Source organism: Schistocerca piceifrons, chromosome 3 (assembly GCF_021461385.2).
Source record: "Schistocerca piceifrons isolate TAMUIC-IGC-003096 chromosome 3, iqSchPice1.1, whole genome shotgun sequence".
Classification (NCBI taxonomy): domain Eukaryota; kingdom Metazoa; phylum Arthropoda; class Insecta; order Orthoptera; family Acrididae; genus Schistocerca; species Schistocerca piceifrons.
Window position 1 is genome coordinate 787,941,324 of NC_060140.1, and position 144,179 is coordinate 788,085,502.

The window sequence follows — 144,179 nt, forward strand, 5'->3', positions numbered from 1 at the left end:
AGGTCTGTGACTCTGTGAATCACGAAGACAGAGCACGGAACCTGGTGGCCACAGTTGGACCTGGACAGTGACACAGGGAAATCATGTACCCCTTATTCTGGACATTAATAGTACCGATTTTGGTAATGGTATGGTAATTACTTTCCACGTTATAACGTATTAAATAAGGAAAGTTTAATTATAACACCCGGTGTGTACATTACACGTAGAAAAGTATCCAGACAGCGGCCTTACCTCTACACGATAGGCTGACCCGACAGTGTAGAATGAGGCGTAGTGTACTGTGTTGTCGGTAGACAAGTATCAACAAGAAAATGGGTCAGTCACGAAGCACAGTGACTTCGACCGTGTGTTACTCTTCCGATGTTATTTAAGTAACAAATCATTCAGGGACATTTCAGAACTTTGCCCAAGTCGAATTTTGGTGAGGTGGAAACGCAAAGGAAGAGCGACAGCTTGAAGCATTACATGGACAGACCCATGTAGTTTTCTGTAAATTTAACGTCGCAAAAAACACAGAAACCACCAAAATGTGCCCTAATCATTTGTTCTACTGCAAATAGTTTCAAATCTAAATAACTTATGTAAAACCTAATTACTATATTATAAATAATATTTCAAAAATATAGCGACAGTCAGGCTTTGGCGGTTTGATATCAACTATAACACGTTGTTTTCTTTTAGAAGGTAGGTGAAGAGCGTTCCTGCTTGGATCTCTCTCTCTCTCTTGTCTGTTACCCTCTATACTGATATGACTCACTTCAGTTGCTTTCCTCACGTGTTGGTGTTGTGGTCTTCAGTCTAAAGACTGGTTATATGCAGCTCTTCTTGCTACTCTATCCTGTGGGAGCCTCTTCATATCCGAGTAAATAATGCAACCTACATCGTTATGAATCTGCTTACTGGATTCACCTCTGGCCTCCCTATACGATTTAACCCCCCCCCCCCCCCATATTCCCCTCCAGTACTAAATTGGCGATCCCTTGATGCCTTAGAATGTGTCGTACTAACTCATCCCCTCTTCTAATCAGGTTGTGCCACAAATTTCTGTTTTCCGCAATTTTATTCAGTGCATCCTTATTAGTTACGTGATCTATCCGTACAATGTCATCGGCAAACCTCAAAGTAATGCTTTCTTCTCCATGGACTTTAATTTCTACTCCAAATCTTTCTTTTGTTTCCTTTACTGCTTGCTCACTATACAGATTGAATAACTTTGGGGACAAGCTGCAACCCTGTCTCACTCCCTTCTCAACCACTACTTCCATCTCGTGCACTTGTAAGTGCCATTTAGTTTCTGTACAAACTGTAAATACCTTTTCACTCCGCGTATTTTACCTTTGCCACCTTCAGAATTTGTTAAAAGCTCTCTGTAAGCCTACATGTGCTATAAACGTAGGTTTATCTTCCCTTAACCATTTTTCTACGAGAAGTTGTAGCGCCAGTATTGCCTCTCGTGCTCCTACGTTTCTCCGGAATCCAAACTGATCTCCCTTGATGTCGGCTTCTATCAGTTCTTCCATTCTTCTGTAAAGGATCGGTGTTAATATTTTGCAACAGTGACTTATTAAAGTGATAGTGGGGTAATTTTGCACCTGTCGGCACCTGCTTTCTTTGGAGTTGGAATTACTATATTCTTCTTGAAGTCTGTGGGTATTTCACCTGTCTCACGCACCTTGCTCACTACTTGGTAGAGTTTTGTCATGGCTCGATCTCCCAAGGCTATCATTAGCTCTGTCGAACTCTTCAAGCAGTATCATATTTCCCCTCTCATCTTCATCTACGTTCTCTTCCATTTCCATAATACTGCCCTCTAGTACGTCTCCCTCGTATAGACCCTCTCCCTCTATATACTCCTTCAAACTTTCTGCTTTTCCTTTGGTTTACCATCTGAGCTCTTGATATTCATACTGCTTCTCTTTTTCACAAAAGCCTCTTTAATTTTCCTGCAGGCAGTATCTGTCTTACCCCGAGTGATATATGCTTTTACATCCCTACATTTGTCCTCTAGCCTTTCCTACTTAGTCATTTTGCACTTCTGTCGATCTCATTTTTTAGATGTTTCTATTTCCTTTCCCCTGCCTCATTTATTGCGTTTTTATATATTCTCCTTTCATCGATCACACTTAATATCTATTGTGTTATCCATTGATTTCTACTAGCTCTCGCCTTTTACCTACTTAGTCTTCTGCTGCCTTCACTATTTCGTCTCTCAGAATTACTCATTTCTCTTCTACAGTAGCCCTTTCCCCTGTCCTTGTCAGTCGTTCCCTAACTCTCCCTCAGAAACTTCTACAGCCTCTGGTTCTTTCGGTGTATCCAGGTCCCATGTAAATAAATTCGCGCCTTTTTGCTGTTTCTTCAGTTTTAATCTGCAGTTCATCACCAATACAATGTGCTCAGAGTCCACATTTGCCTCTGGAAACGTCCTACAATTTGAAGCCTCGTTTCGAAATCAGTGTTATTATAGAATCAATCGGAAACCTTCCAGTGGCTCCAGATCTCTTCCATGTATACAAATTTCTTTCATGATTCTTAAACCAAGTGTTATCTATGATTAAATTATACTCTGTGCAGAATTTTGTTGGACGGCTTTCTCTTTCGTTCCTTTCCCCCAGTCCATATCCACCTACTACTTTTTCCTCAGTTCCTTTTCCTACTATCGAATTCCAGTCCCACATGAATATTAAATTTTCGTCTCCCTTAACTATCTCAATCATTTCTTTTATATCAACATACATTTCATCAATTTCCCCCTCAGCTGCGGAGCTAGTTGACATATAAACTGGTACTACTGTGGTGGTTGCGGTCTTCGTGTCTATTTTGGCTACAATAATGCGTTTACCACGCTGTGCATAGCAGCTTATCCATGTTGCTATTTTGTTATTCATTATTAAGCCTACTCCTGCATTACCCCTATTCGAATTTGTATTTATAAGTCTATATTCAAGCCGACTAGAAGTCATGTTCCTCCTGCCACCGAACTTCACTAATCCCACTACATCTAGTTTTAACCTATCAATTTCCCTTTTTAAATTTCATAACCCACCTGCCAGATTATAGGATCCGAGATTCCTCGCTCCGATCCGTAGAACGCCAGTTTTCTTTCTCCTGTTAGCTACAACCTCCTGAGTAGTCCCCTCCCGGAAATCCGAATGGGTGACTATTTTATCTCCCAAATATTTTACCCAAGAGGACGCCATCATCATTAAACCACACAGTAGAACTGCAAGGCCATGGGAAAAATTACTGCTATGGTTTCACCTTGCTTACAGCCGTTCGCAGTACCAGCACAGCAAGGCCGTTATGGTTAATGTTACAGGGCCAGATTAGTCAATCATTAAGATTGTTGCCCCAGCAACTACTGGGAAGGCTGCTGCCCTTCTTCAGGAACCACACGTTCGTCTGGGCTCTCAAGAGATACCCCTCCATTGTGGTGGCACCATCTGTATCACTGAGGCACGCAATCCTCCCCACCAACGGCAAGGTCCATGCTTCATGGCAGGCGTTTCTTGCGGGTCTTTAATCAATCCTCCTTTTATGGAAAGAAATCCGATGTAAGTGTCATCTATGAGCTTTAGAGTCATTTTCAATTAAGTTAATGTAAATTAGTTAAGTCTTATGAGTTCTCATTTTAACATTTGTTCTACTAGATATATGATAATGTTTTAATGTTACAGCCAACGACCAATACGAGCTGAACGTATCGTGACGTGGAGCAGCAATGGCCGAATACATTTAGTATTCTGCCATTCATTCATTTACAACTTGCTACAGCGTTCCTGTGATTGTTGCCGATCATCACGAAGCGATTTGCAAACTTGAATGAAAACGCGGAACCTAAATTAATCAGGCAATGGTCTCCAAGCTATGATTCCGTTTCGCCCGTAAATAACAAACAACAACTTTGCAGAATTGTTGGTGGTATTAAAAGATGTAATCTTTCCTAAATTTTACGCCATTTTTCTAGAAGTCAGTTTGGCCACTAACAGAAATGCGTCCACCATCAACAATGTCCATCTGCTCCAGTTAATTTTAACAGTCTTCTTTCCAGTGATTAATTCCAGTTCCTAATTAAAACCAAATTATTATTGGCTTTAGCAATCTTGCGTGAGCAGACGCATTAAGTTCAAGCAACATTAGGCAGACTGCGAGTAGCCGGATATCAGCGCACGCGTCAGAACACCTAAAGCCGCAAGGTGAATGGGCCGTCTGTGGGAGAGAATAAGACAGCAGTCGTTAGCCGAATTAAATACTGTTGACTGCCATCGGACAGGATGTAGACAAGATCAAAATAACCTGCATAAATAACGAAGCGCAAAGTGGAAACGTTCGCCACAGTGATGTCAACAGGGCAAGAGCAAAGAGATTCACTCCGAATGGCGACCGCAGAGGACGATCAGTGTCAAACGAGATTGTTACCCAATACTTCGTAGTACAGCGATGGTAATAACTGACAATATCAGATGTGAGTACAAAACTGACTGGCCAGTTGCTGGGCGACTGTACTCTGATCATCCAGAGCACTATGAGCACCTAAATATCTGCAATAGCCTGTGTTTCAACCACTAGCACGGATAACAGCAGCCGCGCGTCGTGACGTGGATGCAATGAGGCCTTATTAGGTTGCTGGAGAGAGTTTCCACCATATCTGCACCAACAAGTCGCCTAATTCACGTAAACTCCGGGGAGGGGGGCAATGAGCTCTGACACCACGTTAAATCACATTACAGATGTGTTCGATGGGGTTACGGTCTGGCGAGTTGAGGGGCCAGCACATCAATTGGAACTCGGCTCTGTGTTCCTCGAACCACTCCATCACACTTCCGGCCTTGTGACATGCCGCATCATCTTGCTGAGAAATGCCGCTGCCGTCGGGAGACATAAACGTCGAGATGGAGTGTACGTGGTCTGTAGCTAGAGTACGATACTCCTTGGCCGCCATGGTGCCTCGCACGAGCTCTACTGGATCAATGAATGCTCACGTGGATGTTCTCAAGAGCATAATGGAGCCACCGCTAGTTTGTCTCCGTCCCGCAGCGGAGGTGTCAAGCAGTTGTTCCCGTGGAAGGTGGCGGATTCGCGTGCTCCCATCGCCATGACGAAGAAGGTATCGGCATTCACTATGAAAAGCTGGGCCAACTCCAACGTTCAGTGACAACGGCCACGTGCCTATTTCAGTGGTAATTGTCGAAGTCGTGGTGTTAAATTGGCACGTGCATGGGCCGTCGGATGAGCGTTTGGTGCACTGTGTACTCAGACAGATGTCTACTCCGCCCAGCATTAATGTCTGATGTTAGTTCCGCCACAGGTTACCGCTTGTCCTCTTCTACTGCCCCAGCACACGACGTTCGGCATCTTTAATACGGGTGGCCGCCCAACCCCACAACGTCTGGACGCGGTTTCGCCTTGGTTTCGACACGCGATGAAGACACTCAGTGCAGCATTCCTGGAACACCCGACAAGTCGTGCAGTTTCCGAAATCCTTGTGCCAAGCCATCGGGCCATCAGAATCTGCCCTCTGTCAGACTCAGATAGACTGGGAACCTTCCCAGTTCCACACACAGACAGCACGCTCATGGATACTACATGCACCATGCGTGTGTCTGAGTAGCAGTCATTCCCCGCCAGGTGAGGCTGCTATTGACTGAACGGATTTATACAGATAACACGTTAGTGGTTCAAATGGTTCAAATGGCTCTGAGCACTATGGGACTTAACATCTGAGGTCATCAGTCCCCTAGAACTTAGAACTACTTAAACCTAACTAACTTAAGGACATCAAACACATCCATGCCCGAGGCAGGATTCGAACCTGCGACCGTAGCAGTCGCGCGTTTCCAGACTCAAGCGCCTAGAACCGCTCGGTCACTGAGGCTGGCACACGTTAGTGGAAATAATGTTCTGGCTACTCAGTGTATTTACATTGAGCGCTAGGAACATTACTCGTAGGCGAATTCATGTGGCGAGACGAGTGGATCTCCGACGTTGCGAGCGCAACGTAGTGGCGAGACTGTACCATCTAAAGGTCCCTTATTGCCAGTGGGCATTAAACGTTCTAGTAGCCGAATACCGACGAGCGAGGTCCGTCGATCTTTTGGGAATGTGACCGTAAAAAATCACTTGAAATCAACGGAAGAAATCACTCGTTGGTTCCAAAATGCTTCCAGCACAATGACAAAAGAAATGAAGTATATCTCCTCCTAAGCAAAACATTTCTGTAGTTAACACTAAATGACGCTTGAGGTTGTGTAAATAGCGACGACGCTGGACAGTGGGTGCCTGGGAACCTGTGATTTTGGTGATGGATCAACTGTGTACTATGTGGCAATCTGACGCAATGGTTTTGGTTTCGGCGAACAACTGGCAACGTTGCATGTCGTCTTGTATGTTGCCAACAGTGAGGTACGTGGGAGTTTGTTTTACGGTATGCTGGTGTCTTTCATGTTTCAGCTGCCAGGAAAACCCTAAATGCGAGTTTAACGAAAACAATTTACAGCACTCTTTACTACGTTACATTGGAGTGACGGTCCTGAGCCGATGATGGTATCGGCATGACAATATAGCCTCTCATAAACTAGCATCCGTGAGGTAATATTTTGTGGATAATACACTCTGTTGCCAAGTGTACCGATCTTAATGTAAGACGGTTCGGTTGGGTTAGAAAATCAATGTCGTTTGGAATGGATTAGAAAACCAAAGTCGCTCTAGGCCGCAGTGTCCAGTATTAATACTTTCTCTGTTTTTGGCTCTTGAGGAGAAAGGGCGACCATTTCTCAACAGCGTCCTCAGTAGAGTTAAACCCACGATAAAGAATAATGGTGAACCCGGCACATATAATGTATGCTACTAGGTGTCCGGAATCTTTCAATCAGACTGTGTATCATGTCTCTCTTACAGGAAATTCGTAGGAATATTGAGCACTCAGATTGGAGGTACTTCTCACTCTTGCCTCGTAATTTACATATGTAAGCTCATTACTCATCACTTATTCCAGAGAAATGTGGATGTATCGCTACTTTTTAAAAAGGATTGTTGCATGTAAGCGGTTCTAGGTTGACATGATGTCGGAGGGAATATGTTTAAAAGTGCCACCTATTTACAAACTATTACTTGTGTAATTGTTGTTCTTCACGTTTTGTGGCGGACTGATATATCACATTGCTGATCTGTGTAACTAACTTTTTGGCTGTTACCACCAGCCACCCAACGATACCTTGATTTTTAAAATGTGATAATTACTTTTGTGTTACTAGTTTTAGAAGCTATTCTGTAGTTTAGTGTCTTTCAATGCTTATACGCTGTGATACAATTGTCAGATCACGTAGCCATTTCACCAGTGGTTTTTTTTCTGCACTATCTACCCGCTGGTGTACTTGCTTGTTATGTAGCTTTGTTGTATAGTAGGATATCAAATGAGAACAAGAATAAAATTTTGTTACGAACCAACGGTGACAACTAATTGGGGTTGCGGCTACGCAACGGCGTGGTTAATGAATGTCAACACGAGAGGGGCGAATTATAAGCAATTCAAATTGTTCAAATGGCTGTAAGCACTATGGTAATTAACATCTGAGGTCGTCAGCCCCCTATACTTACAACTACCTAAACCTAACTAACCAAAGGACATCACACACATCCATGCCCGAGGTAGGATTCGAACCTGCGACCATAGCAGCAGCGCCTAGAACCGCTCGGTCACAGCGGCCGGCGTATAAGCAATCCTTGAGCTCATTTCATCAGATTATGCGAGGAACAAGCCGATAACAGTCGATTCAGCGCTTCGACATAAGTGCGAACAGACAGAACGTACTGCTGTGGCAAGGCTAATTGGAGCAGCTTCTGCTACAGGTGTCATAGAAACGCCATTCATGATACAAGCTTCACGTGAAGAAGCGCTGACAGGCTCAACAAAAGAGAGCACTTCCGGTCATTAGTGGAGGGAAAGGGGTGGATCAGGGTGGGGTGGGGGATGGTGAAGAAAACGTCATCGCTTGCTATAAGCCGTCCGACCTCCTCAAAGCTCATCCTCAGTGTTACGCCATTCCATTCGCGTTATGGATACCAATGACAGTTCAGCTCTGTAAAGCTGCAGGATGTTCTGTTGAAATCAACAAGTGTCTACAAGCATCTTCGACAGTCGCGCGGGGTAACTGAGCGGTCGAGGCGCCTTGCCACGGTTCGCGCGGCTCCCCGCGTCAGAGGCTCGACACCTCCCTCGGGAATGGATGTGTGTGTTGTCCTTAGTGTAAGTTAGTTGAAGTTAGATTAAGTAGTGTGTAAGCATAGGGACCGATGACTTCAGCAGTTTGGTCCCATATGACCTTATCACAAATTTCCAAGACAAATCTTCGACTGCCAGTGGCTGTTGTCCTTTCCACTACATTACGTCACCTGCGTTCAGTGGCTGCCCCCACTTTCGGACCAGGGTCTGTCTGAGTACATATACTAGCAGTCACCAACCTTAGCACATACTTGCCGCTTAGCTAAGCTGAGGTCTCTGGGGTAAAACGCCTACGGTCCACGCAACCCAACTCTCATTCACGCTATGAATTGGGGACATTAACCTGTTGGTCATTAATATAGAAGGATAATTACTTCGGTATGAGCCTATCCAACTGAAAGTTGGTCGTACCATTCTTCATGAAAGTGGGGTAGATATGATCGTTTTCCTGTTTCTTAGATCTACTCATTGTTTCTAGTGACCTACATGAACTGCTGCCTGAAAGGTCAAAAGATGTCTTGCTTAACGTGAATAGAATCTTATAAGTTGCATCCGAACAGCTGAGTATTTAATTTCTAAGTATTTCAGCGTTCTTGCGGTAGTTGGCAGTGTTAGGCCGTTTGGCAGTGTGCTAATTTCGCAACACTGGATTCAGTATTTCGTTTGTAAACTGTCAGCCCCAGACAATTCAGTGACCATGTGGCATTTAACACGTAAAGCAATTCATAGCATTATTTTGAATACGTATCAGATACGTATATATAATGCAAAATTCGGCTAAAAAAAGCAGAAGAAATTCTTAGACTGTCACACACCTCAACGATGATCAGTTTCACTTCCGGTGGTGGTTGTCAGTATTATGGTTCACAGATGAAATATTTGTTGTCACTGGTATTATGGAAAATTTAAAATAACTTTTTAAGAGAGTTGTCGAAATATTTGACATACAATAGGTCGATATGATATAAATAAACGTAGGAAGGAGGGGATCACACTTATTGACCGAAACAAAGAAGACATCAAAGGTAGAGTCTCCATTTACATCTTTAATACAGAAGCGACTATACTGTGTCTCTCTCCCCACCTCCTACCCCCTTCCCCAAATCCATTGACGATAGATGTGTACGAAGAAAGACTGTCAATAAACCTGTGTATGAGCTCCTGTCTCTCTTACTTTCTCGTATTCGTTTATCTAGACGCACGCTGTCAGAATTTCGACAGTAATTACATCCTCCACTTCATCCCCACTCCGTCCCAGTGATGCACAACGTCTCTCTTATAGCGTCTGCCGCTGGAAATAGTTGAGCATCTTCGGAATACTTTCGCGCCGACTAAACGATACATTGGCGAAACGCGACCCTTCGTTGGAGCCTCTGTATTTTTTGTCTTAACCCAGCTTTCTAAGGCTTGGAGACTGATAACAAGTACCCAAGCGTCTGCCGAAAAAGTGCCTCTACGCTACTTCTTTCGTGGAAAGATTCCTTAATTTAATGTATTCGCAACTGCGGATACATTTAGTGTCTTTCATAACGACTGTAGTTGTCGCAGTGCCTGTTCCTTTAGACATATATACATGTCAAAAGGAACATTTCATAGTAATTCGTAATAACACAGGCACTGCTAGATCATTCATTTCCATAAGGTTCTCCCCGGGAATGTCAGTCAGGCATCCACTTTTACTACTATGTGATTCATGTTGTCACTCTGTGTAGGTCACACAATATGATTACTTCTATTACGGCAGTTGATTTTCCTGTAATTTTTATCTAATAGGAAACACCAGTAAATCTCTTCTCCTGTTTACGTTCCTTGTCAACTTTTAGTCTCTACATCAAGGCGCACAGAAGGAAATAGCTTCATTCAGCAAAAGAGTTATACCTGTGTCAAATATTGACATGGAAATGAGGAAGAAGTTGCTAAATATGTATGTCTGGAAACCAGCATTATACGCACGGCCTACCACCTGAGCCGGCCGGAGTGGCCGTGCGGTTCTAGGCGCTACAGTTTGGAGCCGAGCGACCGCTACGGTCGCAGGTTCGAATCCTGCCTCGGGCATGGATGTGTGTGATGTCCTTAGATTAGTTAGGTTTAATTAGTTCTAAGTCCTAGGCGACTGATGACCTCACAAGTTAAGTCGCATAGTGCTCAGACCCATTTTGAGCCTAACACCTGAGATTTAGAGAAGAACAAACTGGAAATACGTGAAAGATAGTGTCTTCCAAGAACGTGGAAAATGAATTTCAGTGGATAAATTAAGGAATGAAGAAACTGTAAATGGAATTAGTAAGGAAATATGGCTACGGAAGATCGGTATCAGAAGAAAGGGAGAGTTTGTGGCAAGTATGCTGGGGCATACACGAATAGTTAACCTGTCTCTGGTAGAAACAGTTGACGGGGAAAGCACGAATGACGGGAAAAAATAGAATATTCAAAGTATACTCTGTAAGATATTGTCTGCAGTCATTAGATAAATATGAAAAGATTAGCGCAAGACAGATATATAGTCAGAGGACAGCAAACTGCAATCAAACCTGTCAAGAGACTGACGAATTTTTTTTTTTTTAAAGAAAAAAGAAACAAAGAAATCATAGACAAGAAAAATCAGCCACGCACACACAGTACGGATCCCTCAGCTGTAAGTAGACGTGATTCTTCTTAACTCTTATATTATCTTCCGCCGATCCTCCATGCGGCCTTTCAGAATCCACCATGGCGTTACTTCACCTACCACGCCAGCAGCGCGTGGATGTCGATATTTCCTCGACGGTCATCTACAAGGGCGCGCTGGAAAGCAGTACCTCCAAACTTTTTATTCTGTTGTCAGTATCGGCTAACGTACTGCTTGTCATGTAGATTACTTGAACGACTTCCAGGCTACGCTGACGCAGGTTGCTACCCTCTGCCTCTCTGAATTGTAGCCTGTATCATGGCGGTGTGTAGCGTAACTGTGACTGTGTGTCAGAAACAATTTGTGATAATCGAATTTCTAAGCGCAGAATACGTGTCTCCAATAGAAATCCATAGAATAATACATGGCGTATATGGCGGTGACTCTATCGACAACACTAACGTGCAATGTTCGTGGTCGTAAAGAAGGAGACGGTGGTGCTAACCTCAGCGTATGTCACAGAGCTTGAAGTGTTTCCAAAACTTAAAGAGGAGTTACAAGGACTTGGTGACATAACGATATAAGCAGAAAATAATGTTGTGTTTCCATCAATAAAGTCAGACTTTATAAAGTGACTGTGTAAGCAAACTGGTCTCTCGTTGGGAAAAATGTGTTCGTCTCTTGGGTGACGGCCGCTGTGGGCGAGCTGTTCTAAGCGCTTCAGTCCGAAACCATGCTGCTGCTACTGTCACAGGTTCGAATCCTGCCTCGGGCATGGATGTGTGTGATGTCCTTAGGTTAGTTAGGTTTAAGTAGTTCTAAGTCTAGTGGACTTATGATGTCAGACGTTAAGTCCCATAGTGCTTAGAGCCATTTGAAACATTTTTGGTTTTAGTGTTGGACAACCAAGCGGGAGAGCCGTGTTCATAACTCGCCCGTGCCGTTTGTTTGATCTTAATTATATTTTTCACAACATTATGAACTGTCCGTCCGGTCATTGAAATATTTTTTCTCTTTCTGCAGCCTTCGCAGTTATGCTATACACTGGCTATAGAATATGAGTCATGTGGTAAAAATACGTAACCGTGGCAAGTAAATGTGATGAATAGTGAAAGCACAGGAGATACCACACAGACATGTTACAGAAAAGGAAGCAACACGTAAACGGGTGTGACCTATGAGGCAACAAAGTAATTCAAGAGTCAAGACTTCCAAACAGAACGTGCCTTCAAACACGTTAAAAACATATATTTTCACAGAGAAACTGTATGATTGTGGAACTGTTGCGTTCATTTGTTGCAGATTATGTGACAAACTATTAGTTTTTTCGTCATTGCCTTGAAAGTGATCACATTCACATTGATAAAAACATCTGTATTGGGCAAACAGGCATACCTCACTCATGTACCAGTCGAACAAATTTGGTGCGTCGATAAGGGCCATGTATGACATACCAGACACGTTTACCGTTGGAGGATTTGGTTAGCTTGCCGCCTTGTCATTAAAATTTGCGGATCCCATTCGAAAGCCACTTTCTTTCGGCTTCTAATAGAGCAGTTGTTCAGAATCAGTTGTCATTACGGGTAACTTCCTTACATCTCACTGTTTCAAACGGACGTTACATCACGACACAGACATAAATATGAATAAAGCGAATAGTGGTGCAAAAAAATAAAAGTAAAAAGGAAGCACTTCGGCACTACTGCTTGGCAGCCAATACCATAACCAACTAACCACGACCCCATTTGTCTTACCGGTACGTCTAAATTGCAATTCTTCTTCTTGGACCGTTCACAGTTTCTATTTTCCTCTTGTTTCTCAATCCAGTACACCTTCCACTTTTCATGCTTGATGTTTGTTCAGTTTTTAGCGGCAGTCCGCTGGGACCACTTACCACTACATCTGAGGGGGATGCGACGGGGAGTTTCCCTTGTTAGAAAGAGAAGGGCTTATGGCCACAGAAAATCGACACTGAAAATCAGCTTTTCACCTGAATATGCTCGACCAAAAGCACTTGAAACCGAACTGTTTATCAAAGGCCAAGTAAAGATTGATTGTTGGCATCTATCTGTGTATAGTGAGCAGTAAGGTGTGCGTGAAACTGAAGCATGGTTCAAATGTCCGGCCCCGGTAGCTGAGTGGTCAGCGTGACAGACTGTCAGTCCTAAGGCCCCGGGTTCGATTCCCCGCTGGGTCGGAGATTTTCTCCGCTCAGGGACTGGGTGTTGTGTTGTCCTTATCATCTTCATTTCATCCCCATCGACACGCAGGTCGCCCAAGTGGCGTCAACTCGAAAGATTGCTCATCAGTGTGGGATCCGTACCAGGTCGGGTTGACGGAGGAGATAGAGAAGATCCAAAGAAGAGCGGCGCGTTTCGTCACTGGGTTATTTGGTAACCGTGATAGCGTTACGGAGATGTTTAATAAACTCAAGTGGCAGACTCTGCAAGAGAGGCGCTCTGCATCGCGGTGTAGTTTGCTCGCCAGGTTTCGAGAGGGTGCGTTTCTGCATGAGGTATCGAATATATTGCTTCCCCCTACTTATACTTCCCGAGGAGATCACGAATGTAAAATTAGAGAGATTAGAGCGCGCACGGAGGCTTTCAGACAGTCGTTCTTCCCGCGAACCATACGCAACTGGAACAGGAAAGGGAGGTAATGACAGTGGCAAGTAAAGTGCCCTCCGCCACACACCGTTGGGTGGCTTGCGGAGTATCAATGTAGATCTAGATCTGTAGACCTGCACCAGGCGAACGGTCTACCCGACGGGAGGCCCTAGCCACACGACATTTCATTTCATGGTTCAAATGGTTCAAATGGCTCTGAGCACTATGGGAAGGACATCACACACATCCATGCCCGAGGCAGGAATCGAACCTGCGACCGTAGCGGTCCCGCGGTTCCAGACTGAAGAGCATAGAACCGCACGGCCACAGCGGCCGGCCTTAAGCATGTGTCAGAATTCTATGTGCAACTAGAAATTGTCTTAAATTCCGTCACTCCGATGGAGACATCAGTAACGTAACTGTGGAACATGCGGTACTTGGACTGGAGTCGATCCGTGTCTTTAACTACCTTTCGAGGTGCTAACCAAGCAAGCGCTGGGCGCTCACTTGTAGGTAGCTGTCTGAGACGGAAAGAGATGGAGTAGGCAGTTTCTGTGGTGTGCTGTGTGAAGCCAACAAGTGTTAGATTAATGTAGGTATGTCTATATTGTTGAACATGGAAGCAGAACTCTTCATGAAATAAGGTAAATATTTGAATAACTATGATTTCCGTTTTTGCCAGTGCATTAGTGTAGACGAGTTGGCTGATAATTTATAATTGTTGAGTAACCCCGGAATGTACGTAAACTATATGGAGAAAGACGCTAGTTAAATATTTCATTTTTTTAGTGCTTTTAGGATATGTTAGCAGAGCTATGTGTAATTTAATGCCGGCCGCGGTGGTCTAGCGGTTCAGGCGCTCAGTCCGGAACCGTGCGACTGCTACGGTCGCAGGTTCGAATCCCGCCTCGGGCATGGATGTGTGTGATGTCCTTAAGTTAGTTAGGTTTAAGTAGTTCTAAGTTCTAGGGGACTGATGACCACAGATGTTAAGTCCCATAGTGCTCAGAGCCATTTGAACCATTTTTGTAATTTAATGATTTTCATTTATGTCGGCTTAATGATTTTAGATAATACTTGCTGTTCAAATCTCGTTTTTTGTTAATCAATTGTGAGTAATGTAACTTCAACTGTCAGATGTTTTTCCAAAGCCAAACTTAACTTGCAATATAATTTTTGCTAAAAAACTGAGTGTTAGTAATTCACCATAATCTGTACCAGCTCCCAGTCCAGGTCATATAAATTTTATAGTTTAATTTTCTTTAATGTTCTCGTTTAACAGCCGAATGAATTCCTTGTGCATTTCAAGTATTATGGCCAGCATTGCACACTGATGAGCCTGTAGTTAGCATAGTTATATTTTTTTATGAGAGGCCGGTATATATCGCGTTACTCCGTTGCTGCTCTAGAGGTAAGATAGTTTAAGTTATTTGTTATGTGCACAGGGACCAAACTTATTAGTTTTGAACAGGGCCTTAGGATTCAGTGCTTAAGGGGCTGAACATATTTTGCAGTGACTGTATTTCTTAATTGGTATTGGGAGTTGCATTGCCCAATCGATTCGTAAAGTTTTGGTACCAATAAGACAGAGTAAACACACCATTTGTAGTTACAACACAACACGACAATTTGAGTTCAGTAGTCATTCCACAGATCAGACTTAATTCATTGTTATCTTAAAGCTTTTATTAATTCACTTTTTTAAAAAAAAGTTACAATGTTCCTTGGTAAATGTCTTCTAGCACCATTGGCATTAGTGGACAAGCGCAAATGTATGAGGATCACATTCACAGCGCACGATCTCATTTAACTACAAACGCCTGCTTCGAGTTATCCACACAAATGTTCGAGGCAAACTCCTGAGACTACCGCACACAATACAACGGGTGGATTTTGTTAGCACTTATCTGTCTCCGCGACTACCCCATTTGGCACAGATTTTACCGTTGAGAAGCAATAGCACACAGACTGCCGGCTGCCATGTAAGTGCGGGTACAATCATCTGAGTCCGCTACGTCACGCTAACACTTCCTCCTTGAGATAACGGCCTCGTTCTTGTCAACGTCCATGCGAGAGCAGCTGCTCCTTTTGTACGTACTATGGTTAAATCGTGGACTCGCCAGTGAACCAGATTATCGGGAAGCCTGGCTGATGAACTGGCCCCTCCCTCCCTAGTTGCACCCGTTGCAGTACCACGTATTTCTTCCTCTCTCTCGCATGGCAGGCCCTTTTCCATCGAATACAGTTACGTCCATGCCGACTTACCCAGTACCAGAAACTCTACGGCACTTGACATTTATAGCATAATGATGAGAAATCACACTTCTATTCCCAAATGCGACTTATTTCCCAAGTACGAAGACCAACACGGTGAACTAGATAAAGGGCTTTAAAGTCAGTACCGCCATAAGACAGTTGTTTATTTACAGTGTTACAGTGTTTAATACGAAGGTATGCCATTTTAGGCAATTTTATAGCACTTAAAACACTTGATAATGGCACTCTAAAGCCGAAATCATGATTGTGTAGGTGTAAATGTAACACTGTAAATAAACAAGTCTAATGGCGGCACTGACTTTAAAGAAATATATTGAGACTGTGGCCCCGCATTATGAAAATATTATAAGATGAAGGGCCTCCCAACCTCTTATTATTTCCATGAAGGAGGTAAGAGTATTCTTGGTTTTTGGCATTCCTTGAAGATCGCTTTTCCTTCCTCATGCACAATCCGGGATACCGTCAGCACTATGCTAACTGTTTGGGTAGCGCCTTCTTTGAACCCCACCGCCCCTCCTGCAGCTACGGTGTCCCTGATATGAGAAATCGATTTCAATTTGAGTGTGTAATACCACGATACTGTCCAGAGCACCGGCAAAATGGAGTATTCTTCGCGAAGACATGCCTGGGACATGCCTGCTGTCTTGGGATTCTGAGTGCATCTCCCCACAAGATGCCATTTTGTTTCTCTCGGCATGGAGATGTTTTTAATTCAATTTATTTTTTGTGCGCTACTGATCTTAGCTGCACATCATTGTTTTTCTCCTGGAGACCATCCTATGTGATTTAAATTTAAAAGGAAAGATTCGAATCTTGTCAAATGCAGAGAAGTGAAAAAAATATTGATAGCAAAGTCGATAGAGCAAAGGCAGAAAAAAAAGAAGAAAAGATGGTCAAGGCAACCGCTAATGAGAAGCTGTAATTCCGGATTCGAGTTCCAGTACAGCACAAATTTTCAGCTTCCGCCATTGCATTTCGACAATGCACTGTGCTGCTGGAAGTCACTAGTTTTCGGTCTACCCTTTAAATTTCCTTCGCATTCATCTCTTTCAAATACAAATTTTATTATATTTTATGAAAAAATAAAAGCATTGTGATGGATGTGATATTGCTAAACCCCTTAACAATTTCATGTGACCACAACGTCGTAAAATGCTGGAGAAATAAAAATGCTAATTACAGGTGCTTTCCGGTCTCAGTGTCTTACTTCATTCTCAGGTTCAAATTTAATTTCCACAAAAATATATTTTCTCATATAAATTTTCATGAGAAAATAAAAGTACATATCTTACATAGTACGTATGTAATCTTGACCGGTATAGTGACGAACCTACGCATCACAAAGTGACGGCCAATATACCATGTCGCGGATGGAGAGTGAAGTATGGGTCTGCAATCAAAATTAAACATTTGTACATTATCAGAATGAAATTCTCAATACCTGAACCACGAAAATCAACATTTCTGAAGTGCATTTCAAAGTGGCAGCCACTGATAAATGTAAGTACTGAAAGCGACCTACTTTGTTGCCTTTAAACGTAAATGTATAAAAAACGGTACTAAAAATGTATTATTATTTGAGGTTCACGCCAATATTACGAGTGTACAGTAGTCCTCTTTTGAAATCCAATTTATTAGCCAAGATTGCTATGTTAATTCAGTTATTGGTATCAACATAGCTACGTTGACAAATAAACTGGTTTTCAAAAGAAAATTACATTACAAAACTGAAGATTGCCTCCTGCACTGACTGATAATGTCAGTCTATGTGTGTGTTTTATTAAATCCTAAAAGGCTTTCGGTTTTATTAACACTTTTTCTAAAACTTTTATTTATTCCATTTATTCATGTGAATTTGTTTGAAAAATGTTGCCTTGAGAAATACGTACTTAAACTTTTGTGATAGATTTTTATGTATATAACTTTAAAGTGAGCAAGATGTATGAGACATGCGAAATACCTTCTGACTTCAAGAAGAATATAATAATTCCAATCCAAAAGAAAGCAGGTGTTGACAAATGTGAAAATTACCGAACAAACAGTTTAATAAGCCACAGCTGCAAAATACTAACGTGAATTCTTTACAGACGAATGGAAAAACTGATAGAAGCTGACTTCGGGGAAGATCAGTTTGGATTCCGTAAAAATATTGGAACACGTGAGGCAATACTAGCGCTACGACTTACCTTAGAAGCTAGATTAAGGAAAGGCAAACCTACGTTTCTAGCATTTGTAGACTTAGAGATAGCGTTTGACAATGTTGACTGGAATACTCTCTTTCAAATTCTGAAGGTGGCAGGGGTAAAATACAGGGAGCGAAAGGCTATTTACAATTTGTACAGAAATCAGATGGCAGTTATAAGAGTGGAGGGTCATGAAAGGGAAGCAGTGGTAGGGAAGGGTTCTAAGTTCTAGGGGACTGATAACCTCCGATATTAAGTCCCATAGTGCTCAGAGCCATTTGAGCCATTGAGTCTACAGCTCTGGTCTCTCTAGTTGCAATTCTAACGTCGATGCTGCTCTAGAACGAGAGCCAGTCCCAACCGTTGGGGCGTTTCATGTCTCTTTTGGTGGCGTATGAGCAAGTCGTGGTGCCAAGAACGACTCCCATGAGTCTCATGCAATGCGGGACACTTAAATCCGGTGTTAAATATGAAGTACTCCCAATTGTTAGGCATTTGGATGACTTTTAGGGTCGGAAACAATGGACCGTAAGTCCAAATCAATGAATTCAGTGCTACATTGCTGCTCTGCGTTTGCGCTCCACGGCATCAAATGGCTCTAAGCACTATGGGACTTAACGTCTGAGGTCATCAGTCCCCTAGAACTTAGAACTACTTAAAACTAACTAACCTAAGGACATCACACACATCCATGCCCGAGGCAGGATTCGAATCTGCGACCGTAGCGGTTGCACGGTTCCAGACTGTAGCGCCTAGAACCGCCCGGCCACTCCGGCCGGCTCCATGGCATCTCTCCGTCAAGCTTTCGAGATACACTTTCTCTCTTTGTACCGTACACATTTCATCGTTCGCACGAATGGCAACAGCCGATCTTCTTAATCTCCTTGGTCAGTTCCTGCCCCCCTGTTTGCTGGATGGGGAATTCAATGCCCACCACCCGCTTTGGGGATCTCCGCGTCCTTGTCCGCGAGGTTCCCTATTAATTGACATTTCCCACTAAGCGGATCTTGTTTGTCTCAGCACTTGGGACCCTACATTTCTGGCTGCCTCCTCGTCAACCTTCTCTCATTTTGACCTTTCGAATGGTACTGTTCAGTAGGCTCGGCACTTTGAATGTTTCTTCTCTTGCTGATACACACTCGAGTGACCATTTTCCATGTTTCCTTCGATTATAGCCACAACTGCCATCTATGTGCCCAAGACGCTGGAAGTTTCCCGAAGCCAATTGGTCACTTTTCTCCTCTCTAGCGACATTCGATGACGGTCAGTTTCCTAGCATCAACGATCAGGTCACTCATGTTACGGGAATTATTCTTACAGCCGCGGAACGGTCAGTACCTCGTACCTCACCTTTCCCCCGGCGCCGCCAGTTCCTTTGTGGAACGAGACGTGCCGTGACGCAATACGCGAGCGGAGACGTGCTCTTCGGGTTTTCCGCCACCATTCTACGTTGACCAACTGTATCCGCGATAAACAATTACGTGCGCGATGCCGTCGCATCATCCGCGATAGCGGCAATCTGGGGCTTCTTTACCAGCTCCTTTAATACCTTCACGCCCTCATCTGTAGTTTGGAGTCGAATTCGACGGTTATCCGGCATGTCTAGTTTCTCCCCGACCTCTGGGCTCACCGTCGCGCAGGATATCTTAGTGGACCCAGTTGCAATTTCTAAGTCATTGGTTCAACACTTTGCTGAGATTTCGAGCATTTCAAATTACCCTCCAGTCATTCTCCCGAAGAAACGAACAGCGGACGTGCGACCTCCTGCTTCCTCTTCTCAAAATTGCGAAAGCTATAACACTGTGTTCTCTATGCGGGAACTCCTACACGCACTCTCTTCCTCTCGCTCTTCCGCACCAGGACCGGATAGCATCCACGTCAAAATATTTCTGCATTTATCACACCGTAGTCTGGATTATGTCCTTCTAGTTTATAATCGAATTTGGACCGACAATACCTTTCCCAGAAAATGTGTGGAAGCTATCGTCATTCTTGTTCCGAAGCCTGGAAAGGACAAACATCTCCCCTATAGCTATCGCTCCATATCTCTCACGAGTAGTATATGTCAGTTTTTTGAGCGTATGGTGAAATGCCGTTTAGGCTGGTCGCTGGAATCTCGGCACCTTTTAACACTTGCCCCATGCGGTTCCCAAAAGCATCGTTCTGCAGTTGACCATCTTGTTGCTCTCTACACTTATAGCATGAACAATTTTCAAAGGTAACGCCAAACGGAAGCAATGTTTTTTTATCTGGATAGGGCATACGATACCTGTTGGAGGACAGGTTGTAAGTAGGCTGTTTATGTTTTCTGTATGTAAGTAGGCTGTTTATGTTTTCTCTATGTAAGTAGGCTGTTTATGTTTTCTTATTGGCAACGTTACGTAGCGCTCAATATGAAAATCACTGGCTGTGCTGTGTGCAGTCTGTGGCTAGTTTGCATTGTTGTCTGCCATTGTAGTGTTGGGCAGCGGCAGCTGGCTGTGAACAGCGCGTAACGTTGCGCAGTTGGAGGTGAGCCGCCAGCAGTGGTGGATGTGGGGAGAGAGATGGCGGAGGTTTGCAGTTTGTCATGAACTGATATATATATATTATGATTTGTGATGATATTAAGGTAAATACATTGTTTGCTCTCTATTAATATCTTTCATTTGCTAACTACCCCTATCAGTAGTTAGTGCCTTCAGTAGTTTGAATCTTTTATTTAGCTGGCAGTAGTGGCGCTCGCTGTATTGCAGTAGCTTGAGCAGCGAAGATTTTTGTGAGGTAAGTGATTTGTGAAAGGTATAGTTTAATGTTTGTCAGGGCCATTCTTTAGTAGGGAGTTTTGAAAGTCAGATTGCGTTGCGCTAAAAATATTGTGTGTCAGTTTAAGGACAGTCATGTATAATTGTTCTAAGGGGACGTTTCATATGTCGACCCTTAGCCTAGGATACCTCACTGGAATCTTCTGATTTTTCTTGTAGTTTGTGTATTTAGTGTAGCTTTTGTTTATTGCTAGCGCGTAATTGTAGAGAGAATCTCCTTTGTAGTTGTAGCCTTTCATTGTTGTACAGTAAAACAGTTGTGGCATGCATATAGATTTGCACCAAGTATTTCGCAGCTGTAATTAACAAGATATTATTTTCAGTGTTATGTTAATGTGTTCTCTTATTTTTGCTCTTCAAATTGTGTTTTTCTGTGTTGTCGTGTGAAATACTGTGACAATAATGGCGTGTGAAAAACGTAATACTAGGCTCCAAAGTAAACTGAGAAATGACAGTGAAAATGAGAGCAGTGTGTTAGCGCCACCGAGTTATGAATTAACTGATGTTCAAAGTAGTAATTTGGTAATTGTGCATAGGGAAATGGAGCGGGCGGCAAACAATGGCGTGGACAGTGAAACAATTAGTGAAGAGGGAAGCATTATCGATCGATCGGTCGGCAACAGCTCGCCTCAGGAATCCGAAATGACAGGACACAATTTCGCAAATACTGTAGATTCAGGTTTTGGGTCATCACCGTTTTCTCAAATAAGTCAAGACACATTTTCTGCTTGTCAAAATGTGAATGTTGTCGGTGCAAATGCACTGCCGAAAAGCGTAGAGAAACAGATTCCAGACACTAATACATTATTATTGCAATTAATGCAACAAATGGGACGAAAGCTTGAAAAGTTAGACACAATGGAACAACACCAGAGACAAACACAGCAACAGTTAGACACAGTGGAACAAAATCTCAAAAAGTTAGACACAGTGGAACAAAATCTCAAAAAGTTAGACACTACACTTGAACAAACACGTGAAGATTTAACCACTGAGTTACATAACATCGAATCGAAATGTCAAAAAGTCTGTAATGACGTAAAAACACAAATTTGTGAGCATTTTCAACCTATTTTTTCGCGGCATGAAAATGCATTACAGAATCACGAAGCAGCCATAAAAGAGCTGCAAACCATTGTTCATGAAAATCTTGAGACCTTGTGGGCTAAATTTGACTCAGTTGCATCTACCGATTCGGTTACGCAACTTGCAAAAGCTCAGGAAAACTTAAAGGACAAAGTAGATACTCTGAAACTTGGTTCAGAAAAACATGCTGAGGAAATAAGTACACTATCAGAGAAAGTAGCCGAACTTTCGGATCAATTCACTAACTTATCTACAAAGGTAGATGATGATCTGAATGACACAAGACCCGTAGCCTTCACTGACACAGAAGAGTATGAACAAATAAGAAAATTCAAACAAAATCAGAATCAAATTAATACACAACACCAAAGAGAAATCTGGGAAGTACAAGATCAGTTGACGCAGGTAATACAAGAATTACGTATTTCAGAGGACACTCGCGCTCCAATACGGGAAGAGGGACATAGAAATACGGAACAAACACAAAATAATAACACAGGACACTTCGGAAATTATGAAAGAAATTGGCAAGGCGCATTGGATTTTGAGATGGAACCGCCGAAACGAAGTAACAATGACCGACATGCGACTCGCCGACATGACGATTTTGCTTATAAGCTGTTCATTACTACACGTAAATTCAAAACATTTAAGAATTCTGGCAACGACATTCATCCACAAGCATGGCTCCATCAATTCTCTCATTGTTTTCCTCCCAACTGGTCGTTAGAACACAGATTAGAATTTATGTGTGGCTACTTGGAGAATGAACCAGCTGTAAGAATGCGATCGGTCATTCACGATTGCCACAGTGAAGGAGAATTTTACCATGCCTTCCTCTCAGCATATTGGTCTCAAGCCACACAAGACCGCGTAAAACATGGCATCATAATGATGAAACATTTCGAACAATCTGAATTTTCCAGTCTTGTGAAATATTTTGAAGACATGTTGCACAAGAATCAGTACCTGTCAAACCCATACAGCCCCTCAGAACTCATCCGCATTTGCTTAATCAAATTACCTGAACATTTACGACACATTATTTTGGCAGGGCGTTGCAAAGACGACATTGAAGCATTTCAGGGACTGTTACAAGAATTAGAAATTGACACTGACAATCGCGGAACGCGAAACCAGGAACACAGCAATTACAGGTCACATCCGTCGCAATTCCGCGATGAAAGAAGTAATAACTTTACACGACAAGGCTATTCTCACAACACAAATCGTGACCAAAACAGACACCACCCGTATGACAACCGTTGGCAGAGTAGTAATAACTACAGGGAAAGATCACCTCTCCGTGGTAATGACTATCACAGAGACAATAAGAGAAACAGACAATTTGGGAACCAAAATAATTATTATCAAGGGAGACAGAATAACTTTAGACGCAACGGTCCAACGCGCAGTTACGATTCAGGGAGAAATTCTCCACCACTTAACCGACAAGAAAGGAAGTACAGGAACTACCGACATGACGACAGACGATGTGATCGTAACGACAGACCTGAATTGCATCAGAACTGGCGGGATTTAAACAGGGCAGGGCCCTCTCGTCAAGGCGAATTTGTAGAAGTTAGGTCTCCTAATCCCAATAACGACGCGCGCCAACAAAGGAACAGACAATGACTCGCACAGCAGGCAGCCGCGTGCGCCCGCTGGCTCCGACAAAAATAACATAAGACGCTAACCTTGAGAAATATCCCAGTATTCTTTACCGACGTATACCGCACGATAACTGGGTTGATGTTGAAACTCTGAGTACTATGAAGAGTAAAAGATTGTACCACATTTCAAATGTAAAACCGTTTATTGAAAGATAATCTGCTTTTTAACTTTGTCATTGCCATAAAACTTTTCGCTTTACATTACTAATATGCTTTGTCAGACTTAGAATCTGTTAACATTCAACAATGTTTGAAGTTAAATATCCAGCCAAGAACCAAGAGAAATTATTTAAACAGAAATTACGAATGCATTGTTATTGCGAACAGACGACACAGTGTAATTGTGTGTGTACATTCTTGCTTGTTAGTTGCACGATTAGAACATTTACCAGTACTGCTAATGAGATTTTAATGCAACATTTTGGTTTACTTGAAAATACATTCCGGATTTAAAGTACTTTCTGAGAGATACCAGATGACACAGAGGTTAGTTTATGTGACAGCTACACGATTTTTATCACGACGCTACTAATGAGTGACAATTTACAATGTTGCTTTTGCAGTGTATCTGTTTTATATCTGCACAGTTTTCTGAATTCTTCTGGAAATCAAAACATGTTTTATTAGTAACTTTTGTGGTATAGCTACAAGGAGACAGCCTTTTCCATAGCACAACAATACGTTACAGCACAGTACTTTCCTCATCACGGCAATAAGCGTAATAACTAAGATATCTATACGTAAAGCATTTCACTTTTGTGTATCATGAGGTAAGTACATTGACTTTAGCAGAACTTTGCTTACAGAGGACGATAACTACGACAGTTCCACAGAATTATCTTACAGCAAGACGCGCATTTAGCGCTACAAGACACGCATTTGAGTGATTAATCTTATACTTAAAACACTTATTTTCAAAGATTTTTTAATTACAAAGAAAGTTTTCCGTGATACATTTCATTCCATTGCTGTAATTTGTAACACCTGAGGGTATAATTACGTTTATCCTCAGGGGGGTACACGCTTACTTTGTGTACCATGTGTTTGGCAAGCACAAGGAGCCCTAGCTAATATGGTATTTGCTTATACAACTTTACACATCGGTACCATATTTCTCTAACACACAAATTACACAGCTATCTGATCATTTAACTGAGAGATAAACATGTTTTTTACTACATCAGTGACAGATGTTTACGCAATTACACCGTTGGATAGCTTCACACTTATGAAACTGTATTTTGTCTGTACTTTGTAAACTGTTCATATTTTTTCGGAATCATTGTGATACTATGAGAGCTTTGAATGATGTATTTGGTATGAGATCATGATTTTTAAAGTACGTTTGAGGCAGCTGACACTTTTGACATGAGCAGAGAATTATTTTAGGCTTAGAAATTATTGGAGGAAGTTACGACGATTTTGAGATTTGACTGAAGTGTTATGATGTTATTATTACGACGACGATGTGTATTATGTTGTTGAGGAATGTTTATTATGCTACGTATTTCTCATGATGAAATATTGAAGAAGTGTCGACAAATATGTATATGTATAATGAGGTAAGGAATAATGAGTAGTGTTTAGGGACTCTGATTTATGAAAAGGATGTTGGAAACCAAGAAACGTACTTTAAGAGTTATGAAATGTGTGACTGTATCACAATGCTGACCAATATTTTTTTTGGACACTTATATTTATAGGATTTTGTTTCTACAGATTTGCAACGCTAATTCTTGACCTGTGAAATATTTTTATGTGCGACTGTCTCTGTAGCGGAAACTGCTGTCGTAAATATTTCCGTAAGAAAGTTAACGGACCACCTACACATAATGCGTCGTGGGCACCCAGCTGTGTCAGACGCCTGGAGAAAAAGCCATTAGCGCGTGCCTTTCAGAGCACAGGAAAACACCTGGAGAACAAGCCATTAGGGTGTGCCTTTCATCGCTAATGCGACACCCTCGTTACTTGAAAACATATGATTACTCGCACTTTGTGCTAATTGCTGAAATGCTTATGAATTGATGGGAAATATTCGTACATCTGCACACCTGATTATGACAAGTGTCTTTCTATGAGAGTTGAGAGCTACTGACTTACGAAATGCCACATGACTATTGAATGATGTTTTTATGCTTTGGTTTGCGTAATTGCTTATTTCACTTGATATCTGGTTTCCAGCTGTGTTGCAGCATTGCTTTTATAAAATAAAATGCATTTGCTAATGTGAACACTTTCTGTCAACAGATCTATTAAATAATTATTTTATGATCCACATTCTTTAAAAAAGGAGCACTTGGAAAGGAAAGAACAATAAGAAGGAACTAGTAACTGCATACATAATATTCTTTTCAAGTACATGGTAATATTTCTTTTACAATAAGTTGTTGTGGTGCACCACTTTAATTACATAGACATTAAGATGTGAATATACATTTCCCTTATCTGCATTGTTGTTTTTACTGTAATATTTTTTCTTCTTGAGCTATGTCATGTTTAGATATAAGCTGCTGTTTGCCAGGCATAGTGCTACTGAACTTTAATTTGTGTTACTCTGCTAAGCCAATTTTACTACTCATTGATTTTTCATGTTGCTGCACATTGGCTCATATTAGTTGTAATTTTGCATTTTATCTGTTAATTTAGATTTACGGTAGCTTGCTTTGCAATTTTCCAATTTTTTGGTAATTGCTGTTTATATTAATTGTTATGTGATGCTGCATTGCCTCGTCCCTTAGTTTAGCATCTGAGCTCAGTAGATTTAAGTTAGCTTAAGAGGGGGTAGCCTCTAAGAGAATGAGTTGCGATGAGTTGGAAGAAATGCATTGAGAAAACAGGTTTAGGTAGGATTTTCTTGGAAATAAATGTTGAGGTAAGAAATGTGTGAACATATAAATACAGAAAGCATGCTTAGATAGAATTTTTTTTGGTGGAAACAAAGGATGAAATAAGAGGAAAGATATATGAAGTTTTGGGTTCTACTGCAGTACCAAATGTTACACTGAAAACGAACCCTGTCCTTTCCTATTGGTGTTATCCCACTATGTGTTTGTGTACCCTTGAGTATTTGTTTTCTTCCTGTCTCTGTGTACTGTTTCATAGAATTTTTTTCTCTTCTAATACTAAGCTATATTCACTATGAGGAGGAATACTGTTATCCTCAAATATAAGTTGCATTAATAATATGTTATTTTCTTTGTAAAGTTGTTTACAATTCTGTTCTGTTTCAATGTTCATGTGTGAAATTAATGTTTCGAAAACTATTCTCATTATTTTATGTATGTACTTATGTCACTATTTTTGTAACACTGATGTATATGTTTATTTCTATTCTTTTGTAAAGCCTATACTACAAATGTTATCTGTATTATTATGTTTTTAATGATGTATTTTGTACCTTTGTAATTGTATTCTTATGTTATAAAATTGTAATTGTCACCAGTTCATGATATTATTAACTTGTTAGTTACATTTCACTGCACACGTTTCTGTTGGTCATAGTATGTGGACAATATGTGAGAAGTAGGGACTGTTAGTGTTTGCACGTGTGTTAATAACTCAGCAAGGGACTGGATAACAGCATTGCTGGTTCTAAGGACAATTAAAAGAAAAACTTTCTGAGTGCACAAGTGGTGGTTTATGGACTTGCTATATTCTCTGCAAGAATCTTCGATGGTGATTGTGCACCTGCACAGTCGCAACGGATGGCTGCTGGCCGTCTCTACCAGGACTACAGTGGGTCTGCACCTCTGGTGGCCCACCAATACCATTATCTCTACAAGGACTACAGTGGGTCTGCATCTATGATGACCTACCAACGCCATTATTTCTACAAGGACTGCAGTGGGTCTGCACCTCTGGTGGCCCACCAATACCACAATCTCTACCAGGACTCCAGTGGGTCTGCTCTGTGATGACCTACCTACCAATATTCTTCCAAACTTCGAATGACTCTGCTGTGGGTTTGCTCTGTTGTGGCCCATTACCTGTCAGCATGTCAAGAGTCAGCACTGTCTTTCCATTGGAAGGACAACACTACTTCTTCAAGACTGCATGGAAATCCACTACTTCTGTGTGCATTTTCTTTTACTGCTCAGACTTTGAGAAAAACTCTGCATTTTTACTGTGATGAACAATCTGGACTGTCTTTATGGACTGTGAGAAATTTTTAGCTTTTGACCAACATTGTATCAATAAGTATGTGCATTGGATATCTTTGTTAGTGTAATTATGAAAAATTTTATCAAATCTGTATTGGCCAGTGCCCAACACCATTTGTAAAAATTTTTTGTGGGGAGCATTGGGGCTATGTAAGTAGGCTGTTTATGTTTTCTGTATGTAAGTAGGCTGTTTATGTTTTCTCTATGTAAGTAGGCTGTTTATGTTTTCTTATTGGCAACGTTACGTAGCGCTCAATATGAAAATCACTGGCTGTGCTGTGTGCAGTCTGTGGCTAGTTTGCATTGTTGTCTGCCATTGTAGTGTTGGGCAGCGGCAGCTGGCTGTGAACAGCGCGTAACGTTGCGCAGTTGGAGGTGAGCCGCCAGCAGTGGTGGATGTGGGGAGAGAGATGGCGGAGGTTTGCAGTTTGTCATGAACTGATATATATATATTATGATTTGTGATGATATTAAGGTAAATACATTGTTTGCTCTCTATTAATATCTTTCATTTGCTAACTACCCCTATCAGTAGTTAGTGCCTTCAGTAGTTTGAATCTTTTATTTAGCTGGCAGTAGTGGCGCTCGCTGTATTGCAGTAGCTTGAGCAGCGAAGATTTTTGTGAGGTAAGTGATTTGTGAAAGGTATAGTTTAATGTTTGTCAGGGCCATTCTTTAGTAGGGAGTTTTGAAAGTCAGATTGCGTTGCGCTAAAAATATTGTGTGTCAGTTTAAGGACAGTCATGTATAATTGTTCTAAGGGGACGTTTCAAGGTCTCCTCCGCACACTGTTCTCTTGGGGCTTTCGAGGTCCGCTGACACTTATTCTTCGTGAATTGGTGGTAGAGCGCACATTTAAGGTGCAGGTGAACACTCCTCTCTCCTGTGTTTTCTCCAGAGAAAACCCAGGTGCCCCAGAGCTCTGTGCTACGTGTTGTACAGTTTGTCATCGCCATAAATCGAATTATGGATTGCGATCCCTCAACACCGTGTTCTGAGTGGTACCTCCTGGGGAGCGGACCGAGTGGTCCTCCTTCGCCTATATCGCGCCTTAGTATGCTCGACATTATATAATGGAAGCACAGTTTACTCCTATGCATGCCCCTCTGTTCTTCAGCGTCCCTCTTTGTTGACGATTTTACTATTTACCACAGCTCTCAACGTACCAGCCTTATTGAACGACGTCTTCAAAGATGTCTCGATCGCCTTCACTCATGGTACATCGAAACCGGCCCCCGCTTTTCTCCCAGTAAGACCGTCTGTGTAAATTTTTGGCGTCGTACGGAGTTTCCTCCGTCTTCCCTACATCTAGGCGCTGTCGACCTTCCATACGCGGACGTTGCCAAATTCTTTTGTCTTAAGTTTGACAGAAAACTGTGCTGGTCTTCCCACGTTTCATATCTTTCTGCTTGCTGCCTGCGATCCCTCAACACCCTTCGTGTTCTGAGTGTTACCTCCTGGGGAGCGGACCTAGTGGTGCTCCTCCGCCTATGTCGTGCCTTAGTGTGCTCGGCATTGGTTAATGGAAGCGTAGATTACTCCTCTGCATGGCCCTCTATTCTTCAGTGTCTCGACTCTGTCCACCACCGTGGATTGCATTTAGCATCTGGAGCATTTTACACCGGCCCCGTTGAGAGCCTTTACGCTGAGACTGCTGAACCCCCGCTGTCCAGTCGGCGAGCTGTCCTACCGAGTCGTTACGCTATTCATCTGTCTTCCATGCCTACCCATATGACCCATGCACTTTTTTCGACGCAACGATGGATTTAGGGTACAGGACAGCCTCCACATGCTCCACTTGGAGGGCGTCTCTGTGACATTTTTCTGGAATCCAGGGCCGTTTGTATCCGCGGAAACGAGGCAGCCGATATAGCGGCTAAGGCTGCAGTCTCTCTTCCTCGGCCCGCTGTTCACAAGATTCCCTTTGCAATCTACGGATCGTTTTACGTCGTCGTGTTGCTTTTTTATGCCAAACACAATGGTCTACACTTCCTGATAATAAATTACTGGGCGTAAAACCTGTTCTGGTCTACACTTCCCGATAATAAATTGCTGGACTTAAAACCTCTTGCCTGTGCTAGGACCTCTTCCTCCCGGCCTCGTCGTCGAGACGACGTAATTTTAGCTAGACTCCGGATGGCCACCGACAACATTTAAGTGGCGATCCTCCTCCTCTTTGTCCCCACTGTTCTCAACCGTGAACGGTGAGACACCTTTTACCTCAGTGCCCAAATTTCAATCCGCTACGCGCCCGTTTACAATTGTCAACTGATATATCTTCCATTTTAGCAGATGACACGCGCTCAGCCGACCGCGTCCTTCAGTTTATCAGTGTCAGATGACATCGGTCATTTTAAGCTCTTTTTTGGGGACTACAACCACCCCCTCCTCCTCCCTTTCAATACTAGTTTTCTAAAATTTCCTTCCGTTTTTAGTTTCCCTCGTTGAGTTTCGCTCCCATCGATGCTGATTTAACATTCGGTTTTTTACCCTTACGTAAGCCACAGAATGGGCCCTTTTGACTATAGCAGTTTTGCACCCTAAAATCATAACAAAAAAGTCTAACTCTCGTCAGTGAGACGTTAGTACATATCAGCAATAGCTTCACTTCTCAGTGGTGGCTTATGGTCTGAAGTATCCAAAAAAGGTTTGGTTGCAAAATAATTATTTAATCACGCGTTAAGTATCATTATTTTGCAAGAACGGATGTTTATTAGACTTGTGACATACCAGCTAGCCACTGGAGTGGAAGAGATTTTAGAAGTATCCGGCGCCTGAGTCATCTCAGCTTGCTTCCATTTACACCAACCTTCATATAGGTAATCGCACTGCGGATCGTCATTCGTTGGACTCCTGCGGTTATGTGCCACTACAACAACTTTTTGAAGAAATCATATACCTGAGACATCTGGTGGGCAAGTGCAAACCTGTATCGGTATTTTCTTCGACATAGAATGTTACAGTAGCTCTACAGAGAAAGAGATATAGAAGGGAGTCGCAAACGATCCAAGCGGCGAGAGCAGTTAGAGCCGGCGCATGTGCGCTTCCATTTAAAAGTGATTTTCAGGTGTAATTAGTGATTTGCGTACAAAATACTTTTGATCAGGTATTCGAAAGACTGTAAGGAGTCAAAATATGCAGAAAAGGAGGCGATTTTTTGAAACCTTGAGACCGGAAGTACCCTCAACCAGCAAGTCTTGTTGCAGCTACATAAAGTTATTTGTGAGCATCATAGAATAGAATAGAAAAGGTGTAATGATGTAGTTTCGGTGGGTACATATTAGACATGAGAAATTACGCAAACAGTAGTTAACACTATAGTTACATTGAATCTTAAATGTCTATTTTTCTTAACCACTATCGAATGAAAATAGACTCAGTAAAATTATCGATCTTATACTAAAGGTTAGTGTTAAGGGTACCTCTGTAACTATGTCAAGATGTACAACTGTTATTTCTGTGATAAATGTTCGTTGGAAAGAGAGCGTATTTTGAGGTAACGTTAATTATTTTATGAAAAATAAAATATGGAAATGAATGTAATTTATGATGTACTAACATTATAAGGGGATTAGAGGATGTAGTTCATTTAAACAAATTGAAATAATAAAGGTATGGGATCCTCTACGACATTTAGACCGCCACGCATTTGAATGACCTTGGCGAGAGCAGCGCAGGGGAAGAAAAGAAAGAAAACCAGAGGTCTGAAAGTGCTTAGTATTTGGTGTGGCAGTGGCTTACATTTCCTGAAGTCGTCTACAGTTTATTTTGTGTCAGAAAGTAAGAAAACGGCTACTACACATGCACAGTAGTTAGAAATTAATTCCATCACTGGAGACGTGAAAAGTCTATCCAAATTTTAATTCAGCAACAACACATTCAACACCGTTACGGCTGAAAACAATAAGGGAAGACATTTTCGTATTAAGTGTATCTAGCAGTACATTAGGATATTACAGTCAACACCATAGTTTCCCAAATATTTAATACTGTTTTATTAAAAGTAATCGTTAGAATCATTGTCCTAAAGTCTTGTTCCCATCCAAAGTTCCGTGTCCATTTCGTTAGATGTAAATTTTTGTCATTCTATACCGTCGAATGATCGTAATTAATTAATTTTGATGCTATGACAATATTTCAGTGTCATATAAAAGTATAGTAATTTCCTACAATAATTGTTTACTTTCATTTTGAAGAGTTAGTAAGTGTACTCACATAAATACATCATTGTGAAGTTCAGTTTTATGAGATTTCTTACCTGTAAATTTGCTTCAGGAGAATATTACCATTACGTAACAACTGAAAGTAAGGCTGGAGCAATTAAGCCGCAAAAAATATCTCAGTCTGCTTCCATATTGTGTCCAGTAAGATTGTTGCCACACAAGTCTTTAGTGTAAATTAACTTCTATGACATTCAAAAACATAAACGGGAAGAAAGTATTTAAATTGCGCCTTCAAAGTTGGCGACCAAAACAATCTATAAAGGTATAGTTTTCCTGTCAGTGTATCTGTCGTAAGGTTAGGCTAAATAGCTGCAAGCTGTTTGCTACAGGTTGTAGATAAGACCAAATCCAGGCATGCCACGTAAAGTGTTGTGTCGGTAATAACTTTTGTGGTAAACAAATCCTGAAAATCGAGCCTCAATATGCACTCCTCGCTTTTGCGTGAAGTTTAAATCATCAATAAAAGGCTTCTTAATACTAGTTTTCTGTTGGGTAAAAAGTGTCAAAATTTTTTTTAGAGATTGTTGTTTTGTTAAAAATTGTGTAATGTCGTCCAATTTCAATGAAAAAGCTCTTAGGGGAGAGCTAAAAGCTTTATTTTTCTGAGAAGCGATACGTAGTCGACGCGAGAAGGAAGGAAGTTAATTTTTGTGCGGCATTCCAGGCAGACAGCGGTACACGCGCGTAGTAAAATTGACTGCCGACCGGGTTCGCTTTCTGTAGGGCGGCTAACGCCATATTTTCACTTCTGCAGAGATACCAGATTGATTCTGTGCATTATTAATTCCATTTTAATTAATATTATCGGGTAATACAAATAACTTATCACGTTCGTAGTTACAAATCTATTCTTTCCTCTGACATCACGTTAGAAACGGTTCGATTACACGTAATGTGAGCATTTGACATACAAAGACGCATCGGCCACACTTGGAATGGGCGTGTTTGGTTACACGCAGACGATACTGAAAGTATCAAAGAATGAAAGGAAAGGAAATCTGAAACGGAAGGAGGCAATTGTTATAGAAGAGACCTGCTCTTCAATCAAATGAACCAATATAAAAATACTGAATTAAAGAAACTATTAATGTCTTGGAGAAATATGAGGAAACATAATTAAAATCTGAAATTAAAGTACAAAGGAAACTGATGTTGGGATAGGCAAAACATTTCATGAAATAAAACGTTGGAGGGGACAGTAACTAACAACAGCAACCGCCAAACTTGTTTAAATATTTGTGTACAGTTAGCTCAAAAAATAACTTTAATGAAAATACTGACGTACCGGGAGTAAAACCTGACCAGGTACAAAGAAATGTAAAGCTAATGAAAATGGTGTTTCAATACAAAAGCCGCAGGGAAATATATACGAAAGAAACACTTTATTACATTATTTGTAAAAGAAGACCATTTTCCAAAAAACAAATCATACTTCAAATGTTTCCCTTCTAACAAATCAGACATGGAATGAAACGTTATAGACCCATAACACACATTCTGGTATTTTATGTTATAGTCAATGCAGGTCCTAATTACCATCAATCAGACAAAGGTGTAAACGAACTTTAGATTAAATGTAAGGACCATTTTCAATTTGTGAATCGTTGCAGCTCAGAGGCACTGTAACAAATGTATCTATAAAGTTAGCGCGCAGAATCGTGGTTTCTTTTGGAGAGGGGGGGGGGGGGGGGGGTTGGCGGTTAGTTCCTATTTGAACCAGAATCATGGGGTCATGCTGGTATTCAGGGAGACTCTGCGAATCGTTTAATTCCTATTGCAAAAGATTTTAGTTGAGCTGAAATTAATGCTCAGCTACTGGCACCACGCGAATGTGCGCCATATATGGAAAAATAATCACCCTCATTTGGATATTGTGTGTAAAACCGTCATCCTTAAAAAACTCCAGACTGGAGCAAGTCTGACGTTTCAAATTTGGTCAGCTGTTATATCAGACCTTGGTCCAGGGAAGTTTTAACCGTTTGAAAAATATTGCTTCTTTTCAATTTTACAAGCCAAAAACGCAGTTTTCATGAGACTTTGTTGAAGCTAGCCGCTTTTGTGCCCTCAACATGTACGAATCAGTTTAAATTTTTCACAAAAATGGATAAATGGATAAAGCGTAAACGAAACTGTTCTGTTGACGGTGCCAATGGAGCGGTCTACTGCCTGTCGAATCTCTGGAACAGCTCTGGAGCGAATCCCACGACGTGGTTCCTTCATGTTCGGAATCGGTGGAGTATGGTGGATGGAACAGTATTCCTAGTCCCATCGACCGAACAGAGCAGCCACAGCTCGCGCTGTATGCACCCGCGCATTGTCGTGCAAAATGATGGGTGGATTGCGTAGAAAGTGTCGCCGCTTCTTTCGAAAGCTGGTTGCAGGTGACCTTCCAAAAACGAACACTTATACTGTGCACTGACGGTCTGCCATGGAGGAATGTAATGCGTTAGGATAACACTATCACAGTCATACACGAGATTCACCATAACTTTAGACCGCTCCATTCGCACCACCAACAGAACAGGTTCTGTTATAGGTATACTACGCCTTCCACATCGCTGGCAACGGGTTCTACACAACGCTGGTGACTACTTTGAAGGACAGTTACAGGTGCAAATGTGTAACTCTTTTATATCGATTGTGAATAAACAGTTGACACTATTTACATTCAGACCCTCGTAGAACTGTATGCTAGGAGGAATTTATCCGTCCATAGCCTTCGGGTGCTTGATGTTGCTAATAAAATGAAATTTTATGTTTCACTAGTTTTTAGGGGAGCAGAACAAGTTTTTGTAACGTAGAAATATAAAACGATTTACTATGCAAACCCACACATGTATTTATTATGCACTGCCAAACATTAAAATTTCACCTACTTGTACACTTCATGAAACGAAAGTCAAATTCCAGTGAAGTACATCATCACCTTTCCTGGGTCTGAGTGATGTAGGTTGGATTGCCTATCTTAAAGTACGTGAATATTTTCCGGACGAGTTTTACTCCGGTCACCCTGTACATGCACGTGATTAGTATTTTAGGGCAGTTAGGACTGAAACGTTCTATAGTCTGGATATAAGGAAACAGTACGCATTCGAAAGTCGCATATGAATTTTACTTGTTTGTGAGAAGCTCGTGTTACATGTCATGGAAAAGGGGGGAAAGTGTATCAGCACGTGTAGAAATACGAGAGACGCAGGACTGTTGTCTACTGAGGCTGCGGTTGATCATTTCATGATAGTGCCACCCGAGTTTGTCGGGACCCGATGACTTTCCTGCAAATATAGAATCTGTGGGTTCAGGAGTGTCATATGCGATGTTGCTGCGCCGTCTCGAGCGGCAAGTTTGTTTCACCCGCTGCTAGAGTTAAGCTTGGCAGCCAGAGGGCCGCTGGGATAGAAGAGCGAGCAAAAGTGGACGAAGTGGCCACACGGGAGCCGGCGGACAGCCGAGAACAGGAAGACTTCTCCAAAGCTGGTGCGCCCAGGAGGTGAATTCAGTATATCACAAATGGTCAGTGGTCGCTGTGTGCATTCAACCCACCCGTTGGGGCAGTTTTGTCTTTTTCCTCGAGAGAGGTAAGCGATTCCAGAGGAGACACAACGGGTGCTTCCAGTTCACAAGAAAACGACTGGTAGAGCGCTTTAGTGACTGACAACAGTGTTTTGGTCCATTGAGTGATGTTGCATAGAGTACACTGAAGAAAACAGGTTGTGTATTCAGTGCAACGATTAGTAAGTAATTTTCCAAGAGGAAGATCCGTGTGTTCTATAATGTCTATTTATTATATGTGCACACAAAAATAACAGGAATATTTACGTAAGAGATTTTTGTTTTACATAGATCTCATAAATTCCCTGAAGAACGATTTAGTTTGAATTAAAGAGCTAAGCACTGAACTTAGGAATTTAATTCCTTACGTAACTCCCGCATTTTTTTGGAGATGTATGTGAAATTAATTATACAATGTTACTGATCTGACCAACAAAATTGGTTCGTCGAAATGTTCTCTTATTTATGGGCAGCAGGAAGTCCAGAAGTGTGTCAGTCTAGCCCTTTAACTGGAGGATGGATGGTATTTTTCGCACTACATGAAAAATTAAAATTACTGAAATAATAATTTACGCGAACAAGCCAATGACAGTGACGCAGGTTCATGCCACTCATCCAACCTATACTTATTGCTACGGTTCACAAAATTCCGATAGTAATATAGGGTGATATCCCACACGTACTTTGAATTTATAATTATGTTCCTCAACAAAATTTATGAACTTTCTCTATTCTTTGGCGTCAACCGATATTGACATCATGTCCACATATCGAGAATCTTTTACGTTCAGACGAAGTCCTTTAGTGGCGGCTGCAACACTGCTAATTGTTACACAGAAAAGCACATGAAACCATTCTCATTATGCGAATTATAGATTAATGAACATAAGCAAATTGGGAAGCATTTGTAATAAACACAGGCAACACTGAAGATTTAGCTTTTAAGAACATAATAAGGTTTGTTCAGTAGGGTCAAAGTTCCTACTAGTTAGTGGTTCTACAAGCAGTTTTAGATGTACATATAAGTCAATTATTGAAATGTATCAACAGTCTGTTAATTATCTGGCGTGGTACGAAAGGTGTCAGATTCTCCTCTGAGATCAATACGCGAATTTAGTCCAATACATACAACGATCAGCCAAAACATTATATCCAACTGCTTAATAGAATGTTTGTCAGTCTTAGGAACGAAATACATCACTGATTTAGCGTATCAGGGATCGGGCAGTTTGTTGGTAGGTAGTATGTAGCATCATACATCTCTGTATAGGTCATGTAATTCGCGTAAAGAATTGCCCGCTGATTCGGGCACTTGGTGCCCAACAGCGGCCCGGATGGTTTCCATAGGATTTGCATAAGGCGAATTTCGTCGCCATCACATCAACGTGAGTTCACTATAACGCTCCTCAAACCACAGTAGCACGTTCTGGCTCCGAGTCACGGACAATTATACTGCTGAAAGATGACTTTGCCGTCTGGGAAGACATCAAGCATAAACGGTTGCAGGTGGTTCACAACTGTCAGCGTGTCTTCGATTACTACCACCAGCTTGCATCCGTGGCGCGTTGCTGTTTGTTCACCCCGATGATGGCGTTCGTGGATACTACCAGGGACCTACTGTAGCAAAATTGTGATTCATCCGAAGAGGCGACATGTTTCTATTGATCAACGGTGGAACCCCGATGGTTCCGTGCCCGCTCCAATGACGTTGGGTCAACATGTTAACCTATAGGGATGATCTGCTGCGGCGCTCAATGTTCAACAATGTACGATGGGCGGTGTACTCCTAAAAACTTGTGCGTGCGCCAGTATTGTGCTGTTTCGGCAAAGATGCCACTGATCGCCATGTACCCTACTTTAAAGAGCAGTCAAGCCTCCGGACCCCACGTTCTGTGAAGTGTCGTGGACGTCCAACCACGCAGCCCCTAGTGGTAGTTTCACTGTCCTCTTCCCGTAGATGCTCACGACAGTAGCAAGTGAAAATTCCATAAGCTCCGCCGTTTTCGAGATACCCGTTCACCGGTTCTGCGTAAAAATAATCTGACCTTTTTTAAAGTCGTATTTCCCTATTTGCAGCCCATTAGAGTGATTCCCTGTCGATATCTGCCCAGCTTACATTCTTTTGTTACTGCGTCAAGTGGTCACCATGCCCCAAGTGGTACCCACCGCCGCGGTGGGAAATTGTCATGTCTTAGCTGATCAGTTTACTTTCCTTCACCCTCATTCTTAGATGCCCGTAAACCAAGATCCCATAAGTGATCCGAAGTTTATTTTCTTTGCACGTTCGATATTTACGAAGGCATTCATTACTTACAGTATTAACTACAACATTCTAATAGCTCTATACTGGGTCACAGTATTCTTTACTTATGTTCTTATATTACTGTACAATATTACAAGTGTCCTTGAGCCAGTCTACGGCTGAGTCAGAGTGTGTGTGTGTATGTCCTTCAGTTCACCCTCATTGTCATCTACTTCAAACACAAGTAAATGGCCCGTTGATTGGATTTCCCCGCAGTCACATTCAGGACCGTGTGATAGGCTCCATCTGTTCATCAGCTGCTTACACGTAGCAACACTCGTCCTGATACGGTTCCATGTTGTCCACAGTTTTCTCGGGAGGTTGACTCCATCGGTCTTCTTGTTGGTGTCATCCACCAACTTTCGATTCTTATGTCGATTTACAGCCCATCGTTCTTTCCAAACTGTCTTCGAGTTGAACCAAGCAGCTCTTCGCTGATTTCCTATAAGGGCGATCTGGATTTAAGTCTGTTTAGAGGTGCTACATGTTGGTGTATAAGTAGTTCTAGATTGTCTTGGGTTTTTATGTATGATATTTAGGCTGACTGTGATCGTCTAATCTGAGGGGGCTCTATGTTCGCTAAGACGGAGGCCAGGCATATAGCATGGCATTGAGTGTTCCAGAGATTGTCCATAATGCCTCGTTCAGTTTGAGGTCCACTTTACCTACGCGTACATTTCTCATCGAGACTGCAGAACATATTCCACCACCAACATCCACCACCGTCATGACACTTCAACCAATGTGAGTTAGAACAGCTAGTACTGAAGCCCTCAATGTGCTCGCACCACAGCCCTTTGTCGTTCCGGATAGTTTCGACTGAATTACGAGATTTTAGTTCGTGTTTCGTATCTTCTAGATGTGAGCTACACTTTAGAGTGCGATCTAATTTCAGTTCCAAGTACTTAGGCGTGCGTGTACTCAAGGCTAATGCTTTGGCCATTCACAGGAAATTGTAGTTTACTATTTGAGTCTATATTATTAAGGTGCGTCATGGTGCTGGCTGTTTTGTTAGGAACTGGATGTAGGCGGCACTTGGTACAGTAGGTGTTCAGTACTTCCTGGTCTGCATTCAATATTTTCCCGAGGTCGTTAAGAATTTCACTTTGATATGCGATGGCCAGGTCTTCCGCATACGCAAGTTTTCGAACTATCTCTGTATGAAGTAAATTGTACCAATCTGCCGCACCCTCCCGTGTTGGAAAATTGGACTCCCCTTCTCGATTGATGTCCCGAGCTGTTCTCCCTTTTTCTCCGTCCCTACTGCTCCCAAGTGCATCTCTTCCACCACCAACATCCACCACCGTCATGACACTTCAACCAATGTGAGTTAGAACAGCTCCCCATTAACTTACAAACTTTGTACATTTTGAAGTATATGCAAATGAACCACCATTACTACATGAATGATTCCGTAGCTAAAATACATATCCTAATTGTCAGGTTATGTCATGAGGTGTCTGCTGACACCAGTTCTTGTCATTTTTAATTACATCTCATGGACATCGACATATTTGTAATTCCAGTGCACCCTCATTCATATTATAATCAGCTTAAATCATAGATTAATACATCATTTCACTTATTTATTTATTTATCATATGATTTTTAAGCAAGGTATTACATCTACGAAACAAATAGTAACACCTGTAATTTACAAATATCTAAATTTCTGATATAATCGCGTCACTCGTTGCCATCAGAAAATCGTCGAAAGTTCCACCACCGGCCCTGTTGAGACGTTCTATAGCAATTTGACGAGCGGTCTGCCCAGCTGCCCCACAATCCCATTTCGAAAATGAAGCCATACCCCACCTTTGAAGCTTGTCTATGGTTCTGCCATGACTGGTGCGTATTCTGTTGAACGTTGTCCATGTTCCGCACGATTGGTCAGAGGGAGGGGGTATCCTTCTTCTGTAGGGGAAGTTCAAGTAATGCGAAAGGCAAACATCTCTCCAGTCTCGTTCCCACGAGGCCGTTAAGTAGAACTGACAGCAACAATTGCATGGATGTTTTCGTGACTGTTTTTTTTTATCGAAGCCGATTTATTTCGCATTGTTTGTTTTTAAATTCGCCGGTTAGAGGTGCTTTTCGTCTAACTCAAAGGGGTGGAATCTGGCTTAGTGTGGACAGTCGTTTGACGGGGACTGTTCTTAGTGAGCCGCTGATTATTCTCATTGTGTTGTTCAGTTGTGCGTCAAGAGTCTATTTTATGCACTATTGGATCGTACAGAAACACCATATTCCACAGTAAAGTAAACTAGTCCAAGTGCTGAAATGCGTAGAGTTTCAACAATGGAGCCCTAGATCGTTCGGCACAGCTTATGTAGGATGCTGTTACTAGTTCGTATCTTTGTAATGGTGTTTTCCAAATGCTTCTTGTAGGACAGTGGTACACTCAGAGTGACGCTCAAGAGCTGACAACACTGGTTGCCAGACAGTCTTCAAATCTCTCAGGTAAAGCACATGATGACTGACACTACAGCGAATTTAACTGGTCTTTCGCAGAACCACATAAGAAGAAATCGTCTCACTAATAACAACGTACTACGCCATTTTATCAGTGTATGTACAGAGAACGGTCTGGTTCGACAGAGACATGTAAATTTAATAATGTAGAACATTTAACAAAAATCTAATATTCTTCGTTTGTCGAAATGGCGCGTACTGTGCAATGTCACTATCAGACACGCGGTAGACGGTCATAGAACCATACCTCTCTCAGTAAGTGTAAATATTTGTAGTGGAATGAAGTATTTGATTGCAATTAGGTTCATGACTGAAATTTTTAATTTTTTTATACGATTTAGTGCAGACCGTTCATTGATTTAATGCTCTGGCATTTACTGCAACGGTCTCCCTGGCCTCATTTCAGATTGTTAAGTTACATGCTCTATCTGTCGTTAGCCAGTTGCATACGTACTTAGGGTCCAGCTAACTGCAGTCCAGCCTAGATGACTTGCGCCGCCTCAAACGCCATGCCCGCGCTGATCCTTTCGTTGTTCATAGGACTTTCTCGTGCCTGCTCAGCGGAAACCATTTCCAACCTTCTAGATTTTATTCATATTTACTCGGCCACAGGACCAACTTTAACTGTTTCTTATGTTGGATTGCCGCCTTGGGATTCTGCCAAGACTCGCTAAGTTATAGTTTTCTGTCGTGAGGGCATCCTGGTCGCACTTGTCGAGCAGAAACTATACCTCGACCGTTCGACAAAAAAATAACTACCTGTAATGTTAAGTTTCAGCAACGGCGTTATACCCTGCCTTCAAGAAGTGTTGCCAGGCTGCAGATTAAGTTGAGTTATATTATTAATTGCCGGATGTTAACAAGAATATTTTGTACAAAATTGTTAAGGCTTTCGCGGTCACTTGCTGACAAACTCTCTATTTGCTTCTGGCCGGCCTTGGTGGCCGGGCGGTTCTAGGTGCTTCAGTCCGAAACCACGCTGCTGCTACGGTCACAGGTTCGAATCCTGCCTCGGGAATGGTTGTGTGTGATGTCCTTAGGTAAGTTAGGTATCATTAGTTCTAAGTCTACGGGACTCATGACCTCAGATGTTAAGTTCCATAGTGCTTAGACCCATTTCAACCATTTATTTACTTCTGTCTCGGGTTCTTCGGCCGGCGTTCGTCTGATGATTTCACTGACGTTTCGCCAGCACGAGTGGCTGGCATTATCAAAGTTCTCCAACGGCAATGGAGGGTGAAGCTTTGACAGTGCCAGCCAATCGTGCTGGCGAAACGTCAGTAAGTTCATCAGACGAACGTCGGCGGAAGAACCTGAGACAGAAGCAAATAGGCTATTTGTCAGGATATTTTATGTTTAATTAAGTGTTGGCAAAACTGTGCTCGCAACTGCACTACCCCCATTGCTGACTCTTCTCCAGAAAAATCCTAAGCTACACCATGAAGGATTTTAAGAGACCCGAACCCTTGCCTCTAAGATCACAGGTACATTGTTCACACAGCCATGCAGCACCGTACACTCAGCAATGCAAAATCGTAGAGTAATGTCAAGTAAGAAAACAGATTTTCTTAGAGAAAGACAAACATCTAAATGGACAGTGCAAGGACGTATGAACATAAAACGGACTATCTTCATAGTGAACGTTGTTACGGTTTCCCTTATCGCGGCAGCAGAGACAGACGTGGCGACAGTGGCACGCACAACGAGAACGCTTTACACAGGAGTCACAAAATGTCGGCTTTTCAGGCGAGTCCCACAGCATTACACATCTTGAGTGAGGAAAAAAGTCTCGAACAGCCTCTTCGTGGTTGTTCCACAGATTCTTGATTGATGCAAGTCCGACGAGTTTGGCTGCCAGGCGAGAATGGTAATTTTATCCTGATGCTCTTCGTAACACGCACATACGCTGCATTGTCCTGCTGGTAGATGTCATCGTGCCGAGCCAAACTGCATGCAGGGTAGAGATAGTCTACAAGGATAGAAGAATACTTGTGTTGATCCACTGCGACGTCCAGAATGGCGAAACCACCCAGGCAATGCAACGGAAACCTTCCCGAGACCATAACGCTCTCTCCTTCAGCCCTGATACGTGACACGATTGTTCCAGGGTTCTTGCTTTCAGTCGTTTCACGCTTAACATGCCAGTGACCACCTGTCCGATGGAGCATAAAACGTGATTCATCTGCAAAGAGCACTTGTTGCCATTCACTCGACGTCCAGTTGCGGTACAGACGTGCAAATTGCAGGCCTCGTCGCTGATAAACAGCAGTCATCATGGGGGCACGAACGAGGCGCCTGGAGCGGAGGCTCGAACGCAGCAGTGATCACTGAACGGCAATTGTGAATATACTGTTGGTAGCCCCTTGGTTCATCTGGGCGGTCAGTTGCTCAACAGCTGCAGACGTATTCGTCCGCACACATCTCTGCAGCAGTCCGTTACCCTTATCGTCTGTGGCCCGTGGTGCGCCACGGTAGCTAGGGCACCAGCTTTAGATAGTGCCATTTTGTAATGCACGGTATAGTTTAACCATGTCGGCACGCTGACAGGTTATAAGTGTAGCCGTTTCGGAAATGATTCCGCCCTTGCCTCAAAGCCAATAATTATGCCCTTTTGTTCGGCAGGTATATCAATCCAACAACCACTGCACTGATTTCCGCGAACCCCGGCACGCTTTATACACCCATCATTACTAAGACTGCCACCTGCCGTCTGTCAGCTGTTGTTTGATGCTGACGTCGAACACAGGCGTGGTCACTTAAGGTAACGTGCCAGTGAACGGCTGGAAAAACAGTAAGAATTTTCATAAAGTTTATGAGGGTCTGACTACATAATATGAACTCTGAATACAAAGAAATTTTAGTACAATGACAGTATTTTAAGGATGAAGATTTTTGTACAATAATAATCAGAATAGCTTTCATATAAACTATATTATATAAACATTTATGTCTGTGACTAATTCAAAATTTTTCCTGCCAGTTTATGTTTGAAGTCTATAGACTTATTAACTACATTTCTTAGATGCTTAAAACTTTGTGCACACATTTATGGCATTGTTACCGTAAACGTGGACTACAATCAAATGATTTCAGTCAATAGTTTTTACACTAGAAATTAATAAATTACACACTTAAAATCAGGTAATTTTTTATAATTAATAAGGGTGTATTTTTTCTCCTGGTGATAGAGAGCTGGTGTCTGTAGTCTACTTTTCTCAAAATGCTAACCTGAAATACTACAAAAAATTTCAGATCTCTTGCTCCAATAGCTTTTTTGTGTAAAATAAACATGTCAGAAAATTTGATTCTTGGGAAATTCAGTTTAAAGGTGCATTTCATATGTTACTTACCTGTGTTATTCTTAAAACCATCCAGTTGCATAATATTCTTGGTTTGTGTTTTCCTCATCTTCTCTCTTCCTTTTCTTCCTCCTCTTTGCTATTCTGGCCTCTTTAATTGCCTCAAGAATCCCTTTTTCGCCTCCAGCCACTCTCAAGGAATCAATTGCAATCATCACTTGTCTCACATTGAAACCAGGAGCTAGTCCCAACAACTGTAAAACATCACATCAGCTAACTGCCCCTCCATTAAAACAAATAACTACATCTCGTACACCTAATCTCATGGTAGTGAAACCAACAAACACAGTTTCAGGCAGGCGTTCCCATATCACATCGTTGAAACATTCATTAACATTTTGTGTCTTTCCATGTAAGCACCGTGACAACAGTTTAGTGTCACTTAGGCCCCTGTATATGAGCTTAATTGCTTCCAATACCTCAAATGGCAGGGGGTAGTACTGTATATAAGTCTAACCATTTGCTATTGCTTTTTTGCATCCACAGCATGTGTCTACACCACGGTCGCAGGGAGCATGCTGTGGATGGTCATCTGCAGAAGCTTTATGGAAAAACGTAGCCCATACTGCTTTCTTCGTGGCCTCAATATTGTATCGATTCCTTCTTATGGCTAAACTATAAAGAGCTGCAGTTTGTCCACCTCTTCCTTAGTAAGATGACCCCGACCTCAAATTGGTTTTCCATCACTGTGCTCTTTCCCCTTCAAAAATGGTTCAAGTCCCCTAGAACGTAGAACTACTTAAACCTAACTAACCTAAGGACAACACACACACATCCATGTCCGAGGCAGGATTCGAACCTGCCACCGTAGCGGTCGCACGATTTCAGACTGAAGCACCTAGAACCGCTTGCCCACACCGGCCGGAACTCTTTTCCCCACATATATTTCATTAGCTTACGTAAAAGTGTGCCTATCCTCTTTTGGACATGACAAACACACTCTAACTTTTCAATTCTTACAGCTCTTCCATAACGCATATTTTCCAACACATTTGCAAACTCTTTGGAGTCTCCATCTCCAAGGTACTTCACGTACCGACATATACTTACATTTGGTTTTAAAGATGTTCCCGATGTCCGAATCGATTCATTTAACCACCATTTTCTTCACAAAATTCTATATATTGATTTAAGATGGAAAAGAAATTTGAATTTTTGAAGCAGATTCACTAGCAAGTGACCTTAATGTGACTGTAACGTGTACTCTTCCAAACAGCGGGAGTCTTACATCAATAAGATCACATACTTTTGCATTACAACCTGCAAAAAGTACATTGTTTGATTTTTTGGTGGTCCTGTTTATAATGCGCAAAAACATGTTTGTATGTCGATGAGAACGGATACATTTCGTGCCTTTGCCATTGCAACATAGAAAGTAAAGCGCTGGTCATCTCGTCGTGTTGGCATGAGTTCGCACCACGGCAGTGGCTGTTAAGTATGCGGCACTGGGAATAGCTGGGCGGAGCTGCTGACATCACATCGCGCATTCAAATGGATCCGAATTTGCATCACAATTTATTATTCACTTCCAACAGGACAAAGAGGAGCCGGGTGGCGCTTCCACTGTTTCTGATAAACCTGCCAGGCCGATCGCTTTGCGCCTGTAAACGGTAAGATAACTGTAACGTACCTCTCACTCTTTTTCCTTCGTTTTTGAACTACCATTTATTACCACTGCTGTGAAATCGATATGTTGTAACATTAAAATATTCCTAGGAAGTATACGAAATATTTAATACCCACCTAGCGTTCTTACTCTGTGTCAAGTATTCCATTTTTCTAATTACCGGTATCACAGACCTCGAAATTCCTACTACTTTAGTCTTATGATTTTTGTAAGGCGTTTATTCTTCTTCTTTTCTCAGCCGTTATCAGGTCATCTTCATTCTCGTTTTTAATGTTGCCCATGCAGTAGTCGTGCAGTTTTTCTTGGGATTTTAGCAGTTGTAATGTACCGTGCCCAGGTCGCAAACGCTACACGGAGTAAGGAACGAAGGAACGTTAGTGTTTCACGTCCCGTCGACAACGAGGTCGTTAGAGACGGAGCACAAGCTCGAATTGTTTCAGGGATTGGTGGAGGGGGAAATAGACCGTTAAAATTCAGAGGAAGCATCCCGACATTTACCTAGAGCGATTTTGGAAAATCTCGGAAAACCTAAATCGGGTTGTTGGAAGCGAATTTGAACCGTCGATCTCTAGAATGTGAGTCCAGTTTGAGAACCACTGCACCAGCTTACTTCAGAAGGTGAAGAGAATGGTGAGGCTTCCACCTTTAACCCACTTCCTCAGTTGGTTTTATTTCTAACTTGATTTCTCCTAGACAAATTGTCCTCTCTACGTTTCGAGATCTGTCCTCCCATTTCGCCTGGTTTGGTCTGCGGTGGCGCAGTGCTTTCCGTCCCTTTACGACGGACCTGCACCTACCTGTGAACATTGTCTCAGCAGATCATCAGTAGGAAAGCCGAGTGAAACCTACTGTACTTCGACGTGAATCAGGCTGCAATTTAAGTCACTAATCTACGTTTCGGGAGAAAGTTTACATATGAAATGAAAAGGTTGGAAACTTTGTCCTTCTGAAACTTAGGTGAACAAGTATCACTGCCAAGCCCGTGCTAGTCTTAACACAGTCACTCACAATCTCTTTCACTCACGTTAGCAAGTTCATGGTGTTGCATTTCCCGAAAACGTAATAGCTACAAAAATACTGATTGTCTTGATTGACAATGCTCGCCAAATATTAAGTCTGTCGGTACCAAATGCAGTCACAGTTTTTAGCCACCGACCTGCTCAATACGCCACGCGGAATATATGTGTTTTCTCGTCACAAAATTCACTTAAAAATTCCGAAATTTCTACACCCACATCGGAATAATTATTCTGTCATTTCCAACACTTTTGATGTATGAAACACTGCTAGATCCGGCAACTTCTCATTTCCATCGGAACTACTAGTACACACGTCCGAACTCTTTCATGGCTAGGCTCCCACTCTTCCCTAGAACACTCTAAGTCTTCTCTACCAGCAGAGAAAACCACGCGAAGAATATTGCTTTACCACTGGTCCGTTTACTCAACAGCCAATAGCAAAACAACCCTCTCCGGCGTCAGTCCGCGTTTTTCATCAACAACCAATGGCAAAATAGTAAACCTAACGACTGCACCTTTTACCGACGTAATTATCCAATATGCTGAAGTTTTGTTTATGCAAAAAGTTATTTACTATTGTTATTTATACCTGAATTAACTTTCTCTTTTCCATAAACTTACTTTACAAATCTATTATACAAAAAGCCCCTTTGTTCATATCCATACTTCTTCGAAATGTTCCTACACTAAATCCTACTACATATCTCGTTATACAATTATCTTCATACTAACATTAATCCACACTCACGCATCATTCATACTGCTAAAACACATTTATAACATTTTACATAAACAAAAGGACATTATAATACTTTATGAAAATACTAGAACAGTTTATGAATAACATTCTATTACTTTAGTGCACTCTAGTGGGCACAATCGAAGCTAAAATCGCAGTCCCCCCATCCAATACAGTCCTCTATCGGCTGATACATAAACTACGTTCGGGTCCAGTCTCGCGTCACTATCTGTCACCATCCAGCTCTGAGACACATCTCCGAGCAGGAACGTTATACGGCGCTGCGCCTCAGTCCTACCCAGGTGTATTATTTATCCGGTACCCGCCTGACGTTGCGCCCGACTGGAGAATAGCCAACTCCACATGGAATTACCAATTTAATATGTTCTTATTGATTATGTAAAAGCATTTAGCAAGGGGAAACGGATATTGCTATGTAATATAATAGTGCTGTACCAACAGCCGTTTTTTTGATATTATAAGGCAACCAGCTTTGACGTTCCAATCACGCCAGGCCTGTCGTATGAATTGTAGTGTTGGCAGAAGAGCCAACACTGTTTTTCTAGAGGAGGCCGAAATGCACGCGTTTAATTGCACGCTGACTGGCGTGTGGTCTGGAACAGGACAATATCTTGAGAATTGCAAATAAAGTACGTAGTTGATATAATACTTAACTTTAATCCACAATTGTAGAACATCGCTCTTGATGGTACATGTTATAACCACAATATATATAGCAAAGGATTATGGCGCCTTGCTAGGTCGTAGCAATTGACGTAGCTAACTATCGTCTCGGCAAATGAGAGCGTTTCGGTCAGTGTAGCTTCGGTAGCAAAGTCGGCTGTACAACTGGGCCGAGTGCCAGTACGTCTCTCTAGACCTGCCGTGTGGTGGCGCTCGGTCTGCAATCCTGACAGTGGCGACACGCGGGTCCGACGTATACTAACGGACCGCGGCCGATTTAAAGGCTACCACCTAGCAAGTGTGGTGTCTAGCGGTGACACCACATGAATAACACCAAGTACCACTTGTGCGTGTACAAGACAAGGTGCTAATACTCGTCTCTATGAAACCAGATACGAGTACTTCTGCCCTGTTTTATACACACACAACTGATACTTGGTGTTACTCCTACGACAGGCCTGAAGCATACGTGATTGGAACGTCGAAACTGGTTGGCTAACAGAATAATATCAACATAACGACTGCTGGTACAGTATTATTACATTTTGTCGACCAGCCACTGTTCGACGCTCCTGAACTACACTTACTGAAAGTGTTGTAGGTATCATTGAAAGGAAGTGGGATATCCAGCACAGTTGACTGTGACATTTTAATCATAATACAAAAATAATTAATGAGGATCATTATTGTAAGAACTGACAGAATCTCAAGATATTGTTCAAGCAGTTAGACAAAACTACTCACAGTACTTAACACTTTTCAATGTTAACAGTGACGATAGCTTTCATAAATGATTGCCTGTATTAAACAACGCATTAACAACTGATAACTTAATTTCATGACGTTGCTATTTGGTTTTCCTCAGTTTTCATAAAAAGGTCTGAAGAAAAGCTCAAACTGTAGTACATAAAGTATGTCTGATTGACGCCAAATATGGAATTGACAAAACCAAAATGATGCCATTTCAGGGATCGGAACCCATAAGAGTCAAAGCTCTAGTATAGGGACAAATAATTGCACAATTAAGAAAATTTAAATTTACGGAGTGCAATCTCATATTCCAAGTCAATTAATGTAGAAGTACAATTGGACATATTCAGACATCTCTGTGGCGTCATACAACGTACATTAAAACATAATATACGGAAAGAAACATTATTTCAACTTTCAGAGTAACAGCCTTGTATTTGTTGCTGTATCATAGCCAATGTTTGATGCTAACATAAAATCAATTACAACAAACCAAAGATGAAGTTCCCCCACTTTGTAGTGGGATATTCATTACGTGAACCATCAATGAAACACCGACATTAGACGAAAAGTAAATGCAAGAGAAATCAGAATTAAAAACAAAAATAACAGACTGAACTGGAAAGATCATGTTCAACGAAGATCTAATAAGAGAATAACGATAGCTGCAACACTGTATAACCAAGGAGGAAATACAAGCGTAGACTTCCCTTATAGGAGCGATACAGGCTGAGAGACATCATTGAAGATGATGGTGACGATGATGACGATAACCATAGTTCAATGTCGATGGATCAATTTTTAAAAACGAAAGAACTGGTACGCTTGACTTTGTGTATTCCACTTTAGTGTTGTTATTCCTCCAGCTTCAATAATATTCTCTAAAGGTACTGGAAAATACTGAATCTCAGATTACTCTCTTCATGTCCTTGCGCTTTTGAACTTATTAACGCATTAAACACTCTTTTATGTAAAAGTAGAACTAATTCCATTGATATTATTATTCCCGATCATATTCTGCACTGATGAATAGAGAGTGTTCCTTTATTGATGTTAAAATCTTACATCGACGATCAAGAAGGTGATGTATTCAACTTGACATTATGAACGTTGGTATGGAAGCGACTGAGCCTAAAGATTAGAAGCCAAACGTATAATCGGATAATTCCGCCTGAGCAAAACAGAAACTACGAGTCGAAGTTTAAGCGATGCATTAAAAATATATTTATTATGCAAGTAGGTGTTACCATTGTGGGGTAGGCGAACCAGATGACCATGAAGGCGTAGGGATACGAAACTCCGTCAATACACTGCAGATGACCCGTTGTGTATACTGATACGGTTAGTCCTGATGTTAATTCTAAATGACTGACGTCTGCTTTCAGGAAGAACTTGAAAGATGCATTTCAAGTGATGTTCCATTGTATCTCGCTATGGAATTAACAAACATAGTTTTCGTCTACAGGTGAGAAACTAGACACTATAGAGAAGTTGATGGGCTATAGCAGACCTAACAATGAAACCGACGCAAATGATGTTTCCAAAACATTTTCTTTGGGGAAAGGAAAGAAGGGATGGTGGCAGATGACGTCGTGGCAGACATCCGGACAACAAAAGGAAAATTACTGAAAGAATCGACCACAACCAACCATCGAGCATTCCAAAATGGACCAGCAAAATCTATGTGTAAGCGTTGCCAAAGGGAAGTGGCTTTCGGCCATGCAAAGAATTTCCGCGGTGGGGCGGATTGGTGTTCGGCACACGCCATGCAAGAAGAGCACATATTCGTAATCGCAGCATCGATTCCGAACCAAGTACACTGCTGACGAGCAAGCTGTTTCGTGCGCACTATACCCCAATGTCCTTGGTGGAGAAGCCGCAAGACAGAGGACTGTAACGAACGTGGGACCACGACCCTGGACTGATCATTATCAGAACGCAACAGCAAAACACCACGTCGAACAAAAAGTCTCCTTGTGAGCAAAAAATCGGCGAACCGACGGATCCGTGATTTCGACAAGGGCCATTGCGTAGCAACAAAACGCAAAACGGTAGCAAGGACAGGGTCAGCAGCTGTGGCTGTAGCTACACGACGAAAATCAATCGGAAACGATTCGACCACGTCATCGGTTTCCGCATCAATGAACATGCAAACCAGTTCGGAGGAATCGAATGCTCTATCCTCAGCAACAGGCAAAGGGGACAACGCATCGGCGTTTCCGTGCTTAGCAGTGGACCGATACAATATATCGTAGGGTTATTGCGAGAGGAAAAGTGACCAGCGAATGAATTTCTGCGCTGTACGTGGAGGTACAGGCTTGTTCGGATGAAAAAGCGATGTCAAAGGTTTGTGGTCTGTGATGATTGTAAAGTGACGACCATACAAGAAATCATGAAACTTTGTAACACCAAATACGAGAGCCAAAGCTTCTTTCTCTCTCTGGGAATAATTTCTTTACGCAGACGAGAGCAATTTGGACGCAAAGGCAATAGGGCGATCATGCGATCCATCTCTGTGCGCAAGCACAGCACCGATCCCGAAATCCGATGCATCTACCATCAACAAAAGGGGTTTCTGGGGATCGAATGGCGTAAGGCAAGTATTGGGAAGCAACGCCGATTTCAACTGGCGAAAGGCGCGTTCGCATTCCGTCGTCCAGACGAACGGAACACCTTTACGGCGTAAGCGATGAAGCGGAGCTGAAATGGAAGAGGCCTTGCGCACATAGCGATGGTAGTAATTTATTTTACCCAGCACACTCTGTAGCTGCTTCAAATTCTGCGGCGAAGGCAAGTCTTCTATGGCACGAAGGTGCTCTGGACAAGGATGTATGCCTTGGGCATTGATTACATGTCCCAGATAGGGTAAGTCCCGAGCAAAAAACACACATCTGTCCTGCCGCAAGCGAAGACCATTTTGGCGCTAGACCTGAAATAATGTCCTGAGATTGGCTAAATGTTCTTCTTCCGTCTTTCCGGAGATCACAATATCGTCCAAATAGTTTGCTGTAGTAGGGACCGACACACAAACAGTTTGCAGATATTGCTGAAACAATGCAGCGGCGGATGCACACCCGAATGGCAGTCTTTTGGATCGATACAAACCAAGATGCGTGTTAACCAACAAAACTCGCTGGGATTCTTCGTCCACCGGTATTTGCAAGTACGCATCTGCTAGGTCCAACTTCGAAAAATATTTACCCGGGCACAGTTTGTCAAAAAGATCTTCCGGGTGGGGTAAAGGAAAAGTTGCAATCACTAGTTGTGGATTCACTGTAGCTTTGAAGTCCACACAAAGTCTCAGTTTTCCGGAAGGTTTCGGCAAAATTACTAAGGGTGATGCCCAGAGAGAAGCCTGCACACGTTCAATCACACTTGGTCATTCCAAATCATTTAATGTTCTTGCGACCTCATCACGCAAAGCGTGGGGAACATTGCACGCTCTGAAAAATTTCGGTTGCGCGTTTACTTTCAGTTCCAAAAGTGCTTTATAGTTCTTAGCACAACCAAGGCCCGGTGCAAAAATGTCTGCAAACTCTTCACATAGACGAGAAACACTGGCTGAAGGCACAGTCTGGTTCACTGATAGGACCTGATTGACTATAGACAAGTTAAACAACTGAAATAAATCTAAACCAAACAAGTTCACTGCAGAAGAAGAACGAAGTACGTAAAATGACACAAGTTTTGTTTGTCCCTTGTATGTTGCAAGAAGGCTGCACTGTCCTAACACAGGGATATTCTGACCGGAATAACTAATTAACGTAACATTTGCAGCACGCAACGGAGGTGTGCCCTGTTGTTTGTACGTGTCTTTATTGATCAATGAAACTGCAGCTCCGGTATCGAGCTGGAATGGGATCACGCTGCCATGAATGTCCAAGTCTACAAAAAGTTTATTGTCCTGATGACGACAAGAGAGACTGTCTCATGCAATTTGAACAGACACTGGTACAGAATCACTTGCTAATTGACGTGATTTCCGGCGACGTCGACGAACACTTTTTGTGGGACGCACACAGTCACTTTTAGAGAGAGTGGCACTGGGCAGAGTGGAATTAACTACATGAATGTCCATGGGCGAAGGGTCACGAGCCTGAGTATTCTTGTTTCGATTCCGATTCCGGCGTGAAGCAAAGGGCCGGGAATGGTTGTGAGTGTCCTTTCTGAGCTTTTTCTGGCAAACACTCTGAACATGTCCTTTTTTATTACACAAGAAGCAAATAGCTTGGCGTGACGGGCAGTTTTCACGCGAATGTCTGGTTGCACACAGCAGGCATGATTTTAGCACTGCATTTGCCTACTTACGCGGCACACGTGGCTGCGCGGACGGACGCGAGGGCTGTTTACAGTTCCGTGCAGCTCGTCCGGCGGGCCGGTTAATGTGACACACAGCTGGCGAAGTTTCAAATGATTCCTGAGCAAAGTCAAGTGTGTCTTGCCTATCCAATATGTCTATCACTTGTTGAAGGGAGGGATTGACTAGTTTCAAAATCTGTTCCCTTATACGAACATCAGAAACGCTCTGTGCAATTGCATCACGCACCATAGTATCTGAATAAGGGAGTCCACATTCACACTCAAAAGTACAATCCCTAGTAAGGCCTTGCAAAGTTGCAACCCACTCCCTATTAGTCTGACCGGCCGTACGTTTTGTACGAAAGAACGTATACCTTTTTGCAACTACATTGACTGACTCCTTGAAATATGCATATAATGCCGACAAAATTTCTTCGTAGGACAGAGTTGCTACATCGCGTCGGGGAAACAATTTCACTATCACACGGTACGTCTGGACGCCGACACATGATAATAAGTGAGGCTGCCGCTCATTACCTTGAATTCTGTAGGCGGCGAGATGGAATCCAAATTGGCATGACCACTCCGTCCAGCTTACCATCGCCACATCAAATGGACGAAAAGGTGGTGCGTGTTGTGGCTGCGGTAGCGGTGGAGCGGCGGCGGCCGCATCGTTTTGCATTGCATGTTGACCCTGGACGAGCAGTCCAAGGGCATCCAATAACGCCTGCGTCTGCTGATTCTGCAAGCGATAAAAGTTGGACAATACATCTGGAGATTGTGGGGAAGCCATGACAAGTAAATTAGAGCAAGACAACCGTTTGTATCCGAGTCGCCAATATGTAGTGTTGGCAGAAGAGCCAACATTGTTTTTCTAGAGGAGGCCGAAATGCACGCGTTTAATTACACGCTGACTGGCGTGAGGTCTGGAACAGGACAATATCTTGAGAATTGCAAATAAAGTACGTAGTTGATATAATACTTAACTTTAATCCACAATTGTAGAACATCGCTCTTGATGGTACATGTGATAAACACAATATATATAGCAAAGGATTATGGCGCCTTGCTAGGTCGTAGCAATTGACGTAGCTAACTATCGTCTCGGCAAATGAGAGCGTTTCGGTCAGTGTAGCTTCGGTAGCAAAGTCGGCTGTACAACTGGGCCGAGTGCCAGTACGTCTCTCTAGACCTGCCGTGTGGTGGCGCTCGGTCTGCAATCCTGACAGTGGCGACACGCGGGTCCGACGTATACTAACGGACCGCGGCCGATTTAAAGGCTACCACCTAGCAAGTGTGGTGTCTAGCGGTGACACCACATGAATAACACCAAGTACCACTTGTGCGTGTACAAGACAAGGTGCTAATACTCGTCTCTATGAAACCAGATACGAGTACTTCTGCCCTGTTTTATACACACACAACTGATACTTGGTGTTACTCCTACGACAGGCCTGAAGCATACGTGATTGGAACGTCGAAACTGGTTGGCTAACAGAATAATATCAACATAACGACTGCTGGTACAGTATTATTACATTTTGTCGACCAGCCACTGTTCGACGCTCCTGAACTACACTTACTGAAAGTGTTGTAGGTATCATTGAAAGGAAGTGGGATATCCAGCACAGTTGACTGTGACATTTTAATCATAATACAAAAATAATTAATGAGGATCATTATTGTAAGAACTGACAGAATCTCAAGATATTGTTCAAGCAGTTAGACAAAACTACTCACAGTACTTAACACTTTTCAATGTTAACAGTGACGATAGCTTTCATAAATGATTGCCTGTATTAAACAACGCATTAACAACTGATAACTTAATTTCATGACGTTGCTATTTGGTTTTCCTCAGTTTTCATAAAAAGGTCTGAAGAAAAGCTCAAACTGTAGTACATAAAGTATGTCTGATTGACGCCAAATATGGAATTGACAAAACCAAAATGATGCCATTTCAGGGATCGGAACCCATAAGAGTCAAAGCTCTAGTATAGGGACAAATAATTGCACAATTAAGAAAATTTAAATTTACGGAGTGCAATCTCATATTCCAAGTCAATTAATGTAGAAGTACAATTGGACATATTCAGACATCTCTGTGGCATCATACAACGTACATTAAAACATAATATACGGAAAGAAACATTATTTCAACTTTCAGAGTAACAGCCTTGTATTTGTTGCTGTATCATAGCCAATGTTTGATGCTAACATAAAATCAATTACAACAAACCAAAGATGAAGTTCCCCCACTTTGTAGTGGGATATTCATTACGTGAACCATCAATGAAACACCGACATTAGACGAAAAGTAAATGCAAGAGAAATCTGAATTAAAAACAAAAATAACAGACTGAACTGGAAAGATCATGTTCAACGAAGATCTAATAAGAGAATAACGATAGCTGCAACACTGTATAACCAAGGAGGAAATACAAGCGTAGACTTCCCTTATAGGAGCGATACAGGCTGAGAGACATCATTGAAGATGATGGTGACGATGATGACGATAACCATAGTTCAATGTCGATGGATCAATTTTTAAAAACGAAAGAACTGGTACGCTTGACTTTGTGTATTCCACTTTAGTGTTGTTATTCCTCCAGCTTCAATAATATTCTCTAAAGGTACTGGAAAATACTGAATCTCAGATTACTCTCTTCATGTCCTTGCGCTTTTGAACTTATTAACGCATTAAACACTCTTTTATGTAAAAGTAGAACTAATTCCATTGATATTATTATTCCCGATCATATTCTGCACTGATGAATAGAGAGTGTTCCTTTATTGATGTTAAAATCTTACATCGACGATCAAGAAGGTGATGTATTCAACTTGACATTATGAACGTTGGTATGGAAGCGACTGAGCCTAAAGATTAGAAGCCAAACGTATAATCGGATAATTCCGCCTGAGCAAAACAGAAACTACGAGTCGAAGTTTAAACGATGCATTAAAAATATATTTATTATGCAAGTAGGTGTTACCATTGTGGGGTAGGCGAACCGGATGACCATGAAGGCGTAGGGATACGAAACTCCGTCAATACACTGCAGATGACCCGTTGTGTATACTGATACGGTTAGTCCTGATGTTAATTCTAAATGACTGACGTCTGCTTTCAGGAAGAACTTGAAAGATGCATTTCAAGTGATGTTCCATTGTATCTCGCTATGGAATTAACAAACATAGTTTTCGTCTACAGGTGAGAAACTAGACACTATAGAGAAGTTGATGGGCTATAGCAGACCTAACAATGAAACCGACGCAAATGATGTTTCCAAAACATTTTCTTTGGGGAAAGGAAAGAAGGGAATTGATACTTCGATAGAGTGATATAGGAAGAGTTAAAATGTGTATCGTACATAGTACATTGTCTTAAACCCGGCGTGAACTATAGTTACAAACGGATAGCAACATTTGTTGTTTGTAAATCACACACAAATCTACAATATTATTTTGCTCTTGATGAAATTTTGCACAGTTTACATTCACGACAAGCGGAATATCACTCTGTACATAAGGTTTTGTAATCGGGGCTGAAACATATATGTATATGATATACAGAGATGAAGTTTGCCACCAAAAGTCTCTAAAATTTCTTGGCCAACTAACTTCAAATTTCTGCACGATCCCCTAACGAACATTTGGGCAGACATACGCTACATATTTTAAATATATTGTTTGTATTAAAAATACTTTTTAATATGCACAATTTTGATATATGCAATATATATACAATTGTGTATGTTAAAAAATACGTAGACTACGTGCGCCCAAATGTTCATTAGAGGATCTTTTAGGAATTTCATATGGAGGAACTTTGTTACCAAACATTTCGAAAAGTACTTGACCGATTTACTTCAAATTTCTTGGCCGGTTTACCATAGATTTCTAGATTCAGGCGAAACAGGGAAGAAATTAATGAATATTTAGCTGTTTAACAAACGAAATTTGTCGTGGTAAACTGACTCTTATTCTTATCGCGAGAATAAGTTACAGTGTCAATACCCATCTTCGAGAAAGTACCATCAGACGTCACTAGATGGCGGGACAAGCGAAAGCTCTATAATTTCACAGAAACATGATCCACAACTCTTATATGTTAATTAGTTGGCATTGTTACATACCAAATATACCTTAGAAGGTATTTTAATCCGTGTTTCATAGCTTTTTTAGTACTAAAGTCCACAGTGCCTACAAACTCTAAGGTAGAGTGTGGGTGTAGTAACTACAAAACTCACTAGGTCGTTGGCAGATCAAAAGATCGAATAGAACCCGAGATCTTCCGAACTGCAGTTCAAATTGTTCGAACAGTTCGAGGTGAGCTCAAGCACAGACCTATCAGAAACAGTGAAAACTGATCTGAAACAAAAGACGAATTCTCTAGAAACACAGTGAGATACTTATCACAAAATGCAACAACAGATGCTGCAACTAATTGTCTTTTCCTACAGGTGAAGACGTAATCATTCATCGCATCCCGTTGACATTCAGTGAGTCAAATATGTTCCTCGATTTGAAGCAATTGCAGTTTCCCATACGGCTTGCGTTCACGGTTCTTATCAATAAGGCGAAAGGACAATAACATTTTGTGGCAGATATTTAAAGTCCCGGGCAACGCCGGGCGCTGTAGTTAGATATTCATACTTCTAAAAGTTCTGCACCCACCTACTTATATAATCTCGATCAGCAAGAAAACATTCTATGAAAAGTTTCAGTTTATTCAGACAACCGCGAGTTGTATCACAGTGTAAGATAAAATGATATCGCCGCATAAAACACTAGAAACGCAGGAAATCGGCCAAGCCATCAGTTTGATTTTCTGTGAATTTGTCCTTCATTACTATTTTAACACTCACTCTACTGGATACCCCAGTGGTTGCCCCGTTTCGAGCTTTATGGTCAGAGAGATTATGGCTTACGACCAGAGAGCACGGCATGCGTCCTAACAATTCCACGAGGTCGTTATTTGCCATCGATTTCTTGCATATTGTCCCGTCCCCCTAACCACTGCTGGGTGGAAACAGCTGACGAACTGAAATTCAGCGAACGTTTCGCCATTAGGGTGCCAACGGACCCGGGCACAAAATGGACAATGAAAATGACCACTCAGCAATGCAACGTGAACACAATACATAACAGTGGTGTTCGTCGTTGATTCAGTGGCTTTACGTATGACGGTTACTCAAGCCAATTGACGGTATGGTCAGTGGCACGAACACTTGTAGTCAAGTATTAAAAACTGTCGTACAGCATTATACACGGTGTAACAGGTATAAATGCTGATATTTTTATATGTGGTACCTTAGTATGTACACGCATTACTGTGATGGTTGTTTGGCTTCTGCGTCGTTTCTCTTCCCACAAACAAGTCACAAACTTTGTGACCTGACGTACTCTGCCGGTCCTACAGCACCGCCAACTAGAATACTCTTGTCAGTATAGATTAAATTTTTTGTGCCCACGTGTCTACACTTCAACACAAACCTGCTCTCTTGCTCTTGCCACGTGTACTTGGAAGTACTAACCAATCTAAACATATATGAGGTGTAATAATTATTAGTCTCCAAATGTCTTAAATGCTGATGTAATGTTGTTCAGTACACCATCCTCAATCACCCATAAAAATTTCTGCCCTTACACCTGCTACACCCGCTATATGATTAAAAGGAGATCAGCAACAACAATCCTAGCCGTTTTCTCGTAGGGAAGAGAAAAGGCACCGCACTGCTACAGAGGGCTTTGTGCGGCGAGCTTACTCATCACTGGAATCGGTCTACTGTACTGCTGTGTGGAAGGCTGTAACCAGGATTTCCTGGTGTGCGTCTGCCATAACCTAGAATGGAACTATCCAGACGAATCCGTTAATCAGCTCATATAATATCGGAACTTTTAATTAGAGTTATGGTCTCCGTTTAGTAAGGATTCGGCCTCTCAGTCGCCACAAAGTGCTCTCTTAAAATGGCAGTTAGGGTTGGATTGTTTGGGGAAAGCGACCAAACTGCGAGATCATCGGTCTCATCAGATTAGGGAAGAACGGGAAAGGAAGTCGCCCGTGCCCTTTCAAAGGAATTATCCCGGCATTTGCCCGGAGCGATTTACGGAAATCATGGAAAACCTAAATCAGGTTAGCCGGACGCGGGATTGAACCGTCCTCCTCCCGAATGCGAGTCCAGTGTGCTAACCACTGCGCCACCTCGCTCGGTGGGCTGTTAGGATTTAAGTTTACAACATCACTTCCATTGAAACAATCGACCATTTGATAGCTGTCTCCGTCATCATCATCAGTAGTTAAAATCACCTGCAGCTGGGGCTGGAACGCTCTACTTATAAGATGCAACAGCAGCGTCTGAAGCTTTCCAAGGATGGTCGAAGTGACGCAGGCACCAGAGGGTACTTCGGATAGTTCACTGCTGCTCCGTCCCGCCATGGCACCGGATGACGTCACGTTGTGCGAGGGGCCAGCGTCACGTTCGAAACTGCCGCTCCCGCTTTCTTGCAAGCACCAAGCCTCCGTCTTTGCCTTCAATGAATACACAAAGCCCAACCCCATGCCGTACCAAGTGTGTACCCATGGCCTGTGTTAGAGTTGTTGCTGTTCGTTCTAATTTTAACTATTACTTTTATAACGGAATGCCATTACGATAATGATTGAGTTAAAACTTGCAGCTTGTGAAATTGTATTTTATATATGTTTCCTAATCATGTTCAGCCACGGCCGACGTCTCAACTTTGCTTTCTTTAATACACTGTAAGTGCACAATGCACAACAACAGTGCAAATTTACACACATCAAAAAAAGTTTTGCATCACCCCGGTTCCCAGAACTCGTGAAGATAGACGTTGACTGTGGATATTGTATCACAGAACAGTCCCTTTGACTGTACAGAGATGTCACTAAATCCACCTAAAGATGTAAACAACCATGCATGAGCAGCACATATTAGACGGAGAGAGTCCGACAGCCGATCACTTCCAGCCATTCCACAAGGAAGGAGGTACACGGCTCGTATTGTCTCTAGTTCAACCATGCCTAGACGGTCAATCGCGTAAGCAAAGTTACTTTGTGTCAGAAAAGGCCTCTCAACAAGAGAAGTGCCCGGGCGTCTCGGAATGAAGCAAAGCGATGTTGCTCAGACATGGAGGAGACACAGAGAGACAGGAACTGTCGATTCCATGCCTCACTCAGGCCGCCCAAGGGCTACTACTGCAGTCGATTACCGCTACCTTCGGATTAAGGCTCGGAAGAACCCTGACAACAACTCCACCATGTTGAATAATGCTTTTCGTGCAGCCACAGGACATCGTGTTACGACTCAAACTCTACGAATAGGCTGCATGATGCGCAACTTCACTCCCAATGTCCATGGCGAGGTCCATCTTTGCAACCACGACACCATGCAGCACGGTACAGACGGGCCCAAGAACATGCCGAAAGGACCGCTCAGGAATTGTGTCACGTTCTCTTCGCCTATGTGTGTCACATATGCCTTCAACCATACAGACGTCGGAGAAGGTTTTGGAGGCTACCCGGTCAGGCCGAACGCCCTAGGCACAGTGTCCAGCGACTGCAGCAAGGTGGAGATTCCTTGATGTTTTGGTGTGGCATTATGTGGAGCCGACTTACGCCGCAGGTGGTCATGGAAGGCGCCGTAACGGCTGTTTTTTTTTGTTTTTTTTGTTTTTTTTTCTTTTGGTCGTCAGTCTACTGACTGGTTTGATGCGGCCCGCCACGAATTCCTTTCCTGTGCTAACCTCTTCATCTCAGAGTAGCACTTGCAACCTACGTCCTCAATTATTTGCTTGACGTATTCCAATTTCTGTCTTCCTCTACAGCTTTTGCCCTCTACAGCTCCCTCTAGTACCATGGAAGTCATTCCCTCATGTCTTAGCAGATGTCCTATCATCCTGTCCCTTCTCCTTATCAGTGTTTTCCACATATTCCTTTCCTCTCCGATTCTGCGTAGAACCTCCTCATTCCTTACCTTAACAGTCCACCTAATTTTCAACATTCGTCTATAGCACCACATCTCAAATGCTTCGATTCTCTTCTGTTCCGGTTTTCCGACAGTCCATGTTTCACTACCATACAATGCTGTACTCCAAACGTACATCCTCAGAAATTTCTTCCTCAAATTAAGACCGGTATTTGATATTAGTAGACTTCTCTTGGCCAGAAATGCCTTTTTTGCCATAGCGAGTCTGCTTTTGATGTCCTCCTTGCTCCGTCCGTCATTGGTTATTTTACTGCCTAGGTAGCAGAATTCCTTAACTTCATTGACTTCGTGACCATCAATCCCAAAGTTTCTCGCTGTTCTCATTTCTACTACTTCTCATTACCTCCGTCTTTCTCCAATTTACTCTCAAACCATACTGTGTACTCATTAGACTGTTCATTCCGTTCAGCAGATCATTTAATTCTTCTTCACTTTCACTCAGGATAGCAATGTCATCAGCGAATCGTATCATTGATATCCTTTCACCTTGTATTTTAACTCCACTCCTGAACCTTTCGTTTATTTCCATCATTGCTCCCTCGATGTACAGATTGAAGAGTAGGGGCGAAAGGCTACAGCCTTGTCTTACACCCTTCTTAATACGAGCACTTCGTTCTTGATCGTCCACTCTTATTGTTCCCTCTTGGTTGTTGCACATGTTGTATATGACCCGTCTCTCCCTATAGCTTACCCCTACTTTTTTCAGAATCTCGAACAGCTTGCACCATTTTATATTGTCGAACGCTTTTTCCAGGTCGACAAATCCTATGAAAGTGTCTTGATTTTTCTTTAGCCTTGCTTCCATTATTAGCCGTAACGTAGAATTGCCTCTCTCGTCCCTTTACTTTTCCTAAAGCCAAACTGATCGTCACCTAGCGCATTCTCAATTTTCTTTTCCATTCTTCTGTAGATTATTCTTGTAAGCAGCTTCGATGCATGAGCTATTAAGCTGATTGTGCGATAATTCTCGCACTTGTCAGCTCTTGCCGTCTTCGGAATTGTGTGGATGATACTTTTCCGAAGCCAGACTCATATATTCTACACACCAACGTGAATAGTCGTTTTGTTGCCACTTCCCCCAATGATTTTAGAAATTCTGATGGAATGTTATCTATCCCTTCTGCCTTATTTGACCGTAAGTCCTCCAAAGCTCTTTTAAATTCCGATTCTAATACTGGATCCCCTATCTCTTATAAATCGACTCCTGTTTCTTCTCCTATCACGTGACAAATCTTCACCCTTATAGAGGCTTTCATTGTATTCTTTCCACCTACCTGCTCTCTCCTCCGCATTTAACAGTGGAATTCCCGTTGCACTCTTAATGTTACCACCGTTGCTTTTAATGTCATCGCCAAAGGTTGTTTTGACTTTCCTGTACGCTGAGTCTGTCCTTCCGACAGTCATATCTTTGTCGATGTCTTCACATTTTTCCTGCAGCCATTTCGCCTTAGCTTCCCTGCACTTCCTATTTATTTCATTCCTCAGCGACTTGTATTTCTGTATTCCTGATTTTCCCGGAACATGTTTGTACTTCCTCCTTTCATCAATCAACTGAAGTATTTCTTCTGTTACCCACGGTTTCTTCGCAGCTACCTTCTTTGTACCTATGTTTTCCTTCCCAACTTCTGTGATGGCCCGTTTTAGAGATGTCCATTCCTCTTCAACTGTACTGCCTACTGCGCTATTACTTATTGCTGTATCTATAGCGTTAGAGAACTTCAAACGTATCTAGTCATTCCTTAGTACTTCCGTATCCCACTTCTTTGCGTATTGATTCTTCCTGACTAATGTCTTGAACTTCAGCCTACTCTTCATCACTACTATATTGTGATCTGAGTCTATATCTGCTCCTGGGTACGCCTTACAATCCAGTATCTGATTTCGGAATCTCTGTCTGACCATGATGTAATCTAATTGAAATCTTCCCGTATCTCCCGGCCTTTTCCAAGTATACCTCCTCCTCTTGTGATTCTTGAACAGGGTATTCGCTATTACTAGCTGAAACTTGTTACAGAACTCAATTAGTCTTTCTCCTCTCTCATTCCTCGTCCCAAGCCCATATTCTCCTGTAACCTTTTCTTCTACTCCTTCCACTACAACTGCATTCCAGTCGCCCATGACTATTAGATTTTCGTCACCCTTTACATACTGCATTACCCTTTCAATATCCTCATACACTTTCTCTATCTGTTCATCTTCAGCTTGCGACGTCGGCATGTATACCTGAACTATCGTTGTCGGTGTTGGTCTGCTGTCGATTCTGATTAGAACGGCTGTACGATACGTGAATGCTATCCTCCGACCGATAGTGCAAACATATCGGCAGCATATTGGCGAGGCATTCGTCTTCATGGACGACAGTTCGCGCCCCCACCGTGCACATCTTGTGAATGACTTCGTCCAGGATAACGACATCGCTCGACTAGAGTGGCCAGCATGTTCTCCAGACATGAATCCTATCGACCATGTCTAGGATAGATTGAAAAGGGCTGTTTATGTATGACGTGACCCACTAACCACTCTGAGGGATCTGTGCCGAATCGTCGTTGAGGAGTGGCACAATCTGGATCAACAGTGCCTTGATGAACTTGTGGATAGTATGCCAAGACGAATACAGGCATAAATCAATACAAGAGGACGTGATATTGGGTATTAGAGGAACCAGTGTGTACAGCAGTCTTGACCACCACCTCTGAAGATCTCGCTGTATTGTGGTACAACATGCAATGGGTGGCTTTCATGAGCAATAAAGAGGGCGGAAGTGATGATTATGTTGATCTGTACTCCAATTATCTTTACAGGTTTCGGAACTCTCCGAGCCGAGGTGATTGAAAACATTTTTATATATGTGTAGTAGCACTTACATAGGATAAATTATTCGCACTGTTGCTTTGTGTTGTGCAAGGCATTCACGACACATTAAACAAAGAGAACCTGAAAAATTTTCCCTTAAAATGTATATGAAATGGAAACGAATTTCCATGCTACGTGAAAGAGCGTGGGGGAACGATGCGGGAGACCCGCATCGCCAGATTAGGCAAAGTCCTAATGGAGGTGGTTTGCGGTTGCCTTCCTCCGACCGTAGTGGGGATGAATGGCGATGATGAAGACGACACAACATCATCCAATCCTCTCGGGGCAGGTGAAACTCCCTGACCCCGCCGGGAATCGACCAGGGGTCCTGAGCTCGGGAAGCGAGAACTCTACCGCGAGACCACGTGCTGCCGACGGATATGAAATACAGTGTGAAAAATCACGTTTTCTGGGTCTAACTTCATCGTATTGGCACTCTGTATCAAAGAAGTGCCGAGTAAAGGATAAACAGCAACAATTTTCAAAGAGAAAAGCGCTGCACACTTCGTGCGGAATGTGGGTGGGCTTTGGACATATAGATAAAGCAAAGACCTCGACTCTTGGCCTTTATGAGGGCGGAGCGACACCTTCAGACACGGCGCTCGCACCACCTGACGCTATTCAGTCCCATTCGCGACCAACCATATACGAACCCTGCAAAGAACTTCTGACGTCGCTTTAATAGGCTTGTCGGCTACGCTACCGGAACGTTCGGCTCCGTACAGGTTCCGAGGGAAAACAACTCTTAACTAAAAGGATACCCACTAAAGATCTTAATGTTGTCTGTGCGCTATCGAGAACCCGATTGCATTTAAAGGCGTAATTATGAATTATTAAGTTCCTCTGAAGTAGTTACTCACTTGCTGGCACTAGTTTGATCTGTAGTGTCATTTACCGTGACGTATGTGCTACGACCTGTCTTTCTCGTGGGCCTCGGTATCACGGTAAAGTCCACGAGAAAGACACGCCGCGGCGCGTACGTCACAGCACATGACACTATACAGGGTGAAAAGTATTTAAACCGACAAACGCTGGGAGGTTGTAGGGAACATAAAAAAAAAATATTTTTCACTAATGTCGTTTTTTCCTATGAAGATTGTTTGAACCGGTAGAGGCCCTATTAAGCCCTTCAGTTGTTAGAGGGCGTATTACGCTCTTCAGTTGTAGGCAACTGCTGTCCACCAGTGTAGCAGTGCATTGTCTCTGTTTACTAATGGAGCGATACACCTGCAGTGAGTACACTGATATGTTTGGTGCGTATTACGTGGGCACCACAAAGGACGAGCTTCACAGCGGGTTTATCAACAACAATATCCTAATCGTCGTATCCTGCATCATACGACCTTTGCTGCTGTGTACCAACGTCTGCTTGAGACCGGGTCACTTAGTAGATTATCTGGACAGGGAGGCCGTCGCACGGTAAGAACGCTGCAATTTGAAGAAGCTGTCTTGCAGCATGTGGAGAGTGATCCTGCAATCAGCTCTCGTGAATTGCACGTAACATGGGGAAGAATCAGACGAATGTGAGAACAGTCCTTCGGGAGCAATTGTTATGTCCATTTCACTTACAGCGTGTCCACAACCTGGAACCACTTGATTATCCACCCAGAGCACCGTTTTCACAGTCGTACCTGGAACAGTGTGAAATGCATCCTACATTTCCATCGTCTGTGTTGTTTACCGATGAAGCAACATTCGGGCGTGATGGAGTCTTCAACATACACAGCTATCATGTTTGGAGTGAGGATAACCCACATGGCACTGTTACTAGCGCTCCTCAAGTGCGGTTCTCCGTTAATGTGTAGGTCGGTGTTGTTGGGGACTGTTTAATTGGGCGTATCTGCTACCTAGGCCATTAAATGGCAGGCACTATTACAATTTTCTCTCCAGAGCATTGCCAGAATTGCTGGAAGACGTCCCGCTCCCTACAAGACAACGCATGTGGTTCCAACATGACGGGGCGCCGGCACATTTCAGTCGTCGTGTGCGTCGACTCCTGGACCGACGGTTCTCAGAAACGTGGATTGGCAGAGGTGGTCCTGTACCATGGCCTGCTAGATCGCCAGATGCGTCCTCTCTCGACTTTTTTTGTGTGGGGAGAGATGCGCAACCTTGTTTACGCAATTCCTGTTGCATCAGAAGATGATGTGGTTGCCCGAATAGTAGCAGTCAGACAGAACATTATCCGACGGTATAACTTTTGTTTACGTGTCAGTGGAGGAATTTTTGAAAATCTACTGTAATTGGAATTGAGTTGTGTTAATTTGTTGACTCTTGGTGATAAAAAAATGCAAAATTGTTTGTTGGTTTCATTAATTTGCCACCAGAGAAATCTCCCTCCACCGGTTTAAATACTCCTCATAGGAAAAAATGACATTAGGGAAAAATATTTGTTTTGATGTCCCTTACAACCTCCCAGAGTTTGTCGGTTTAAATACTTTTCACCCTGTAGGTCTGACGCGTACCAGCAACCGTCTCCGGCAGGGGACGACTAACTACTCCAAATTAGTATAATAATTCCTGATTGTGTGTTCAGACGCGTGCAAGTTCTCGACAGCACACGACAATAAAGTTCAAATCGCTCTGAGCACTATGGGATTTAACATCTATGGTCATCAGTCCCCTAGAACTTAGAACTACTTAAACCTAACTAACCTAAGGACATCACACAACACCCAGTCATCACGAGGCAGAGAAAATCCCTGGCCCCGCCGGGAATCGAACCCGGGAACCCGGGCACACGACAAAATTAAGACCTTTAACTTTTCAAATAAGTAATGTATTTGCTGTGGGCCCTGCACACAGCCGAGCATTGACGAATTTTGAGAGCTGTGCACAGCTCGCGTTTATCCCATTTATTGTTTGTCATCTTCTATTACGGCACTGCCGCCTCGTTTTCTTATTCCATTTACTGGCGTCACTAACTTCCTGCCTTAGTTGCCCGTGAGCGGCAGAAGCAGCGGGTGTTGGTAAGTGCACTGTCGTACCATCTCTGGAGCGACCGATAGTATTTCCGGGTCGTCGTGTGTCTGGCAGTCAGTTCTGGACGGACCAGCAGTGCAATCGGCACCCAGCGGCAGTGAAGTAGAGGACGGATTGCCTGTGAGGCGCCGACAGCCAGTGCTCGCCGACCGCTGGCGACACACATGTACTGTCCGACGGAGGGAAATTAAACAGGGACAACCGTTGTTTGGTCGTTTGGTTGGTCGTCTCATCGGCCGACGTATACATGGTCCTTTCACAGTTTCTGGGCCTGCGTAGTCGGTCGGTTGGCGCGGAGCATCGAGGAATTCTCCGTGGGACGTAGTTTGGCCAGAGTCGCTGGCGGTCTCTACGCGGTGTCGCTGTGTGTGGGGCTGTTCCCATTGCTACGAGGTCCGTGGCTCACTGATCCTGGAAACGAAAGTTGAGTTTTGATTTAATCTACCAGCAAGTCAAAACTGTTCATGTTCTGTCGTTTGGAGTTCGTTGTCGGCTGTTGGGATATTCCCGCGAGCAACAACGCGGTTTTCAGGTTGGATAATTCTAGCCACCCTCCGCTGGAGTTTCACTGTATTTGGTTATTGGAATTGAAGCGCCCCAGGGGAATCTTCTGCCTTGTGGCCGTTAAGGTTCCGGTTACCTGCCCTGGCCGTTGATGTAAATTTCAGGCAGTGTAGTTTCCTCGCCGGCCGGTGTGGCCGGGCGGTTCTAGGCGCTTCAGTCTGGAACCACGCGACCGCTTCGGTCGCAGGTTCGAATCCTGCCTCGGGCATGGATGTGTGTAATGTCCGTAGATTGGTTAGGTTTAAGTAGTTCTAAATTCTAGGTGACTGATGACCTCAGATGTTAAGTCCCATAGTGCTCAGAGCCATTTGAACCATTTGTAGTTTCCTCATCGTGTTGTTGCTGTCCAGCACAGTATTGTGCTAGACAGCTCCATGTATGATTGGTTGTACGCGCCAATATATTCTACGTTGTTCCGCTGGTCTTCCTGTTGTGTCCTGGTCGGGTGAAGTGGACGTTATGTTGTCTGTGGGGCCTTTGTGTATCGGTCGGTTGAGTTGTTGGATCGTGAATGGTTGGCCCGACTGCCTGTCTCACCTAAGCGAGCGTTAGTGTTTGAATTCCAGGCCGACCATCGAACATCTCAGCGCCCTTCGGTGTACTGCCTTTTTTTATTTGTTCTTCTTGTTTCTTTGTATGGCTTCTAACTGATTTTTTAAATGAAGGTGGTTTTGCATTTAAGGCGTTAGATTCCTCAGGCCTTCAACCTAATTTAAAGAGCTGTTTCGCGTAAGACCTTTGACATTTTAAAGGTTTTAATATTGTTGAATTTTAAGTGTTGGGCCATCAGCCGATTTTGTGTTTGAGTTGTTTTGCTCTAATGGACTTCAGCCTAGTTCAAGGAAGTGTTTCACGTAAGGCCATTGGCATTTTAAAAATTTTAATGTCGTTGAATTTTAAGTGTTAGGCCTTCAGCCGATTTAAATTTAACTTTTTTGCTCTTGAAGTGCCTGAATCCTTGGGCCTTTAGCCAAACTAAGGAACTGTTTTAAGATAAGGCTTCGCCATTTCAGAGCTTTGGTTTTTTTAAATTTAATGTTGTTTAGCCTTAAGTGTTGAGCTTTCAGCCAATTTTGAATTCAAATTGTTTTCTCTGAAAATCTCAGATCCTTTGGGCCTTCAGCCTAAATAAAGAACTGTTGTAAGATAAGGCTTTCCTTTTAAATTTCTCATTACGCTTGGGTTTTAAGTTACTGGCCTTCATCCGTTTTTAAATTAAAGTGGATTTCAGCCGGTAATTAGTCCCAAAAATTAAAGCTGTGTGTTTAAAAAGTTATTTTTTTGGGCTCTTGTAATGTTTGATCAAATAATAAAGTTGCATTTAAACTACCTATCCTATCCTGCGGGTTAAGTTGGGCGTCTCACTCTGACTGGCAAGGCAACTAGTGTGACATTACAGGTTCGTTACAGGGCCTGTATATCTCGCTGGAACCAGTCCCATAGCTAGACAAGCTGCTATGATGATGTTTGGTGTTTGGGGCGCTCAACTGCGCGGTCTTTAGCGCCCATACGAAGTCCCAATTTTTACACAGTCCAATTTTTTCACAATCCAATCTAGCCACTGTCACAAATGCCGATGATGATGAAATGAGGGCAACACAAACACCCAGTCCCCAGGCAGAGAAAATCCGCAACCCAGCCGGGAATCGAACCCGGCACCCCGATATCCAGAGGCAGCAACGCTAGCCACTAGACCACACGAGCTACTATGAGCTTTTAAACCTGTCTTCAGCGCATGCGGCAGTTCGGCTCTGTCTGGAAGGTTTCAGTGTCTACTATACATCTACATAAGCAGAACAGCTTTCCTGCTCAGGCACTGAGTTATTTTATCTCCTGATGAGGATTGCAAAGACAGTTATTATGTCGTTCAAAGTGATGCAGCTTTTTAAACCAGATGGTTTTATTGACAGACATGTAGTCAGCACACCACTCTCCCATAGCTAACACCTGCTACTATTTATGCGAGTAGTTTGTTAGTTGTCGTCAAGAAACAAATTCGATCCTTCCACGAAGGTAATATCCCAGGCACTGCAGGCAATCGAACCCAGTTCCTCCACGCGACAGTCCTACGGATTGGCCAGTCAGTCAGGATGCAAAGTAACGATTTTACCTTTGCTGTTACTACAGCATAGTTTAGGAAAGTATCCCACGTTTGTGTCATTAATTTTAATGTGGATAATAGCTGCAGTTATGTGATCCTCAGCTCGTTATGTCGGCTCCTTACTCTGTTATTAACTTTTTACCGGCCATCGAACTTTTAACTAAACTATTGGTGCACGACACGATTTCCCTTCTTGTGCCATTCTCTTCACGTCAAAGTAGTATTTAAATACATAGTACTCAGTTCATGAACTGAATCAAATGAGCCGTCGGGCACAATTTTTAGTCTTATTAACCAGGCTTCAACACTTCTAAGAGTGCCTTCCTCAGAAAGTGGCCTAAAACATAATCACAAATTTATGGGAAAAGAACTTTTTTTATATAAAAATGTAAGTACTGACTAACAATACAAGACAGAGACAGTACTTAAATGCACGCTTAAAATAAATAACAGGCCAAAAGGGTTTCAGTCACAACATTTTTTAAAAAGAATGCGTGAAGGCAAGCCAGTTTGGGCTGATCATACCTGTACATCCACAGGTTGCAACGGTCAGTCCCTGCAACTTTTACCCACTGCAGCTCCATGAATGTTATTCCGTAATGTCTTAACCAAGCTCTACATCATTTCTCTTCTTCTTGTCAGTGTTCTGCACATGTTACTACCCTTGCCAATTCTGTGAAGAACGTTCTCTTTTCGTATCTTTTCAACCAAATGGTTCAAATGGCTCTGAGCACTATGGGATTTAACATCTGTGGTCATCAGTCCCCTAGAACTTACAACTACTTAAACCTAACTAACCTAAGGACATCACACACATCCATGCCCAAGGCAGGATTCGAACCTGCGACCGTAACGGTCACGCGGTTCCAGACTGAAGCGTCTAGAACCGCACGGGCACACCGGCCGGTCTCTTGTCAACCGACTTAATTTTCTACGTAATTCTATTTCACAACATCTCATGTGCTGTGAGGCTCTTCCCTAGTTTCTGAGTGACCTTGACACACTCCCATATTCTCAGAAATTTCTTCCTCAAACTAGGGCTTACATTTGATACTACATTCCGCGACAGAGTTTACGGCCTCTTGCCGAGGGATCAGAGGAGACAGTAGCGCTGCTAGCCAATCAACGACCACTCGGTTTCCGAGTTCCGTTCTTTGTAAACTTCCGTCATATTTGAGTGTCCTACCTTTCTTTAGGTCCGCGAAACAACGATTCAATGATTTATGTGTGCTCTGCGAGTTTTTTCATAACTGCTGAAACAGCTAGAAGGCGCCAAGTGTTGACGGAGGGGCCAGAGACCTCATTTTTATAGTGTACTCCTTCTTCAAACGTGAGGCAGATTGAAGCAAGACTGTCTGCGAGGTTGCCAAAATGCAGTTACGCACTGCAGCGGCCTTTGGCGATATTGGTGTACTTTCAGCCGAGTAGGCAGCGCAGCATTCGCTGTGAAATGCACAACCAGAGGGCGTCAACGCTGTCGCCGACTACAGTCGTCTTCTTGCAGGGCGCCCTCTTTCCTTATGCTAGTGTGCTTTTATGTCCTCCTTGCTTCGTCAAACCGCATTTTGCTTCCAAGGTAGTCGAATTCCTTCACTTCATCTACACCGTGGCCACCAATTTTGATTTTCAATTAATTGCAAAAACCACTTCCACTAGTTCTGATTACCTTTGTCCTTCGCCGATTTCAGTCCATGATCTGTACTTATTAGACCATTCCATGTACCAAGTTCTGTAATCATTCATTTTCATCGAAGACAGCAATATCATTAGTCGATCTTATCATTGGCATCATTTCACCATAAATTTTATCCCACTCCTGAATCTTTCTTTTAATTCCTTCATTGCCTGTTCGATGTAAATATTCAACAGTAGGGGCAAAATAATTCCTCTTCATCTCATAGACTTTTAATATGAGCAGTTTGTCCGTCTGCTTAGCTGAATGGTAACGTGTTTGCGTACCATGCAGCGGGCCTGGGTTCGATTCCGGCCGGGTTAGGGATTTTCTCCGCTCGTGGATTGGATGTTGTGTTTTCCTCACCATCCTTCAACGTCATCGCTGACAGACAAGTCGGCCAATGTAGCGTCCACTGAAATAAATACTTGCAAGTAGCGGCCGAACTCGGCCGCATGCGGCCTCCCGGCGAAAAATGTCACACGATCGTTTCATTTCTGACAACTTCGTTCGTGGTCTTCGATTCTTACTCTTTTAATTTTTGTACATATTATATATTTCCTATTTTTACTAATAGTTTATACCTATTTTTCTGATAATATCCAAAATTTTGTATCAAGTGAAAATGTCGAAATCTTTTTCTTGGTCAACAACTTCTATGACAATGATTTTATCTTGGAACTCTTCCATTTGGTCCGCGTTTGCATAGAAAACAGTAATATTAGAAACTGAGTCTACCTTGGTGCAAAACACCTTGTTATTCGTTTATTTCTTTGCTCTGGGAGAAAAAAGAAATAAACAAATAACGAAGTGTTTTGCATCAAGGCGGACTCAATTTCTGATATTACTAACTTCTGTGACTTTTGATTGATATTTCTTAAGTCGTACATGCATCATCAGTCACAATATCAGAACTACCTCTCTGTTATCCTTAACTTTCATAAGGCGGAACTCGTCATCACCTGGGAATTACTCATCCTCTTTTCCTTCCTTCTGTACAGTATTGTTGTTACCAACTTCGATGTTACAGCTGTTAAGCTGCTTGTACGATAGCTCTCGCATCTGCCGGCGTTTTCTACTTTTGGGAGTGAGTAGATGGTATTTTTCTGATAGTATTATGGTTTATCTCTGGGTTTATTGATTCTGCAAACCAGCTTGAACAGTTATTTGTACGGCACTGCCCTCAATGATTTTAGAAACTCCTAGGAGAACTACGTATTCTTTGTGCGTTGTTCGAACTCATGTCAATCAAAGTTTTGGAACACTGGATTTCCTGTATCTTGCGACAGGTATTCTAGGAAGTGGATGTGAGGTACACCATTATACTATTGACACAAAAATATACAGCTACATAAGTAAAATAGACATATATTTATTTTCTATATTTACACGTAACCAACCTGCCAAAACCAAAAGATGGTGTGCTTAATTTCCACAATTGCATTTACGACTGTTGGTCTACTTGAATACTGCCCTTCTTTCACTGACTAGTCGCTTCTAGTACTGAGCGTTGCGGTTGAAGCGTCGATGTCAAGTTTCCACAGTCCGTTGTGTTTTCTGGCCTCGGATCTACGCGTTCGCTCAGGTCGCAGAAAAATGTTATTTACTCCATTACGGGGGGCGACCGCTTTCTGCATAATTTGTATAACGGCACCCGTCGATGTTGCGGCGGCTGACGGAGATTCCGGAGAAAATGAAGCGTCGATAGGCAGCGAGCTGAAGGTATTATACTCACCTGACTTAGTAGGAGCGGTTTCACGGTAGTGTGCGGTCGGTGTACAGTCTGACGATCCCGCATCCTTTTATCATATCATCCTAAAAGTCTTCCACCTCGTGGAAGCCTTCAGTATACTCTACCACCTATTCGCTCTTTTCTCCGGATTTTACAGTGGAAATTCCATTGCACCCTTAATGTTGATGCCTTTGTTTTTCATTTCACCAAAACTATTTTGAATTCACACATTGCGCTTTATCGTCCTTGGTCTTTTTGTTTATTTCATTCATAGTTTATGCTGCTATAATCTTGAACTTTTTTGTGTTTCCTTCGTTCGTCAATTGATTCATTGGCGTCCGTTCCTCTTGAACTGAATCGCCTTCCGTGGTATTCTTTATTATGTACATACACCCTAGAGAACTTCAGTTCCTTACTGTTTCAGTATCTCACTTCTTTTCTGAGTTATTCCTATGGCCTTACCTCCTAGACTTCAATATACTTGTCATCTCAATCTCTGTCTGATCCTTGGTATTCCTTCGAATCTGATACCTCTGTCTGAGTGTATGCAATCCAACTGGAATATCTCCACGTTACTAGTCCTTTCTTACGTATACATTCTTCATTTGTTATTTTTTAAGTCCGTATTCACTATTACTTGGTGAAATTTTTTGCAGAACTGTATAACTCTTTCTTCTCTCATTCCTACTACTGAGGTCATCTTCTCCCGTACCTGTATCTTCCTCGTCTATCCCCTACTACAACGTTCCAATCACTCATGGTTATCGGATTATTATTTCCTTTTACGCACTGAATTACCCATTCAGTATCTCAAAATACTTTCTCAATCTCATAGTCTTCTGCTTGTAACGTCGGCTTGTTTACCTGAACTATTGTTGCTGGCGTTCGTCTCCTGTCGATTCTGATAAGATTAGTTCTATAATAGAACCGTTGCTAGTGAATCACTCTCTGTTCTATATTACCCATTAACGACGAACGCTACTCTCGCTACACTTATGTAGTTGTTGATATTATTATATACTCATCTGATCAGATATCCTTATCTTCTTTCCAGTTCAATTCACTGACCTCCGGTACACATAGACTGAGGATTTTCATTTAGATTTTCAGATTTTTAGCTCCTCCGATACTTTCAGACTTCTGCATTCTACGTAGCGGCTCGTACCCCGTCATCCTTTCCTTGATTAGTTAATTTTTTTCGTCACCTTCCACTTGACGGCCACTACCGGGAATTCAGATGAGATACTAATCCGGAGTCTTTTGCGACTGGAGATATCGTCATGGCACTTTTTCAGTTCCAGGCCACTTGTGCAGTGGATGAACGATACATGTCATTAATTTAGTGGTTTGCATTGCCTTGTAAATCACAATTATTCCGGCTTTTACGGGTGTTTTCCTTGAGACTCCCTCCATTCCTCCGTTGTCTTTGTCAAAGTCGTCGGCAGTGACTGATTTATTTCACTATAAATCTCTGTTCACCATTGCTGATGACTTATATTTAAAATTGAAGTTGTGGCTTGTTCGGATCAGTGACCCGGTGCCTCTTTGATGGCTAGTCAAATACACTACCCCTAGCCTACTTATTCATATTACTACATTTATATCTACATCTACATACATACTTGACACGCCACCGTATGGTGCGTAGATGAGACTACATAGTGTCTCTACTAATCACCTAAACTTGTTAATGAAGTGATGGAAACCGGCTGCCTATACACATTCGTATGAGCCGTGATTTCTCCTATCTTAGTTTCATCTACTATATGCGAAATGTACGTTGGTGGCATTAGAATCATTAGCTTCAAATGCTGGTTCTCTAAATTTTCTCAGTAGTGTTCCACGATAAGAACGTCGTTACCCCTCCAAGGATTCCTCTCTAGGGATTACTCTCACAAGACGAATAACAGTGAAATGTAAAATAGTTAATACAGAAGAAACACGGTCGCCGCCATCGGAAGTCGCCGAGCAATTAATATTGTAATATCAGTCACTAAACAAATGACATCACGTTACTGTTTATAAAATGACAATTGAGTGCAAAGAAAAGAGAGGAAAAATCTTGTTGGAATGTTATGGAAAAGGACACCTACGTTTAGCATCAGTAACTTCGGAGCAAAGTCCACCATTTATTAATAACATGAGTAGTTCTTCGACCCGTTACCCTCACAAGAAGAGAAATAGAATAAATATGTTCGTGCTACGCCTCTGACGTTAACCGACTTAACAAAAAGATCTCTCTCCAAACTATTCCAGGATTTTGCGCGAATCTCTTGTATTCAGTGACGTCTTACGACAGTTGGACTGTGCGTGGCGGCAGACAATACGGTTCTGAGTCGCTCCGCAGTGTCGCATTAGACGTGGGCAGCATTGTACATGAAGCGCAAAAGAAATGGTTATAGGAATGCGTATTCAAATACACAGATGTGTAAACATGTAGACAAGGATGCAGCGGTCGGCAAGGCCTATGAATGACAAGTGTCTGGGGCAGTTGTTAGATCGGTTGCTATTCCTACAGTGGCAGTTTAAGATGTAAGTGAGTTTCAGTGTGGTGTCACAGTCGCGACTCGAGTGATGGGACACAGCATTTGCGAGGTAGCGATGAAGTAGGGATTTTCCCGTATGATCATTTCATGAGTTCACCTTGAATATCAGGAATCTGGTAAAACATCAAATCTACGACATCGCTGTAGCCGGAAAAAGATCCTGCAAGAATGGGAGCAATGTCGACTGAAGAGAATCGTTCGACGTGACAGAAGTGCAACCCTTCCGCAGATTGCTGCACATGTCAATTCTGGGCCATCAACAAGTATCAGCGTGCGAACCGTTCAACGAAACATCATCGATAAGCGATTTCGGAGCCGAAGGCCCTACTCGTGTATCCTTGATGACTGCACGACACAAAGCCTAATGCCTTGCCAGAGCTCGTCAAAATTGGGCTGTTGATGACTGGAAATACGTTTCTTGGTCGAACGAGTCTTATTTCAAATTGTATCGAGCTAATAGACGTGTATGGTTTTGTAGACAGCCTCATGAACCCATGGACCCTGCATGTCAGCAGGGGACCATTCCAGTTGATGGAATCTCTGTAATGATGTTGGGCCAGTGCAGTTGGAGTGATATGTGACCAATGATACGTCTAGATACGCCTCTGACAGGTGACACGTACTTACACGCACTGTCTGATCACCTGCATCCATTCATGTCCATTGTGCATTCCGATGGACTTGGGCAATTCCAGCAGGACAATGCGACACCCCACACCTCCATATTTGCTATAGAGTGGCTCCAGGAACACTCTTCTGAGTTCAAACACTTCCGCTAACCACCAGATCCCCAGAAATGAACATTATCGAGTATATCTGAGATGCCTTGCAAGGTGATGTTCAGAAGAGATCTCCACCCCTCGTACTCTTAAGGATTTATGGACAGTCTTGTAGGATTCAAGATGTCAGTTCGCTCCAGCACTACTTCAAACATTAGTAGAGTCCATGCCACGTCGTGTTGCGGCACTTCTGTGTGCTCTCGGGTGCCCTACAGGACATTAGGCATGTGTACCAGTTTCTTTGTCTCTTCAGTGTGTGTGCAGTGGCGGTGCTTGCAGACTCCGCGCTCCACTGTAGCAGATGCAGTTCCGACGCTAGACAGAAAAAAAAATTGGAACTGAAAACGCTTGATGTGATCCTACGTTGATTAAAAAATGAGAGCAAAAGGCCAAGACGATGCCGCCGCCTCGCAATGTAAGTCATCTCCTGATTTCGTAAAATGTACCCTATTATGAGGTGCATTATTTTAATTAGTGTTCTCTACATACTTGTGTTACACTCTATGGAAACTATCTTAATTTCTCATTAGTTCTTCCATCTTTTACATCTCAACCGCTTGTTCCCTTTTTCGCCTCATTCCATCGTGCTCTATTATACAATGTTGTCTCCGATCTTAACGTTCTTAGAGATACTTAAATTATGACCTATATTTGAGACTAGTAGAGTTCTCTGCCTGGGGCAGCCCACTTCCTGTATATTCATTGATTCGACCATCATGCATTGTTTAAATTCCAGTATCTCTTCACTTCATTTAATTAGTGGCTACCAACTATAATCATAAATCTTTTCTGCACACCAGTACTTCCGTCAGATCACAGTCATTCAACAGAACTAGATTTGAAAATCTTCTTACAAATCTCTTCCAACATCTTAAACCGTATACGTCCGTTGGCAGTGCCTCTACCGTCAAGCACTTTGGAATCACCAAATGAATAAGTATCTTGTCCTCGTGTATGTCGCTCAAAGAGATTTTTTTAGACTGACCATCCACCAGTTCATAGTTTATAAAAACCTAACGGTGTCTTATGACCGAGAATTCGAGAATCTCTTTCAGAATCTTCAAATGTCCCTGTGACAAAATCCTTGCAAAGCAAATCAGAGGTGGGAATACATCCAGCAAATAATTGAGGACGTAGGTTGCTATTTCCGCTCTGAGATTAAGAGGCTGCCACAAAAAATTGTTATGTTTTAAGCATTTATTACAGATTACCATTATTTCAATGAGTTTGTTTTATCATTATAATTTACTTATTAATTTAAGATAACAAAATACACGTATGTCTTCAGATCCACAATAATTTTTAGGTTGATTTCTCAGTTAGAGAGCGTTTAACTATTTCATCTTATTAAACTCCAGAATTTGTAAGATTTTTATTAGTACTATGAGCTTCTCCATTTGTGCAACCTCCAACCACGTGATCATAACCAAATGACAAAGAATAATCATTCCCTTATTGTACTTTCAGTTTGGTAATTGGGTATGTGAATAGAGTGAAATATTTAACGAATTTTGCGTCTGATTTAATTTTCTTTGTTGTTATTTTTCTCCACGCTGCTACGTGTGCAGTACCGCTCACAGAAACGATCACCAGCATCCTAAATTAAATTCATTTATGTTCCGCATGTGAAATTATGTTATAAAACCCTAGAACGATCACAGATTAATCTGAAGTCACTGATTTCCGAGATCCTCCGTGGACTTGGCTGCACAATAGATGAGTCAACAATCGTTCTTGTGTAAATACAGGTTATTAGTAACAACAAGACGCTAATAAAATGTTGTGGTTTGTTCGTCACTGCATACAATTGTTCTCGTAAGAATTCAGTCCAGGTTCTGCGAGAGTTCGTATCACGGATTTAAGAGGATGTACTTCATTTTTGTGTGTTAACTGTGTATATTTGAATCTTCTTGAGTTCTACCCGACCCCACCACTAGACCTGTATGGTCGCGTCCTAGTTTGCTGTGTTCTTCCCACAAGATCAGTGGGGGATCCTGAAATTCGTTTCAAATAGATTATGTTAAATTAGTTGCTGTCACTCAGTCCATGAGTATGAGATTGTCGTGTGAGAATGGTAATCCCATGGACAGCGCGGCATTCCACCCCATCACTGAATTATAAGACCATTTAGAAGGGGTGCCCGTTATGTCTTTGTAACGAAATGAATCTTAATTTGTACAGAACTGAGCTACCCAAGCACGACTCACGCCCCGTCATCACAGCTTTACTACTGCCAGTACCTCGTCTCCTACCTTCCAAACTTTACAGAAGTTTGCTTGGGTAGCTTAGTTCGTAGAGAACTTGCCCGCGAAAGGCAAAGGTGCCGAGTTCGAGTCTCGGTCCGGCACACAGTTTTAACTGTCAGGAAGTTTCGTATCAGCACAACTCCGCTGGAGAGTGAAAATCTCATTCTGGAAACATCCCCTAGGCTGTGGCTACACCATGTCTCCGCAATATCCTTTCTTTCAGGAGTGCTAGTTCTGCAAGGTTCGCAGGAGTGCTTCTGCAAAGTTTGGAAGGTAGGAGACGGGGTACTGGCAGAAGTAAAGCTGTGAGGACGGGGCGTGAGTCGTGCTTAGTTAGCTCAGCTGGTAGAGCACTTGCCCGCAAAAGGCAAAGGTCCCGAGTTCGAGTCTCGGTCCGGCACGCAGTTTTAATCTGCTAGGAAGATTCATATCAGCGCACACACCGCTGCAGAGTGAAAATCTCATGCTAGGTTTCAGATAGATTATATACTGGTAAGACAGAGATTTAGGAACCAGGTTTTAAATTGAAAGACATTTCCATATGCAGATGGGGACTCTGACAACAATCTATTGGTTATGAACTGTAGATTGAAACTGAAGAAACTGCAAAAAGGTGGGAACTTACGGAGATGAGACCTGGATAAACTGACTAAACCAGAGGTTGTACAGAGTTTCAGGGAGAGCATATGGGAACGATTGACAGGAATGCGGGAAAGAAATACAGTAGAAGAATACTGGGTAGCTTTGGGGGATGAAATAGTGAAGGCAGCAGAGTATCAAGTAGGTAAAAAGACGAGGGCTAGTAGAAATCCTTGGGTATCAGAAAATATATTGAATTTAGTTGATGAAAAGATAAAATACAAAAATGCGGTAAACGAAGCAGGCAAAAAGGAATAATAAATGTCTCGATAATGAGATCTAGAGGAAGTGCAAACTGGCTAAGCAGGGATGGCTAGAGGACAAATGTAAGGATGTAGAGGCTTATCTCACTAGGTGTAAAGAGACCTTTGGGGAAAAGAGAATCACTTGTATGAATATCAAGAGCTCAGATGGAAACCCAGTTCTAAGCAAAGAGGGGAAAGTAGAAAGGTGGAAGGAATATATAGAGGGTCTGTACAAGTGTGATGTACTTGAGGACAATATTACGGAAATAGAAGAGGATGTAGATGAAGATGAAATGGGAGATATGATACCGCGTGAAGAGTTTGACAGAGCACAGAAAGACCTAAGCCCAAACAAGGCCCCTGGAGTAGACAACATTCCATTACAACTACTGACGGCCTTGGGAGAACCAGTCCTGACAAACCTCTACCATCTGGTGAGGAAAATGTATGAGACAGGCGAAATACCCTCAGTCTTCAAGAAGAATATAACAATTCCAACCCCAAAGGAAGCAGGTGTTGACAGATGTGAAAAATACCGAACTATCAGTTTGATAAGTCACGGCTGCAAAATACTAACACGAATTCTTTACAGACGGATGGAAAAACTGGTAGAGGCGGACCTCGGGGAAGATCAGTTTGGAATACGTAGAAATATTGGAACACGTGAGGCAATACTGACCTTACGACTTATCTTAGAAGAAAGATTAAGGAAATTCAGACCTACGTTTCTAGCATTTGTAGACTTAGAGAAAGCTTTTGACATTGTTGACTGGAATACTCTCTTTCAAATTCTAAAGGTGGCAGGGGTAAAATACAGGGAGCGAAAGGCTATTTACAATTTGTACAGAAACCAGATGGCAATTATAAGAGTCGAGTGGCATGAAAGGGGAGCAGTGGAGGGAGTGATACAGGGTTGTAGCCTCTCCCCGATGTTATTCAATCTATGTATTGAAAGGAAACAAAAGAAAAATTCGAAGTAGGTATTAAAATCTTTGGGGAAGAAATAAAAACTTTGAGGTTCGCCGATGACATTGTCGTTCTGTCACAGACAGCAAAGGACTTGGCAGAGCAGTTGAACGGAATGGAGAGTGTCTTGAAAGGAGGATAGAAGATGAACATGAACAAAATCAAAACGAGGATAATGGAATGTAGTCAACTCGGGTGATGCTGATGGATTCAGATTATGAAATGAGACAGTTAAAGTAGTAAAGGAGTTTTGCTATTTGAGAAGCAAAATAACTGATGATGGTCGAAGTAGAGAGGATATAAAATGTAGACTGGCAATGGCAAGGAAAGAGTTTCGGAGGAAGAGAAATTTGTTAACATCGGTTATAGATTTAAGTGTCAGGAAAACGTTTCTGAAAGTATTTGCATGGAGTGTAGCCATGTATGGAAGTGAAACATGGACGATACGTAGTTTGGACAAGAAGAGAATAGAAGCTTTAGAAATGTGGTGCTACAGAAGAATGCTGAAGATTATTTGGGTGGATCACATAACTAATGAGGAGGTATTGAATAGAACTGGGGAGAAGATGAGTTTGTGGCACAACTTGACTAGAAGGACAGATCGCTTGGTAGGACATGTTCTGAGGCATCAAGGGATCACCAATTTAGTATTGGAGGGCAGCGTGGAGGTTAAAAATCGTAGAGGGAAACCAAGACATGAATACACTAAGCAGATTCAGAAGGATATCGGCTTCAGTACGTACTGGGAGATGAAGCAGCTTGCACAGGATAGAGTAGCATGGAGAGCTGCATCAAATCAGTCTCAGCACTGAAGACCACAACAACAACAACAACAACAAATAATTAGTTCTGAGTAATGTAAAATATATCCTCTTTATTATGAAAAGTCTTTGATCTACCGTAATGAAGTAGAGTTATGTGAAATGTTTACTCTTTACGAGTTAAGTCCTTTGTATTATTTTGAGGACAATAACATGTAATTATGTATTTCTTTTACTCCTTAATATGTTTAGATGTTGAGATATTTTGCAATATGTTTGTTTGTAACTATGTAATAGCTGGTTCATACCTAGGGACCTTGCATTATACAAAGTAAAACCAAGAGTAATTCCCCTCTGCAACGGAAGTGGTTCAGCGCGTGCGAAAAGGTGATATTGGCGCTCAGCCAGGGCGGCAAACGAGAGAGCACAGTAGTGAGTCGGCAGCCAGTAAGCGATGAGTGACAGCGCAGGTGCCGAGCGAGCCTTATAGTACTGAAATTAAGATGGAAAGGCCTTGTATGTATTTTGTGGCTGAAAATAGTGCTCTTTCTTTGGGAAAGGCTGTAAAAATGATATTATTGCTAACAAACAGACTACGTAACCGCCACATGCTCGCCACCACGATTGTGCAACCACTTCATCACACATACGAAAGATCAGAACTGTATAATTGTATGAATTGCCGGCCGAAGTGGCCGAGCGGTTCTAGGCGCTACAGTCTGGATCCGTGCGACCGTTACTGTCGCAGGTTCGAATCCCGCCTCGGGCATGGATGTGTGTGATGTCCTTAGGTTAGTTAGGTTTAAGTAGTTCTAAGTTCTAGGGGACTGATGACGTCAGAAGTTAAGTCCCATAGTGCTCAGAGCCATTTTGTGTATGAACCAGTAATTTAGTGTTTGGTTTTGAAAATTTATATTTCTAATATTGAAAAACTGTGTTTGGACGATGAGCATGTCCTGTGCACTTATCCAAGTAGGACCCTCTCCTTGTAAGTGACGAAATCCGAGTGTCCTTTATAAAAAGAACTGGTTAAATTTTTGATTTATCCAAGAGTGCCTGAAATTTAATGAGAAATTTATAATATGTTCTTAACTAAATCAACTACTGCAGAGACAAAGAAAGGCACTTAATGTGAGACTTATTAGAAAGTTTTAAGAGCTTAATATTGCTTTAAATGCGTGTCAAAGTTTTGTGCTATTACACTTAATGTGCTTGGTAAAAGTTATTTGTTTCATATGCAGTTTATTTTTTAAGGAGGCTCTTTGTGTCTGATCATTTTGAATCTTAACTATAAACTGAACTTAAATATGAAATCAGGCAAGAGTATTACCTGCGGAAAAGTGTTTTAATGTCTATTTGCTTTAAAAATTGTCAGTAAAATTCACTTGCTTCACAAGTGGTGTCAAAAAGCGGTTGGTTTAGACGTTGATGGAAATTGAACTTTCACTTGAAGTCTTGTTTAAAGTCGTAGAGAGTATTGTCAATGCTAGTAATGTTGAAACATTGCAAGATTAAAGATCTCAAGTGGGGAAGTAATCTGACTTTTACCATAATACCACATAATTCTGAGAGTGTGTATAATTTTGCTTTTGTAATGAAGGGATAGTTTGTGGGACCACATTTCATTCTTTTATATCGGAAAGACAAATCAGAATAACAGTTTTTTAGCCAAAGGAACTTAAAGTGATTATAGAAAAAGTGAATCTAGAAGTGCTTTTATTGTTGTGCACTGTAAACGTCTGTTATTTGAAACTGACTATTATCATGCACTATATTGTCTGACGTGGGTTGTGAAAAACCAGTTTAGAAAATTAGTTAAAGACAGAAGTAATGATTAAGATGAATAAGGGAAAGTCTCAATTGCCTTTCTATGACTGTTTTTTTGTGAAATTGATTACTGCCACTACCCATTTTGTAGTTCGTCTACTTGTGTGTCTTCATTGCATTTCACTAATCAGTAATTAACGGAAGTTCTTTTTGTGTAGTAAAATTAGATCCTTTCTAAATAATGTTTTCACATTATTATGCCTAATTAGGCTGGTGACCGTATTATTTCTTTTACCAGTATTCTGTTACCGTTAATTCTAGATAAATTTATCCTTACTGCAACCTATCAGCTGTAATTATTACAAAGTTAAAGTTCGATACCCTTTCTTCTCTTAGGAAAAAACACGGTCAAATCCAAAACTCCTCTTGGAGGGTAACACCTACTGCATGCTTAGGTCATATTTGGTATTGATAGTCCGCGGCTGTGTTGTGCGTAATATCCTTGTGACAGTTTGAAAGTCCTGTTATTGAGAAACTGTGTAGTTCACGCACTATCGCGACGCCATTAGTGTTATACGTGGCTTTTCCCTTGACGGGACTATTTGTTCTGTTGATATAGGTGTTATAAGTGGCTCCTGGTGACACGACTGAGAATCTTGTCACTGGGCAAACTGCATGCTGATGTAATACTAGAGGGTGAACTATGAAGCGATAATGCTGTGGTCTGAGGATGACACGGCGGACGGTCGGCGCAGTTAGGGTCTCCCGTGACCTATTCGGAGTGAGTTTAGTTTAGTTTGTGGTACCTTATCGTCTATAGAACTTGCTTATTTCAGTTTGCAGGTTAATTAAATAAATACATTCTATTATTTCAGTATGTCTGATAGCATATCCTGTAATTGTTTTCCATTATTTTTGCCATTGTACAGAAAATTCCATTTTTTAAATATATAACGTTGATTCACAATGTCCTTTCAGAGAATGAACAACATTCTGGCACGGAAAACTACGTAGAAATTTAACTAAATCACTAAATATTATTAAGTACGCTAAATGCAGGTTACTATTCAAGAATACTTACTGTATCATTTGTTCATATCTCATAAAACGTATATGTAAGTAGTAGCAAAACAACAGTTTTACTTCCTGAAAATTACAATATTGTGATGTACAACCTCCTTTGAGTGTGGTCTTAAATTCCATATCAACGTTCATCCGATAAACATTTTTATATATCACGGATTTGAAAGTAATCCCTCTAGATCTAATATCGCAAATTAACTTTCTGTTGTATTTTACTCTTGAAAGTGAAACTGGGCGCAAACGAAAAATATATATTGCATTATTTTGCGCCCTCTACACATCAGCCAAGTTTCAGTAAGATCATTTATTTACGTTTGAGAACGTTCCCTTGTAAGTCACAAACCAAATGATATGATAGAGTTCGAGTCTTAACGGAACCTCGGTGAGGCCACTGCCTCTAAACACAATTACAAAAACGACATATGTTACCATTTTCTAGGAGGCCCAGCTGTCAAGAGGCTGAATCCCTGCTGATCTAGGAGGAAGAATGTTGGCTACTCCATAGAGTTCCAGAAGGTGTTGATCCCAAACTGGCTAGTTCGCTGCAACTGCTGAATATTGTGCCGCAGACGGCTTAAGTACAGCGGGCAGATGAATTGCTCGTGATCTATCTGCAGCTTGTGATGTTGTGTAGGCAAGTAGGTCTGCAATAGCTGTGCTTCCTAATAGCGATGGCGATGCTGTCTGTCAGTCAGGCGAGAGCCTGGAATCGTAGCAGTGGCGTCCGAAGTTGTTCTCCATGACGGCTATTTAACGTTATTGTCGTAATGACACATTTTAATTACGCTTGGATTGTTGTGGGCGTTGCACTCTCACACGTAGGCAACTCGTGGTGCAGTACTGTCTCACTAGAGATGTTCACAGATGGGTAATCGACTGGAGGAATGAAGTGTGGGAAGATCGCATGGAAACTTCTCTCCCAAAAACACGTAATGCCTGGAAGTTAGTAAAGTCATTAACGGACCCAAAGTCATCAAAATCGGTCTCATTAGGTCCTGTAGGCCTAACGTTTGACCTACTGCACAAAGCAGAGCTATTTGCCACTAATGAACCAAAAAACACGCTACATCGACAAGATTTCTATATCGAAGATATACGAATAGGTACAAGGCATTAGACAGACTCCCAGAGAAACAAATCCTGTACTCAGGCAGCAGAAGTACTAAAGGTGATCAGAAACCGGGGAATTAATTCAGCCCCAGGTCCTGCTGGTACATCTAACGAGCAGCTAAAACACTTAGTATCATTGGGGAGGATATTATAACTGCCCACGTCGTGTTGTGCCGACTCCACTGTAGCTTGAATGTGTTTTTAAGTTTGCTTTATATGCCCGACTGCTAATTTCACCACACAAGTCTCCAGGGTTGAGCAGTCAATGCCCGATGACGACACGCAATACAGTTTGTTAAGGCGGAGTTCGCCATTATTAACTATGTTTTTAGATTTAACTTTATTACCCGTACAGAGACTCAACGTTCCTTCGTTCAACAGCGTGTCGTCAAAATAAGTATGAAATGCTAATGCCTTTTCAATACATAATGTCGACTATTGAATTGAAGTTCGTACCTATTTTGCCATTTTAGAGAAGAGAAACCCTAAGCGCTTCTGATTTTATAGTCTCAGTATCAAATGTTCACTAATTTCAATTTTCTTCCTATCTCAGTTCAGTATTTAACACAAATTATATATCAATGTCATTTCAGAGACATTACGTCGGTTTCACACTAACGGAATAACACGTAATTGTCATATAACATCACTTTTATTAATAATCATTTTTCTTATGCCGGAAATGTTAATGAATGGTCACTATCTAGGAGTAAAGAGGGAGTGATCCTAATCATGAGATAATAGCTTTTAATGAGCCCGCAATCATTAATTAAATAAACAGTCACGTTCAAGGATGGTATGCGAACAACTATCGTTACGTCCGTTTTCACTTATCTGTCAAAACTAATCCTGTCGCCCACAATTCAAATTAACACTGACGTTAACCCTTTTGTGGGAACACCGAATCGTAACCATTATGTGAAAGATTATTCCTAATTACAATTTATTAAGCTATTTAACGAAAACATCTAATAAAAAATAAAATAAATTTATCCCAACGTAAAAGATCTGTTATAATATACAACAGCTACTTCCTGAATGAGTATTTTTCTAATGCTTGGAAGATACCAATCGTGAAACCAATTCGCAAACCAGAGAAAGACCCAAGATAGCCGGTAAACCACAGAGCGATCAGCCTCCTTCCAACAACGTCTAAAATACAGATTTAAGCAGCCAGTGCAGAGCTAGGATGAAGGCAGCGACTTGCGGAAAAAGACATTACAAGACCTGAGCAACTCTCTTTTCATATGCACTTGTACTCGGAGTTACAACTCCTGCGAGTGACAGAATACGTAACGTATAATATGATTCATACCTAATCTACTCCAAGAGTATTCCTTGACATGGAGCAAGCATAAGAGGAAGTGTGTAAGGACAAACTAATGATAAAAAATGGCGGCCCTTGAGATTTTTTAACCGAACGAATAGACAGTTTCCTTTCGCACAAAAGATTTCTTTTGAAGTATGATATCTAAATGCCAAGCACCAAATTCCTTGATTAAGAAATTCCACAGGCTCTCATCTATCGCTGTTTATTTTACATGTCAACGACCTGCCCACTCTGCCTGAAAAAGTGGTCAAACAATATGTGGAACAATGCGATATTTCGCCTTCAGGGGGAACTAACTGCCGTAGTACAGCTGGCAAACTGTAACATGATGCCACTAAACACATGTAAGAATCGCACAATCATGTTTATCAGAAGAAGACCTGACCTGAGGGCCAGACTGTGAATCAATAATACAGAAATACAGTGACAGTGGACAAACCAGTTCAGATACCTAGGAGTCTTATTAGACATTAAACTTATAGTCATGTCATATATACAAGCGAAGAAAAAGACGATGGTCACACTAAGTTTTGTCCTGTATCCATCACTAGGAAGCAAAAACATGAACTTCAACACAGAACTAAGACTTTTTAAAGCACTAAGGATGACAGCCGTGACGTACGGAAGTACTTCCTGGGGCGCACCATGGCAGACAAAAACAACAACTCTTCAAGCAATACCAAACAGATGTTTGAGACTCAGATTTTTGAGACGCAATTTAAAACCACCCCGATAGTCTATAACCAGAGACCTTTACAATGAACTTAACGTAGCCACGATAGGCAAGTTGACTAAACAACATATCAAAAACTCCTTGTGCAAGTTGGAAATCTTAGACCAACCTCGCGACATAGGAGTTCATCGAGCAATAATAGGAGATCATGTTAAAGAATAAAGTACATTTAAACAAAACCACAGCAGGGCAGTAGGTTTGGACCCAGCGTACTCTTAACGTCCGCCAAACGCTGGAATGATAGAGAGACATAACAATAAGAAGTCCAGCCTTCAAATAAAGCACGACTTCTGAGCAACACAAAAATATTCTCGATTGTCTTGTTCCTCGGCATAGCGAGTATCATGTTCACTTCACCAGCACGTTAATCGGTGGGGATGTAGAAGACGAATGGGACCCTGTCGCCTAGTTCTGATGTGACATCACAGCAAGCGGTTCTTTCTACAAAGTGTGAGGCTACGTTAACTAGTCGTGGAAATATGACTGTACGAAGGAAGCATTATCTGAGCGCTGTCTGAGACAGGTGTAACATCAGCTGTTAAAAAATACAAGTTCTTCCCGAACTGTAACTTCCTCCCGTCGACCCAGTATCTTAGCCTTACACCTGACTGAGCGAGGCGGCGCAGTGTTTAGCACACTGGACTCACATTCGGCAGGACGACGCTTCACTCCCACGTTCGGCCATCCAGATTTAGGTTTTCCGCGATTTCCCTAAATCGATAAAGGCGAATGGCAGGATGGTTCCTTTGAAAGGTCTCGGTCGACTTCCTTCCCAATCCTTCCCTAATCGGCTAAGGCCGATGACCTCGCAATTTGGTCTCTTCCCCCAAACAACTCAACCTTTAGACTTGCTACTTTGGTCCAACACATACAGCCAAGAGTGTCAGTTTTAAAATCAAACTTTTTTCCAGTATTTCGACTTTGTCAGCAGACTCCCTTAGCTACGTAAATCCCCAGCGTCTCATCAGCCTGCCGCGAGGGTTCCCTGTGACACCACTGACATCCCCTTAAGATTAAAAATTAAATTGCCTCGAAGGTACGTAAGCGGTGTTTATGAGCGAAACAAAGTTGAATTCTTCTCGTTGAGAACAATGGTATCAGTCGTAGAGATTTCTAGAGATCTGTTTTAAAAAGCGACGTTGATACCGGTAACTCCAAAACAGATGCAGCCATGCGAAGAGTCCCTACACTCCGCGTTACGTATTGAGTGCATATTCCAATTTTTGTTGTTTAAAAGAGTGTTACGTTATCTAAAACGGTCCAGCGAATATCTGAGGTGAACAGTTTGGCTGAAACATTTTGTCTATCCGTCTGTGTGTTTCATTCAATACAGAAATCAAGCATTTTGCAAAACTCAGCCAGTTAAGTCAAATGCCAATTACTTGGGAAGGGGGATCGGGAATCCCGAATTCGTTATACTCCTATTTAGAGGGAAATCAGCAGATCCCAGCTTTTCTTTACATTCAGGCATGGCTTTCCAGAAACCATTGTGAGAACGGGGTGAATTTTAGGTCCAATCTCGGAATACATGTCGCACTTAAAAGTTGGCCTTATATGTGTGTTTCTGTAATTGCGTGAAACAGAGTGAACTTGATGGTTTGTTCGACGTTTTTTTCAACGTACAAAGTATTTCGTGTTCTTTGATCATAATGGCCTTGCTGTCAACCTCACTACGCAAAGTGTAGCTGCTTTAATGAACACATCAGGTCTTCCCGCAGCTGGAACAATTATCATCTCAAATGAACCCCCAACAGGAAATCTGTGAAGGCTACAGTACGTGTAGACAAAATGTGAAACTACAAAACGCTTCCTCTTTCATTTCTGTCTGAAAACAACTGAGGCCTTTCACCGGTGTGAGGGTCTGAACATTTTCACATCACATACTCGTACAGTGATTGAAAGAAACGCTCGAGCATTTCAATGGAGCTCAATAGCTTCGTCAGTCTCGATGCTGCCAACCACCACATGACGTCAACCAACGAAACATCATTTCTCAAACTGCCCGTTCATTAAATTACGCTTTATCGGAATCTGTCGCTGATTTTTATTTTTATATTCTCACCAGTATATGTCAACGTCCTTTACAAATCCATCAGTTCCATATTATCCATGAAAAAAGAAAGTAATGAAAGATTTCGTTTCTGTTGTAGTAATGTTCAACCCACCAGTGACAAAACAAAACAAAATGACAATAGCATACATAACAGTCATGTTTGGTCATGCGGGAGAGGTATATGAACAATTCTGGTCTCTAAAAGAATCTGTAAACTCGAACTCATTGTTGGAGAGAAATTTTCTTACAGCTCTCGTTTGCTATCAGAATGGGAAGAGACAATGGGCTACAAAATACACGAAAGGGCTTCCATGACAAAAATCGGCTATTTAATACGTTATTCTTTAGCGAGAGAGAGAGAGAGAGAGAGAGAGAGAGAGAGAGGTGAAACTGGGGTAGTAAAAAGCGATCAGGTTGCATACTGTCAAGGGAAATAAAGATCACCCCGCACGCCACTGACTATATTCACACGTTCCAGGAGCGTTGTTCGCAAGCAGAAAGCAAACATCTTAGATGACACCGGCAACAATGTATCATTCGTATATTAATAATTAATTTGGCAATTTTAGAGAGTTTATTTTGAAAGCTAGAAACATAAAGCATCATTACATTTCGATTATTAGTTTGCCTGTAGCTGGCGTTTCGTTGGTATGTTTGAGAGTGATACAGCTAGAATTCAGAGATGGATGTGATATTTTCAAAGCTGCAGATGCACTTAAGACCTTTGCAAATATTTTCACATGTGTTCAGATATTTGTAATTTTTTGTTTGTTTTGTTTACATAAAATCATGACAGATTAAGAACGAGAAATACTGAAGCCACTATCGTCAGACGCTGACAGATCACATTAGCATTTAGTGGCCCTGTGTCAGACTGGATCAACAGGAAGTGCGTAATCTCTGTTACCTGCTTCCTAACACTGGGTAGCCAGACGTTCGTCAGACATCTTCTCTTGCCTGCTGCACGGTCGCATGTCGCACAGTTACTTTGCTATGACTTGATCAGATACCACCCATGTTATGTCAGTGAAGCCCACTGAGAAAGCAAAAACGGAAATCTAGAATATATAAACCACTTACGAAAGATGTTTAATGCATTGAAGAGGGAAGACTTAGCAAAAGACAAGAGAGGACGTCCACGAAACGACAAGTTGTATGTACGATGCCAGAAAATTCTGTTTCGGGCACGAATGTTCACCTGTTTCTGTAAACTGTAGTAAATGAACATGAATCACGTTTCGAAATTTTGTACTTCAGTTGTTTCGTCCTGTCGGATGTCCCTCGAATTACAGAACACCTGCACTTCAGTCCGCGGACTCATCACACCGTTTACTGGTAAAACGTTGGTCTAATGGCGTAAGCTAAAAGGAGAGGTTTACCGTCAGTGAACATAATTGCTGTTTTCCTCGCCACAGTAAGGAGCTGCGCATTTTAGTTCCACTGGTTTCTGAACGTTTTCTCTAAGAGCGAGAATTTTTAAGCAAACGGCGATTCCTGCAAAGAGTCCCGCTCTCATTTAACCACGAGCAAACGGCGCGGAATTGAAAGGAGCTGCTGTGCAGGCGACGGACGAGTAATTTGGGAGATCAAAGCGCCGCCGGCTCGCGCAGCCGGCGGGGCCCCGGGCGGCCGAGCCCTGCGTGAACGCTGCAGACCAGCGCGCACGTGTTTCTTCTACCCCTGCCATGAGGTACTTCAGGGCAGCCTTCTATTTCCCTTGCAAATGTACGGCATAGGGTGCACGTGCGCTCTCCCACATTATGCAACAGCTCGAAAACAGAAAACGAAATTCACGTCACCTTCGTCTCTTAGGCTGCGGTCGCGGTGGCACCCACATGCGAGGACGGAGATGGCCGAGGATTACGAATAAGTATACCAATTCGCGGTCGTTCTCGGTGAATCCGATTTGAACACCCGGACGTACCGACTGAAGCCGATTCCGTCTTGCCGTGCCTTGTCTTGTCTTGTCGCACTTGGCAGTAAGTCTTGTAGTAATTTATTTCATGGGAATTTCGTAGCCCTTTTCGTAGTAGTAGTAGTAGTATCGCCGGCTGCAGCGATCTTGATGCAACAGTTTGATAAAAAAGATCTTGATACGGCTTTATATTGTAACGACGGTGCTATTTTGTAAATATTCTTAGCAAACTACTCACTCTAAAAAAATTCTGATGAACATCACTGTTTAAACTCTCACAGCCTATTTCGTTGAAAATCACTTCTTAATGAATTCTCATTTACTGTCATATTTAGACACTGACAAGATACACAACATGGCCCCAAGCAACACAGTTTCTTACTACACAGGGTGGTCCATTAATCATGACCGGGCAAAAAATCTCACGAAATAAGCGTCAAGCGAAAAAACTACAAAGTACGAAACCTGTCTAGCTTGAAGGGGGAAACCAGATGGCACTATGGCTGGCCCACTAGATGGCTCTACCACAGGTCAAACGGATATAAACTGCGTTTTTTTTAAATACGAACCTCCATTTTTATTATATGTTTGTGTAGTAAGTAAAGAAATATGAATGTTTTAGTTGGACCGCTTTTTTCGCTTTGTGATAGATGGCGCTGTAATAGACACAAACGTATAAGTACGTGGTATCACCTAACACTCCGCCAATGCAGATGGTATTTGCTTCGTGATACATTACCAGTGTTGAAATGGACCGTTTACCAATTGCGGAAAAGGTCGATATCCTGTTGATGTATGGCTATTGTGATCAAAGTGCCCAACGGGCGTGTGCTATGTATGCTGCTAGGTACTGTGGACCGTTCGCCGGATTATTACGGTATTTAAGGCAACAGGAAGTGTTCAGCCACATGTGAAACGTCAACCACGACGTGCAACAAATGATGATGCCCAAGTAGGAGCTTTAGCTACTGTCGCGGCTTATCAACATATCAGAAGCAGACAAATTGCGCGAGAATCTGCAATCTCAAAAACGTCGGTGTTGAGAATGCTACATCTACATCAGTTGCTCCCGTGACATATTTCTATGCACCAGGAATTGCATGGCGATGACTTTGAACGTCGTGTACAGTTCTGCCACTGGGCACAAGAGAAATTACGGGACGATGACAGATTTTATGCACGCGTTCTATTTAGCGACGAAGCGTCATTCACCAACAGCGGTAACATGAACCGGTATAATATGCACTATTGGGCAACGGAAAATCGACGGTGGCTGCGACAAATGGAACATCAGCGACCTTCGCGGGTTAATGTATGTTGCGGCATTATGAGAGGAAGGATAATTGGCCCCCATTTTACCCATGGCAATCTAAATGGTGTAATGTATGCTGATTTCCAACGTAATGTTCTACAGATGTTACTACAAGACGTTTCACTGCATGACAAAATGTCAATGTACTTCCAACATGATGGATGTCCGGCACATAGCTCGCATGCGGTTGAAGCGGTATTGTATAGCATATTTCATGACAGTTGGATTGGTCGTCGAAGCACCATACCATGGCCCGCACGTTCACCGGATCTGACGTCTCCGGATTTCTTTCTGTGGGGAAAGTTGATGGATATTTGCTATCGTGATCTACCGACAACGCCTGACAACATGCGTCAGTGCATTGTCAATGGATTTGCGAACATTACGGAAGGCGAACTACTCGCTGTTGAGAGGAATGTGGTTACACGTATTGCCAAATGCATTGAGGTTGACGGACATCATTTTGAGCATTTATTGCATTAATGTGGTTTTTACAGGTAATCACGCTGTAACAGCATGCGTTCTCAGAAATGATAAGTTCACAAAGGTACATGTATCACATTGGAAGTACCGAAATAAAATGTTCAAACGTAACTACGTTCTGTATTTTAATTTAAAAAACCTACCTTTTACCAACTGTTCGTCTGAAACTGTGAGCCATATATTTGTGACTATTAAAACGCCATCTATCACAAAGCGAAGAATGTGGTCCAACTAAAGCATTCATATTTCTTTACGTACTACACGAACATGTAATAAAAAATGGGGGTTCCTATTTTAAAAAACGCAGTTGATATCCGTTTGACCTATGGCAACGCCATCTAACGGACCAACCTTAGCGCCATCTGGTTTCCTCCTTCAAGCTAGACAAGTTTCGTTCTTTGTAGTTTTTTCGTTTGACGCTTATTTCGTGAGATATTTGGCACGGTCATGATCAATGGACCAGCCTTTAACAGTTTTTAATATACACTGCGTTTGATGCGTTACTATCGGGCTGATGATCCACACGCTATATAACTGACTGCGTCGATTATTCAAAATGGCTTGCATTAAGATTCAGTTAAGCAATTTTACCTGTTACATATGAAGAAAAGCTCCCGATAGCTCACGTAAAATGTGACCAGAGACTCGAACTTTAAAGTTAACATACAACTGTCATTGTTAATATCTTTGTGCTTCGTAGCAAACTATTCACACAAAAACTTCTCATTAAAATCACTTTTTAAACTGTCACAGTCCATTTTGTTGAAAATCTCTTCTTAACGAATTCTCATTTACTAAACAGTTATTTAATATCGGTTTCTCTCTCTCTCTCTCTTCATATTTTCAACTCTGAGAAGTAACTATTTCGAAGGATTAACTTAGCGCCGACTTGGCGCAGGGATATCTTTGGTTGAAAAACGTGCACCGCTTAAAACAAACTTTGTCGCATTTTCAGTACTTTCTTTGCACAGCACAGATAAATAAAACTTTTAATGCAGTCTCAATTAAAACGTTAGAAATCAAACCAATAGTCATATATTAGCAACATGATCGAGCAACAAATGCAGCAAGCGGGAAAAAGTGAACAAACAGTGTAGTGTATTAGCTTATACAGACCGAAACAATCTACGACATAACAACTTTTATTTCTTTACTTCGCACTCTTATAGACGACTTTATATTTAAACAATATAGAACTTAAATATTTCATTTTATAACTTCAAAAAATAATAAAAGTAGATCAAAATACGTCGCTTACAACTGACAAAAATCCGACAGTGGCTTCAAGATCGACGAAGCTGGTCGGTGGATTGAAATCAGTTTCTTTTCTCCGGTCGAATCTGGCAATGATCTCACACGGAAAAAAATTGTTCCGAGAAATTTTTAAGTTTAGTTCAATAAAAACCAAGATTGTGGCATCATGATGATAAGAAACACAATAACAGATATATGTCCCGGAATAGGTGGTCTGAAATCTGTTTTTTTTTTTTTTTTGGGAAGCACAAGTTCTAAAACATTAAAAAGTCAATAATTTTTTATTTTATTTTCTGTTACACCACGTTAAATACGTTCTGTGGCTGCATAACTACTTCAGTCTCATGTCTACACTTAATGCAGAACTTAATCTGCATCACAGGCAAATTCTGTATCGGAAATTTTACGCCTAGATTATAACCTCAAAATATTACGTGGTCAGTTGAGAGTAATGCTTAAATTTACTATAGTGGATACCTTTTGGGTTCTGGTAGTTGGTCTCTGACGTCTACGAATTGTTTTTGGCGCTCACTGGTGTTCTTCTGCCAGCAGGGTAATGGTTCAGATACATGTGACCGTTTGCAAATGTGGTGTACGTTTCTACTTTTCAGCGTGAAAGTCATAAATATTAGGAGAAATGGTTATAAAAGATATACATATTGTAAGAAGTGACGCTATATTGGTACAATTGACAGTTTGTTGGGAATGTTGGTATATTAGATTGTTTATTTGGAATTTTTAACGCTATGAGCTGCTTTGCATGTTTAAACACATGAGTGATAAGTATTCTTTGGCTACCAGAGGTTGCAGTATTATTGCGTACACATAGTGCGAGAAAGGACGTCGAAATCAGTTGTCGGCAGAAGAGCGATAAAGAGATCGTGTCATAGGAGAATGAAAAGCTGGAATGGCGAACGTACCGCTTAGAGAATTGAGATGTTCACTAATGTGGAATTTCGGAGCCAGGATGATTTTGAAGAATTTTATAGAGATACGTCGCATTAGAAAAACACAGTAATTTGCATTTTAATTTTTCTGCAATTGCTACCTAAGTAATTATTGTAGTGTAAAGATTTCATTGTGATTAAAATATGTGTGAGTTGATACTCAGGACGAGTCATCATCCAGTGTTCAGTGTTCTACTTTGCTTCCTCCTTTCACTGTTGAAGTGTTTCAGTAAGACAGGCTATGAGTAAATGTAATGTAATTTAAGGATCTTGTACAATATTAAATTTTATTGTGTGTTACAGTGTTAAGAAAAAGTCATAATTTCTGTTAGTACGAGTTACTTCTGTGTTATTAAAAGGGTTCAACAATATTTCAAAATTCAACCTTTCGTTACTTATAAATATTTCATGAAGCTTATAGCCACTATTAAGTGAGAGACAGACGTGATAAAATTAGCACTACTGCAAGGACAGTAATCATATTTCTGGAAAGAAGACAAAAATTTAATTTACGAAAGTAAATAAAATAAGGTAGTTTGCTGTTCAAAAATTTATTTCACGTGCGTGGAGTTAAGAACCCTACGTTCTTTCAATACGCAGACTGCGTAGAGCCTAGTTATCCGTTGATCTGTCACTATCTAAATGAACCTTTTGAGAGAAAGTTAGAAATATTATTCGGTACCAAAATTTAATATTAAGTCTAATAGAACACATTTTGAATACGTAAGAGTTAGCCATTGAGTATCATTGGTTCATGAGAAAGCCATCCTGTGTATCAGTGGCGATCATTATTTATACAGAGAGTCATTTACAATTAGTCACATTCAGTTTACATTAGTTGAGGACACACACTCCAACTGCTTTTAGAAGGAACCATTACTGATGTGGAAAAGAAAAATTTTGTGCTACAATGTAGTGTTAATCTTTTTAAGCTTATATGGTCTCTTTTCCAAGAACGTTCTTTCTTCTAAATTTTTATTTCCATTGAACATTATTTTGGACATCTGGTGAAATGTAATTATGCAATGATTTATATTGGATTTGTACTGAATATTCGTTTTTGCAGTACGGACGTTGTGGAGGATACAAGTACATTTTTCTTGGAAAATTAAATTTTGAGATAGAGGTATTGTTAACATCTTTCTGTGCTTCTGTTGATCCTTGTGCTCATTAGTATTCTATCTATTTTTTACTTTCTTGTTACCATTAGAGAGACATCTCAGTCAATGGGGAAGGCACTTGGGCATACGTTTCAGGAATGTACTAGTGAAACGTGGCTAATGACGAGTCGAGATGTGAGTGTAAAGTTAATTCAAGCTAAAATAGTGTTACAAGTGAAAAGAAACAAGTGAGTGTTAGCAGATTAGCTAAGGAAGGACACTGCCTGCTTGAGGCGAAGGATTAGTAATTTGAATATGGGTTTTACTGGAATAGCTCTAGCAGAGATAAGTGAAGATATGAAACAGATCTAAGTTTATTTGAATAGAAAGCTTAGTTAAAATAATATGAAGGTAATTGTTTGTAAGAGGAAGGTTAAGCAAAGTAATCGAAATCAAGATGAGAGTGATAAGAAGCTGGGAGAAAACATTTTTAGTTGGCAGAGAGACAGTATTTGTGTTTATGATTTGGAAGAGCGGAATAAGGCAAATAGGGAATTAGAAAACGAGGATAGTAATTTGGAAGATTAAAGTATTATTGTGGTTCATGAGACTGAAGAGGGCGATGAAGGATTTATGTAAGCAGTAGATGAGGACAGTAACAGACATGATGAAAGTAGCCACCTTTCAGTACTTAGAGATGAGCATGAAACTGTGGTAGAAATTTCCATATTTGAAAATGATTCTGTATGACGTGATCTGTCACAACACTCTAGCTCAGCAATTGAAGGTTCAGGTCTTGCTTCTATAACATTAGTGCAAACAGCCATGGTTTCTCTATCTTTCAGTGGTACGACTGAGCTTGGTAGGAAGCATCCTTTGAAAACTGTACAGACTAATGTATCCCATTCCTCTTTAAATAGTAACCCCACAGCTGGGAATGGGGATACTGCGCAGTGATAATTATGTTAAGAGAGTTTATTAGACAACAGTAAGAATTTAATAAAACACAGGAGGAGTCGTTTAAAAGACATGGTGATGAAACTGTTAGCTTGAGGCAGGAACTCAGTGTGGTGAGTAAATAAATTACTGCAGTAGTTCTATCAGAAAGTGGAGTGATGTACAAAGAAGACACAGTTTAGATGAACCGATCAGTACAGCAAATACCAAAGTAGTTAATAGTGCATTACCCTGGTTGAGCAGAGCGATCGAAGTCAAGATGACAGTAATACAGGACAAAAAGATAACGCTATTAGTAGACAGGAGAGTGTATTATTATAAATGAGATTATAGAGTGTAAAGAGATTAGGAAAATAGTATATGATGATCGTAGTAGACATGATGAGAGCATTAAGAAAATGGAGGAGGAAATAGAGAACAATGTTGATTTTACTAGAAGCTAGTTAATTAGATAAGTTTTGAGAGAAGTGAAACAACGTTCTGAGATGAGCGAATTTCTGAGAATTCTGTACATAGTTGTCAGGGTCCTCAATTCTGAGCGTCTTTGTTAGACAGTAAATGTAAATACATCAGAAACCACTCAAGCAGAAACTGAAAATGTAGATGAACTGTTAGCCCAAAATGTAGTACACAATGATAGCACAGAGAGCAATTGTCAGCTAATAACTGTAAAAGAGTTTGTAACTACTCCAGCAGTAACGGAAAATGTTCATGACATAGTAGATCAAAATGTAGGGCACAATGTAATAAATAATGAAGAGGCAAACATAATACAAGATGAAGCCTCATCCAGAACAGAAACTACCAATATACACCTTATTCAATAAGTCTGCATTGAGCTGTAGACTGGCACAGGTAGTATAGAAACTGTACCTGACAACATAAGGGTAGTACCAGTTAGGTCACACTTCATATTCCCAAGTTGGTATACAGCAGTGGACGGAAGTTGCCTGAATGTGGTGGATATACAAGAAACAGGTGAGGAAGTGATTTTTGAGATACCTAATAATATGTTACCATCTGAATAGGAAGATTAATTAGAAAAAATGTAAGCTAGTCACCAGACTGATATAACTGTCTAACAACTCTGAAAAATATTCTGGCTGTTGACATAGGAAGTACTAGATGTTTCAAGTACATATTTTGTTATTGCATTATTGACATTGTTACGGTTTGTGTGGAGAACTCATGACGCAGGCTTACTGCAAGTTTCACAGTAAAATTTGGAGCACAGGAGTCACGGAAGATTATTGTGTTCAACTATATGAGTAGCTTCTGTTTAATAAATTGATAATTAGAGTTTATTAGAAAACAGTAATCTTTAAGCAGAATACATATTTATTAGCTCAGAGAAGTGTGTCTAAGTTTGTGCAAATAGAGACTGTACTCATTAGCGTAGATATATCATAGTGGCACATTGTACACGGCCAGATGAGAGAAATTTTACTTATTTTAAACTTCACTCCTTTCTTCTTCTTCTTTCCTATCTGCGGACCAAGGTAACTTTAGCAGTTATCTTCTAAATCGATTTGGATAACTTTTCAAAACAAGTAAAAAAGACTATGATAAAATTATGAGATGGTCTTCTTGAAGTTTCATTGAATATTTATGAGAGGTAAAGCTTAATAAGTAGTAATTCCAACCTGTAGAGAAATGAGACTTGGTTAGTAGAGAAAAATTTAGTAATGTTGTTTTCTATTGTCCAGTGGCTTGCGTGAATTTCTTTTGTCAATTTTGTCACAGCAGGTTCATATTTAATTTTCTTTGTATAAAAATATTTGCTACAGATGTGGTATTTTGTTAATTACTGAGCTTTGTGTTTATCATAATACGATACAACAGCATTTGTTGTAAAATTTACTGACCTGCTGTGAATGGCGTTTGTGTTAGGAGTTTATGCTAAGCTGTTCCATACTGTTTCATAGGAGCAAGCTGTCTATGAATTGCATACATTCTACTAACAAATTTCAAATTACACATCTATAGTTGTTAATCTGGAAGCCTGTTGTCAGAATGCTAAGAGTACTAGTAATTTTGTTTGGTTGTATTCTGATAATAGCTGAACATGACATAGTAAAACAGGAAGAGAAGTACCATATAGCATGGAGTGTTTTACGAAGGATGATAGAAGGGTGAAGTATGATACAAGAGATCGGCGGATTATTTGACGAGGGAAGAATCTTTAATTTAGCAGAGGAATAAAGCGATAAGAGTTTTATTGTATATTTCATGACAGATATGGAAAGGAGGATGAAAACATGTGTTGAAGAGAACTGCAGTGGAAATTTCGGTACAAGTAAGAAAATAAAAGTGTTATGGAGAACGTCTTGCCTTTTGTAACAAGAAATGAAAGTACAGTGTGTACATAAGGTCAAGAACACTTTCAATTATTTATTGCACAAGAACATAGCATTGTAGAGATATCACACATATGTCATTTTTATGAGAATTTATAAATTTGTGGTAATTTCTAAGGGATCAAACTGCTGAGGTCATCGGTCCCTAGGATTACACAGTACTTAATCTAACTTAAACTAACTTACGCTAAGGACAACACACACACCCATACCCAAGGGAGGACTCGAGCCTCCGACGGCAGGAGCTACGCGAACTGTGGCAAGGCGCCTTAGCTCGCACGGTTACCCACGCAGCTTTTGAAGAGAAATTATGTAAGGTTTTTTGTTTCATGTATACCGCCACAGCGTAGTTTGGTAATTTGCCGATAGTCAGCGCTAGTCGCAAACATGGCGAGTTCAGGTGCGGGGCTAGCTTTCTATGTGTTGGAGTTCGACAAAAATAAGTGGGTTACAGCTGTTCAACGGGCGTTTGGAACCACGTACGGTAAGAAGCCACCAACAAGGAAGGCCATTTACTACTGGCACAACAAAAACCTTACGACAGGTTGCTTGTGCCCGGCAAAGAGAAGCGGATAATCCTAGTGTGAGTGAAGTGATGTGGACCGTGTACGAGAGAGTGTAAGGAGTCCGAATAAATCCGTGCGTCATGCATCCCATGAACTGGAAATGGCTCCAATGAAAGTGTGTAAAATGCTGCGACAGAAGCTGTCTATGAAGCCATTCAAATGGGAGCTAGTGCAGAAGCTCAATGATGACGACAAAGACAAGCCAGGCACAAGCAACCTGTCATAATGGCCTTCCTTGTTGCTGGCTTCTTACCGTACTTGGTTCTAAACGTCCGTTGAACAGCTGTAGCACACTTGTATTTGTCGATCTCCAACACACAGAAAGCTCGCTCCGCACCTTAACTCGCCATGTCTGTAACTAGAGCTATCGGCAAATTACCAAACTACTCTGTGGCGGTATACAGGAAAACAACTTTTATATGGCATGATGAATAAAGTATGAGTACTGTTATTTTACGTTAAAAGACGACGAGTAGGATGAAGTGCAAAAAATATGTTGACGCTTGGAGAGCGAAATTCATCATTGATAATGAAGGAAAATACTGTGGAAATACTGAGATTGTTGATTTCAGGTACAATGAGAGTAACATATAGGCATTAGCCCTAATGTTGGCAATTGTGGTGATAGCGAAATTATTACATATGTATATGATGGTAGCCTTAAAGACAGGTGTTATCTCTCCATTAGTTTGCTTCATGAGTATTTCGAAAAGAGATGTTAACACAACAATATTTTCTTTAACATTTATTTTGGTCATAATTTAATGGAAAGATTCCAGGCAGGTCAGATCCAAACTGTCTTTGAGCTAATGACCACACTACTGTCACACACTTAAGATACAAAGAGCCCAGATATTTTCTTCTGGTACGATAAGATGGTATTATATTTGAGCAGTAAGGCAAGAATAAATTAGGATTAAGTAAATGAACATGACTGGCGACTTTTCTCTGAAACTATGATTTCGTATTGATAGCGTGCACTCATAATAGTTACCAAAAGCGGGGTTTCCCTTAGTTTCTGATATATATGTGCTGTAGCTCCATGTTATAGTTTAGTATGGCTGTGTAAGTAGATGTGATGAATAGAGGGATACCCAGTAGATTCTTTTCCTTTCTCTTTTGGCATCTCTACAAAATGTATATAATACATTAGAACTAACGTGGTTATATGCATGCCCAGTTCATATTATTCTATAAATCTGTTGTATAACACTGATGCATATTTCGGACGTCATAGTGTGGGGTACATTGTATTACGCATGGCTTCAATGTTTACACTGATGTAATATACACAAAACTAAAGAGTTTATGAAAATGCCAAAAGGTATTACAAACAAGTTTGTTTCATGTCGCACCTTGTTTTAAGTACGCTAAACCGTATATGTGTACCAGCAAACAAACCTGCCCGTGACTGGATATACATTTTGGCATTTTTTTGTCAGAAAAGTGAACTGTATTTGTAGTGAAGTATTGAAAAATTTTTATTCTGATGTGTTCGTCAGAACACCCTTGAAATTACGAAATAGTCGTACAAAGAAATATGAATAACGTCCACATGTATAAGTAGTGCACCCAAATGAAGAATCCTGATCCTGGACAGTCTCTGTACTAATGTCGCAACTGCTTCGCGTATCTGCAACGCGATTTTGTAAGCGTCTCTGTGGTAGGGCCTCTCCAAAGCGCTATAGACGGCTATCATTTCCGCATACAGACATTGCTGTTTGCAGTTGAAAGCTCTCAAAAGCTCTACCTGATGTCAGAGATTTCCTTACGCTGCACGCATTTAGCAGCATCTAAGTAGCACATATAAAAGTCATGCATGATGCTGTATCTTGTCAAGAATCTCTCTGTTTACGACGCCACATCGCCTGAGCTACGGTAATTAAGTGGTTCTTACCCCCACAGCGATTGTTGCACGACAGTAACATACACAGGGTACTCCATTGATCGTGACCGGGCCAAATATCTCACGAAATAACCGTCAAACAAAAAACTACAATTAACGAAAGTTATCTATCTTGAAGGGGGAAACCAGATGGCGCTATGGTTGGCCCGCTACATGGCTCTGCCGTAGGACAAACAGATATCAACTGCCTTTTTTAAATTGGAACCCGCATTTTTTATTACATATTCGTATAAGACGTAAAGAAATATGAATGTTTTAGTTGGACCACTTTCTTCGCTTTGTGATAGATGGCGCTATAATAGCTACAAACATATGGCTCGCAATTTTAGACGAACAGTTGGTTACAGGTAGGTTTTTTAAATTAAAATACAGAACATAACTACGTTTAAACATTTTATTTCGGTACTTCCAATGTGATACATGTACCTTTGTGAACTTATCATTTCTGAGAACGCATGCTGTTACAGCGTGATTACCTGTAAATACCACATTAATGCAATAAATGCTCAAAATGATGTCCGTCAACCTCAATGCATTTGGCAATACGTGTGAGGACATTCCTCTTAACAGCGAGTAGTTCGCCTTCCGTAATGTTCGCACATGCATTGACAATGCGCTGACGCATGTTGTTAGGCGTTGTTGGTGTATCACGATAGCAAATATCCTTCAGCTTTCCCCACAGAAAGATATCCGGGAACGACCAATCCACCTGTGATGAATTATACTATTCAATACCGCATCAACCACACGCTAGCTATTTGCCGGACATCCATGATGCTGGAAGTAAATCGCCATTCTGTCATGCAGTGAAACATCTTGTAGTAACAACGGTAGAACATTACGCTGGAAATCAGCATACACTGCACCATTTAGAATGCCATCAATAAAATGGGGGCCAATTATCCTTCCTCTCATAATGCCGAAACGTACATTAACCCGCGAAGGTCGCTGATGTTCCACTTGTCGCAGCCATCGTGGATTTTCCGTTGCCCAATAGGGCATATTATGCCGGTTTTCGTTACCGCTGTTGGTGAATGACGCTTCGTCGCTAAATTGAACGCGTGCCAAAAATCTGTCATCGTCCCGTAATTTCTCTTGTGCTCAGTGGCAGAACTGTACACGACTTTCAAAGTCATCGCCATGCAATTCCTGGTGAATAAAAATATGGTACGGGTGCAATCGATGTTGATGTAGCATTCTCAGCACAGACGTTTTTGACCGAGCGGGGTGGTGCAGTGGTTAGACACTGGACTCGCATTCGGGAGGACGACGGTTCAATCCCGCGTCCGGTCATCCTGATTTAGGTTTTCCGTGATTTCCCTATATCACTTCAGGCAAATGCCGGGATGGTTCCTCTGAAAGGGCACGGCTGACTTCCTTCCCAATCCTTCCGTAATCCGATGAGACCGATGACCACGCTGTCTGGTCTCCTTCCCCAAAACCAACCAACCAACCAACCAACAGACGTTTTTGAGATTCCCGATTCTCGCGCAGTTTGTCTGCTACTGGTGTGCGGATTAGCCGCGACAGCAGCTAAAACACGTACTTGGGCACATCATTTGTTGTAGGTTGTGATTGACGTTTCACATGTGGCTGATCACTTCCTGTTTCCTTAAATAACGTTACTATCGGGCGAACGGTCCGGACACTTGGACGATGTCGTCCAGGATACCGAGCAGCATACATAGCACACGCCCGTTGGTCATTTCGATAACAATATCCATATATCAACACGATATCGACCTTTTCCGCAATTGGTAAACGGTCCTTTTTAACACGGGTAATGTATCACGAAGCAAATACCATCCCCACTGACGGAATGTTACGTTTGTGACTTCTACAGCGCCATCTATCGAAAAGCGGAAAAAGTGATCCGATTAAAACATTCATATTTTTGTAAGTACTACACGAATATGTAATAAAAAAATGGGGGTTCCTATTTAAAAAACCGCATCTGATATCCGTTTGACCTATGGCAGCGCCATCTAGCGGGCCAACTATTGCGCCATCTGGTTTCCCCCTTCAAGCTAGACAAGTTTCGTTCATTGTAGTTTTATCGTTTGACACTGATTTCGTGAGATATTTGGCCCGGTCACGATCAATGGACCACCTTGTATACACGAAAAAAGTATGAACTTTCTGTTACATACTTGAAATGATTCATGGCGACAGGGAAAAAAATATTGCGAAAACTCTACACGGCATCAAGTAAATTTAACAAAACAGAAACGTGTCACTTAATCTTCAGTTGATGTCATTCGGCATATACGAGAAAGATTAACACAAATCTTAGAATAAGATGCTTAGAAAACGTAAAGCACTTGAAATTTCTTATGCTTAAATTTGTTAATAGAGAAGTTTGTGCACCAAAACCTCTTCGTGTCGTATGAATTACTAAAACATACATGGTTACTTCAGTAACTGAGGAGAGAGAGTACAGTAATCGCCACGTTCATTTCGAGAGAGGTATAACATCTTCACATACTTTCGTTTATATCAAAAGCCGCAATGCAGCGCTCATCTCCAAACACAGTGGCGTCTTGCATCCATCTCGCTCGGCAAAAACTGATGGTGATCGGACGCACTGTGACCAAGCTGTCGGCCGATTGTATCAAGGAACTTCTGACGACGGCGCCTGGCGACTATTGTCGGTGACACTGTGACAGTAGGTTTACTGCGTCCACATAGCTCCATTCTTATTTATGATGTCTATTCTTTTCGTCCTGTCCATGGAGGACATGGACGAGGACTGCGAACAGGTGGTGCTAGGTGGGAGTGTCATGGTTATCGTCGTTCATTAGCATAGTTCTCCCGAAGTCAGTGTACTTACCTTGTCATATACGAAAGTAGAAATACTATGTGTATACACTCCTGGAAATGGAAAAAAGAACACATTGACACCGGTGTGTCAGACCCACCATACTTGCTCCGGACACTGCGAGAGGGCTGTACAAGCAATGATCACACGCACGGCACAGCGGACACACCAGGAACCGCGTTGTTGGCCGTCGAATGGCGCTAGCTGCGCAGCATTTGTGCACCGCCGCCGTCAGTGTCAGCCAGTTTGCCGTGGCATACGGAGCTCCATCGCAGTCTTTACACTGGTAGCATGCCGCGACAGCGTGGACGTGAACCGTATGTGCAGTTGACGGACTTTGAGCGAGGGCGTATAGTGGGCATGCGGGAGGCCGGGTGGACGTACCGCCGAATTGCTCAACACGTGGGGCGTGAGGTCTCCACAGTACATCGATGTTGTCGCCAGTGGTCGGCGGAAGGTGCACGTGCCCGTCGACCTGGGACCGGACCGCAGCGACGCACGGATGCACGCCAAGACCGTAGGATCCTACGCAGTGCCGTAGGGGACCGCACCGCCACTTCCCAGCAAATTAGGGACACTGTTGCTCCTGGGGTATCGGCGAGGACCATTCGCAACCGTCTCCATGAAGCTGGGCTACGGTCCCGCACACCGTTAGGCCGTCTTCCGCTCACGCCCCAACATCGTGCAGCCCGCCTCCAGTGGTGTCGCGACAGGCGTGAATGGAGGGACGAATGGAGACGTGTCGTCTTCAGCGATGAGAGTCGCTTCTGCCTTGGTGCCAATGATGGTCGTATGCGTGTTTGGCGCCGTGCAGGTGAGCGCCACAATCAGGACTGCATACGACCGAGGCACACAGGGCCAACACCCGGCATCATGGTGTGGGGAGCGATCTCCTACACTGGCCGTACACCACTGGTGATCGTCGAGGGGACACTGAATAGTGCACGGTACCTCCAAACCGTCATCGAACCCATCGTTCTACCATTCCTAGACCGGCAAGGGAACTTGCTGTTCCAACAGGACAATGTACGTCCGCATGTATCCCGTGCCACCCAACGTGCTCTAGAAGGTGTAAGTCAACTACCCTGGCCAGCAAGATCTCCGGATCTGTCCCACATTGAGCATGTTTGGGACTGGATGAAGCGTCGTCTCACGCGGTCTGCACGTCCAGCACGAACGCTGGTCCAACTGCGGCGCCAGGTGGAAATGGCATGGCAAGCCGTTCCACAGGACTACATCGAGCATCTCTACGATCGTCTCCATGGGAGAATAGCAGCCTGCATTGCTGCGAAAGGTGGATATACACTGTAGTAGTGCCGACATTGTGCATGCTCTGTTGCCTGTGTCTATGTGCCTGTGGTTCTGTCAGTGTGATCATGTGATGTATCTGACCCCAGGAATGTGTCAATAAAGTTTCCCCTTCCTGGGGCAATGAATTCACGGTGTTCTTATTTCAATTTCCAGGAGTGTAGATGTTGTAGTTATTACGTACATTACCGTGACCAAGAAACTTGTGTACTTAACGTATTGTTGTTACAAAAAATACCTATCTCATTGTAGCTATGTCACAAGAGTGATTACCAAAATATATTTTACTTTTCAGAAGAACGTAGATAATATGTGCAGACGTAAAATAAATACAGCGCAAAAATAATAATGAAAACTGTTCCCCTCATTAGTAGCGTTGTAATATAATTGTGTAGCCGTCAAACAAACCAAATACTGTGTTGACTGTAACCTCTCATAAAGTACTTTCAATACAAAATGTCTTTAGAAGTAAGCCAAAATATTGCAGTTTAACCTTATTATTAAGTAAGCGAAAATGTTGCAGTAAAACCTCATTATCAGTATATACTCCAAGTATGTAAGCTTTATAGTCGTTATGTAATCCTGCAACCAACAAGCACAATGTGCACATGAAACTTTCCTGGCAGATTAAAACTGTGTGCCGGACCAAGCCTCGAACTCGGGACCTTTGCCTTTCGCGGGCAAGCGCTCTACTATCTTTTCTTAAATTTTTTTTTTGCATTTTGTTCGTTATTGATCGTTGTGTTTGGTCGTTGCGGACGTCGCAAGACATCCTTTTCAAGTTCGGTGGTTGATCCTTCCACAAAGTTTTTTTTTATTTTTTTTATTACAGAGGCCAACCAGCTCTCCAACCGAACACACTGAGCTACCGTGCCGGCGATCTGAGCTACCCAAGCAGGACTCACGTACCGTCCTCACAACTAGCCGGCCGAAGTGGCCGTGCGGTTGTAGGCGCTGCAGTCCGGAACCGCGAGACCACTACGGTCGCAGGTTCGAATCCTGCCTCGGGCATGGATGTGTGTGATGTCCTTAGGTTAGTTAGCTTTCACTAGTTCTAAGTTCTAGGGGACTAATGACCTCAGAAGTTGAGTCCCATAGTGCTCAGAGTCATTTGAACCATTTGAGCCTCACAACTATACTTCCGCCAATACCTCGTCTCTAACCTTCCAAACTTTACAGAAGCGTGAGTCGTGCTTGGGTAGCTCAGATGGTAGAGCACTTGCCCGCGAAAGGCAAAGGTCCCGAGTACGAGTCTCGATCCGGCACACAGTTCTAATCTGCCAGGAAAGTTTCACGTCAGCGCACACTCAGCTGCAGGGTGAATATCTCATTCTGAAAATGTGCACACAGGGAGACTGTGTCGTCTGTTCCGTATAAAAATTCAATCGTAAAATTGCTGTCTTAATAAGTTCCATAGGTTTTTGTCTGGATAATTGACCTCGAAACATAGTTGCATGTTAACCGTTTCTAAGTGTGGCAAAGCGTAATAGTAACTTGAAGTAAAAATTTGATAGCAAAGACTAAGTTAGGAAGCAAATTATCTCTCAATAAACGGTTTTAAATGGGAAATGTTGTGTAGTCCTTTACTTTTCTTAGTAGACAGAGTTTCAGCTTCAAAACAATTATCATGTGGCGTATGTCGGATCCTATAAGGTCCATTGTAAGTCAGAAAGAATTTGTGACTCTACTGATTCTTCTCATGTGATAATGAATGGGCTCAATGAGAACTTTCTGACCAATGTATAGTTTCTTTGCATTTGTATTACCGTGTAATTTTCTCCTTTTGTCTGCAGCAGAATTTATATTTTTAATAGCCAAATCAATTACGTCTTTACGTCGAAGTTTACGTGTACTCGGAAAAGGTACAAGCTCTCTGATTCTGTTTGGTGGTTCCTTATTCTTCAATACAAGAATAGCTGATAAAGCAGTCGAGTCATGAGACATTTCATTCAGCATGTTTTGAAGTAAATGTAAGTATCTGTCCCATTGCTGATGCTTCCTTTGACAAGAAAGTCTGAAAAGCTTATCTATTTCTTTCATAATCCGTTCAGAACGGTTAAAATGTAGTGAGTAAAAAAGAAAGGTTTGATTTTACGATTCTGAAGCATGCGTGACCAAACAACAAATCAGAAGTAAGGTCTATTATCTGAAATAACTTCACCGATGTTCCAACTTCACGTAAGAAATTTTTAACAAGGGCGTTGGATACAGACCGTTCAGCGGCTTTGCATAACGGTGTGAAAGAAACAAATTCTTAAGTAAGTTCAACAGCGACTGCAACGTATGAAATTCCATTCGATGTTTTGACAAGGGGATTCCCAGAAGATCAACAACAGCAAATTCTATTAATCTAGTAGGAATGATAGGAAACAATGGAGCACGATGTGAGATGGTTGATGGTTTAGCTTTTTGACGAAGTCTACAAATAGAGAAGACTCTCCAAATTCTCTTTTCCATATTGTTAAAAGACAAGTCGTTCAAAGAATGTGATAGCATTTTCTTGGACCAAAGTGTGCGTAGCTGAAATGAATGTGCCAAATGAGCTTATTAACAAAATCGCAACCAATACAAAGTACCCATAACTTATTCTCAACAGTGCAACGTTTGAAGAGTACGTTCTAACCAAATAATAATGACGAATTGGCGTGTGTTTCTATTCATGCCATTTACTTTTAATATCTTTCCAAATGGAATCTTTGTTTTGTTCATAAGCAATGTTCTTTAAAGATGCAGTGGTGAAGTTTTCAAAGATTGCTTTTCTCAAGGCCAGCCAGTGCACGTAGCTGCCTGCAGTACGAGGCATTGTCTATTACCTCTTTGTTGTCGCGCATCGTTAATGGGATTTGGAGATCTAACTTCTACAATTTCAATCCCGCCAGTTCTGATTAAATTCAAGTCTGTCGTCATGATTATATCGTCTGTCGTCGTGTCGGTAGTTTCTGTAGTTTCTTTCTTGTCGGTTAAGTGGTGGACAACTTCTCCCAGAATCGTAACTGTGAGGTGGACCGTTGCGTCCGAAGTTATTCTGTCTCCCTTGATAATAATTATTCTGGTTCCAATATTGTATGTTTCTAAGATTATCTCTGTCATAATCATTACCACAGAGAGGTAATCTTTCCTTGCAACTACTGTTATTCTGCCAACGGTTATAGTACGGGTGGTGTCTATATTGGTCACGATTTGCGTTATAAAAGTAGTCTTGTCGTGTCCAGTTATCATTTCTGTAGTCACAGAATTGTAACGGATGTGACCTGTAATTGTTGTTTTCCTGTTTTCGTGTCCCGCAACAGTCTGTGTCGATTTCTAGTTCTTGTAAAAGTCCCTGATAAGCTTCGATGTCGTCTTTACAACGTCTTACAGAAATAAAATGTCTTAAATATTCAGACAATTTAATTAAGCAAATGCGGATGATTTCTGAGGTGCTGTACGGGTTTGGCATATACTGATTTTTGTGCAATATGTCTTCAAAATATTTTACCATGCTGGAGATTTCAGACTGTTCGAAATGTTTTATCATTATAATGCTGTGTTTTACTCCATACTGAGTAGCCTGTGAACAATATGTAGAAAAGAAGGCATGATAGAAATCACCTTCTCTGTGACAGTCGCGAATGACCGATCGCTTTGCGGTTCTAGGCGCTACAGTCTGGAACCGCGCGACCGCTACGGTCGCGGGTTCGAATCCTGCCTCGGACATGGATGTGTGTGATGTCCTTAGGTTAGGTTTAAGTAGTTCTAAGTTGTAGGGGACTGATGACCTTAGAAGTTAAGTCCCATAGTGCTCAGAGCCATTTGAACCAATTTCGAACCGATCTCATTATTACTGCTGGTTCATTTTCTAGATAGCCAAACATAGATTCTAACCTGTGCTCCAATGACCAATTAGGAGGAAAGCAATGAGCAAACTGATTTAGCCAAGCCTGTGGATGTATATAATTACCGGAATTCTTAAATGTTTTAAACTTAATGTAGTGATAAAGAGTTAATAGTCAAAATGATCGTGTCGACGAGTTGCAAATCGGTCATTGTTACGTCGTGTCGGCGGTTCCGTCTCAAGATTCGATGCACGTTGCCAACTCCTTTCAAAAACTCCAAAATACCCTATGTTGTTACTTTGTGACTTTTCCTTATTTCTGAATCCCTCTTCCCATGTCGGAGCGCGAACGCCTTCTTAAGTATGTAATTCTTGTATTATGTGAGCCAACTGATCTTGTACTTCCATCACTTCCATTTTGTACTGTGTATTGATCTGTCTCTGATTTTGTTTGAATTTCCTAATTAGCTCGTACTCTTCTGTGTTAATAAAGGCTATCGGTCTTGTGTCATTTAGATCATCATCAACCTTCGTAGATAAATTAGTTAGCTCATCCGAAAGTTCGATTACTTTTACGATAAAGTACTGATATCCTCCGTGTGTTTTTCTGAACCAAGGTTCAGAGTGTCCATTTGTGTCGAAATCGTGTCTATTGTGTCCTTCAGGTTTGCCTGGTTTTGTAGAAGTTACGTGACCGTATCGGTGGACGCAACTGAATCAATTTTAGCCTGCAAGGTGTCGTGAACAATAGTCTGCAGTTCATTTATGGCTGCCTGATGATTCGATAAAGCGATTCCATGTCGCAAAAGAATAGGCTGAAAATGCTCACAAATTTGTGTTTTCACATCTTCAGAAATATTTTTGACACTTCGATTCGATTTTAAGTAACTCAGCGGTTATAACTTCACGTGTTTGTTCAAGTATTTATTAAATTTCTTTCTCATTTTGTTCCATTTGTTGCTGTGTTTGTTTCTGATTTTGTTCCGTTTGTTTCTGATTTTGTTCCATTTGTTGCATTAATCGCAATAACAATGCCTCAATACCTGAAATATGTGCCTCTGTGCTTTTCGGCAGTGCATTTGCACCGGCAATATTTGTATTTTGAAAAGCAGAGAATGAATCTTGACTTAATAGAGAAAAGGGGAAGGACGCAAAACCTGAATCTACGGTATTTGCAAGATTTTGTTCCTGTGGCGAGCTATTGCTGACCGATCGATTGACAACACTTCCATGTTCACTAATGATTTCACTGTCTGCACCATTATTTACTGCATGGTCCATTTCCCTATGCACAATTTGCAAATTATTTTGGACCTTGTCACTTTATTAAAAGGTAGTGTTGACACGCTACGCTCATCGTCACTGTTGTTGTTGTGGTCTTCAGTCCTGAGACTGGTTTGATGCAGCTCTCCATGCTACTCTATCCTGTGAAAGCATCTTCATCTCCCAGTACCTACTGCAACCTACATCCTTCTAAATCTGCTTACTGTATTCATCTCTCGGTCTCCCTCTACGATTTTTACCCTCTACGCTGCCCTCCAATACTAAATTGGTGATCCCTTGATGCCTCAGAACATTTCCTACCAACCGATCCCTTCTTCTGGTCAATTTATGCCACAAACTTCTCCCCAATCCTATTCAATACTTCCTCATTAGTTATGTGATCTACCCATCTAATCTTCAGCATTCTTCTGTAGCACCACATTTCTAAAGCTTCTATTCTCTTCTTGTCCAAACTATTTATCGTCCATATTTCACTTCCATACATGGCTACACTCCACACAAATACCTTCAGAAATTACTTCCTGAAACTTAAATCTATACTTGATGTAAACAAATTTCTCTTCTTCAGACACGCTTTCCTTGCCATTGCCAGTCTACATTTTACATCCTCTCTACTTCGACCATCATCAGTTATTTTGCTCCCCAAATAGCAAAACCCCTTTACTACTATCGTTTCAAAATTTACTTTGTAGCCTAGTGTTGCACTTCTCACACGCCATGATTATCTCTGAATTTCACACAATAACACAGAAAAACGCAATTTGAAGAGCAAAAATAGCATCGAAAATAATAAAAATCTAATTAATTGCAAAAGCGACTGCAAAATACTTAATGCAAATCCACATGAATGCCAAAACTGCTTTGGTCATTACAATATTGTACAATAATGAAAAACTACAATAACAAAGGGACTTCTCTATACAATTAGCGCTAGCAGTACCAATAATTTCTAATCATGCACTAATTACTCAAACTACGAGAAAAATCAGAAGATTCAAGTGAGGTGTCCTCGGCTAATGGTTGACAAATGAAACTTTAAATTATTTTACTTAAACTGCTGAGTGAAATCAAATGCAAGTGAACATACTTTCTCTTTACTTTTTTTAATCACGTCAACACTGACCCACAATATCCCAGCGCAACGCAATCTGACTGCTCAAGAAATTTACAACCAGACTTCAAATAAGTAATTTAAAAGAATGGTCGAGACTTCTTAACAATAACCTATACATTTCATGAAGCTCTTACTTCACAAAAATCTTCATTACGCGAACTACTGCGATACAGTGAGCGTCAATACTGCAGCTAAATAAGAGATTCTAACTACTAAAGCCACTAACTACTAATAGGCATGTGGTTAGCAAAATTTTTTGTTGCAAACCAAATAATGTACTCTTTTTTACCTTAATAATGTGACATCCAGTACAAAGATATATAATCATCAATAGTTTTCAATATTTAAGTCGGATACTTCGAGATCGTTAGCCTACGATAACACTTCAGACCTCAACCCTCCATCAATGCTAACTTCTCACATTTAACATCCATCACTGCTGGCTCTTCACCTCCAACTGCCCAACAGTACTTCCATCACCGCTGGAGACTAACTTCCAACTGCCCAACACTACTGGCGATTAACTTCCAACAACGAGTCCAGCCAGCCACAGAGTCTTTTACAAAGAATGCGCAGTCAGAGATCCAATGCAAAGCACTACACAGCGCTGACAACACAGAAGCAGCCAACTTGCAGTTTGAAATTTGGCTCTAAGGTACCTAGGACATACCTCTGAAATGGTGCAAAAGAGTGGCGCCTTGCGACTCCACCCTTGCACTTGGAGATACTTCTTTCAGCAAGGTAGAGATGGTGTCTAGTATGTCGACATGCTGAAAAAGGCCACAGCTCAGAAGTTCCTATGAGGTGTAAGATGGGTTAAGGATGTCACATTCGCACCAGATTTCACCTCAATTCTTCGCTACTCGATTGTGGACGAGTCATGGGGAAGTCTACAGACCTTCCCTCACCCACATTTCACCACTTCTTCGACCCCATTTCGATGGAGGTCAGATCCTCGACACCCTGCGTTGAAATCAAGCGTTATATAGTGGATGGCCGAGGAGAAGGTTTCAACAAACAGCTGCTTGTAATCGACACTAAAAGCCCCCAGTACATGGTGTAAAGAGCGTCAATGACAACATGAGCTTCCTTGGGACGTCGATTGCCACACATTTCGTAGTCGAAAACTACAGTTCGTAGTATGATGAGGAACATGACGACATTTTTGACATTGTTGGACAATGCTTACGTCAGCTGGACGATTCGCCCTTACTCTAAGGACACCGTGGAGCTGTAACCACAATGAATGTAACCTGATCCCTTTGGAGTATAGAGAGATTTCAGTTTCTGTTATGGTATATGGGATGGAACCACAAGGAATCATTCAAAGCCATTCGATCAAATTTGATCGTGGTACGAAGCGCTAAAGTGGGCTTATGCTTTTTCAGCCCACCTGTTTTGTGCCCTAATCTGGCGTCATCAGTACGGGTACAACACTCACTTGTGTGTGAACACAACGGTAAAGAGCCCCCTGTTTGGGAACACCGTCGGTGCCACGCACGTACCGCTGTTGAGCGCGTTAAAAATATACCTGTCAGATACTTCGACATCTATTCAACTGAGTGATGCATCGTGGCTGGTCCGGTGCATGACGGTAGGCAAACCTACCTAAGTGGTGTCGAACACATAGTTTCCTGCCTAGAGCGAGCGCAGTGCCCCACCTACCTCGCGTCGGTTGCAGCTTTTCTTCTCATAGTATGCCAGCCATTTGCCGCTCTAGCACTTGCTTTGCCTGGTAATTAACAAGGGGTGCCTACCTACGCTCCTGTACGAGTCTTTCAATAAAAAGGATCTAATGTGCTGCAGGTAACTTATTCCAAAGCAGATTAAGTGAAGCACCATAGCAAGTATGTATTTACTGTAAGATCGCGTGGACACTCTTGTCTTTGAATTTATTTCGTTATAATATGTGAGATCCTAAAATTGGCAAGATGTCAGAGTTTCCATTCAGATTTTCATGTCCAGGTTAACGGAACATGATGTTTAAACTCATTGCGCGATTTACAAAACATAATCACAGTGGTAGCCAATTAAATGGAGAGTAAAAAGCGAAACCTCTCTTCATTACGTACACTCCATAGCACAGAAAAGTGATTCTAGTACTCATGATCCACTCGGCTGTATTGTTGTGATCAACTCGGGAAATTATTTTATATTATTTTATTACATTATGAATCTATCTTCCATGAAAACCCTGACATGATAGCAATTCCGGCAGTATGTCACATAGCTCCAAATAAATCCTGACATTAAATTAACCAAAGTAATACGATCAAAGAGTGAGCAAATGGAATACTACAGACTTCCACAAGAACGCTTAAATGCATACCTTCCCGCAGTGAAACAGACGCAGTTCTGAGGGAAGAAACGAGAACAGAAGCCGAGATCAGAATTGTGTAGGCTAGGAGGCCCTACGATAAGGGACGGACACCCACATCGCCAGCCGACCGCCAGGACCACCCCCCCCCCCCCCAGCACATGTTAGAAGATAGAGCCCTCCAGAAGAACAGTATAGATCTTACGATAACACCAAAAGGGCCACACCAGCTGCAAGTTTTAGCGTGAGACTTTTTCGCGTCTCTGTTACGTAGCAAACATTAAAAAAATTGACCCACCACGAAAAGAATAACGTTTCTCATTGGATAGACCGAATTTTTGTAGGTGGAGCTTAAGGTTAATATTGAGACCCTGATTGGTTAGTTGAAAACACAGCTAGATACATTTTCATTATTCCTTAAACCAACTTCGGGAAATTGTAGTAAGGAGAGCTTGGAGAGAGTTGTTTCGGAGACGGCAAGGTGCGTGGAGCTGCGCCGCCCGCTGCCCCCTGACGCTGCCTAAACACCGACAAGGTAATGAACGAACGCGGTGCTACCATAAGGCTTCACTCAGAACAGCAGAAGTCTCATCTGTTACATCCCGTTTTTGCATAATACTAGTGTCGGTCGTCAATCAAACTTCGTGGTATTCACATTTGCTACTAGCAATCAAAATCTGAAACGTGATGATTTTTCTCTTATATATGTATTGAGAAGCCACATCAGCCACTGTAATTTACGACAAGTTATGTAAGTAATTAAAGATAATTTTGGGTCACTGTAGACAATTTTTAATAGTTTTCTCTTTTATGAAACTTCATTTAAACCTAGATTATAGATGTGATATGGCATAGGTCATCCTTCGATCCATTACAGAACTTGGAAACCGATTCATGGAATATTCCGTCACATTTTTGTTGAACGCAGTTGGTTTTTATCATCCCATATTAAAATATTTCCTTTTATCAATAGTGCAATTTATAAACAATGTTTTGTGAGTAGAATAAAAATTCCATTGGTAAACTTAACTACTTTCTCGACGTTATTTTACCAGCTAACTAAAAATAGGAAAGCCTTGAACCCCTTACACTTAATTTAGTTAGTATTAAGATTCTTCTACAAGGAGTACAGTGCAGCTGACGCTGAAATCATTAAGTACTTGGTTATATCATCGCTAGTCTCACTGAACTCTTCTGAACTCTACATGTCATGTGTGGTCTGACGTCTCCTTACCAGCAACAGGTCCCAGGTTCAAACCAGTCAATTCCCTAAAAAAACACGCTCAGAGCGTCGTTGCGCGAAAGTGGTAGGGAGACACGACTTAGAACAAACAGACACCACGCAGAACCTTCTGTCAGTATTTATACAAGGTAATGTATGATACAAATGGGAACACAGTTTCACGTATTTGTTTAGTGACATCTGTTGTTTTACACATACTTTAATCTGAGAAAATAAGGTGCATATTTTGTCCGGAGTGCTATGTTATCTATCGCACTTTTTATCGCGTTATACACTCTTAATCTTTCTGCTGGTCTAGAGGTATATTTTCGCCTCGAGCGCCGAGCAGGAGGCTGTCAGTTTGTTACCTCACCGCAGCGTCGCTTAAATAGCCTTTGTTCTAGGCGCTCCAGTCTGGAACCGTGCGACCGCTACGGTCGCAGGTTCGAATCCTGCCTCAGGCAGGGAAGTGTGTGATGCCCTTAGGTTAGTTAGGTTTAAGTAGTTCTAAGTTCTAGGGGACTGATGACCTTCGAAGTTAAGTCCCATAGTGCTCAGAGCCATTTGAACCAAATAGCCTTTCGTCAGTCTTGTTTGTGTCTTCATGAGTGTCGCGTCGTTATCTAGCCCGTGGTGATAGTTGCTGTGTATGTCCGTTAGCAGCGGCGTAGTCCATTCATAGTATTCGCCATGATTTTCCGAATGTGTTCCAAGAAAAAGTACAGTCGGCCTTGGTTTCGATAAACCCAAGCGTTCTGTGCAGCCCAAATCTTTTGAGATTCGTGTATGGCTTGTTGATGCACATTGTAACATCGAAAATGAAGGTAAAATACCTACTCCACCATTAAAAATTTTCGCCGTTTAATATCAGTTGATAACTTGTGCTGTACTTCTAATTTTGAATCTGTAAGCTTTATAACAAAAACTATATTTAATACGTACTCGATGTAATAGTGTATTTATTTCTGACTGTATACAATTGATTGTAATTATAATGAAAATATTATAAATTGCTGGGTAATAGCCAAGGTAGCTTTATTTCAATGTACCAATAGCAACGACGAAATGGCACCAGCTGTGTCGCTTTTATCTTTGCGTATGGCGAGTCTCTGTCACGTTGGGAGCAGAGAGGAAGCAGAGCAGCTTCAATGATGAGAGAGTGCGGAAGTGTTTGTTGGGTCCTCTCGCAGACACGGTGTGCAGCTATGCTCGCACCAGTGTGGACGTGCTTGATTCGTTAACCCGCGAGTCTTGAGAGGATGCTGGGAGGCGGAGGAAGCTGCAGTTCCAGCTATTATCCGTGGCTCTGGAGACTGCAGCGGCACCAACGGTGCCAGCTCAGCATTGTCGTCGGCTACATTCTTCGTCGTCCGCACAGCCACAGCATCGTAAGACTGTTAACTGACAAGTACAATAATGTAGTCGCTTTAACCAGTTTCATTTCTTCCACAAAGTGTGACTAACTTCACTAATAACTAGCAATATTTACAAATTTTAGGGCGCTTGAGTTGCCATTTTTCTCACATTATTACCAGGAAGGGTCCCTTTCCTTTCCATGCAATCACAGAATGTCGTAAGAATGTGAAAACTGATTAACTATTACCTGCCAGTTTTGTGAGTTTGTTAATGACTAGTTTCAGTCTAAATTTTCCGCCTTAGTAACAGTTCTTTCTTGTATCGCGTAATAGAGGCTTAAGTAATTTGCTACCCTCACACTTCAAGAAGAATATAATAATTCTAATTCCAAAGAAAGCAGGTGTTGACAGATGTGAAAATTACCGGGCTATCAGTTTAATAATTCACAGCTGCAAAATACTAACACGAATTCTTTACAGACGAATGGAAAAACTGGTAGAAGCCGACCTCGGGGAAGATCAGTTTGGATTCCGTAGAAACACTGGAACACATGACGCAATACTGACCTCACGACTTGTCTTAGAAGAAAGATTAAGGAAAGACAAATCTACGTTTCTAGCATTTGTAGACTTAGAGAAAGCTTTTGACGATGTTGATTGGAATAGTCTCTTTCAAATTTTGAAGGTGGCAGGAGTAAAATACATGGAGCGAAAGGCTATTTACAATTTGTAGAGAAAGCGGATGGCAGTTATAAGAGTCGAGGGACATGAAAGGTTAGCAGTGGTTGGGAAGGGAGTGAGACAGGGTTGTAGCATATCCCCGATGTTATTCAATCTGTATATTGAGCAAGCAGTAAAGGGAACAAAAGTTAAGTTCGGAGTATTTGTTACAATCCATGGAGAAGAAATAAAAACTTTTAGGTTCGCCGATTAGATTGTAATTCTGTCAGAGACAGCAAAGGACTTGAAAGAGCAGTTGAACGGAATGGGCAGTGTCTTGAAAGGAAGACATAATACGAACATCAACAAAAGCAAAACGAGGATAATGGAATGTAGTCGAGTTAAGTCGGGTGATGCGGAGGGAATTAGATTAGGAAATATGACACTTAAAGTAGTAAAGGAGTTTTGCTATTTGGGAAGCAAAATAACTGATGATGGTCGAAGTAGAGAGGATACAAAATGTAGACTGGCAGTGGCAAGGAAAGCGTTTCTGAAGAAGAGAAATTTGTTAACATCGAGTATCGATTTAAGTGTCAGGAAGTCGTTTCTGAAAGTATTTGTATGGAGTGTAACCATGTATGGAAGTGAAACATGGACGATAAATAGTTTAGCCAAGAAGAGAATAGAAGCTTACGAAATGTGGTGCTACAGAAGAATGCTGAAGATTAGATGGGTAGATCACATATCTAATGATGAGGTATTGAATAGAATTGGGGAGAAGAGGAGTTTGTGGCACAACTTGACTAGAAGAAGGGATCGGCTGGTAGGACATGTTCTGAGACATCGAGGGATCACCAATTTAGTATTGGAGGTCAGCGTGGAGGGTGAAGATCGTAGAGGGAGACCAAGAGATGAATACACTAAGCAGATTCAGAAGGATGTAGGCTGTAGTAGGTACTGGGAGATGAAGAAGCTTGCACAGGATAGAGTAGCATGGAGAGCTGCATCAAACCAGTCTCAGGACTGAAACCCACAACGACCACAACAAAGTAATTTGCAGTTTTAAGCATTAACTTTATTTGCTTAAAGTGGCGTAAAATTTCTCTGGAAGAACTAAAGGTATAGCACAAATTATCAGTTTGCAATTTCATTTATTGTGTATTTAGCTTAGCGAGTGACAACTCCTGGCTTAGTTTGTGTTTCATAGTTGTTATTTTAAAAGTAAAATCAGTTGGTCATTCCCTTAAAGTAAATTCAATTCCATTCTTCAATAATCAAAAGTAGATTGTTTGCCTTTCTCTGAATTTTGCATTACGGTACACTGAGGTTACTGAAAGTCATTTTTACATAACAAAGTTTAAGGGGCTCCGGAAAGGCTCAAAATCATGAAAAGTTCAATTTTTACTTTTTTGCGTTTTTTGAATCTGCAGACTATTACCTTTTAATAGATATATAATTTATTCAATTCCGAAGACTACAACTATTTTTAAATTTTTTTTGAAATGTGTTCTACATGGGCGTGACCCACTGTGGCGCTGTTAAACTGCTGTCAAGTGGTGTTATTATTAACGTCCGTGTTCATCAGGTACATTTTAGTGATGTGAGATAAAGTATGTGTTGTGGCTAACCTGTGATGGTTCAATATATATCGCTGGTGTGATTGTCGATTGTTCCATGTTTATTTACTCTGTCGTTATCTCGAAAATATTCGTAATTAATTCTGTTTCTTGAGTCTCTGTTTTGTTGAAGTATAATAATGAGTAAAAGTAAAGTTATTAGAAATCCTCTGAAGGCTTTTAAGAAAAGGAGAAATGTTGGAAAGCCAAAGGTATGTGTTATTACTGTAAACAATAAAGACGATAACCAAGTGAGTGAACCTAACCTCTCAAGTACACCTGCCCATAGCAGTCAAAGTGGGAAAGAAAATACTTCACAGAAGAAGCTTGGTTCAATGAGTGAAAACTATGAATGTTTTATGGGCGAATCGGATGTGAATGAAATATTTGATATGTCGGTTCTCAAAGGAATTTTTTCAAACTGTGTAAGATGTATTCATTGTAGTGAAGTTGGTCTGGAACTCTCCATAATAAAGCACGTAGGACTTGCTAGTGAAATACAACTGAAATGTGATAAGTGTTCATACATGACCACCTTTTGGAACAGTGTTGCAGTAACTGCAACTGAAGAAAATGGTAGCAAAATCTACGAACACAACAACGAGCGATGCTTGCTTTAGACAAGGAATGCCTTCGGGCTGCAGACAGGGCTGTAAAGAGTCTAGAAATACAAGAAAAACAGGAGGAGGAACAAGAGGAAGCTGGAGGAGGAGTTTGCAGAGGATGAAGATAATCCATCCTATGGACCTGGAATGCACTAAAAAGTTAATCCAATCTTTGTCGCTTGATTCCCAAAACCTTTATTCTCTCATACTAATTACATGTTTTCTAAGGATCTTCCAAACGTATTTGTTTCAAACTTTCAGTAAATGTTACACAGTACCTTCTGCATAATTTAACACAGCCTGTTTCCAAAAAACTGTATATTTTTGAATATATAAATAAAAAATTGCAAAAAAATGTTGTGAATTTTCATTACAATTGAAAATAAACATCTTTAATAACTGAACTAAAATTTTGTAAAATCCTAGTGTTAAGTTGTAGCCCATATTCCAATAAATAATCTGTAAAAAGTTCAACTTCCTACCTCAAATAATTTGTGAGGAAAGATGTAATTTATAAGCGTTATTTTAACATTGCAAGTATAGGGCGTTCCGGAGCCCCTTAAGCCATTCATTTATTTAACCATAAACTCCATTTAATTTTACTTTCAAAATTTAGTATTTCACAATAAGGAACTGCAAACTCAGTGCTTTCTGATTCATTAATTTTATTGTGAACTGTTGTGCTGTGGAAAAGCGTGACAACCTTCTGTTGCCACGTCAGCCAGTAGTGCTTAAATTTGTTTGCCATTAACTTTCTCAAGATTCTGCAAATACGTTGCTCTAGCAGCCAGGCAGGCTATTAATTATCTCCTAATTAGTGTCTTCTTTGTGTTATCAGTGATTTTTGTAGCAAATATTATGTCTTACCCTTTTTGTCCCTGTGCGGTTCGTGAGCGATTGCATTATACTCCACCCATTTAGCTTCAGTTTAAAATAGATTCTTTCTTCAAAAGAGTTTTTGTACCCTTTCCTCCATTTAACCGGCGTTATTTTTCTAGTGTAACCATAGCCTTACTCACTTAAAAATATCATTAGGCGCACTAGATCACGGTCAGTTATATCACAATCTAGTAGGCCGATTAGGACGGTGATGCTACACGTTGTGACTGTGACAGCACAATATTAATTTCCTATTGTTCTTGTCACGTACTTTGTACTGTGCAGATTCTTAGCGATTAAACTCTTCCACTACCAATAAAGTAGCTCAAGCACGGAAGTAGTAAGTGGTGGTAATAAGCCACAATATTTCTAAATTTGCATTAATCAGTAAAAAGGGCAACGTAACGGACGCAAATGAAACTGATTATTTGATTGTACTTAACTGAGAACAATCTACTGAACAAAGGGGAACGCTGTCAGCGAAAGCCATAGTTGAACAACTGGCAGCTAACATCACAAACGCTACCGCTGAAACACAGAAACAGAGGAAAATGGAATTAGTGACATTGACAGATACTACGGAATTTGGAATAAAAATCAAAACCGAATCTAGTGACGTTAGATACGAGGAAACCATTAAAAAACAACTAGACTTAGAGTCAAAATCAATAATAGATTGAAGTATCATCGATTTGTTGAGCGTGTTGATCACTAAAATTAATGATCAGTCCGAATCAATTGCTGCTAGAATTAATGCTCAGTCCAAATCAATAAAAGGTCAATCAGAATCAATAAAAACTCAATTTGAAACAATTAATCCTCAGTCCAAAGCAATCAAGATTGTGAACAACAATATTAGAGTTGTTAACACGAAAGTGCTCGTAGAAGAAATCAAGAAATAAATAATTGTAATGAATACCAAAAACAAAGGCACCGTACAGTCAAAAGTAGAAAGCATAAATAATTGTTTGGGGATGTAAGTACGGAGGATTGAACAGAAACTGAAACAGACTGTTGATCCCATTATTGAAAGTAAAAGAATTGAAAAGGTAGATATAGAACGAAAAGAAGATAGGGAAAATTGCTAACTTTAGCATCAGAAATGGATACTAGAGTGAAGAAATAACTGACTACGTGTGATGAGAAAGATAGGGAGGTGGAAACGTTAGCGAAGACCTCTCGCCAAGCAGTTACAAAAGCAACCGAACTAGAAAAGATATTAGACAAAAAGCAGTACTACGTGTCGTGCCATGCACTTAACACAGATATCTTAGCGAAGAAGGAGCGTTTCTATCGCCTCAAAAAACAGCGTGGGTTGCACGCTACCGACTTCATTAGAAACTGCGCAAGGGTATTACCTGAATCGTGGATGCATAAGAGAAAAGTTAACGCTGTAATCGACGTGCTAGCGGGCGAGGCTAAGCGATGGGGTTTAAATATCGATACTCTAAACTTGAGCTTTCAAGAATTTAAGAATGCTTTCTTGAAAGAAAATTGGTTAGAGCAGAAGCAGGAGAGTGAATAGCGCGATTTTGTAGTGTCAAAAACCTAAGACACGACTTCTCATGGTTCGATGAACGAATTTTATGAAAATTGGATCCGCAAATTGGAATATTTGCGTGATCGACGAACTGAATGGGAGATTGGAAATGGTGGAAGAGGATTCCAGATAATTCCAAGAGGTACATAGGCAGTAGTTATAAAAAATTACTGCATTCTTAGAAATGTTCGAGGACGAGGACAGCTGGTGGAATAACTGCGAAAATGCGGCAACAATTAGAATAACAATAACCATGGCAATAATGGTAACTCACACACCTATAACAATAACAGTCATAATGGGAACAGAAATAGTAGAAATGGCAGACGCCAGTATTATGTAAAGGAGGTACATGGTTTTCTGCGGAATGATTGTAAGCAGGATTAACGTCAGCAGTGACGACAGACGGATAGAAACGGGCCTGTCGTAAGTCAGGGAAACCATTAACCGTGCTGGGCGTGGGAAGACCTTGGCGACCCAGAAGACAGCCTAGGCAACGTCGCTATTTAGATCCACATGGATAAATCGGCAATAGGTGAATGTGCAAAAAGACAGAGTGAATAACGCACTCGAAGTAACAATAACTGAAGATGAAAAAGTAGTCGACAAACCGAACGCTGCCTGTAATAATGATGAAAATAGAGTACCGGTCAACGAGGAAAAGGCGGTCGCTTAAGACAACAATGACATCGCAGGCTTCAGTGCAGTGTGACTCGCCAGCGGAATTAAAGAAGCTGATATCGGATATAGCTCCCGTTATCACGCAGGATAATACGGAACTTCAGGAGGTGTGGATAGGTCAGTTCGAAAAGTGAAGAATTACTGAGGGTTATATGAGAGGGGACAATGTTTGACGCTTCTCAACCCGCATGAAATTAGCGTTTATGAAGAAACAGAAAGTTCTGTACCGAAGATGTGGGCTTGTCCAAATGCTGTAGTAATTGAAGTAGCTCAACCCAAAGACGTTGGTCCTAATGAAAACCAAGGCGAAATTTCTGAAGAGGGGCAAGACGAGTTAGCTGATGAAGACCGGGTACGACTATTTGATGGCCACATTGATTATGTCTTCTGTGAGGTTAAGGCTGACGTTCATACAGCCAGACGAGGGTGGTATGGGTTGCGTGAGCTCGGGAGAAGAATTAAATCAGAAACAGAGCACGGTTCTCCAATAAATTTGCAAGGTGATAGCCATCATTCCTAAGGAAATTTACCTGACTTAGCAGATAGCTAATTGTTGGTAATACAAGAAGAAATTGATGAAAACGATTCAGTGGACATGCAGACCGAAATTATGAACGTCCAAGAACAGGATGTTAAAAAATCATCGGATAAATCCTATTGGTGTCAGAGCCAGACGGGTTTTTCTGGAATGACCTAAATGTGTATGAGAACTTGTTACTGGAAAAGCAAGAACTAGTCTCAAACAAGTGTAGACAAATAATGCTGCCCGTCGATGTGCACGGTCTACAAATGCACGTTTTAATTGACACCAGGGCGGACCTAAGTGCCATGCCCGGAAATATTTTCGATTTATTAAAGGAAAGTGATGTGTCGGCAGCTGGGCCAACACCTTGTAGCTCGAGATGGCTGAAAATGCACGCTAGACTAACGCAGACGGGCGTGAAGTACTGGAACAGGCTACGTAATTAATGCTATGAAGAAAAGTACGTAGCTGGATTAATACTTATCTTTAATCAATCATTGTGGTACATCGCTCTTGACTATACACAGGAGACTTTAATTACAATCACTGTAAGGCTAATGGCGCCTTGCTAGTTCGTAGCCATTAACTTAGCTGAAGGCTATTCTGTCTCTCGGCTAATGAGAGAGAAAGGCTTCGTACATCTAGTCGCTAGCTAGGTCGTCCGTACAACTGGGGCGAGTGCTTGTTCGTATCACGAGATCTGCCTTGTGGTGGCGCTAGGTCTGCGATCACACAGTGGCGACACGCGGGTCCGACATGTACTAAATGGACCGCGGCCGATTTAATCTACCTCCTAGCAAGTGTGGTGTCTGGCGGTGACACCACATTCCTCCCCCGCAAATTGGCGAACGGTCGTGAGATAAGGCTTCCGCCCGCCGTGGGGAGGACCCCATGTTGACGTATGCGATGAGGTGGGGAGCCTAACAACAGGCGAGGCTGTGCCACCCGCACCCGGCCATTCGGTCCGAGGGGAGCTAGGAAACGCCTGAAAACCTAGTCCAGGGTGCACGTCAACATGCGGTGTATGCGCCCGTAAAGAGACAGGAGGGGCCGAAGGGTCGACCTCCATTGCGTCGGGGTAGCCGACGCGCGATGACGTCATGTGGTCCGGAGCGGGCGGGAGTTCCATGGCGGAGGACAGCTGGTCACGGGAAGCGATCGGCGGCGCGTGACCCTGGGAGGCGTTTGGCGGCTGCAGCGAAGCGTCGAATGCGGGCGGCGCCGGCCGGAGTACCGGCGGCTGCGACGGCGGCGGCGGCGGCGGCGGCGGCTGCGGCGGCGCGTCGCCATGGGGCAAAATGGAAGGCATCGTCGGTAACACCTGGGGATGAGGCGAGCCAGTAGATGGGTCCCCAGGGCGCTGACCGGACGGCACCGTCGCTGAAAGCAGACGGGGAGCGGCAGAACCCGTGCGACGACAGAGGCGCAGCTGATGGAGATGCCGACGCACCTCACCAGAGGCCCCCAAAACCAAATACATCGCGCGGCCGAGGCAGCGAAGAATGCGCCCTGCGAGCCAACGCCGTGAACCTCGATAGTTGCGATAAAATACAACGTCGCCTGGAGCAAAAGCAGGAGTCTGCCGCTGCAAAGGAACCTGATGCGGCGGATGCAGCAAAGACATCAAGGTGCGATGAAGACGACCATGGAGCAACTCAGCCGGCGAGCGACCATCTCGGGGCTGAGAGCGATACGAGGACAAAAAGAGCAACAACGCGTCCTCCCGAGAATGCGACTCTTTCAATTTCAACATCTGTGACTTGAAAGTCCGGACCAATCGTTCAGCGGCACCGTTTGACTGAGGCGAAAACGGCGCGGATGTCAGATGTTGAATACCATTGGCCTGGCAGAATGACTGAAATTCTGCGGACATGAATTGTGGGCCATTGTCGGAAACAATAGTCTGCGGAAGACCTTCAATGCAAAAGATAGCAGACAACGCTTGGATGGTGGCGGAGGACGTCGTGGAAGACACCCAGACAACAAAAGGAAAATTACAAAGGCGTCGACCAGAACCAACCATCGAGCATTCCAGAATGGACCAGCAAAATCAATGTGCAAGCGTTGCCAAGGGGAAGTGGCTTTCGGCCATGCAAAGACTTTCCGCGGCGGTGCGGATTGTTGTTCGGCACACACCATGCAAGAAGAACACATATTCGTAATCGCAGCATCGATTCCGAACCAAAAACAGTGCTGACAAGCAAGTTGTTTCGTTCGCACTATACCCCAATGTCCTTGGTGAAGAAGCCGTAAAACAGAGGACTGTAACGAACGTGGGACCACGACGCGGGACTGATCATTATCAGAACGCAACAACAAAACACCACGTCGAACAAAAAGTCTCTCCCTGTGAGCAAAAAATCGGCGAACCAACGGATCCTCGATCCGAGACTTTGACAAAGGCCATTGCGTAGCAACAAAACGCAAAACAGTAGCAAGGACAGGGTCAGCAGCTGTGGCTGTAGCTACACGACGAAAATCAATCGGAAACGATTCGACCACTTCATCCGTTTCCGAATCAATGAACATGCAAACAAGTTCGGAAGAATCGAATGCTTTATCCGCAGCAACAGGCAAACGGGACAACGCATCAGCGTTGCCGTGCTTAGCAGTGGACCGATACAAGATATCGTAGCGGTACTGCGAGAGGAAAATAGACCAGCGAATGAATTTCTGCGCTGTACGCGGAGGTACAGGCTTGGTCGGATGAAAAAGCGATGTCAAAGGTTTATGGTCTGTGATGATGGTAAAGTGACGACCATACAAGAAATCATGGAACTTAGTAACACCAAACACGAGAGCCAAAGCTTCTTTCTCTATCTGGGAATAATTTCTTTGCGCAGACGAGAGCAATTTCGACGCAAAGGCAATAGGGCGATCATGCGAGCCAACTTTGTGCGCAAGCACAGCACCGATCCCGAAATCCGATGCATCTACCATCAACAAAAGGGGTTTCTGGGAACCGAAAGGCGTGAGGCAAGTATTAGAAAGCAACGCCGATTTCAACTGGCGAAAGGCGCGTTCGCATTCCGTCGTCCAGAGAAACGGAACACCTGTACGGCGTACGCGATGAAGCGGAGCTGAAAGAGAAGAGGCATTGCGCACATTCACTCACACCTTGTGATTCTACATTGTTCAATGTTCTTGCGACCTCATGACGCAATGCGTGAGGAACATTGCGCGCTCTGAAAAATTTCGGTTGCGAATTTACTTTCAGTTCCAAATGTGCTGCATAGTTTTTAGCGCAACTGAAGCCCGGTGCAATAATGTCTGCAAATTTTTCACATACTCTAGAAACACTGTCCGTAGGCACAGTTTGATTCACAGATAGCACCTGATTTACAATAGACATGTGAAACAACTGAAATAAATCTAAGCCAAACAAGTTCATTGCACTAGAAGAACGAAGAACGTAAAATGACACAAGCTGTGATTGCCCGTTATATGTTGCAAGAAGAGTGCACTGTCCTGACACAGGAATTGTCTGTCCGGAATAACTTTTTAACTGAACATTTGCGGCACGCAACGGAGGTGCGCCCAGTTGTTTGTACGTGTCGTGATTGAGCAATGAAACTGCAGCTCCGGAATCGAGCTGGAATGGTATCACTTTGCCTTCAAAGTCTAAGTCCACAAAAAGTTTATTGTCCTGCTGACGACAAGAGCGACTGTTTTGTGCAATGTGAACAGACACTGGTACAGAATCACTTGCTAATTGACGTGATTTCCGGCGACGTCGACGCACAGTTTTTGTGGGACGAACACAGTCACTGTTAGAAAGAGTGGCACTGGACGAAGCGGAATTAACGACATGAATGTCCATGGGCGAAGGTCCACGATCCTGAGTGTCCGTGGTTCGATTCCGGCGCGAAGCAAAGGGCCGGGAATGATTGTGATTGTCTGATCGGAGCTTTTTCTGGCAAACACTTTGAACATATCCTTTCCTATTACAGAAAAAGCAAATAGCTTGGCGTGACGGGCAATGTTCACGCGAATGTCTAGTAGCACACCGCGGGCATGATTTCACTGCATTTGTGGGCTGGCGCGGCACACCTGGTTTATAGCGCGGCGGCAGCTGCGTTTGTTTGCGCGAGGGCAGTTGACCGGGCCGCGCAGCTCGCCCCGGCGGGCCGGTTAATGTTACACACTGCTGGCGAAGTTTCAAAAGATCCCTGAGCACAGTCAAGTGTGTCTTGTCTATCCAAAATGTCTATCACTTGTTGAAGGGAGGGATTAACTAGTTTCAATATTTGCTCCCGTATGCGAACATCAGAAACGTTCTGTGCAATAGCATCACGTACCATTTTATCTGAATAAGAAAGGCCACAGTCACAGTCAAAGGCACAGTCCCTAGTAAGTCCTTGCAATGTTGCTACCCACTCCCTATTAGTTTGACCGGCCGTAAGTTTTGTACGAAAAAACGTATACCGTTTTCCAACCACATTAACTGTTTCTTTGAAGTAGGCATCTAAAGCAGACAAAATTTCCTCGTAGGACAGAGTTGCTACGTCGCGTCGGGGAAACAATTTCACTATCACACGGTAGGTGGACACACCGACACAAGAAAGCAAAAACGGCTGCCGCTCATTACCTTGAATTCTGTAGGCGGTGAGGTGGAAGGGAAACTGGCGGGACCATTCCCGCCAAGTCTCGTGGTTTTCATCAAAACTTCGAAATGGTGGTGCAACGGCAGGTTGTGGCTGCGGTACCGGTGAAGCGGCGGCGGCCGCATCGGTTTGAATGGCACGTTGACCCTGGACGAGGGGTCCAAGGGCATCCAATAACGCCTGCGTCTGCTGATTCTGCAAGCGATAAAATTCGGACAGTACATATGGAGAATGTGACGAAGCCATGACACAAATAAATTAGGGCAAAGTAAAACACAAGATCCTTTGTAGACTCGTCGCCATGTGATGTGTCGGCAGCTGGGCCAACACCTTGTAGCTCGAGATGGCTGAAAATGCACGCTAGACTAACGCAGACGGGCGTGAAGTACTGGAACAGGCTACGTAATTAATGCTATGAAGAAAAGTACGTAGCTGGATTAATACCTATCTTTAATCAATCATTGTGGTACATCGCTCTTGACTATACACAGGAGACTTTAATTACAATCACTGTAAGGCTAATGGCGCCTTGCTAGTTCGTAGCCATTAACTTAGCTGAAGGCTATTCTGTCTCTCGGCTAATGAGAGAGAAAGGCTTCGTACATCTAGTCGCTAGCTAGGTCGTCCGTACAACTGGGGCGAGTGCTTGTTCGTATCACGAGACCTGCCTTGTGGTGGCGCTAGGTCTGCGATCACACAGTGGCGACACGCGGGTCCGACATGTACTAAATGGACCGCGGCCGATTTAATCTACCTCCTAGCAAGTGTGGTGTCAGGCGGTGACACCACAGAAAGACCAGGTGTAATAGTAATGTTTGGAGCTACCAGGAAGAGTTGCAAACATACATCCCATCGAATTTTTGCGTTTTGAAATTCAACGGGAACAATTTGAACATGAATTTCTTGTCGTGCCACACTGAGATAATAATGAGTTTAGACTGGTTACTGAAATTGACAGTGACAAAAAACCATTGATGTGCATTTCAAAGTAAAAGACTGAAATTAGCGTGAGTTTTAATGACACAGGTGGTGATGTAAGTAGCTAGTAACAACCTATTCACATTGATATTTCACCTGATGAGATTGGTTTAGTCAGAAATATAGAATACTAAAATATGCGGACTCTAAATGTTGACAGTAGTTTGGAAGACGGATTAGAGAGTATTGTGGAGATTCTGCCAAATACTACACCTGAACATAATTATGAGAAATAAAAACGTGTTTTCGAATGAACCGGGGCTTGTTACTATATACCATTGCAAATTAAATGTAATGCCCCACGAATCGTTCTTTGTACGCATGTATGCGGTACTGCTGTCATAAAAGGAGACTGTACAACAGGAAATAGATCGAATGCTGGAACGGAATGTTATAGAGAGGAGTATGAGTCCCTATAACAATCCCGTGATCATAGTAGGAAAAAGAGATGGGAGTGTCAGAATCGTGATAGATTCACGTACGCTGAGCAAAGTTGATCAACGTGAAACGCATAGATCATAAAGTGTGGAAGAGATACTGCAAAGATTTCATAATGTATACTTTATGACCACGGCCTGCTACTGGCGGATCGCTCTTGAGGAATAGTCTAGGATATATACTGCTCCTTGTGTGCAGGCAGGTGTCACCGGTATAAGATAATGCCAATCGTACTGATCATACCAGTGTCTGTCTTTATCGGGGCGGTCGATAAAGTACTAGGCGATGCCCTAACTTCCAGATTGACAGTGTACGTCGATTACTTGCTCTAGGCGACTCCGACCTGACAAAAACATTGCAGTCTTTTAGACGAGCTTTTCAGTGCATTCCGTGAAGGTGGAATGACTCTGAAACTGAAAATGTGTGAGTTTGTGAAGCAAGAATTGAATATTCTTGGTCCAGTAATTACAACAGCAGGATTCACTAAAGGTCCACACAAGGTAGTGGCAATAGAGAATTGTCCATCTCCGAAGACTAGAAAACACACGAAATAAACAATTCGTTACGCAAGAAAATACCGTTTGTTTGGATTAACGAGTGTCAGGCCGCATTTGAGAGAGTTGAAAAGCGATTTGTTACAGAGTAACATATTGTACCGTCCCTACCATTCGTTACCATTTCATATGGGAAGGGATCCTTCAAACTAGGGTTTAGCTGTTGTACTGTTTCAGGAAGTGGGAGAAGGAGAGGGCAAGGAACACGGGACGGTTGCGTTCGCAAGTCGGACACTGAAGAAAAGTGAGCGAACCTATACGATTTCTGAGAAGGAAGGTCTCGCAATCGTATGTGGTTTTAAAAAATTTAGAGGTTACTTGTGGGACCGAAATGTGACAAATCACATGGACCCTAAGGCGCTCACTTGTCTCAGAGTTTGTCGTTTACTACATCAAAGATTGACAAGATGGTCTATTTATTTACAGCAGTTTCATTATGATGTATGTTATGTAAAAGGTACAGACAACTACAAAGCGAATCCGCTGTCGCGTTTATCTGATAACGTTCAACGAATAGTGGAAGACGATTTCGAAGGTATTCTATTAAAATTTCGGAAGTGCAACCGCGTAAACTCGACTTCTTCTTCTAATATTTCGGCTGAATACCGTCCAGCCGTCTTTAGAGTGAGCCGAGGCGACTGAAATTATTCTACTTTCAAGACGTGGAAGGACGAAAGAAAATAGAAAGTATTTGTAAAAATATGCGTCGTCATCAAGCTAGGACGAATGCTTGAAAATTGTGAAGACCAACTATGACGAAATGAATAAGACGGAGAAAAGTTGAGAAAGTATTACAGAATCCTCAACAATATCCTGTATATACGCAAAGATGAAAATAGCTACACTAGGTGTTGGCACACCGAGTACATCATCGAAGTAGTAGGTTATTATCACCTAGCCTTTGCTCATTGCGAACCAAAGAAATGTACAGAGGAAATGGCTGAAGTTGTGAATTTTAACAACATGTTGAAGAGAATACCAGATAGGATGAAGAGTTGCTATAAGTGTCAGTGGGTGAAAGTGATAAATTGCACAAATCGTGGCCCTATGCAGAGCATAAAACCTGACAGTGTACTAGAGTTACTGTTTACGGACATATCAAGGCCCCCTGCCAGAAGCCTCAGGTAATTCCGCCTACAAAATAGTAGTGCTGGAAGCCCTTTCGAAGTTCATTACATTATATCCGATAAGAAAGGCCACAGCTACAGTGTTACGGCTAATGTCAATCGGCGGCACGCCAGTCAGGAACCACAGAGGAGAGAAGGCTCTGAGAAGAGATAAGCCAATCGCACACTGACTAGACCTCCCTCCAGGACGACAACGCGACAGCAGTGGCGCTTTTATGAGAGGACATAAGCATCACAACCGACTGGTGGCGGCCCAGTTCAATAACAGCTTCAACATTAGCGATTTGTATAGCAGCGTCAACGATAGCGACTTCTATAGCAGTTCAGGAAAGGCTTTGGTCAGTTAGAGATAATCAGCCACTGCAAGGACTCATTATTTTGTATGTCGCCCTTTGCTTGCGACACATCTGTGTAATTGCCAAGGTTAGGTATTGTATTGAATTTATTGTGATAAAACTCAATAATACGACTTAGTTGATTGTTTGTATAGTGAACATAGTATGCAGACTTCCTAGACACAAAAGATTCACGAAACTTTGGCGACGAGGTGAACAAACATCAAAGCAACAACCTGTTACCAGAGCCGAAAGCCGCCACGGATTCTCTGTTTCGTTTTGTCGTGGGCTTTTGTGTTTTGCTGACGCCTTAATTCTGCCTTGTATTTTCTTTGCAGGTTGTGTTTACATGTTTTCAATGTGTCTTATAGTGTTTTTTCTATTCATTGTTTGTTATTTGGCCTCGATTCGTTTGATACAATTGGCTTGCAGATATTTTCTTCCCCGGCGTGCTTATTTTAATTGCTTGATTTATCTGTTTATTGCATTTGTCTATTCCACAATGAGGAGCCGAACTCTCTCACCCACTGCTCAATCCCCACAGCAGCAAGCCTTAGATGCAACGCAGATAGCACAGATGTTTGAGTTTCGGACGCAGCAGATTGCATCCCTTCTCAGTACGGTACAGCAGTTACCCGCGAATCAATGGAACACTGCAGAACAGGCAACAACTGTAGATCCGAGTGCCATGCCACCTTTTCGCCAGTTTATCGAAAAAGAGAAGAGGAATGCCTCGAGTGGTTGCAACAGTATGAAGCCCACGCAATTTCTCACAAAGTATCAGGTACTGTAAACTACATTACTTTTTGTCAACGGTAGGAAGTGCTGTTTTTCACCTCATTCAGAAGTTGCTGCCTAACATCCCTCCGAGTGAACTTTCCTAAGATCAGTTTTTAGATTCTCTAACTAACTATTATGACCAACAATTAATTTGGTGGTAACTAGATACCAATTCTTTCATTGCAAGTAAAGGTCGGAACAATCGCGAGTGGGTGTCAGATTCGCTGGGTATAAAGAGGAAGTGCAAATTCAAATGTGCTTGTGGTGCCTTATATTCAGATGTTATATTGCGTGATACAATCGTGTATAGTGTAGCTGATGTCACAATTAGAGAACAGATTTTGAAACAGTCAGCTTCATCATTTCATCACGTAGTGCAAATTCTCGAACGTATGATTCAGATGCCGTAGCGGTCGATAAATCTGAGCAGCCACCAATTCGTTGGGTTGATTTGTCCCTGACCAGCGCATGAGGTAGCAACAACAAATAATTGCCAAGCCGCGTAAACAGTTCTCTAAACAGGCGAACTGAATTAAGTCATGCCCTCGGTGCTACTAATAGCAGATATGCCAAGGTTGTCCATCCTGATAAGCAGAATGTTACGTTTGTGGCAAGAAAGGTCACGTACAATCCGTATGTTTGCTACGCAACAAACATTAGAGTTCTACCGACTCAAAAAAGTCACAAGGCCCATGTAGTTAATGCAGTGTATTCAAAGACTGCTGCAGTCATTAGCAAAACTAGCAAGCAAATAGTTTCTTCAGAGCTACGCCAGTCCAACAAACGTTTTGTTCATTTCCTCCCAAAACCACCAGGCCGCATTCACTTCAGTGTTGACAATCAACCCACAAACTGGATTGACAGTTGTCCATTGCCACGCCCAGGGGATCTCCTGGACAGATTAGGCGCTGGTCGCTACTTTTCAAAAATTGATTCGCGCGTCACGTATATTCAGAAACCTCTAGATGAAGAATCTTATAACGTGTGTGTTGTGAACACTAATTTGGGCTTGTTTAAATATTTTCTTTCGGCATTTTCCAACGATATTTGGAACAGCTGACTGCTGAAGTAACAAACTGTTCAATCTATTTGGACCATATTGTCGTAAAAGGTCGCACACCTGAAGAAAACATTGCAAACATACGTGCTTTGTTTCTCGTGTTATCTGAAGCAGGAATAAAGTGTAGATTGGACAAGTGAGGTTTTATAAAACCCGTGTCGCAGTGCCTTGCTCATGTCATAAACAGCCAAGGTGTATATCCTCTTGAGTCGCATTTGTTAGCGATTCTTGGCATGCCAGTTCCTCGCAATGTCACAGAATTGCAATCAGTCTTAGGGAAAATGAACTATTATATTCAGTCCATAGTGAATGCTGCACAAATCGCTGCTACTTATCATCGCTTGCGTCACAAGAACGTCCCTTTGGAAACCCAGAATCTACTATGTAGGAATCAACATGGATTCCGGAAACAGCGATCGTGTGAGACCCAACTCGCCTTATTTGTTCATGAGACCCAGAAAATATTAGATACAGGCTCCCAGGTAGATGCTATTTTTCTTGACTTCCGGAAGGCGTTCGATACAGTTCCGCACTGTCGCCTGATAAACAAAGTAAGAGCCTACGGAATATCAGACCAGCTGTGTGGCTGGATTGACGAGTTTTTAGCAAACAGAACACAGCATGTTGTTATCAATGGAGAGACGTCTACAGACGTTAAAGTAACCTCTGGCGTGCCACAGGGGAGTGTTATGGGACCATTGCTTTTCACAATATATATAAATGACCTAGTAGATAGTGTCGGAAGTTCCATGCGGCTTTTCGCGGATGATGCTGTAGTATACAGAGAAGTTGCTGCATTAGAAAATTGTAGCGAAATACAGGAAGATCTGCAGCGGATAGGCACTTGGTGCAGGGAGTGGCAACTGACCCTTAACATAGACAAATGTAATGTATTGCGAATACATAGAAAGAAGGATCCTTTATTGTATGATTATATGATAGCGGAACAAACACTGGTAGCAGTTACTTCTGTAAAATATCTGGGAGTATGCGTACGGAACGATTTGAAGTGGAATGATCATATAAAACTAATTGTTGGTAAGGCGGGTACCGGGTTGAGATTCATTGGGAGAGTGCTTAGAAAATGTAGTCCATCAACAAAGGAGGTGGCTTACAAAACACTCGTTCGACCTATACTTGAGTATTGCTCATCAGTGTGGGATCCGTACCAGGTCGGGTTGACGGAGGAGATAGAGAAGATCCAAAGAAGAGCGGCGCGTTTCGTCACTGGGTTATTTGGTAACCGTGATAGCGTTACGGAGATGTTTAATAAACTCAAGTGGCAGACTCTGCAAGAGAGGCGCTCTGCATCGCGGTGTAGCTTGCTCGCCAGGTTTCGAGAGGGTGCGTTTCTGGATGAGGTATCGAATATATTGCTTCCCCCTACTTATACTTCCCGAGGAGATCACGAATGTAAAATTAGAGAGATTAGAGCGCGCACGGAGGCTTTCAGACAGTCGTTCTTCCCGCGAACCATACGCGACTGGAACAGGAAAGGGAGGTAATGACAGTGGCACGTAAAGTGCCCTCCGCCACACACCGTTGGGTGGCTTGCGGAGTATCAATGTAGATGTAGATGTAGATGTTTGGGCAGATAAGTGCGAAGAAGCTTTTCAAAAACTTAAAGATGCATTGCTCAGTGATCGATGCTTGGTTCATTTTGATCCCGAGAAACCAGCTGTGTTGCAAGTTGACGCTTCTTCTTACGGAATCGGTGCAGTGCTTTCACACAGAGTTGGTGATAAAGACAGACCTGTTGTTTTTGCGTCAAAATTGTTGTCGATTGCTCAGTGTAAAATATTCACAAATTGAGAAAGAGGCATTGGCTAGTGTGTATGGTGTCACCAAATTCCACCACTACTCATATGACAGAAAATTCTGCTTAGTAATGTATCACAAGCCATTGCAGTCCTTGTTACATCCGACGAAACCGGTTCGTGTGTGAACTACCTGAAAATAACAAAGATGGGCTTTGTTGTTGTGTCAATACCAGTGCGAGATTGTGTACTCTCCGACAGCTCAACATGGTATTGCGACGCACTTTCACGTCTTCCGATTGGCCATAATACAGACTGACAGTTCTGCTGCATTTTGTGGTCGCATCGATGCTCAGGATGCTGAATTCCTTCAATCTTTTCCTCTGACATAGCTGATTCAGATTTGAACATTTTGCTAAAATACATTCGCACATCTTGGCCTCGCTTACTGCACAGGTTGAAGTACTCAACAGTGCACCGATACTTTGCACATCGTCATAGCCGCACTATACAGCAAGGTGATTCGTGTTCAAAATGACAGTGAAAAGTCACGTGTGTTGATCCCCAAAGCTTAGCAGAAAGAAGTATTGCAGTTACTTCTCCAAGGACACTGTAGGATTGTTCGTATGAAGCAGTCAGCGCGTCGACACTGTCCTTGGCAGGGTATAGACACTCAAATAGAACAGCTGACGTCACAGTGCGGAAAATCATTCCGCTCCGCCACAAAAATTGTCTATTTGGCCCAAGTGGTAATCACCATGGTAAGATGTGCACATAGACTTTCCGGGACCTTTTTGGAACATTCGTGGGTTGATTATTAATGATGCCCAGAGGAACTGTCTGTGTAACCTGCGTTTTATTTTAATTTTAAGTGGCCACACTGATCAGCATTTTCCATTCTGTGCCTGTTCACTGTGTTTCGTGACAACATAAGTTCATCAGGGTGCTGGGACGAATTTCTGCTCAGCCTTGGTGGAGGATGACAGGTAAAAAAGTAAAGCAACAGCCACCGGCAAATTCCTGTGTGGACTACATCACTCAAAGAGAGTGCATAGATGGACAGAGGAGTCTATCTGCCAAATTTTGGGTAGAGGAGTCTCATTGGGCCTTCGGATTTTTCGGGAGAAACTTCTTGAAGCATTTGTAGCTTTCTTTCGACGGAAAGGGTGTATTCCTACGCGCTCTTCTTGGAGCCTAATTTGGTTAGACCGCGACGCAGTAAAACGTGACCGTGAATGGTCAGATGGGACTGCGAAAAAACAGCGAAAAACGCGGGCGTAAAACCGTCGTTTTCGCTGGCAGGATTCGTATAGCCATGGAGCGTCGGAGAGTGCAAACAGGTAGCTGTTAGGTAGCAGGGGGTGACATGAAATTCAGTCTGATGACCATGGGATGTGACAGAAATATATGGTTAAAAATAAGTACGGTTAATAGTATTTTTGACGTTGTCGAGGAAAATTTTGATGTTGTGCATCTTATTTCAGATAGTGCAGGTAGATAACTGTGGAGTTGCATAAAGCTGAGTCGCATAACGAAGGGGAATAATAGAGTTTAAATATGCGTGTGTGATGAATAACTCTGATGCAGAGATATCAGGGAGAATTAACAGTGAGTAATTTCGATGCTGAATGTATCAGACAGATACTGGGCGTTGCACGAAACAGATTTTTGTCGGAGGAAGCAGATGGCTGATAGAAGACTTCAGAGGTTGCTGCCTTGAGAAGCTACGTCAGTCTTCAAGCCGAAATGGTAAGATGTATGTATTTGCAAGCATGGTTAGCAGTTTCAGGTCGTAGTGTCATTAATACAATTCTCAGTGTAACAACTTTGCTCTTCTAGAGAACGCGGCCGGCCGGAGTGGCCGTGCGGTTCTAGGCGCTACAGTCTGGATCCGAGCGACCGCTACGGTCGCAGGTTCGAATCCTGCCTCGGGCATGGATGTGTGTGATGTCCTTAGGTTAATTAGGTTTAATTATTTCTAAGTTCTAGGTGACTGAAGACCTCAGAAGTTAAGTCGCATAGTGCTGAGAGCCATTTGGACCTAGAGAACCCGTAAATAATGAGTTAATATAGAGCCACTCTTTCAGTTTCCGTTAGTGTCTGGTTTGATCTCATGTTTCTGTAACTCACGTAGCTGAACATGCCTCCTGCCTGCGTGGCTCACATTCCACTCAACTATAGTGTACATTTCTTTAATGCATAGAGTTCGCCTCAGGCTATAATTTCTTCCCCTCAGCTTTCACTCAGATACTAATTCGTACGGGACAGTAATTGTGGTGTCGAGGAATCTTGCGTACTCGTTTCGCCAAACAATCAGCCAACAAAGTCGTATTAATGAGATTTCTTACATTAATAAAAATTACAATAATTTAATAATTACACAGATCTGTAGCAAACCAAGGGCGACACATGAAATAATCAGACTTGTTCAGTACAGACAATTCCAAGTCTGTGCAACATAGAGAATACAAACGAAGTAATAAAGTTGACGATGTTGTACAAGTGCCTAATCTTGAAGCAGCTATTGAGCTGGACGTCACCAGTCGGGCGTGGAGCTTATATCTTATTCACACAGGGGCCAGTGCTGTCAGCGTGCGATTGGCTGACTTCTTCTCACAGCCTTCTCTTCCCTGTCGTTCCCGACTGGAGTGCCGGTGTTTGACTTGACGCCGTAACATATTTTCCCCCGTCCCCCAACAAAGCGACGGCCCGTGGTCGTATAGGGACCTCTACACCGGGAGGGGAGACAGGAGCGTGAAAACCGCGATGTACCGGAAGCTGTGGCTGCAGGGGACGTCAGACTTCCGGAAGTACCCCGCTATCTGGCCTTCGCTCTGGTGGTAACGTCCACCAAAAGACGACCACGAGAGTAAGCGTCCATCTCCTGAAGCTCATAACAAGATGTAGAAGGCGGCGGCTGCTGCGGCGTGGGCGAGACCAGCTCCATCGTTAGGACGAGACGAGACGGAGGAGGCGAAGGTTCCGTCTCCACGGGGTCGTCCCGAGGTGTCGTGATGGCACCCTCTTGCGGCTGCTGTGGCCGCGCTGTCCTCAGGATCCATGAATCTGGGGGAAGAGATGCAGAATGATCACCGTGCACATGAGAGTGGCGAACTGGACTGTGATGTCGGCGCTGCAATCCGTCTGGGCCTGAAACGAGATACAAGCATGCGCCAGGTCGACGTAGGATCTCGCCTGGCGACTACCGTCTGCTGCCGCTAAAAAACCTGAGAAACCCAATACCATGGGGCCGAGGCGATACTTGCGGCCTCCTTCGGCACCGGATACTGAGGAGGGGGCAGCAGGTGGTGCAGTGACCGAAGGAGGCGGCCGTGAAGCAGTTCTGCCGCCGATGGTCGATCACGTGGTAGCTGAACGACAGGAGGCGAGAAACAGTTGCAATGCTTGTCCCTGGTGTGTGTGTGGTGCGAAGTTTGGCGATCTCCTGCTTGCAGGTTGTGGCAAAACGTTCCGCTTTGCCGTTTGACAGTGAATGGAACGGTGCACTAGTTAGATGCTGTACGCCATTGCGTTCAAAGAATGTTTCAGATTCGTGTGACGTGAACTGAGGGCCTTTCTCCGACCCTGTGAATTCAGGCAAATCTTCGAGGCAAGAAATAGAGGAGAACGCCTGAATTGAGCTACGTGACGTTGTCGAGTTCATTGGCACAGCAACAGGAAACTTGCTTAAAGTGAAATTAATATGTTACGTAGTGCAGTTAATGAGTTCTAGAATTAGTGACATAGTGTAACAACGACTCTGTACTATTGTACATATAAGTAATTCTTTTCATCTCATTTTACGATAAACTTGTGTAATTGATGTTCTGATTTCATTTGTTTTTGTTTCATGCCAGTATGTTAAAAAAACTGTATGTCAAAAGTCAAGTAATATTGTCATGGAATTGAAATGTAACACATATTGAAACTTTGTAACACGTTTAAAATTGTAACTGTGCATCTGGTCCATACGTATGCAATGTGTTAGGATATGTAGAATGCAAAACCTCGGGTGAATACGCGGTCTGTCAGGGAGCGGTAAAAGGTTGATGGCAGGCTAGCGCGGGAAATATGCACGCGGGCACTGCACGGCACAACGGGCACAGTAGTAGTTGGAGTTTGGCACTGGTTTGAGCAACACCTTCTGGAGCGAGGAGGCTCTCCTGGAAGATATAGCTTCACTGAGCCTCGGGTATGCCGTTCCAACGCCCACACAGCATGGCAATATTCCATAGGCACTAAATGGAAAAGTATTGCTACACTGAGAAGAATTAAAGTGCCGATACGTCAAGAGCCATAGCTGTGATTGTATGTGTGCTCTGTGCCTCGCCGGCTTGCCCCCCGCCAACCGTCGCATCGATACTAGCAGGTTGAAACTTTTACTAATGTATTCGTATGGATCAGAGAGTGAACTGTGTTTGTTTGGTGCAATAATAACCGAAATTTTACCAGAACTTTTCCATCACTTAATTATCCTCACACCTAACCTACACAGGGTCCTTTCCAAACGTTGTGCAATCCGAGTGTACCGAAATGAAAATTAAAAATTGTGTTAATAACAATTATTTGCAGAACTAGCTATATTAGAATGGTGTTTAAATAAATGTTTTGTTAATGAACCAGTAAATAAATAGCGAAGGTCTAACTAAGTCTAAAGCAAACTTTAGTATGGAGTTTCCTTCTGACGCGTACACACTACATTTCTTTGATTCTGGCTAACACTGATGGATAAGACCACAGATAGCAACAGATAAAAAGACTGATCTGTCAGAGCACGCCCACGTACAGTACGGAGAAGTATGTTTTGGGATAATTTTATTATGAATTTCCATGTGTATAAAATATGCCAGGAACGATTTCCTTTTTGCTTCCAAGATTTCACTCACGAAATTTTGGCTATACTTGAATATTAAGGCTATGCTACAAACAATTAAATTACAGATATTGTCTCGGCTTATTTAAAAACTTATCTAAAAGAACTTTTCGGAAATTTGCTTCATATATATCATGACCTATTCGTGACGTAGTACCGGGATTTTTCTGATGAAACGTGTACTTTTGAAGGAAGGCGACTGCAGAAATTTGCGAAAAGAATATCCAGACAAATCAGAGTCACGGTGTAAGGCTTTCATTTCTTTTTCCTTGCGCCATTGCACCAATAAATTTTATTTCCTTATCTGCAGTACACTGATAATAGGATCGTTGAAGTTTATTTCCTTTCAGCCTACAAAGTGTTCTGCTGTCATTGGTGGATTGTTTCTGCAACTATGTGCGTCTCGTAGTAGTTCAGTTGTCCGTAACTACAATGTCACTGCTGGCGCAGTTCTCTGGGATCCAATGTCGCCAAGTCTAGGGTACTTAGGAAACTATTTTAGTGGCAGTTCTGTGTCTTGCGGCCTGATGTTCCTGCATTCTAGCCATCGTGGTTACCCGCAGCCTTGCGAGGTAGCCGTGCGGTCTGAGGCGCCTTGTCACGGTCCTCACGGCTCCCCCCGTCGGAGGTTCGAGTCCTCCCTCGGACATGGGGTGTGTGTTGTCCGTAGTGTAAGTGAGTTTAAGTTAGATTAAATAATGTGTAAGCTTATTGACCGATGACCTCAGTCCAGATTCCTATTCACGTTTCAGAGCACTTGGAATTCCCCACTTTTTCGAATAACATTTCAGAGGCTCTCCATATGTGTTGGAATGGTACCTCAGCGTCGAACGAAATGGTGATACTGCCCGAAACGCATGCATAGATGTTTTAAACAATTGAACTTGTAGGGCTCCACATATCTTTTCAAGTCTCAAAAATCTATGATGTGTATATGCAGCCTGAAGCGACGAATGAAAATTTGTACCAAAGCCAAAGGGCATCTACCTAATGAGCAGGAAATCCGGGTTTGAATCCCGGCCATGGTACAAATTTTCATTCGTGGCTTCAGTGTGCGTACATATATACAAGAGTGTGTGTGTGGAGGGGGAGGGGGGGAGTGGAGATTTTTATTAGTTAGCATTTTTATTGAATTCTACATTTACAGTACATTAGTCCCCTTCAAAGAATTGTCTATGTGCATTAATGCATTTTTCCCACGTTTTGCCACTTTTGAAAACAGTTCTTCAACTCTTAAGTCAGGATACTGTTCAAAGCCAATAGCATATTTTCTTTGGCGTCATCCACATCATTGAATCGCTTTGTGGCAGGACACAATCAATATCTTCAATGCACGATAACAACGGTGAAGTCACTGACGACAGTGACACTAAAGCAGAGTTATTAAACACGGTTTTCCGAAACTCCTTCACCAAAGAAGACGAAGTAAATATTCCTGAAATCCAATCAAGAACAACTGCCAAAATGTGAAACATAGAAGTAGATATCCTCGGGGTAACAAAGCAGCTTCAATCACTTAATAAAGGCAAGGCCTCTTGTCCAGATTGTATAATAGTTTCCTCTCAGAGTATGCTGATAAAATAGCTCCATATTTCGCAATCATATACAACCACTCGTTCACAGAAAGATACGTGCCTAAAGACAGGAAAATTGCTCAAGTCACACCAATACCCAAAAAGAGAAGTAGGAGTAATCCACTGAATTACAGACCTATATCACTAACGTCGATGTGCAGTAGATTTTAGAACATACACTGTATCCGAACATTAAGAAGTACCTCGAAGAAAACTATTTATTGATATGTAGTCAGCACGGATTCAGGATATCGTTCTTGTGAAACAAACCAGCTCTTAATATTAATAAGCGCTATCGACAGGGGATGTCAAATAGATTCCATGTTTTTAGATTTCCAGAAGGCTTTCGACACCGCTCCTCAAAAGCGTCTTCTAATCAAATTGCATGCCTACGGAGTATCGCTTCAGTTGTGCGACGGGATTCGTGATTTCCTGTCAGGAAGGTCACAGTTCGTAGTAATAGGCGGAAAGTCATCGAGTAAAACAGAACTAATATCCGGCGTTCCCCAAAGAAGTGTTATTGACCATCTATTGTTCCTGCATCTACATCTACATCTACAAACATACTCCGCAATCCACCATACGGTGTGTGGCGGAGGGTACCTCGTACCACATCTAGCAACTTCTCTCTCTGTTCCACTCCCAAACAGAACGAGGGAAAAATGACTGCCTATATGCCTCTGTACGAGCCCTAATCTCCCTTATCTTGTCTTTCCGCGAAATGTCCTGACCTCTATTAACGACATAGGAGACAATCTGAGTAGCCGTCTTAGATTGTTTGCAAATGATGCTATAAGATATCTGTATGGTGCGTATAGGGGCCATTGACCCTGAATAGAGAAAAGTGCACAGTTACTAAAAGAAATCAGCTAAATTTCGATTGCGCGATAAGTCACACAAATCTGAGGGCTGTAAATTCAACTAAATACTTAGGGATTATAATTACAAATAACCTAAATTGGAACGATCACATAGATAATATTGTGGGTAGAGCAAACCAAAGACAGCGATTCATTGGCAGAACATTTAGAAGGTACAACAGGTCTACCAAAGAGACTGCTTACACTACGCTTGTCCGCCCTATTCTGGAGCGCTGCTGTGAGGTGTGGGATCCGCATCAGGTGGGACTGACGGGTGACATCGAAAAAGTACAAAGAAGGGAAGCTCGTTTTTTATTATCGTGAAATAGGGTAGATAGTGTCACAGACATGATACGTGAATTGGAGTGGCAATCATTAAATCGAAGGCGGTTTTCGTTGCGACGGGATCTTCTCACGAAATTTCGATCACCAGTTTTCTCCTCCGATTGCGAAAACATTCTGTTGGCACCGACCTACAAAGGGAGAAATGATCATCACGATAAAATAAGAGAAATCAGGGCTCGCAGGGAAAAACTTAAGTGCTCGTTTTTCACGCGTGCCGTTGGAGAGTGGAAAGGTAGAGAGACAGCATAAAGGTGGTTCATTGAACCCTCTGCCAGGCACTGTATTGTGAATAGCAGAGTAATCATCTAGATGTCCCTTCAGAGTTTACCTCTTCTACAGAAACATAACAAAAAAGAGTCAGGAAGAGCCGGATCGGGTGAGTAGGTTGGAGAGCCGGATCGGGTGAGTAGGTTGGTTGAGACACAAGCACCATGTTGATTTTTGCCATGAACTATCGGACCGTCAGAGCTGTGTGGGCTGGAGCAATGTCGTTGTGGAACAGCCAGTTCGCATTTCACGGCCGTTTTCGTAGCACACTCTCTCGTAATCTTCATAACACATCCAGATAAAATTGTTAGTTCACCGTTTTCCTTCAGGAGGTAACTCCATAAGGGCAATGCCACTGCGATAAAAAGCCAAAGCAACATCGTTTTCGCATTGGAGCGCACATGTGGTTTCTGGGGTCGTGGTGATGTTTCCGTTTTACGCTGGCTCGACGCTTGCTTTGATCCCATATCGTACCCGTAGCACCAATTTCATACCTAGTCACAATTCTTTTAAGAAAATTTGAATCGTTCTGCACTTCACTCTTCTAGTCACGCCAAACATTCACGCAGTTTTCTTTTTGGTTATCTCTCAGCAAGTGAGGAATCAAGTTTAGACTTCCCTTTCGTGAGAAATTTGATCGATGGTCCTTCGACGATCACCATCAATTGCACTTTTTATTTTGGCAATGTTTTCGTCACTCCTTCCTGACGAAGGACGGCCTGACCGTGGCATGTTTTCAGCTGACATTTTGCCGGATTTGAAACTAGAAAACGTCTTGTAGACCGTTATTTCTCCATAGAGTCATAATTAAAGGCATGCCAAAGCGTCCCAGTAGTCTCGGGTGGGGTTTTCCCTAACAGAAAACAAAATTTCACACAGGCTCTTTGATCCTTCTTGTCGACTATGTCATTAATCGCCGAACTGTTGAAACAGGAACGCAATCAACATGCGGGCTTTCAAATAAAAGTTGGTGGCCCGAAACTACGTACCCTCAGACTCAGAGTTGAAATATTAAAAGTTTTGGCTGGTTTCGTTGGCTAGGGGCTCGGATACGTAGTTGCTGCCTTACAAGCCAAAAACTGCTGAGTCTACAGAATACAATATGAATATACACGTGAATCGAATGGTCGAAGGTTTGCTATCACTCGGCAATTGCGAACTTTGAATGTTATATAGAAATTTATAAATGAAAGATTGCAATTAAATAAATTCTGCAGGTACTATTTTAACGACTTTAAATGATGGGTACAATAGCGGAAGTACCCTTTAAGAATGACCTTGATTA